Below are 144,179 nucleotides of genomic sequence, written 5' to 3'. Positions count from 1 at the left end.
ACGGGCACGCCATGTAGTCTAACTATCTCTTGAACATACAACTCTGCAAGCTTGGTCATAAAGTAGTTAACTTTGATCGGAATAAGGTGAGCAGTCTTCGTTAGACGATCAACAGCCACCTAGATGATGTTCTATCCATGGAGTGTTGTAGGTAGCCCAATTACAAAATCCATGGAGATGTGCTCCCATTTCCACTTGGGAAAAATGGTTGCAGTGGTCCTCCTGGTCTCTGATGTTCAGCCTTTACTTGCTGACAAGTAAGACACTGTTCCATGAATTGTGCAATCTCCCTTTTCATGTTTTTCCACCAAAAAGACTTTCTCAAGTCCCGATACATCTTTGTGCTTCCTGGATGCACTATATAAAGAGATCGATGAGCTTCTTCCAAGATTATTCTTTTGATATCTTTGTCATTGGGTACACACAATCTAGTTGGAATCTCAAAACTCCATCATGAGAGATGTTAAAGTCTCCTTTCAGTCCACTTTGTACCTTACCCATAATCTTTACTAGCTCTGCATCTTCCATTAATGCAACCTTAATCTTTTCCAATAAGATCTGTTGGATTACTAGATTAGCAATGAGAGCTTGATGATTTCCCTCCACTATTTCCACACCAAATCTTCCCAAGTCCATCATTATATGATGTTGGGTCACCATTGCCAAGGCTGACGCATTCATTAACTTTCGACTTAAAGCATCTGCTATCATGTTGGCTTTTCCCAAGTGATAGTTGATGGTGCAATCATAATATTTGATTAATTCTAACCATCTTCTCTATCTCATGTTTAATTCCTTTTGCGTGAAGAAGTACTTGAGACTTTTATGATCTGTGAAAATCTCACACCTTTCACCATACAAATAGTGTTTCCAAATCTTTAGTGTGAATACCATAGCTTCCAGTTCTAAATTGTGTGTTGGATAATTCTTCTCGTACTCCTTGAGTTGTCGAGAAGCATATGCAATGACCTTCCCTTGTTGCATTAATACACACTCGAGCCCTTTCCGAGATGCATCACTGTATTTACAAAACCATCTTCTTCTAATGGAATTGTTAGCACTAGGGCAGTGATGAGTCATTGATTTAATTCTTGAAAACTTTGCTCACATTCATTAGTCCACTCATACTTCACATTCTTTCTTGTCAACCTCATCAGAGGACCAGATATTTTAGAAAACCCTTCTGCAAATCTACGATAATATTCTGCTAGAGCTAAGAAACTCCTGATCTCATGAATATTCTTCGGTCTCGCCCAATCCACTACTGCCTCTATTTTACTTTGGTCCATGGAAATACCATCCTTAGATATCACGTGCCCTAAGAATGCAACTCTTTCTAGCCAGAACTCACATTTCTTAAGTTTGGCATAGATTTTCTTTTCTCTTAGCACTTTGAGTACTAGCCTCAAATGGTTCTCATGTTCCTAGGGGATTTTTGAATAAATCAAAATATCATCAATGAAGACCACCACAAATGGATCTAGATATTCACGAAAGGCCCTATTCATAAGGTCCATAAATGCAGCAAGAGCATTGGTCAGTCCAAATGGCATGACTAAGAATTCACAGTGACCATATCTTGTTCGGAATGCAATCTTCGAAAAATTTTCTGATTTGATTTTCACTTGATGGTACCCTGATCGGAGGTCAATTTTAGAGAAGACTTGTGTTCCTTAGATTTTATCAAACAAGTCATCTATATGAGGTATTGGGTACTTGTTCTTAATTGTTACTCTATTTATTTCCCGATAATCAATACACATTCTCATTGATCCGTCTTTCTTTTTAACGAATAGTATCGGTGCTCCCCATGGTGACACGCTGGGTCTGATGAATCCTTTATCTAGTAACTCTTGTAATTGTTCCTTCAGTTCTTTCAATTCTACTGGTGCCATTTTGTTTGGAGCTTTGGATATCGATGTCGTCCCTGGTAGTAGGTCGATAACAAACTCGATTTTGAAGTTAGCAGGTAGCCCAGGTAAATCCTTAGGGAATACATCCGAGAATTCCATTACTATTGGGATATCCTCAAACTTTAATTCTTTCGTTGGTGCCTCCACCACGCATGCTAGGTACCCCTGACATCTGTTCAAGAGTAATCTCTTTGTCTAGATAGCCAACAATATTTGTGGTGAAGGGCATACATGAGTTCCATTGAACTTGTATTCTTGCTCTCTGGGATGTCTAAATACCACCTCCTTATTATAGAAATTTATACTAGCATAGTTAGAAACTAGCTAGTCCATCTCAAGAATTATGTCAAACCCGTACATACTAAATACTACCAAGTTAGCCAATAGTATTCTTTCCTCAGCACAAATTGGGTAACCTTTAAGTATTTTTCTATTTACTACCAAAGTTCCTATTGGTGTAACCACAAATAACTCAGTTTCTAATGGCTGAGTCTCTACCTCACATATTTTAACATAAGTTATAGATATAAGGGAATGTGTGGATCCAGAATCAAATAATACTACTTCTTTCTTGGAGAATATGGGAATAATACCTGTCGCCACATCATTAGTATTTTCTGCATCTCCTGGAGTGAGGGCATAGATACACGCCTGAGCGGTATTTTGTTGATTATTGTTTTGAGGTGCGTGGTTGCCTCCTCTTTGTTGATTTGGATTGTAGGAGTTGTTTTGCGGGCATTCTCGTTGCATGTGACTAGGTTTACTGCACTAATAACAAACCCCTAATCCGGCTTGACACTCACTCCTATGTATTTTGTTGCATTTTGGACAAGGGGTGTTTTGTGCATTATTTGGATTTCTCGTTGTTTGCCCTTACCCTACATTATTGTTGTTGTTGTTGTTGTTGCTCCTTTTCCAAGGTCCTTGATTTCTACCAGAGTGAAACCATTGTGTCATGGGCCTCTTTCTCTAGTCGGATATTTCTGCACTCCTTTGTAGACTTTCTTCTGCCTTTGTTGCTTTGTTTACTAACTTGGAGAAGTCTTCGAGCTCGAATACGGTTACCATTTCATAAATCCTTGAGTTTAAGCCTTCTTCAAAATTTCAAGCTTTCTTTGATTCATTCGGAACCAAATATAATACAAACCGGGATAATTCAATGAATTTTGCTGCATATTGTTATACGTTCATATTTCCCTATTTTAACTCCGAAAACTCCCTGGCCTTAGCATCTCTGGTGGTTTTGAGGAAAAATCAATCAAAAAAGACTTCCTTAAAATGCTCTCACGTAAGGATTGTTGGATTTGGTCCTTCTTCTGGAGTAACTTTTTCGAGTTCCACCAGCATTTGGCCTCACCAGTCATTTTATAGGCAGCATATAACACCTTTTGTTCATCCGTGCAATGAAGGACTCGTAGTATTTCTTCCATCGATTGCATCCAATCTTCTGCAACAATTGGATCAGTTTTTTCCTCAAAAGTTGGAGGGTGCATTCGATTGAATTGTTCAACCGTACAACCTTCATAAGTTGGTGGACCATTCCATTCCTTGGAGTTCCACAGAAATTCTGCCATGACTTGTGTCATATCACGCAACACCATAGTAGTATTGATGTCTTCTCCATTGCAAGTCCCCATATTATTCTCGTTTCCTTCAACACTCACGTTGTTGTTCTTCGGGTCCATTCTGAGGGAAATGACTAAAGTTATTTTAAAATCATAACCTTATCTTCAAAGTTTAATCAAAGTTATAGGCAAAAGAAAAACATCCTAATTTACCTGATCTTATCCACATCATGGTTTATGTCTATGCTCTGGTAAAATTATTTCTTAAAGTCTACAGAACCTATAACCTATTGCTCTGATACCAAATTGTAATACCCCAACCTCGAAGGATTTGGGATATTTACTTTTTACCATTGAATTACAATGGAAGTAAATAAACTCAATTATTATTAAACTAGAGCGCTAATTAACCATATTACAATCATTATTTTCAAAAGAAGAAAAATTACACAAGCATAATCATCTAGCATCGTACTAATATTTTTAATCAAACTTTATTCTTCTATCCCCATTCATGCTTGTTATGTCTGATTTCTGATATGCTCTTCAGAATTATCTTAAATGTAAAATATGATTGGCGTGAGACGACGCTTAGTAAGTAAATAAGATTATTATTAGTATGTGGCCAAAATGAGCTTTTAAAATTTTGTAAAACAATATTTAATATTATAACTTCAAAACTGCTTCTAAAATATATATAAATTTAAAATTTTCTGCATAAAACTTTTACCATTAACTATAACAGTAAAATATAATAATCATATATTGTGACCGTTAAATTAAACTTTTACCTTTAAAACTATAAAAATATTTAATTATATATATATATACTTTTCCTTATACGTTTCCTTTAGATCATCATTTAGGCACAAGAATGATCAATAACTTTGTACATATAATTAAATATATATAAACATATATTGTAAAAACCACCCTTAGGCATGTTAGTCGTAAGTCATGTTTACCCCCATGATTAGGTTGTGCGGTCCGAAAACTGGACTTAACTGGCTAGCCGACCAAACTAAATCAACGTATATAATCATTAAGTGAGATTTTCCTTATTAAGTCCTGATCCGGAACTAGTTGTGCATTTAGGAAAAATGCACTATCATACATAATCACTCTGTAAATAGTGTGAGTGCACTCTGATCCATTTAAACTTTAAGTTATGATACCGAACATTCATAATTTTCTGTATTATATGAGTCATAAGGGGTTTTAAAAATATTTTTATTATGTAATTTGTATAATTAAAATAATATCATGAAAATCTCATTTTTACTCATATTTTCGTGAAATACGCAACGTAAAAATAAACTCATGCCACACAATTTTCCTGTTAAAAATATTTTCTTAAATAAAAATTAATGATGCAAAATGCTCGAGGGGTTTAGAACATTTCTTAACTCAAAAATAAATGCAAGTATATTAAAGATAAAACTTGTATAATTAAGTATGCATAAAAATAAACTTAGGAGAATTTTATGAAACTAACTAACATAATCGAAATTTACTTACAAATAAACTTGGGTATAAATTTTAAATAAAAATCTAACATAATCAAATTTACTTACCTCTTCCTTTACCTTGTGCTACGAACACAATGAATATCTCTAAAAAATGGTATTGGAAAGAGTGGGTAAGCGAGAATTTACTTATAATAAAAATTCTCTCAATCACTAATTCTTTCACTCGCTAATCATTTTCTTCCTTTGAAATTTTTTTGTGAAAAATGAAGGTTGAGAGTTTCCTATTTATAGGAAAATTTTAGGAAAAAAAAGAAATTTGTAAAAGTGTGGGGAGAGGGGTGAAATTATAATTTTTTTAAAAAAATTAAAGAATAGGCATGGGATGGGTTAAGTATGGGTTAAGTATGGGATGAGGATGGGGATCATGTGAGGGAAATGGGAGTGCTTGCCGACACTCCCATTTAATTAAATTTTAATTAATTTACTTAATTAATTATTTAATTTATTTTTTTATTTTTTTTAAAATCATTATTATTATTATCATTGTTATTATTTTTAAGTTATGTTTTAGTACTTAAAAAAAAAAAGAATTAAATTCAAATTTTCAAAACTCATATGGACCCCATATGATCTTGTGGGCTCTACCTAATTTTGAGACCCAAGTGGATCTTACGTAACTCCAATAGTTCTCATACAGTTTTATGAGCCCTACACAGTTTTGAGACTCATATGGACCCCCACCTAGTTTTCGGGACTCATGTGGACCTCACACGGTCTTGTGGGCCCTGCATAGGATACCTATATTATTACTATTTTATCATATATTTCTACAAATTATGTCAGCCAAAACATTATTTTATGTACTTATTTATGTATGCAAATAGTGTCTTCCTTATTTATCTTATGAAATTCTATTTTGACCAGGCCGACCTCCAGGGAGCGACTGAGCCGCAATGGTCTCTAAGCACTTGCTTAGACAAGGTTTTTCTTAAACATCAAATATGGAATCAAGGATCCTGATAGAGAAACACTTTCATTTTGATACTGACTAAATGACCATTATTATTATTCTACACTTTTTTGGGGGGGGGGGGGATATTATTACAAAATGGGCTTGGACTTGGATTAAATGGGCTGAACTGTCTCAGACCCAATTGGGTTATGGGTCTAATTAAAGGGAATTGTGGGCCAGAGTCAAAGGTAAATGGTCAATAGACCCAGGTCCAAATTGGACTTGGGCCTTGGGTCTTCAGATCAACTGAATTAAATTCGGGCCAAGTTAACCCAAATCTGGATAATTGGGTATGGGTATCTGAATCCAAATCTTGAATCTAGATAAATAATCAGTCTGAAATAGAACTATTATTTGCACTCAAATCACAAAATTTTGACTTTAAATTTTTGCAATTAAAATTAAAGGAACCAACCTGTGTCTTCAAAGTCCTCCAATCTTTAAGCTTGATGCCAATTCCCCACTACTTCTCTAATTTTGAATTCTGATTTTGTAGCTTTTATCCAAGCCCTTTTAATTATTCACTATTGCCCTTTCAGTACTACCGTTTAGTCTGCCTTGAGCTCTATAGCCTTCCTTCTTGATCCTCACAAATTCTTCTCCAAATTCTTAAAACTTTCAGCTTCTGTGTGTCTAATCCCCACTGTCTGTATGACCCTCTGGGTGTTTGTCTCCCCTCAGAAAGCCTCTATAGGCTTGAGGGGATCCAATTCAATCAATTCTCATTGTATTTAATTGATCAATCCTATTTAAATTGATTGCTTGAATTATACTTGCATTGAACTCACATTTTATTCACATGTTAACTATGCACCATGCCTAATATATTCTATTTTCCATTTATGTTTGTAGGTCTATAACTGTCGACCCACTGGATTTTCTATTGCGCTTTTTTTTTTTCTCTTTTAATGTATTCAATTTTTCCATTTTTCATAACTTTACCCAATTATTGTGTTATATAACCCTTGGACAAAATGGGGTGTCTATATTCTATAAAATTACTCTTCCAAACTTCAAGTAATAGAAAGTTACTTTAGTCGTTTGAAATGAAACAATTAGAATTACTAGATGACTATTTTTAAAAAAATATTTAAAACTTAAATCATCTCCATTGCTCTTACAAATTTTATTCCAAGCCACTTTTTTTTGAAAATACAAGATGAATCCATTTAATTTCTCTAATTGACCATGTTAAGAAAAAAAATTATAATCCACCACTAATTACGGTTTGTGCTCTTTTAAACAAACTTGCCGTCCTTATTTTCACAAAATTTATTCTAAGCAAAAAAGAAAAATGAAGAAAGAAAAGGAGAAGCTACTTAAATAATAATATGAAATGAAAAAGATCGAAATTAATTATGGACTTTTCTTTTCTTAAAAAATGGAACAAGATCAAATTACTCTCATTACTTTTACTTTATTTTGAATCCATTAGAGAATAGGTGAACCTCCTAAAAAGATGATAGAGAATGTGTCATGGTATGGAGTCGCACTATTGTTATACTATAACTTAAATATTTAATATATTATTATATTATATTTTAGAATAAAATAATTTTAGTATAACTATATATTATATGTTATAATGCAAATTATTGTAGTCTTCGTCATCATCATCATTTCAAATTATCAAACACCACTTATAATTTTTTAACCTATAACTAAAAGTATTTATTATTATACTCATTATTAAAATAAGGTATCTTTTCTAACTCAATACTAGGGGCGGTAAAATGAGTCTAAACCCGGCGGGTAGCTCATGACCCGCCCGTTTAAATCAGGTTCAAATTTAATAGAAGGTGGTTTGTTTATAACCCGAACCCAACCCGTTTAATGAACAAGTTAGGCGGGTTTGGATTGGGTACCCACTGATGACCTGTTTAATTTTATATATATATTACATTAAAAAAATATTGATTAAAGATATGTATTATTTTCTACATTGTATGTTTTTTTGTTAAGATATTAATAAATAATAAAAGAGTGCTGTTTTTTTTTTTTAAATGTCACTTTATTTGAAATGTTTTAAAAATTTTTAAATAAATAAATTATAATTTTTAATGAGTTCTTAACGAGTACCCATTTGGTAAAAGGCGGGTTTGGGTTTATATGTTTGTCACCTGTTAGTAAACAAGTCAACTCGAATCCGAACCAGTTTACAATCCACCTAAACCCGATCCGCTAACCCGTTTTGCCACCCCTACCCAATACTTAACATATAATGTCATGCAAAACTTTATGACTTAAAATTTTTTTTGAAACTATATATTTGAAAAGGTCTTAGATTTGAATTTGCATTAGTCTGAAATACATGCTCCCAAATATAACATTAATATATTTATTATCTACGCAGTAATTCTAATTGTTCACATTAAAAAAAATTTAATTCATCACTTATTCTCATTTGCCCTTTTTCCAAACAAACTTATTGTGGTCCTCATTTTCTATAAAACTATCCTTCTAAAGTCCGGAGCAAAATCAAAGTTTTTTTAAGAATATCAAATGAAATGATTAAAATTACTTGTTGACTTTTTTAAAGAAATTGAAACCATGAAAATATGTGATGAAATAAATGAATCTATTTTCTTTTAATTGACCACATTAAAAAAAAAAAAAAAAAAGTCGACTACTGATTCTCATTTTCCTTTTCCTTAAACAAATTTATCATCATTTTAATAAATATAAGCATTTTTTTACTTTTTTGAACTTAATTATAACTATAAGCATTTACTATTCCATTCATTATTATACAAATAAAGCATTTTTTTTCTAACTCAATACTTATTAATAAATGGTTCACGGAAAATTTTTGGGCATAATTTTTTATTTTTTTTGTTGTATTATGTGATGACTCTATTCGAACATAGAAAAAAAAAATTCTAATTGCGTCACTGATTTTTATTTGTCCTTTTCCTAAATAACCTTATCGTCATTTTTTTTTTTTTTAATAAAATTGCTTTTCTAAACTCCGAGTAAAGGAAAGTTACTTTACGAGGTGAAATGAAATGATTAAAATTACTTGTTAATTTAAAAAAAATATTGAAGAAAATCAAATCACCTCCATTGCTCTTACAAATTTCACTTAGACCGACTTTTTGAAAATAAATATGAATATATTTTCTCTAATTGACCATATAAAGGAAAAAATTTCTACATTTACCAGTGGTTTGTACTTTTTTTTGAAATAAACTTGCCATTCTTATTTAGACAAAATTGCTCTTCCAAACACTACCAAAAAGAAAAGCTTCTTTAAGAATATGAAAAGAATGGAGCGAAACTAGGTATTGACGATTTCATTTTGAAAGTAAAAAAATTAAGTGATTATTTGGCACTGTTTCTATTTTTGTTTTTATACAATGAAGAATATATATTATCAAATTGCGTTTGTTTATGTTTTCAATTTTCTATTTCTGTTAACAGTTTTCAACCGTTTGTAAAAAAATTGTTAGTTGTTTTGATGTTAGAATATTTAGATATCCAGAATTAAAATTTTTTATATTAAATCATTTATTCAATCCATACTATCCAACTAAAATTAAAATAAAATGCTCATGTGAATTTAAAATATAATGAAAATAAGAATACTAATAAAAAAATTTTAAAAAGTAAAAAATAATAAAAACCATTTACTAGATAATTTTTCTACATTTAATTATGATACACAACAAGTTGCTCTTAATGTGACTTTTGAAATATAATAATCAAGTAAAATGATTATAATATTTTCCATTATATATAGTGCTTTTATTATTTTAATCATATTTTGTAACTTTTGTTTTATTCAAACACAAAAATGAGCATTTATTTAATTAATATTTTAATTTATTTTAGTCCTAAAAATATTAACCAAACAGGTTTTTGAGTTTTAGATTATGATTTTTGTTTCTAATTTTTGTTTTTATAGTTTTTGTTGTGAAAAATTACGCCTCTTACAACAATGCACAACGAAATAACAATATTGTTGTAAAAAATCAAACATGTACTTGCAACAATCTAAATGATGATAAACAGAATATATCCACAATCGTAATAGTATAAAGAAAACAATAATAAAGGTAACGCCACTAGGAATTACGATGTTGGGTAAAACCTACATCCACGGGAGCAATCGGCAAAAGATTTCACTATGAAGATCAAAGATTACACACTATAATGATCTTCTCTCCTTCTCTCACCCTCTCACACTCTCTTACTTGAGTTTTAGATTATGATTTTTGTTTCTAATTTTTGTTTTTATAGTTTTTGTTGTGAAAAATTACGCCTCTTACAACAATGCACAACGAAATAACAATATTGTTGTAAAGAATCAAACATGTACTTGCAACAATCTAAATGATGATAAACAGAATATATCCACAATCGTAATAGTATAAAGAAAACAATAATAAAGGTAACGCCACTAGGAATTACGATGTTGGGTAAAACCTACATCCACGGGAGCAATCGGCAAAAGATTTCACTATGAAGATCAAAGATTACACACTATAATGATCTTCTCTCCTTCTCTCACCCTCTCACACTCTCTTACTTAATATAAAAAGTAATATATGTATATATAAGCCCCCTCAGAAGTTTCGCCTTGAAACCCAACCAAAATAACGTCCAAACAATTTAAAATTCAAAATCTGCGTAGCCTGTACCGAGCCAAATCGTCGACAGTTTTCCTGAAATCATCGACGGTTTCAGATACCGAGAGCAAACTTTTTGAAAAGTCAACTACACGATCGACAGTTTCCCTCTGCTTTGCTGCACTTTGATTTTTTTCATGTTTTTCCTTTAGTATGTGAAACATAATTCACAACAATTTTTTATAGTGTTATCAAATGAACCCTTAAACTATTCTCGTTACTTTTCCAAATATCTCTTAGACCCTTTTTTTGAAAAATGCAAGACGGACCTATTTTCTCTAACTAACCACTTAAAGAAAAATTTTGTAGATTTGTCATTTATCATTATTTGATATTTTTTCAAATTGAATTAATTAATTATCCTTATTTTCACAAAATTGCTCTAACCCTATGTTTGGATAACCTTTTAATTTAGATTTGGATAAGTTGTAATATAAAATTATATTAAACTTCATTCAAATTCACCCAAATTTAAATTAAAGGTCTGAAATCCTTACTCCCAAACGCAGTATAAGAATACATAATGAAGGATTCACATTATGTATTGACTTTTAAAAATAAAAATAAAAGAATTATTTCATAACTTTTACAATTTTCACTTAGATCCTAATTTTGAAAATACAAGATTAATCTATTTTCTCTTGTCACATTGATGCGAACATACTATTTAATTTTCTACTAGATATTATTTATTTGTATACAATTTTAAATGTGAAACTTAAAATTAATATTTCTAAATGTAAATAAAATTCATTTTATGTTGAATCCTAATAGAGTATAGAACTATCAAATTACCATATTTCTTTCCTTTTATTTTCTTTATATAATTTTATTCAAGTTCATAATCACATCACGATAGCATGGCAAGAATAGGGATCAAGGCACTAATCCTGAAAAGTTTGACTTAAGCAGGTAACTTTTAATTTAAAATTATTAAAAAATTAATAATATCATTAATTATCTAAAAATATAATATATTCAAATCGCCTAATTTAATAATTTTTCCCTTATCCTTTCTTTCTTCATTAACGCTCCATTTGGAACTTGAAAAATATCATAAAAATGAAAGGAAAATATTAAGAAATTCACATTTTCATGTTTGGTTATCGAGAAATGTTGGAGTGTCAAGCTTGAAGAAGGAAAAAATCTGGGTCGTCCATTCTTTAGAGATCCAGCGGCTATTTTACATTTTTCTTTTTTTGGGAGGGGAGGGGGGGGGGCATTGATGTAATTTGCCTGTAATTAATTGTAAATAGAAAAACAACAAGGGCGGGGGGTTTAATTAAGGTAGCTTCAGAACATTTCAGCGAGACTTCTTCTTCAACAACCCAAATGCCTTCACCTGCGAGAGAGAGACCTGCAACCCGAGAGAGCTGTCACTAGTCGAGAGAGATCTTTTAGCTGCAGCGCACGAGAGAGAGAGAGATGGTAGGAGGAGGGTTCAGCATTGGGGATCTCTAGCCTCCAGCGGAGGTTCATGCACGGGTAAGGGGAAGGTAAACACAGATCTATGTCTTGGGAGGGTTTCTTTCAAGGAAATGAGGGAGGAAGATAGGAAGAAGCCTAGGGTTCTTTGTAGGTGCGAAGAGAGGTTTTCTTAGGTCGTTCTTAGGCTGATTTTCAGAGGGGATCGATAAGCCAAGAGAGGTAAATCTATGTACTTATATTTATTTCCACCGTCTTTAATAAAGCATCTCTGAAGGTGAGTTCTTGCCGTGGATGTAGGCCAATTTTTGGGCCAAACTACGTAAATGTGTTCTTGTGGTTTGTGATGTACATGTTTATGTTTTGCTGAAATTATTGTGGCTTTACTGAATATTGTTTGGTGAATAAATTTTTTTCTTGATCAGGCTTGGCACACACGCACGCGTTGAAAAATGCAGGTTTTAGTTTAGGTGTGGTTGTGATTGCTGGATAGATAAAATCATATTCTTATTGTGGTTCATTTATAATTGATTAAAATCTGTAAATTAGAACAAGCAATCAGGTTATTCACACAACAAGTGGTATCAGAGCATGACTATGTGATGGGGACCGCTAAGTTTAAAATAGAAAAATTCACCAAAAAAAATGACTTTGGTATATGGAGGATTAAGATGTGTGCCATCTTGGTACAGTAGGGGCTTAAGGAGGCTCTTCTTGGAGAAAAGAAGGGGGCTTCCACTTCGTAAGAGGGGAAACCAAGTTTATCCTCCACGACAAAGTGAAGCTTGAAATCCTCCAAAAGGCATATAATGTCATTATCTTGTCCCTAGGAGACAAAGTGCTTAGGGAAGTTTCTAATGAGGATACGGTAGCTGGAGTTTGGTCAAAATTAGAAAGTTTGTACATGACAAAATCCCTAACAAATAGACTCCACAAGAATACTAGACTCTATACCTTTAGAATGACCCGTGGAACATCTATTGATGAACATTTAGATGAATTTAATAAAATTCTTTTGGATCTTGCTAATATTGATATTATTATAGATGAAGAAGACCAGGCAATTCTTTTATTGAGTTCTCTTGATTCCACATATGAAAATCTTAAAGAAACTATGATGTATGGGAAAGAGAGGCTGACTTTAGAAGATGTGCAAGAAGTTTTGCACTCTAGGGAATTGCACACTAAGTTTGAGTCTAAATCAAGGTCAGGGGAAGGGTTAAATGTGAGAAGTAGGTCTGAAAAGAGGGACAAGAAAGGAAAATGCAAGAGGTCTAGATCAAAATCTAAAAGCAGAGCACTAAAGTGTTTTGTCTATCACGAGGAAGTGCATTTTAAGAGGGACTGCCCTGAAAGGAAAAAGGTCGCCAATGTCACCACCTCTGAATTAAAGGGTAATACAACTATAGTATTAGATGGGTATGATAGTGCAGAAGTGTTGAACGTCTCTAAGAAAGATTCGAGAAAACAATGGATATTAGATTCAGGATGTTCCTTCCACATGTGTCCATTGAAAAACTGGTTTGAATCCTTTACATGCTTAGAAAGAGGTCATGTTGTCCTAGGAAACAATAAGTCATGTAAAATACAGGGTATTGGGACAGTAAGGCTTCTAATGCATGATGGGATTGAAAGAGTGCTAAGAGATGTGAGGTACATACCTGAGCTGAAGAGAAACTTGATTTTTTTTTGTAGCTTAGATAAGACAGGGTACACGTTTAAGTTTGAAAGAGGTAGCCTGAGAGTATGTAGAGGTTCACTGGTAGTAATGAAAGAGGTGCTAAAGATGGGCTGTACACCTTGGTAGGAAAGATAGTGATTGGTGAGACTTCACCTATCAATCACAGGGTAGCAAATCAGGTTTCCTTATGGCATAAAAGGTTAGGACATGTTAGCCAACAAGGCCTAAAGGAGCTAGAGAAACAGGGGCTACTTGGGGATAGGAAACTTGAGGAATTGTCATTCTATGAGGAGTGTGTCTTGGGTAAGTCTACTAAGGTTAGCTTTAAGAAGTCCACTTACACTACAAAACAGACTCTTGATTACATACATTCAGATTTGTGGAGGCCTGCTACGGTTAGTTCTCATGGTGGTTCTAGGTATTTTCTGTCAATTATAGATGACTTTTCTAGGAAAGTATAAGTTTATATTCTAAAACATGAAAATGATACTTTTGAAAAGTTTAAAGAATGGAAAACTTTAATTGAAACTCAAGATGGAAGAAAAGTTAAAACACTAATAATAGACAATGGATTAGAATACTTGTCAAATGAATTTTATGAATTTTGTAAAGTTGAGGGCATTACTAGACATAGGACATTTAGGGATACTCCCCAACAAAATGGATTAGCTGAAAGGACAAATAGGAATATTCTAGAAAGGGTAAGATGCATGTTAGCCACTTTAGGTCTGCCTAAGACCTTTTGGGTAGAGGTTGTGACTACTGCTGTATACCTTATTAATAGGTGTCCTTCCTCAGCTTTACTTTTAAACCCCTCAAGAAATCTGGTGGGGTAAGCCTGCTAATTATCAGGGTTTAAAAGTTTTTGGGTGCATAGCCTATGCCCACATTAGAACTAATAAATTAGAGCCTATGGCTATTAAATGCATTTTTTTGGGATACCCAGAGGGGGTTAAAGGCTATAAGCTCTGGATTACAGAACCTGAAAAACAAAAATGTATTATTAGCAAGGATGTATTTTTTAATGAAACTAAAATGGGTGGAAAACCAGAAAATTCAGATGAAATTGTTAGGCACTTTGATACTAGTGACCTACAGCTTAAGGTGGAGCAACCCTCCACTTCTCATAGCCATTTAGAAATAGATGCTACAGATTTTGAGGAGCAAAACTCAGAAATAGAAACCTCTTAATTAAGTAAAACCTACCTTCTAGCACGAGATAGGGAGAGGAGGGTTATAAGACCTCCTCAAAGGTATGGGGAAACTGATATGATAGTTTTTGCTTTTTCTTTTGCTGAAACAGAAATTAAGGTGGAGCCTAATACTTTTAGAGAGGCCATGGATAGTAAAAGGGCTGAAAAATGGATTCTTACAATGCAAGAAGAAATGGAGTCTCTAAATAAGAATAAAACATGGGTGATGGTACCTAGACCGAAAAAACAGAAACTTATAGTATCTAAGTGGATCTTTAAGAGGAAAGAGGGAATCCCTAGAGTTGAACCACCTAGATATAAAGCTAGGTTAGTGGCTAAGGGATTTACACAAAGGGAAGGAGTAGATTATAATGAAATATTTTCCCCCGTTGTGAGGCATAGTTCAATTAGAATTCTATTATCTTTTGTTGCTATACATGACTTGCATTTGGAACAACTTGATGTTAAAACTGCTTTCTTGCATGGTACTTTAGAAGAAACAGTTTATATGCAACCTCCTGAGGGTTTTGATACAAAAATGAATAAAAATCATGTATATTTATTAAAGAAATCTTTATATGGGTTGAAACAATCACCTACACAATGGTATAAATGATTTGATTCTTACATGATTCAAAATGATTTTTGTAAAAGCAATTATGATGGTCGTGTTTATTATAAATCATGTGATAAATGTCATGTATATTTGCTATTATATGTTGATGACATGTTGGTTGCTTGTGGAGACTTGGATATGTTAAATCAAGTTAAGTACATACTTAAATCTGAATTTGAAATGAAAGACTTAAGACCTGTTAAAAGAATACTTGGTATGGAAATAACTAGAGAAAGGAATAAAAAACTTCTCTACTTGTTTCAAAAATCTTATATTTCAAAGGTGTTAAAAAGATTTGGAATGAGTCATGTTAAATCTACTTCTGTTCCTATTGCACAACATGTTAAATTGTTTAGAAAATAGTGTCCTGAAACTGAAAATGAGTCACTGTTTATGAATAAAATACCTTATACTAGTATGGTTAGTAGTGTAATGTATGCTATGGTATGTTCTAGACCTGATCTATTTTATGCTGTAAGTCAAATGAGTAAATTTATGAGCAAGCTTGGAAAACCACATTGGCATGCTTTGAAACAAATTTTTCAATACTTGTCTGGAACAAAACAGCAATGATTAATATTTGGAAAAAGAGATATGCATTGTGAATTAGGGTTAAAAGGATATGTAGATTCCGATTATGCTAGAAATCTAGATACCAGGAAGTCTTTGTCAGGTATGGTCTTTTCTTTTTTAGGTAGTGTTATTAGTTGGAAATCACACATGCAGCCAGTAGTAGCCTTGTCTACCACGGAGGCTGAATATATTGTCATGACTGAAGCCTTTAAGGAGGCTATATGGATAAAAGAACTATGTCTAGAGTTAGGAATGTATAGTGGAACTGTTATAATTTATTGTGACAATCAAAGCATTATTCATTTTCTTAGGAATCATGTTTATCATGATAGGTCCAAGCATATAGATGTTAGGTTGCATTTTGTGAGGAATATTATTTCTAGTGGTGAAATAGAAGTAAGGAAAATTCTAACGGAGGATAATCCTTCGAATATGATGACTAAAGCAGTACCTAAATCCAAGTTTGAACATTGTTCAAAGTTGGTTAACCTTGGAAGTTGTAAGTGTTTGTTTTGCAAGAACCGTCATAGGAGGTGCAAGGATCACAAGCTTGCTAAGGTGGAAAATTGTTGGAGTGTCAAGCTTAAAGAAGGAAAGAATCTAGGCCGTCCATTCTTTAGAGATCCAGCGACTGTTTTACATTTTTCTTTTGGGGGGGCATTGATGTAATTTTCCTGTAATTAATTGTAAATAGAAAAACAACAAGGGCGGGGGTTTAATTGAGGCAGGTTCAGAATATTTCAACGAGACTTCTTCTTCAGCAACCCAAGTGCCTTCACCTGTGAGAGAGAGACCCGCAACCCAAAAGAGCTGTCACCAGCTGAGAGAGATCTTTCAGCCGCAGTGCACGAGAGAGGGAGACGACAGGAGGAGGGTTCGACATTAAGGATCTCTAGCCTCCAGCGGAGGTTCACGCACGGGTAAGGGGAAGGTAAACACAGATCTAGGTCGTGGGAGGGTTTCTTTTAGGGAAATCAGGGAGGAAGATAGGAAGAAACCTAGGGTTCTTCGCAAGTGCGAAGAGGGGTTTTCTTGGGTCGTTCTTGAGCTGATTTTCAGAGGAGATCGATAAGCCAAGAGAGGTAAATCTGTGTACTTATATTTATTTCCACCGTCTTTAATAAAGCGTCTCCGAAGGTGAGTTCCTGTCGTGGATGTAAGCCAATTTTTAGGTCGAATCACGTAAATGCATTCTTATGGTTTGTGATGTGCATGTTTATGTTTTGCTGAAATTATTGTGGCTTTACTGAATATTTTTTGGTGAATAAATATTTTTCTTGATCAGGCTTGACACACGCGCACACGTTGAAATAAGCAGGTTTTAGTTTAGGTGTGCTTGTGATTGATCGATAGATAAAATCAGATTCTTATTGTGGTTCATGTATAATTGATTAAAATCTGTAAATTAGAATAAGCAATCAAGTTATTCACACAACAAGAAAAGTAAGAAAGAAAATGAAAATATGTCAAATTCATGAGCAAAATTTTGATTCTACACATTATTAACAGTTAGTTTGGATCAAAGATTTTACTTGGGAAAATGAAAAAAATAAAAAAATAAAGAAGAAACTCGTTTTCCTTTATATTTTTCATCTTTATTAAATATTATCAAAAATAAAAAAATTAATTTAATATAATTAAAACTAATAAAAATTAAACATTAATGATGTGTAAAATTAAAAATTTGTTTATGGATTCAGTATATTTTTACATTTTTTTCATTTTTTTTAATAATTAAACATAAAAATATAAATTTTTTTAATTCTTTGTTAAATATTTTTTTGAGTTCCAAACAAAAATTAAAAGAGACTGATCGGAACCCATGATTATATGGGCTTTCTCATTTTCTGAGTGTATTAAATAAGAGAGACATGGTCGGTGAACATGATGAGATGCACTCTCACCCTCGACCCTCATCATTGCCATCTCTCTCTCTCTCTCTCTCTCTCTCTCTCTCTCTCTCTCTCTTTTGGCACTCCCCTTCTTCACGTCTTCATTATTATATGTTACCACTGCTTATACTTTATTTATTCACTTAATGATGATTATGTTTATTATCTCTAATTAACACATCTACTCTCAACAAATTCATGATGCACTCTCCATTCAACAACTCTTTTATCATCGACTCGTAACACTACCGATAAAATTTTATTTATTAAAATTAATTTATCTTTCTTAATTCATGTTATTGTCGTATTAATATGTGATAATATTTAAACAGTAGAAGCATCGGTGTTATGTACTTTGTGAATTGTGAAAGAATTAATATTGACGTTATCATCTATATATATATATATATATATATATATATATCATGGACGATTCGTCTTTGTGACAATTTTATCTTCATGAAATTACTATTTTGCCCCTTCAAAAATGAGTCTTATATATATATATATAATGGACGATTCGTCTTTGTGACAATTTTATCTTCATGAAATTACTATTTTGCCCCTTCGAAAATGAGTCTTTTATACAGTAATGAACGCACAAGACAACATCAAATAAATTTGTGCATGACTTTCATTTGAAAATGAAGATATTTCTATTGCAGCACATCAAATAAATTTTTGAAATTAAAATTTTAATGACTTATTAAGAATCTTAATCTTAAGTATTGAGTAAATATAAATGAAACTTAATATGAATAATATAAATAAGGTATGTGAATAATTTTTGAACCAATAATTGCATTACTTTATTATATATCTTAACAATTTAATGACTATATAAAAATAAAAATAAAAACTCAAACCACGGAAATAATTAACTTGAAATAATTAAAATAATTCCATTTAAGTAGATAACTACCTTATTTTATAATTTAGATATTAAAAAAGGAGTAGCTCGTATTCCTATTGAGTATGGACATTCTGCCATGTCGAGTGGGTCTTTTTGGCCATACTAATCTATTGAATGTGACTAATCATACTTTGTAACCCTAATTGTAAGTTTGACATCATTGATAGTGAGAATTAGAGCTGCTGCTCCCGTGGACGTAAGCAAATTGTCAAACTACGTAAATCTTGTGTTTTTTATTACTGTTTTTGTTTTTTTTCATTGCTGAGTGATAGCTTCTTTCGTATTGTTCATCATCGAGTGATTGCACTGCTTGGTTGTTTGATTCGTGAGTTTATGTGAGAACTTCCGCTGTGCATTCACGAGCAACACTTAACTTTGAGAAATTCTTTAAAAAATTTAAAACTAATTCTTAAAAATTTAAAAACCTATTTACTAACTACATAGATCCAACTTTTATAGTTTCATGAGGTCAGGTGTTCAAACCCTCTCGAGTTCGTTTCCGCGTCTGGACTCCTGAATTTACCCTCCCTTTGAAGTTGTGAGGTCAATTTCAAGGGGCGCAGAATTAGTCACGTGGATCGTAAAACGGACACGTGGATATCCGGTACATAATCCAAAAAAAAAAAAAAAATTTGAGACAAAAAAGGAGGCACAAACCCACCCAACAAATTGAGCCTACTAAAAAAAATTTTAAACACTTTTTAAGATCAAAGATTCCTTTATTAATACAGGAAACCAGGGGTCAAACTTTAACTTCATTAATTGCCCTCACATTTTGACCTTCACAGAAGCTTGGAGGCTCAAAAGCAGAGCTATAAGTTTACACTATAGCAGATTGATTGCTTGTGTTTGTATTATTTGGTTTTGCTTTAGAAAATTTAGGAGCTTTTATGAGTACTTGGTTTTCTCTCCCCTCTTTTCCTTGGCTCATTTCATTCTTCATGTTCAAGCATGCCCATCATGATCCTATCTATAAAACTCATGAATACTAATTAATGTACATGTATTGCACCCGAAGTACTTATAACTAGTAGCAGAGATCCCATGTTATTTATATGATATAAAAATTAAAAAAAAAAATTAACTTATTCACCTGTCAATTTTCAATTTAGGGTGGGCATAATTTGGTTTAAACCGAATTAATTAAATAAATTTGGTTGATTCGATTAAAAATTTATTTGGTTCGGTTCATTTTTCATTTTTGTTGAATTTCGATTTTTCAGTTTTTGGTTCGGTTAATTCAGTTAACCAAATTAACCAAATAGTATAAATTAATAATAAATAATTATATATGTTATATATTAAAATATATTTTATATTTTATATATATATACTAAAATTTTATTTATTTTTTATATATTATATATATATATATATTAAAATCTATATTTTATATATATATATTAAAATATTAAATCGGTTTAAATCACTAATTAGCCGAAATTTAGTTTTGCAATATTTTCTTAAAATAAATGAACAACAATAAAGAGTTTTGACACTATTTGCTTGTGAAAATATTTTTATCTTCTATTTCGAAAATTTTTAAATAATTACTAAAATGTCAACTTATGTTCTAATTCTCTAAATTTATAAATGAAATTTGAAAAATATATTGATATTATTTTTAAGATTTCTAATTTATTGCTTTGCATATGGGAGCATGGAATTCGAAGATTAGGATTTGAATTATTTGAATTTTGTATTTATCTTCTTCCAAATCTATACAAAATCAATTTTTTCTTATTAATTTAATACATTTTAATTTTTTCTATTTTTTATAACAAAATATGATAAATATTTTTCAAGTTTTAAATACAGATTAAAAGTCAAAGACCCTTCATTAATTGGTATGAAGGTGAATTGATTTTTTACCCATCGAGAATGACATTTGCTCTAATATTACTATTTTTATAATTATTATATGTTTATATAATTTTTGGTTTATTTCTATTTTTATATTGTATTATTAAAATAAACTTTAGGCAAAGATATGAAAGTAATCCAAATTTTCAATGTCCACGGTGGATTGCAAGTGAACTTTCGTAATAAAAACGACATCAATTCAAATCAATTTCCACGTCACATTGGACAAGATAAACGTGTCAATCAAGGAATTCCCAGGGGCATTATTGGGAATAAAACCGACACCTCCATAATCTAATTCATAAGAGATTAAGAGCTCCCAACTTCCCACAATCAACTCGCTCTCTCGCTCTCTCTCTCTCTCTCTCAGTGGCTCCGACTCCGATCTCCGATTCATGGCCGCCACTACTTCCCCCTCGAGCTGCGGCGGCTTCTTCAACCTCCGGGTGACCTCCGAAGAGCCGGAAGCTAGGGTCGGCCGCGGTTCGCCTGCGTGCGGGAAGGTTGACGGCGTGGCGATGTGGCTCATCAACAGCGTCTCCACCGCCTTCTTCGCGTCCCTGGACAGGTGCTCCTGCATCCGCATTGCCACCGTGGACGACTGCGACGACGCCAATGAAGTGCCCTTGATCTTCAACGACGGCAACTTCCGGCCGGACGCCCCCACCTGCGCCCGGCGGAGGACGCGGAAGGAGAAGTCCAAGGGCCGAGCTCTGATCGAATGAATGAAGCATTAATGAACTGAAGCTGTTGATTAATGAATGCTTTTCTTCATTGGTAAGTTGGTGGGATTGTTGATGGAGTTGCAAATTAAGAATCAATTTGTTGGTGGTTATGGTTTTGGAAAAATTAAATCAAGGACGGAAAAAAATTATTGAGAGAGAGAGAGAATGAGTTGTGTTTTACTTCGTTTGAATATTATGTGATGATTAATTATGAAACTGTGATAATTGGTATATAATAATTAAGTTTATGTTTATATTAATTTCTTGATTATAAAAAGATAATATTTTTTATAGATTTTTTTTACTGCAAGTTTGTGTTTAGATTTTTTTGGCGTTTAATTTGCAATCAATTTATGCATTTAATTTTTAAATATGAGTCATATATATATATATATATATATATATATATATATTTAAAGTTGAAGAAATTACTCTGATCTTAACTCAGTCATGTAACCACTTTAATTTATTTCATTCTGAATAAAAATTGAAAAAGCAAAAAAAAAAAAAAAAAGCACTATGCAAATGAAAATTTTAACAAGTTTAATTATATAATATGTATATTTATATTTTTTTATTGATGTTTGGGAGCTTAAATTTAAGATTTATAAAAGTCATAATACAAGAATTTATATTCTAAATAAAAATTTAAAACTGAAAATTCATTTTATTTAGTTTCCGAAGAATTCAAAAATATTTTTGATGTTTTCTATGTCGAAAATCTTAAAGTTATTTTTTTGCTATATATTTAATTCTCATGTGATTCATTTTAACGTTGGACCAGTGGTGGGTATTATACTATTATCAAAATTCAAAAGCAGTAGAAAGTAAAGAGGTACTAAAGGCACTTTAATTAATTAATAAATTTTTTTTTTTAGAAAAGGGGCAAGAAAAAAAAGACTGACTTTGAATGGTGGGTGTCTCTTTAGGTCATCATTGTTTTCGCTTTTACTCATTAGGGTATGGGTATGGGAATGGGAGTGGCTAGGAATCCTATGATGGATTTTAACCCATATAAATAAAATGAAAAAATTGCCACATTTTGGGATAGCTTTGGATCAGAGAAAAAAATAAAATATTTTTTTCTTAAATATATAAATTTTATGTGATTTTTTATTAATGTGTTGGAATATTTTGTTTTACTTTTCTAGAAATTCAAGTTAGGAATTTTAATTTAAATTTGGATAAATTTAATGAAATACTTAATTATATTAAATTTTATCAAATTTTGTATGATCTAAATTTGCACCTTTTTTTTTTTTTTGGGCATAAGTAAAAGTTATAAACAACATTGTCAGAATAGGCTCGGTAGGGTATTGTCTCTTCATATTGTAGGCTTAGAGCACTTGGTGTCTCCGTATCTGTATCCGAGGTCAGAAGCATCAGTTTTAACGATTTTGTAAGCATTTGGATGGTTTTTTTTTTTGGTAGCTTTCGTTCTTTTTGATTTTATTTGCTATTTAGGGTTCTTAAACTGCAAAATTACACACATTTCCAATATTAAGGCAAAAGAAATACAAAAGCCCATGAAACCAGAAAGGTATTTTGTCAGAGAAATTTTTATCAAAATAAATAAACCTACCTTTCTTAAAGTTTAGTTAAAAGATAAAGACATTTCTTAAGATGTCAAAATTTTCAATATCTCTTATAAAATTTATCAAAAATATATACACTTCTTCTTATATATGGCTAAAAACACAAACCTTAACCCAAAAATCAAATGTTAGAGGAAAGATCTATTGAATTTTAGAAATCTCAAGAAAGACTATTGACTTATTACAAAAATTCAAAAGAGATTAGTGTCTTTTATTCTTTTTTTTTTTTTTTTTTTTCAAGTCCCATATGTTAGAAAACTTTTATAAATATATTACAACCAACATGATATTCAACTATCATGAACTTCACATCTATTTTTAATTTACGTGGAAAATAAATAAACTATAACATAAACTTTACATATCGGAATCATCCATGCCAAATTAACCAAGAAGAACACCTCGGGAAGTCGTAGAAATTGTTTCTCCCACTTTTCCTCCGTCTCTTTCTTTCCTTCAACAGATTTATGGGATTTCCTAATGATCAGAGAGTAGAGGCAGAGAGTGGACAATTTCCTATATGTTTTCCTTTAATTTTCTTGCCGCTAACATCTTCATTCAGCTTACCCTCCTTAGCTTTCTCACTTTTTAGCTTGAGAGCTCCTTTCTTCTTTTTTTGCTAACCTTTTTTTTCTTAACTTAACTTGATGTATAGCATGCCCCTTAGTTTGCCCTTACAACTTCTCCCCATGACAGAAGCTAATTTATGTATAGGAATAACCTTCCAACTTCCACCATTAATATCTCATTAATTCTAAGTTAATCCTTTCATGTTAGCCCATAAATATATTCATTCAATATCCTTTAGAATATGGGCATATACCCTTCATATGGGACCCATATCATTTATGTGGGACATATCCTTTGGGATCCCACTTGGCTCATATGAATGATATTAATATGGATTAACAAATAACCATAATGTGGTCAAAATATTAGCTTATTTATACTTTCAATGAGATTTCCATAATATCATAACCAAGTAGCCTATTAGCACGAGTCATGACAGTAAATATCATTAGAGCGACATCTTTCCTTTCATGTACCACAATTGCTAATCAACCACTTAACTATGATCCATAATAGGAAGTTACCATATTGTCCCTGTAATGTCTTTGTCAAAGACCATTTCTATTTGATAGCAATCCATCTCTATAATCACATGATTGATGGTAAATAGAAATAATATTCAGAAACACTTTTATTGATATCATTATACATGTTATAGAACAAAATATAAAGATTCACTATCATATATTAGGGATTACAATGAAGACCCATGCGATGAGCATGTTCCTTAAATGCCTTTGGTGTCAATCCCTTCGTTAAAGGATCTGCTATCATGAGCTCAATCCTTATATGTTCTATAAACACTGTCTGTTTACGAACTTCCTCCTTAACGGCCAAATATTTGAGCTCCATATGCTTGGCGCCATTAGAATATTTTTCGTTTTTAGAGAAAAAGATTGTTGCGGAATTATCACAATAAATTCTCAGCGGCCTTGCTATATTGTCAACAATCCCAAATCTTGAGATAAACTTCTGCAACCACAAAACATGAATTGTGGCCTCAAAGCAAGCCACAAATTTGGCTTCCATAGTAGATGTTGCTATTATAGTCTATTTGGCGCTCTTCTATGATATTGCTCCTCCAGCTAATAGGAACAAATAACCATATGTTGACTTTCGAATATCAACACATCCAGCAAAATCTGAGTCGAAGTAGCCAACCACCTCCAATTGATCTATTCTCCTATACGTGAGCATACAGTGTCTAGTTCTTTTTAAGTACCTCAAAACTTTCTTTGCAGCTTTCCAATGTTCCATTTTGGGATTACTTTGGTATCTCTCGAGCATCCCAACTACAAAACTTATATCTGGTCTCATACAAGTCTGCACATACATCAAATTCCCAACAACAGATGCAAAAGGAATATTTTCCATACTTTTCTTTTCTAATTCATTCTGTGGACAATCCTTTACACTAAACTTGTCCCTTTTACAAATAAGGGCAGAAGTTGGTTTACAATAAGCCATATGAAATCTTTCTAGAACTTTATTGATATATCCTTTCTGAGACAACCCTAACAATCCAAGTGATCTGTCCCGGAATATTTCAATTCCAATCACATAAGTTGCCTCACCCATATCTTTCATTTCTTAGTTCATAGAAAGAAATCTCTTGGTATTATTTAATAAACCAAGATCATTACTAGCGAGTAAAATATCATCAACATATAGAATCAGAAAGATAAACTTGCTCCCACTGACCTTTAGATATATGCAATGATCAACAGTGTTTTCCTTAAATCCAAAGGTCATGATGGTATCATGGAACTTAGAATACCATTGTCTAGAAGTTTGTTTAAGTCCATATATTGATTTCTTTAATTTGCAAACCATATGCTCCTTTCCTTTAATCATTAAATCTTTAGGAAGATTCATATACACCTCTTGGTTTAAATTCCCATTTAAAAATGTAGTTTTCACATCCATTTGATGCAACTCTAAGTCAAAATGAGCCACCAAAGCCATTATGATTCTAAGGGAGTCCTTTTTAGATACAAGAGAAAATGTCTCTTTATAATCAACACCTTCCCTTTGAGTGAAACCCTTTACTACTAGTCTAACTTTATATCGTTCAATGTTGCCATTACAGTCATGTTTGGTCTTAAAGACTCATTTACACCCAACTGTTTTAAACCCTTCAGGCAAATCAACGATGTCATAGATTTTATTTTGTTCCATAGATTTCAACTCATCATTTATGGTATTTATCCATTTTTCAGAATCATTACTTTCAATGGCTTGTGAAAACATAACCAGATCTTTACTAGTCCCTAAATCATAATTAGCCTCTTGCAGATATATTAAATAATCATCAGAAATAACTGGTTTCCTTACTCTTTGAGATCTTAATACTATTTCTTGTGATTGTTCTGCAATTGGCTCAATGGGGATATTTTCATTATGAAGTGATCCATCACTAGATCGTTGTTCAATGTTATCATACCGTTCAACAACTAAAGGAACAACAATATCTGTCAAAGGTCTAGATATCGGAATAGGAACCCAAATTTCTTTAATGACCACATTTCGTGATATATCACTCCCACTAACTTCACCATTCTCAAGGAACTTTGCATTACCAGTTTTTATTATTCCTATACTATGGTTAGGACAATAAAACCTATACCCTTTAGACTTTTTTGGGTATTCAATAAAATACCCACTCATAGTCCTAGAATCGAATTTACTTTCATTTGCATTATAGACTCTAATCTCTGCTAAACAACCTCAGACATGAAAGTGCCTTAAACTCGGTTTCCTTCCCGTCCATAATTCAAAAGGAATTTTTTGAACTGCCTTGCTAGGAACCCGATTGAGCACATACACTGCTGTTTTAAGGGCTTCCATCCATAATGAAATGGGTACTAAGGAATTACTCAACATACTCCTAACCATTTCCATAAGAGTACGGTTTCACCTTTCAGCCTCAACAAAAGCCACACCATTCTATTGAGGCGTACCCGACATTGTGTACTGAGCACAAATACCAAGCTATTCTAGGAATTTAGCAAATGGTCCTAGACATTGTTTAATCCCATCATACCTACCATAATACTCACCAGCTCTGTCAGATCTAATGATCTTCACTTTTCTATCTAATTGTCGCTCCACTTTAGCAACATATGCTTTTAAAGCATCTATTACCTGAAACTTTTCATGCAACAAATAGATATAACCATATCATGAAAATCATTAATAACTGTGATAAAATACTTTTCTCCACCTAAAGATGGTGAGTCAAAAGGTTCACATATATTAGTATGAACAATTTCCAGTAGATTTTCAGTTCTTGTGACTCCTTTATTTGTATGTTTAGTTTGCTTTCCTTTAATGCAATCAAAACATACATCAAAATCAGTAAAATCAAGGTTTGTGAGAACCCCATCCTTTACTAATCTCTCCATTCTCTCCCTGGATATATGACCTAGTCTTTTATGCCACAAGAAAGAGGAATTTTCATTAATTCTACTACGTTTAGTTCCAACATTATGATGCAAGGGTGAGGAGTGTTTCAGCAAACTTTTCATTAAGATTAAAATTATACAGCCCCTCGTACAAAATACTAGAACCAACACATAAGTCACATTTCATAAGACGAAAACCTTTATGTTCAAAGTACAAACCATAACCCTCATTGTCTAATCTGGACATGGAAATTAAGTTCCTAGAAATATTTGGAACATAAAAATTATCAAACAGGTCTAAACAATGACCCGATTTTAGATACAACCGAAAAGTTTCAACACGCATAACAGGTACTTGATTTCCATTCCCCAAGACTATAAAGTGTTCATTTTCCTTTACGCTCTGGATCGTAAGGTATCCCTGCATTGACTTGGAAACATGAATAGTAGAACCAGAATCGATCCACCATGTGTTAGAAAGAACTTGTGTCATGTTTGATTCGAAAGATACATAAGTTAAAAAATTACCTTTCTTTTTGAACCAAGCCTTACGTTTTGGGCAATTTTTCTTTAAATACCCATAGCACCAGCAGAAGTAACACTTTGGCCTATTATGTTCCTTCTTGCGAGACTCATTGCCATAAGAAGTACTCGCGATCTTTAATGGATCTTTCCTGAAACTTTTCTTTGACTTCTTTCCTTTACTTCCAACTGCATGACTCATGATATTAATTGAATGATGTCCTTATTGTTTAATTCTTGCCTCTTCTTGAATCAATATGCTTGTCAATTCATTTACATTCCACTTTTCTTTAATGGTATTATAGTGAATCTGAAAAGGCCCGTACTGAAGAGGCAAAGAGTTCAAAATAAACTGAACGAGAAAGCTTTCATCAACATTCATTCCTAGAGTATTAAGTCTAGCAGCCAGATTAGTCATATCAAAGACATGTTCATTCATCCCTCTACTACCATCAAATTTCATGATGGTCAATTCAGCCATTAACCTCCCTACAAGAGACTTATCTGCTGAATGAAATCTATCATCCACAGCCTTAAGATAATCCTTTACATTTTTTAGTTGAAAAAGTGTTTATTTGATATTATTTGCTATACACATCTGCATGAACATCATATTTAATCTGTTCAACCTTTCCCATGACCTATATAAAGATCGCTGCTCCAAACTGCTGGATTTAATAATAGCAGTCGATTTATCCATTTGCAGAGCTAAGTCCAGATCTAGAACACCAAGGTGAAACTAATTTTGTTCATTCCAGTTAGAGAAATTTGTCCCATTAAAGATCGGAACAGAAGAAGCCAGCGAATGCAATGAAACAGGAATAGACATAGCAATAACACAACATGCTTGCACACATTAATGCTTTGAGTTTAAAACATTTCATTAGTAAATTGCGTTCAATCTTTGGATTAACTTATGCAACATACTAATACTTTACATTTATTGGTGATTTTCACCCATCCAGGCGTAATTGATAACCTTTATAAAGTTCGATTGATCTGTCACCTTTGGGCAGGCATCCCAATCTCACTACCATTCTTTCAATTATCCTTATTAATTCAATGATTACTTGAAAGTTAGGAAACCTTCAGGCCAACCATAATATTCAAATAACCATTATGTTATAATTTTTTGCAAGATTATGTTTCAATCATTGTTTACAACTTTTCTTAATAAGATCACTTTGGTGACAACATGCTAACCATAATAGAAATATTGATTGATACCTTACTCAGCAAAATTTATCCATAATTTACAATAGATAATTGATTCCCCAGTATAAGAATTTTATAAGCTTACTTTCATGTAAAATTTTTTAACTTATGCACGCATAACATGTGAATGTTCTATAATTAATCAAACAATAAAATAATTTGCATGCATATTATTTAATGGCTCATTTTAGTATTTCTTTCCTAGGGAAAAGCGTCAGTCCACCCGTCAGACTCGTAGACGAGTGGACAACACTTGTTCGGCGAAACTAGGGAATTCGTCGAAGGGGCACTATCTAAGAAAAATAAAGTCTCGGTATTTTCTCGTCGACAAGTGACCTTGATGGATTTGTTGACAAAAACAAGGATTTGTAGATGAGTTGTTCGACGGCAACCCTAGAATTCCAGAAATATAATTTTTTGACCATAGAATCATCCCAAAAAACCAGCAAACAACACATATATTTTCAGTTTGACTCTATAAAACCAACATAACCATAATCTTTACCCATAAAACCATAATCAGATAAAAAAGAATGACCATAAGCGATCTATATATGAAGGAAGTTCATGATAATTTGGACTTGGCTCTGATAACACGTTTTAGAAAACTTTTATAAATATACTACAACCAATAAGATCTTCAACTATCATGAACTTCACATCTATTTTTACTTTATGCAGAAAATAAATAAACTATAATATAAACTTTACATACCAGAATCAGTCATGCCAAATTAATCAAGAAGAACACCCGAAGATATCGTAGAAATTGTTTCTCCCACTTTTCCTCCATCTCTTTCTTTCCTTCAACAGATTTATGGGATTTCCTAATGATCAGAGAGTAGAGGCAGAGAGAGGACAATTTCCTATATGCTTTCCTTTAATTTTCTTGCTGCTAACATCTTCATTCAACTTACCCTCCTTAGCTTTCTCACTTTTTAGCTTAAGAGCTATTTTCTTCTTTTTTGGCTAACCTTTCTTTTCTTAACTTAGCTTGATGTATAGCATGCCCCTTAGTTTGTCCTTTCGGCTTCTCCCTATAATAGAAGCTATTTATGTATAGGAATAACCTTCCAACTTCCACCATTAATATCTCATTATTTCTAAACTAATACTTTCATGTTAACCCATAAATACATTCATTCAATATCCTTTAGAATATGAGCATATACCATTCATGTGGGACACCTTCTTTTTATGGCAAGACAAATTTTAGACAACTGGGATGCTCACCTTCATTTTATGGGATGCTCACATCTCTTCTCAGTCATAAGCATTGAGACGTAATTGAATGACCAAAATATATAGGGTGACCTATCCTAGGGCCAGGGGATAAGAATAATCTTAGTAGTTCTCAACAGTATGTCTGGAGTGGATAAATTGTTTAGCTGGTGACATTTATTAAGTCCCCATGAACTTAAAATATTAAAAAAAGGTATAGTTGAACATTGTATCTATAAAGGAAATGCCTCACACAATATGCTGTGAGGAGATAATTATTTATATACATAATATCAATTACAATATGGAACAAATATACAAAGAAGGTAAATAACTACAATTATGGAGAATTACTACAATTATAGAGAATTACTAAGATCTTGATCATAATAAGAGGAATAAGATTGTTCTTTAATATCTCCCCTCAAAGTTGGCATGGTGGAAAGAAGAAAAATGCACAACTTGCCACGATCCGAAAAAAAAAAGCTGTAATTTGGCCACCCTTTTTATGAAAACATCAACCAACTGAAGGTGTGAGGGGACAAAACCGAGACTAATAACCTTTTGAGCAACAAAATGATAGTCAATATCAATATGTTTGGAGGGAGATTTTTTGATCGGGTTGGAAGCAATGAAAATAGCACTATTGTTATTGTTAGTTATTGAATGGGTAGGAACAGTATCACACAACTAAAATAAGAAATGAGAAAATATGAATTGACACAAAAAATTTATGTGGAAAATCCTTAAACAAATTGAGTAAAACTATGGGTAAGAGTAAAAGGAATCCACTATGATAAAGGGTGTTACAACTTCTCTCTAATTATAAGAGGAGAACAATGATAACTCTCTCTTGTATTAGGAGTATACAAATCTCTCTAAAGTTAGGAGAAACTATAAACACGGGCTATAACATGGATACTTTGCAGGATAGCACTTGATTTCTCTCTCTAAAGGTGGATTTGGAGATACTTGGGATGATTTCTTCCTTCACCACCACTTCCCTATTTATAGGGGTTTGCAAGCCTCCTTTTCAAAGTCGTCAAATGAATAGTGCAACCACCATATGAATAGTATAACCACCATATGAATAGTGTAGCCACGAAATGAATAGTGCAGTCACCATGTGAATAGTGCAGCCACCATATTGGACTTTGAATGCTAAAAAAAATTGACTTCACAATTCAACATTCTCCCACTTATAGTCATTTTTAGTTTTTCTTTTTCATCCTTTCTAGTCTTGCCAGTTCCATGCCACTTACATTTCTGTTACGCCATAAAAGGATCTACACCATATGAACTTGTCAGCGTTGATTGGTTTTGTCATAACATCTGCTAGGTTGTCTTTGGTATGAATCTTTTGCATGTCCACACTTCCTTCTTCCACAAGTTCTCGAACGAAGTGATACTGTACTCTGATGTGTTTTGTCCTAGAATGAAAATCTGGATTCCTTGCAATATGCAAGGCACTCTGACGTCACAATATAGAGAATTTTTCTCTTAATTGTACCCGAGTTCTACCAATAGTTTTTAAATCCAGATTGCCTCATTGCAAGCTTGCGTAGCTGCCATGTATTCAGCTTCAATCATTGACAATGCCACAACAGTCTGCAACTTTGATACCCAACTTACTTCTCCTCTTGCAAGAGTAAACACATAACCTGTAGTGAATTTTCTTTTGTCAAGATCACCTACAAAATTTGAATCAACATATCCCCCTGACAATGAATTCTGATCCTCCGTAACATAATGCAGCATCTGAGGTCCCTTTGATGTATCTTAAGACCCTCTTCATCACAGCATTCCAATGCTCTCTACTAGGATTCGCCATGAACTGATTGACGTACCAACTGCCTGAGCAATATCTAGTCTCGTACAAATCATAGCATACATTAGGCTTCCCACTGCTGATGCATACGGCACTCAAGACAATTCGATCTTCTCTACTTTATTGCTAGGACACATACTTGAGGATAGTTTATAATTGACAGGAAGTGGGGTAGAAATTGGCTTACAATCTTGTATGTTGAAGCGTCGTAAGACTTTCTTCATGTAATTTTTTTGAGAAAGCTAGATCTTCTTGTCTTTTCTATCTTGGTTAATTTGCATCCCTAAAATCTTATTTTCTGGTCCCAAATCCTTTATATCAAACTCCCTAGCCAATTGTGCCTTCAATTCTTGGACTCATTCTTTGTTGGGGCCTACAACCAAGATATCATCCACATACAACAATAAAATAATGAAATCATTATTACCAAATCTCTTGTAGTACGTATAATGGTCTACACTGAGTCTGTTGTATCTAAAGCTAATTATGAAAGAATCAAATCTCTTGTATCAACCTGCTTTAAGTCGTCCAGAGATTTGGTTAACCTGCAAACCAAGTTTTCTTTTCTTTTTTCTTCAAAACCTTCTGGTTGGAGCATGTAAATCTCTACTTTAAGTTCTCCATGAAGAAAAACAGTTTTCACATCTAACTGCTCTAAATATAAATCAAACACAACACACATAGCCAATACAGTTTTAATAGTAGTAAGTCTAACAACTAGAGAAAATATCCCATTAAAATCAATACCTTCTATTTGAGCATACCCTTTCACTTCCAGTCTTGCACAATATCGTTCCACCTGATCGTTGCTATCTCGCTTGATCTTGTAGACCTATTTATTTCCAATGACTTTACATCCATGTGGTAATGGAACAAGCTCCCATGTATTATTTCAGTACAAGGCTTCAATTTCTTCCTGCATTGCTTTCATCCACATCAGTGCTACTAATAGCCTCATGGAAAGTTGATGACTCTCCATCTTTTGTTAGAAGACAATATGCAGTATTTCTTGCCATGAAATAATCTGAGTGTCATGATGGTTTCCTTGTTTCACGTACTGAACGTCAAACTTTTGCATCATTGGCCTCATTTGATTCTTGTTCCTCATGCTCTGGTGTGACTTCAGAAGAATCTTTATTTTCTTCAACCTGAATAGTAGTAGTCATTTCCGAAGTGCTATTGTTTTCTTTATTTTTCTGTTCATTTTCTACAAATATCACATCCCTGCTGACTACAACCTTGCGGGTAGTGGGATCCCACGGGTGATACCCCTTGACTCCATTAGCATAACTTAAGAATATGCATTTCTTGGACTTTGGGTCTAGTTTAGTTCTTTTCTGAGCATTATACATTACATATGCAGAACATCCAAATATGTGAAGAGAAGAATAATGGGCTAGCTTACCAATCCACATCTCCATTGGTGTCTTCAAACCAATTGCTGTTGACGGTGACCGATTTATCACATAACAAGCGGTTCTGACTGCTTTAGCCCATAATGACTTGGCTAGATCTGCAGTCTTCAACATAGCTCTAATCCTTTCCAATATGGTTTTGTTCATCTGCTCTACTATGCCATTTTGCTAAGGTGTACGCACAATAGTGAACTACCTTTGAATACCCTCTTGTTTGCAAAATGAAATAAAATAGTGAACTACCTTTGAATACCCTCATGTTTGCAAAATGAAATAAATCACTGTCTTTATATTCTCCTCCATCATCTGTCCTTAAACACTTGTTCTTTTTCCAGACTCAAGTTCCACTTGTGCTTTGAATTCTTTGAATACTAGAAACACATCCGACTTCCTTTCGATTGGACACACCCATAATCTTCTAGAGTAGTCATCAATAAATGATATAAAATAATGTGCTCCTCGTAGGGATAGAACTGGTGATTCCCATACATCAGAATGAATCAAGTCTACAATGTGTTTGCTTTTGGCAGTAAATCTTTGAAATTTTAATCTAATTACTTACTTGTAACATAGTGCTCACAGGAAGGTAGAATTACTGATTTGAGTCTGGGAAAAAGGTTACGTTCTAAAAGAATCTTCAGACCACGTTCAGACATGTAGCCAAGTTTGCGATACCACATTATCATTGATTCTTCCTAAATTGATGCAACTGATGCGTCTCCTTGTTGTATAGTATTTCCCAGTAGTGTGTATAGATTTGCCATGATCTTTTCTGCCTTCATCAATACAAGCGCGCCTTTGACAACCTTCAAGATCCCATTTTCAATAAGGGTTTTACAGTTGAGGTCATCTAACTATCCAAGAGACAGTAATTTTTTCTTCAAGCCCTTCACATGTCGTACCCTTTGAATAATTCGAATCGTACCATCGTACATCTTCAATTTCTTATTACCGGCACCAACAATCTCTAAGTATGATCATTACCCATGAATGTAGATCCGCCTGAAACAGGTTTATATGAGTGGAACTAGTCTTGGCGAGAGGTCATGTGCCAGGTTGCTCCTGAATCCATGATCAGTGAGCTTCTTACCACCTTTAGAAATAGTTTCTACTTCGTTGTACAGGATTTCACCATCACTGGAAGTACTCGCAGTGCATCCTTGAGAAGTGTTCTCCTTAAGAGCTTTCCTTGCATTCTTCTTTTTATGCCAACAATCCTTCGAGATGTACCCCCTTTTGCCACAATTGTAGCATTTAAAATTCTTCTTACTCATTGACTTTGATCTAACATAATTGTGACTCCCACTAGAGCCATGTTTTGTTGATCTTCCTCTCGTCATCGGTAGTGCCTTAACTTGTTGAGAACTAGATGATCTGTCTTCCTTGTTTTTGTGCCTGGATTCCTTTTCCAAAACAGCTGCTGCAACATCATCGAAGACTAGATTATCTAACTGAATATTATTTGTAATGTTGATGGTAAGTTAATCATGCGAATCTGCCAGACTTTGGAGTAGAAGCTCCACTCGTTCGGTTGGCTCAATCTTATGACCTAACGTTGTTAGTTAGGAGAACAACATATTAAAATTGTTGATGTGGTCCGTAACTGATGTGGACTCACTCATTCGAAGAGTGTAGAGTCGTCTCTTTAAGAAGATTTTATTGTAAAGTGACTTTACCTCATAGAGCTTCGTTAGCGCATCCCAAATTTCTTTGCTGACTTCTTCTCCACAATGTTTGATAACACCGAATCTGCCAATGCTAGATGAAGATTGGCCACAACATTGTCATTCATCTAGTTCCATTTTTCATTAGTTATCCCTGTTGTTCTGTCTCCAATTGCAGCTAAGCAATTGTCCTTTCTCAGGACCGCCTTCATCTTCAATTTCCAAAGGGAGAAATTACCCCCATTGAACTTCTCAATTTCGTACTTTGCTGCCATTGTAGTAGATAAGATATGCTCCTCCACTAAATCAACTCTCACTTTTTCACCATGATCAATATCGTATACGTGAACAGTATCGTAAATGAATGGAACTTGAAATTAGGATAGCTTCCTAAGAGGGGGGGTGAATTGGAATCTTTAAAATTATTTCAATTTTTATTCTTTAATTAATATCAACAACTACAACAAGTAAATATAAAGACAATTCAATCACAACCAATCAAAATAATCAAAAATTCGATCTTTGTCTCAATAGCCTTGTAATGAATTGTAAAGCACGCTGAATTTACGTAAGCCCTGTGTTTGTTCCAAACTCACAAGTCTTCTTTATGTTCAGCTTTTGAACAAACTTTCAGATTAATAAGTTTAGGTTGATCAACCAATGTAGTCCCTTTCGGTTTCCACAATCAATGCTGATCAAACCAAAAACAAATTATTCTCCAGTCTATTTAACAACTAAACACTCAGAATTAATCAATTAAAAGCATACACGCAGATTATAAGTCTTTTCTGAAAAAGTAAAGAGTAAGGAAGAAGAGAGACACAAGATTTTACGAGGTTCGGCTTATACCCAGCCTACGTCCTCGCCTTTGGCAAACCACCAAAGGATTCACTAGTTTAGTTCCGTTGACGGGTGGAACAATACCGATTACAAACACTCCTTCCGTTAGGCTAAAGCCCGCCTCTCCAAACGATATACCCTCATTTAGTCCAATGATTCTACAGCCTTGAATCTTCTATGAATAAGAATCAAGATACAGAGATTTTGTGTACAATAAAACACTCACAGTAGAGTAAGTTAGTACAACATTTAGCACAACAATACTTCAAAGTAATTCAAATATAAAAGAATTTGAAGCTCAATACTTAGTATGAATCACCATATATCTTTCAAAATATGAAAGTTTCTGACTTTGAAAGCTTTGCTTCAGAGTTTGAATCAATAGTATTTCAGTAGTTGAACACAAGAGAGTTTGAGAGCCTTTGAGAACTTTGATTGCTTGAAAATTGCTTGGGGTGTCTCAAACCTTTGAAGATTGGGGCTATTTATAGATGTTTAGAAGCAATTCCTTACCCCCAAAGTTTCCTTGAAATAGTTTCCAAGTTTTTTAAAATAATAGTGTCCAAAAATTTTGTTTAAAAAATCTTCCCGTTGAGAGTTTTTAAGCCAACGTTCAAGTGGCAGTCGCCTATCATAGAACAAAATCTCAACACAAAACACTAGCAGTCGCCTAACATGTTCACCTAAGCGCCTGGCATGTTCAGGAAGTCGCTTGTCTTGCTACTGTCTCTTTGAAAAATCTCTTAATTTGGTAGTCGTCTGACCCTTCTTTATTTCAAAATATTTCTGAATATTTTGAGAGCTTCAATTTAATTTATATTTGAAATTAACTTGAAGTACTTACATTTAGAACATCCTTAAAAAAATGATCCTTTGATCTTCAATCTTGTTCTTCCATCATCTTTAAGTATTTGATCTTCTCATTAAGCTTTCACCAGTATATCTTTAATCCTTATGCTCTTTAAGATCTCTTTGTAATCCATAGGCTTCCTCATGCTTTTGAGCTTTGTCACTTCCTTTAAGCTTTGCCTTTTTCCTGAAAAACTTTCACTTGAACCACATTAAACACATCATGATTTGTTATCATCAAAATAAGAATTGTAAGCCTTATTAAGCCAACAATCTCCCCCTTTTTGATGATGACAAATCGAAAGCAAAAATAATAAAAATTAATACTTATGGCTCCACCTATCAATAAGCATGATACATTTTTATAGGTATGATGATAATTCATAAATGATCCATTCATTCCAATTCATAAACCACAAGATATGATATATGATCCATATAAGTACAACAAGTTTTTCATACCATAGCATAGCATATTTTTGCACTCACTTCTCTTAAACATCTCCCCCTTTGGATATCAATCAAAAATAAGAAATAAATACAAAAATAGAGAAGTACTGCAATACAAAGTACTACTTTTAGAGCATAAAGAACATACTATCCGATAAAGCTTTAATACAAAAAAGTGATAAATAACTCATAGATGAAAACACATCAATCAGAAGCTTCCATAGATCCACTTTCATCATCTCCTTCCTCTTGCTCACCAGATTCATCATCACTTGATGTAGTAGAGCTGATATTCATTGGAGAATTGCCTTTAGAGGAACTGACCAATTGTTGTTCAATCTTATCAACTCGCTTATTAATACTTGAACAATGAGTTTCTATAGTAGACACCTTCTCTTGCAGAGTACCAAGTCTAGATTTCATTCCATCACTGAAAGTCATATAATGATTAAAAAATGGAACGAACCATGAAGGAGTTTCTGGATCAAGTTGAATGGAGGATGCAGGTATGAAAGATGGAGGTGGTGATGCAGATGATACATGACGATGTCCCTTATGAAACCATCCTTGAGGAGAGTTCTTATATCCCATACGTTTAAGAATAATATCAGAAAAAATATCGTAATGGGTTTTGCTAGTGAAGTTAAATGATGGTGTAAGAATATTAAAGTGAGAAAAAACCATATTTAACATCCCAACATATGGTAGAACAATACGAGGGACATCAACTTTCATAATAATCCACTGGATAATTAGGCTTGGAAGATCCATCTTTTTCCCTTTGAGAATACACCACATTACAAAACAATCTAGGAATGAAATATGATCATGAGAACCAGAATGTGGTAAGATGTTGTTTGCAATGAGTTTGTGTAGGATTAGAGCTTTCAAATTAAGCTGTTTGTAATTAACAGGAGTTTCAGTCATGACTAGAGGAAAAAATTCTTGTGGAGTAAAACCCTGGGACAAAATCCATTGTTTCTCAACAATGTGAACCTCAAAATCTCCTGGCTTGATTCGAAGAATTTTTCCCAAAGATATGGGAGTTAGATGAATATTTTGCCCAAGCAGATTGGTTTTGATCCCATTATCACATCGTTCCATATTTGCATAGAAAATCCGAACAACATTGGGATAATATCCTTTAGCTTGATACGTAATAAACCTATCTCATCCAATATTCTTAAAGAGTTCCATGATTTCAAGAAAATTTGTATTGAAAAACGTTACATCAAGAACTTTACCTAAAATAGGTTCAGCTGAAGCAATCTGATTCCGATAAAGTTGCTTAGCACATGGAGTCACTAACCATTTCTCCACCTCATCATTATTGATCCTTGTTGAAGACGAAGATCCCTTGATACCAACTGATTTGGATCGTGGCATATTTGTATGGAAGAGAAGAACAGGGAAACCCTAGGTTAGGTTCATGATTTGATGAGTAGAAAGGATTAGAACCTTTGTTTCAAGTTGATTTGAACAAGATATTTGTATAGAAAAAGATAGAGAAGAAAAATTTCAAAGAGAAGGATGAATGACCAGGCACCTGATGAAAGTTAAAATGACTTAAGAATGATTTTATACCCTACCCACTGCGAGGCAGTCGCCTGCTAGAATGTGGCAGGCACCTGTCTATGTGGAATCTGAAAAGTCAGTAGCCTGACAGTCGCTTGGCACCTTGATGGCAGTCGCCTGCCAAGCAGAGTTTAGTTGACTTCTCGACTATGTAACATGCCCAATTCTCTTCTTATAAATATAAATCGCTCTTCAAATAGAGGTTTTGTGAATATATCTGCTAATTAGTCATTTGAATTTACAAATTCTAGCATTATATCTTCATTTTGCACATGATCTCTCAAGAAATGATGTCTTATGTCAATATGTTTTACACATGTTCTCCCGATGCCAATGATCTTACCTTTGGCATTGTTGCCGAAGGTGACATATCCTCCATCCTTTTGTTTTAGTGATGTAAATTTGGTCCTATCGCCGGTCATGTGTCTTGAACATCCGTTGTCCAAGTACCACTTGTCCATTGATGATGTTGTCCTAAAACATACCTACAATGGAGGATTCATTTGGTTAGTTTTAGGAACCCAAATCCTTTTAACTTTCTTTATTTTGTTGTTAGATCCATTATTGACTTTCCATTCTCCTTGTATTTTCGCATACTTCCTTTTTAGTGGGCAATCAAACATTACATGACCTTTGGTCTTGCACATATAGCGAGTAGTGTGTTTATGTTTGTTGTGTGAGGAAGTGCTAGCATAGTGCTTGGCTTCCTTTACAAAATATCTCATGTATACTTTCTTATTCTTTTTGTTTGGTTTACCATTGTAACCTATTCCTTCTTTATTCCCATGTAGCCTTTGTTGTCCAATCATTTTTTCAAAATTATTTTTCCCGTTAGTAAAATTATATATAACTTTTTCTTTATCTTCTACTAATTTCTTTAGTTCATTTATTTCTTGATCCTTTTTACTTAAGTTTTCTTTATGAGTTTTGGCTAATTCTTGAGTTACTTTACTTACTTCTTCCTCTAATTTCTTCATACAAAAATCTGTTTCTTTTTCAATAGTTTTAAATGATTCAAGTTGCTTCAGAAGTTCTTTATTTTGATCTTTCAAGGTTATATTTCTTTTGGAAATTTTTATAAATCTTTTATGTAAAGAAAATAATCCAACTTGTAATTCTTTGTATGAGGGCATACTATCACATGACTCATCATAATATTCATAGCTAGAATCGGTTGAAGAGTAGTAGGAGTTTACCTCTTCATCATTTGCCATGAAGCATACGTTTGTCATCTCTTGTCCATTTGATTCGTTTTCAATTTCACTGGAGCTTGAGTCATCCCAAGTAGCCTTCATAGCTTCCTTCTTTTTCTTCTTGTCTTTCTTGAGCAAAGGGCAATCTGGTTTGATATGTCCTAGTTTCTTTCAATGATAGCATATAAGAAGTTCATTTTTACTTTTATTTTCTTTTCTACTTGATTCTACCTTTTCAGTTTTTCTTTTGTTGAACTTCTTAGGAAATCTTTTATTCCTTCTATAAAACTTTCCTAACCTCTTAATGATGAATGCTAATTCATCTTGATCTAAGTCACTTGATTCACTTTCTTCTTTGCTTGAGCTGTGGCTTGATGCTTTTAGTGCAATAGATTTCTTATGTTTTGGTTCAGGATTTCTTTCTTTTAAAGCCATTTTATAAGTAAAAAGTGATCCTATGAGTTCATTTAAGGAGGTGGTCTTAAGGTTTCTTCCTTCGGTAATTGTTGTAGCCTTAGGTTCCCATATTGAGGGAAGGCCTCTCAAAATTTTCCTAATCATTTTGTAGGTGGTATATGTTTTTCCTAAGGCACTTAAGGAGTTAATTATGTGAGTGAATCTTGTGTACATACTTGATATGGATTCATCTGAATTCATTTTGAATGCTTCATATTCGCTAGTTATCATGTCTATTCTATTGTCCCTAACATCAATGGTTCCTTCATAGGTGACTTCTGATTTGTCTCATATTTCTTTAGCTATTTTACAAGCCATTACCATATTGAATTCGTTAGCGTCTAACGCACAATATAAAGCATTTATAGCACTTGATTTTATTTGAAGCATCTTATAATCTGAATCAATCGTATCCTTTTTCTCTTTTGGAATATGTTTTCCATCTATTATTTTGGTGGGAACAAGGTCTCCATCCACAACTACTTCACATGCTTTCCAATCCGTGTGTTGGAGGTAGATTTGCATTCTCTTTTTCCATAAGGTGTAGTTGCATCCACAAAATATTAGTGGACAAGTTGAGGATTGGCCCTCTCCAAAAGGAGCTACTCCTATGTTAGTCATTTAGATCTTTTAATATCTGCTTGTTAGGAATTTGCTATAACTAGGCTCTGATACCAATTGAAATTAGGATAGCTTCCCAAGAGGGGGGGGGTGAATTGGAATCTTTAAAATTATTTCAATTTTTATTCTTTATTTTATATCAACAACTACAACAAGTAAATATAACGACAATTCAATCACAACCAATCAAAAATTCGATCTTTGTCTCAATAGCCTTGTAATGAATTGTAAAGCACGCTGAATTTATGCAAGCCCTGTGTTTGTTCCAAACTCACAAGTCTTCTTTATGTTCAGCTTTTAAACAAACTTTCAGATTAATAAGTTTAGGTTGATCAACCAACGTAGTCCCTTTCGGTTTCCGCAATCCCGGTCTATTTAACAACTAAACACTCAAAATTAATCAATTAAAAGCATACACGCAGATTATAAGTCTTTGCTAAAAAAGTAAAGAGTAAAGAAGAAGAGATACACAAGATTTTACGAGGTTCGGCTTATACCCAGCCTACGTCCTCACCTTTGGCAAACTACCAAAGGATTCACTAGTTTAGTTCCGTTGACGGGTGGAACAATACTGATTACAAACACTCCTTCCGTTAGGCTAGAGCCCGCCTCTCCAAACGATATACCCTCGTTTAGTCCAATGATTCTACAGCCCTGAATCATCTATGAATAAGAATCAAGATACAGAGATTTTGTGTACAATAAAACACTCTCACAGTAAAGTAGGTTAGTACAACATTCAGTACAATAATACTTCAAAGTAATTCAAATATAAAAGAATTTGAAGCTCAATACTTAGTATGAATCACCAAATATCTTTCAAAATATGAAAGATTCTGACTTTGAAAGCTTTGCTTCGGAGTTTGAATCAGTAGTAATTCAGTAGTTGAACACAAGAGAGTTTGAGAGCCTTTGGGAACTTTGGTTGCTTGAAAATTACTTGGGGTGTCTCAAACCTTTGAAGATTGGGGCTATTTATAGATGTTTAGAAGCAATTCCTTACCCCCAAAGTTTCCTTGAAATAGTTTCCAAGTTTTTTAAAATAATAGTGCCAAAAACATTGTTTAAAAAATCTTCCCGTTGAGAGTTTTTAAGCCAATGTTCAAGTGGCAGTCGCCTGCCACGATTTGGCAGTCGCCTGTCATAGAACAAACTCTCAACACAAAACACTGGCAGTCGCCTGACATGTTCACCCAGGAGCCTGACATGTTCAGGCAATCGCCTATTTTGCTACTGTCTCTTTGAAAAATTTCTTACTTAATTTGGCAGTCGCCTGCCATATCATGACAGTCGCATGACCCTTCTTTATTTCAAAATATTTCTGAATATTTTGAGAGTTTCAATTCAATTTATATTTGAAATTAACTTGAAGTATTTGCATTTAGAACATCCTTAAAAAAATGATCCTTTGATCTTCAATCTTGTTCTTCCATCATCTTTAAGTATTTGATCTTTTCTTTGAGCTTTCACCAGTATATCTTTAATCCTTATGCTCTTTACGATCTCTTTGTAATGCATAAGGTTCCTCATGCTTTTGAGCTTTGCTACTTCCTTTAAGCTTTGCCTTTTTCCTGAAAAACTTTCACTTAAACCACATTAAACACATCATGATTTGTTATCATCAAAATAAGAATTGTAAGCCTTATGAGGCCAACAAAACTATATACTTGAACAAATCTCATATACATTCACAATACTGTTAAAGTATCTGGTGACACATATGAATAGTAATCATGAATGGTAACCCCAACCCAAAGGTCGTAACCCAAGGCTCTGATACCAATGCTAGTTATTTAATGGGTAGGAATAGTATCACACACACTAAAATAAGAAATAAGAAAATAGGAATTGATACAAAAAATTTATGTGGAAAACCCCTAAACAAATCGAAGGAAAAACCACGGGCAAGAGTGGAAGGAATCCACTAAGAAAAAGGGTGTTACAACTTCTCTCTAATTACAAGAGGAACTTGATTTCTCTATCTAAAGGTGGATTTGGAGATACTTGGGATGATTTTTTCCTTCATGACCACTTCCCTATTTATAGGGGTTTGTAAGCCTCCTTTTCAAAGTTGTCAAATGAATAGTGCAACCACCATATCAATAGTACAACCACCATATGAATAGTGCAGCCACCCAATGAATAGTGCAGCCACCATGTGAATAGTGCAGCCACCATATTAGACTTTGAATGCTAAAAAATGACTTTACAATTCAACAGTTATCGCATATGAGTCTTGGAGGGGAGGAGAGGGTGATTTTGTTTTCTTGAAGAAGTTGAAGTGTCCAAGAGAGTTTTGCAGCAATGGAGGCAAGAGCATGATACTCGGCCTTTGTACTTGAACAAGCAATGGTAGTTTGCTTTTTAGAGCACCATGAAATTAAGTTGCGACAAAGATAAACAGCAAATTCGGTTGTTGAACAACGAGTTTTGGGATAGCCTGCCCAACTGGAATCAGAGTAGTCGAGCAATGTCTGAGAGGAATCCCGTGAGAGTTGAAGGCCACAATGATAGGTTCCTTTGATATAGCGTAAAATATGCTTCAAGGCTCTAAAATTATCAACAGTGAGAGCATGCATATATTGACATATAGAGTTAACACTGTAGGATAAATCCAGTCTCGTAAGAGTCAAATATTGTAAGATACTTGCTAGAGAACGAAATTGTGTAGCATCCGAATAGGAAGTACTAGGATCAGTGAGATGAGATCCTACCAAAAAAAAAAAAAAGTTGAGATTTGCTTGCAATCCACTATAGCGGCTCGAGTCAACACATCAAGCGCATATTTAGCTTGGCAGAGAAAAAGACCCTTGTCATTTTTAACAACCTCAATCCCCAAAAAATAGTGTAAATCATCGAGGTCCTTCGTGGAAAATTCTTTAGCCAGTTGATGAATGAGAGAACTCAACATAGAAGAATTGCTTCCTATTATAACCATATCATCGACATATATTAGAAGACAAATTACACCATGAGGACTATAATAAACAAAGAGAGAGGAATTTGCACGACTAGCAATAAACCCAATACTAATTAAATATTGGTTGAAATGCTAAAACCATGAGTGAGGATCTTGTTTAAGGCCATAAAGAGCATGTTGTTGACTCTATGAGTCCAATCCGGTTTTGATAATGAAAAATCACTTGGTATTTGATCTGTGCATTGAAGATTATGAACATGAATTATATTAAACATGCATGGAAGGATAACAAGTAATGGAAGCCATGAAGATTAAAGCTTACATATGCAAGCGGCAAAGTTCAAGAATGTCATGGGAATGGGTACTTAGAACTCATGTATTTACATTTTCATATGATTTAATTTGAGGCTCAACATATACCCTTGAATGACTTTAGGACTCATGCATTTCATGAACATCATTAGGGGACATTCATGGACTTAAATATATTTTCAAAACCATAAAAAATACTTTTATAAAAGACCCAAGAAAGAGAGCAAAACATATTTTTAAATTAGAAAGGAAAAATTCAGAAAATGGGAACTTCAGTAGCCTAAAGTTAATCTCAGTCGCTTGAAGAATTTCTTCAGGAGCCTAAAGATTAAGTTCAGTAGCCTAAAGAATTAATGGTGAAACACAGAACCTGCCCGATGCACTTTGGTCGCCTAAACTTGAAACTTCAGGAACCTGAACTCATCACTTCAGGAGCCTGAACCCTACTTCAGTCACCTGACCCTGTATCCAAGTTTATTTTTTTGAGACACTAAGGAACTTTAGTTGCATGGGCTTCGACCTTAGTCTCCTGAACTTGCAGGAAAACTTAAAATTTTAATTTTTATTAAGAGGACTCGTAAGATATCTTTTGATCCAATGGTTGAGATCTATTCTAAGGGCAAGATACCTATATATACTAAATATCTAAACCCTAGTGCGAAAGCCAAGATCAACGAGAAGAAAAGAGAACACCTTTTGAAAGAGAATTTAGAACTTTGAACACTTTGCTATACGATTGCTTGCATTTAAGCTCATACTCATCAAGCTAAGGCAAATCTACTCCGAAAGTCAAAGGGGACTTATTTACACATCTTGATTTCAACTTGGTATTAAGGTTTAGTTAATCCATTTAGTGTTTTCAAGAGATTCTCATATCATCATCAGTTATTGAATATCATTAGAGAAGATTGATATTGAATTTTCATATACATATAAAGAGTGTATTTGACTAGTTTGTTACTTGAGAAAGTTTTTCTTTGACCATTGATTAAAGAGTTATCATTCAAGTGTGTTCTTAGTTAAATACTTGATATTTTAGATACTTCTAAACTATTTGATTAGATATCCTTAGAAGTGCATAACTATATATATATATATTGAAGGATATTTTCTGAAAATCTTATATTGAGTATTTGATCTTTGGTATTCTCATCATATATATATATACATTAAGTCAAATATTACCAAGAGCACATTGAGATTGAAATCTTGAGAGAAATATTGTTTTTGACAAAGTGTGTTTCAAATCTTTGTAATCTTCAATGTTGTTTTTGTATTCAAAGATTTAACCTAAGTTCTCCAAAGTATTGATTTATATAAATATTTTTGGGAGATTTGATAAAAAGGGATTTGTGTGTTGAAGCATATCATTCATAAACGAATGTATTGTTTCATACATTCTGAGCTTCAAGTTACATCATATGATTATGCATTAGGAATTTGAATTGTACTCACTAGCTTTGTTGGAAGCAATTTTGAGTGTTTTACAAATTTCATTGTACTCACGATTCAGCTTGTGAACTGGGTTTGAGGAGAGAGCTATATCTTTTGTAAGTAGCGGAGTAGGAGGGAGCTGTAGCTCTTGTAAGCAGCAGATTGTAATGGAAGTTTCGTCTCAATTTAAGGAGAAAGGATTATAGTGGAATCCTTGAGTGGGTTGCTAAAGGCGAGGACATAGGCTGAGTTGGCTGAACCTCGTAAAATTGCGTTTGTATTCTCTCTTCCCTTGACTCTTTACTTTCCGCACTACATTTTAGTATTCGTATTGCATGTGTATGTTGAATAACTCTACATACACTTAATTAGGTAAAAAGAACTCATTGATAAAATAAATTTAATTTAGTCATAAATCCATGCAATTGATTTGGTAAATATACAAATAGGGATTAAGTGGTAAATCGGTTCAAAGAACTTTAAAATACCCAATTCACCCCCCTCTTGGGGTTATACCTAAATCAACATTTGGTATCAGAGCGGGTTTACATAGACGTAATTGTTCATTTGTAAAAAGACCACATGGCACCCATCGATGTAACTCCATTTGGTGAGGGACACTCATCCACTAGACCACCTATTTTCTATGGTGTAAATTACACCTATTGAAAACGTAGGATGAGCATATATCTATTGAACATAGATTGGAAGGTATGGAAAATAGTGACTAAGGGAAATCACATTCCCATGAAAGTAATTGATAAGATTAATGTACCTAAAACTGAAGATGAGTATACAGAGGAAGACTGGAAATCATATTCATCTTATATTTGTTCTATGATTTTATGAAGTATTCTAACATGCTATTAATTGCAGTAAAAATTTATACTAAAGCCACACATAAGTGAGTACTATACTATAATATATTATCTGGCCTGAAAAGTATATTTTTTTTTGACAAAATAATAATAAATCTGGTTTCTCTGCTCAACATCAGTATCCCCAAGAACTACACTAAACCGAACATAATTTCAGAATTAAATACTGTATTGATAGCTTTACCGTGATCCCAAGAGGGGGGGGGGGTGAATTGGTACTTTTAAAATTTAAGCCCTAGGTCAATCTCCTAACAACATTATTTTCACAACCCTATGGTCAATCTAGTGCAAGTAATGTAAATCAGTTGTAATATGTACCAGTAATTAAATAAAACAATCTAATTAACAACACAAGCACCAAAATGCAGTAAAGTAAGAGTGACACGCAGAAATGTTATCGAGGTTCGGCTAATTGCCTAGGCCAACAAACATAAGGATTACCACTATAATTGCTCACTTAAACTGGTGGAGCGGCACCTAAACAAACCAAGTCAAACAAGATTTATAATATGAAAATCTGTGGGATAAACCTAAGCTAAACTCCCTAGAAAAATTATCTCAATCACACAAACAAGTGGGAGTATTTAGCAAAGTATAGCAATCACAATCACACAAAAAGAACTCTCACAATCTTAGAATTTATCAAAAGAATGAAAGTTTGAGAGTATTTGGCCAAAGAATGAATTTTCAAGAAAGAGGAATTTTTGGCTAATCACTTTGCTAATCTTATATTAATCTTGCAAATGAACTCATATTTATAACTAGGGATAAAAATTTAACTGGTTGGGACATGATGGGAATAATTAAAAAAAGTTCCAAATGGTTAAAATACAATCAGCCCAAATAAACCATGTTTTACCTCGGTTAAATTAATTTTAATCGGCTAGGATTCGGGTAGCTGAACCGAGGTTCGATCGTTCAATAAGACTTAGTAATAAATTTTATTAAACTTAGTTTGATCGCCCGATTTCACGTTCGGAGACCCGAATCAAAGTCAGTAGCATTGCTTCATGACTTCGAGTGTCTGGTCTTATGTTCGATGACCCGAATCCATGTGTTCGGTCGCCCGGGGTCCTTTCTGAACTAAAACAGTTGGTCACCTGAGTTGGTGGATTGTCCCTTTCGAGGTGTTCGAGCGCTTATGGAAGATAAGCACATTAAAGTTCGGTCACCCGAGAGCCCTGGTCAACTGTTGACTTGACCACATTTTGGGCGCTCGAGGAGTTTTGAACTCCAGGGGTTCGGTCGCCCGAGCTCTCTTAAAATCCTGATATTTGTTCAAATTTAAGGCACAAAATTTAACACTCCTATATGTTATATGATATGTGTGAGTATTGGTACCTAGAGTCGTGCTATGGTCTTATTGAGCTTACCATATATCTTATATGCATGATGTGCAAGTAAGATAAATACAAACCACAGCCTAGGTTACTTTTACAGGCCCATATTACAGACATCGAATTTACAATTACAAATTGCAAGTCTTTAGGGTCTTCTAGTTGTTTCAAGTGTTCTTCCTTGGGATATTCATTTGAACCTACACAAACACTTAACAATTATCAAATACCTGAGTATTTGTCATTATCAAAATCGGGTGCGACCTATAAGGTCAACATGTATATTTATTAAGTACATTTTCTTGAAAATAGTGACTTAATTTATCCCCTTACCTGTTTCCTGGGAAACCTGCTAAAATCCTAAACCGCGTATACGGCGTACCAAAATTCTAAACCCTGAAACCACATCAACCCCAGTTTAAGCAACTCAAACTCTAGTATATTAACATCTAATACATTTCTTGGGTCTAAAAATACCTAAAACTTATAAAAACCTTAAAATAACCCACTTACCCTGATTTTGGGATGGTGCTCAAGAACTCCAAACCAATAATCTGCTTCAGCTAAGTTGTAGAAAATTTCCACAAGATCATCGTGGAAACTTTTGATCATCGAAATGGGAAAAATGGAGCCGAATCTGAAAAGAGAAGGAGGGAGGGATGAATGTAAAGAGAGAGAGAGAGAGAGATTTTCTTGCTGGAATTCTGATCTCGGCGTATTTATAGATGGCTGGCCACGTGGCTTTGTCAACGAGGCACGTGTACTCGTCAATGAACCGCAGAAGGGTGTTCGTTAACGAAGAAATGAATTCATCGATGAACCCTTAATAGCATGAATTTCCTGCTCTTGGTATCTTTTTGTCGATGAGACGTGTGTCCTTGTCGACCGGCCTAAGAAGGTAGTTCGTCGACGAGCTTAGGGCACTCATCAATGAAGCCTTGTATGTTTTCCCTTTAAAAATTATTTTTTTCTTCTTTCTCCTTTCTTTTCTTCCCTTTACTCATTTCCTTAATTCATTTCAAAATTTATATCTTCCAGGTCTCTACATTCCTAGTGTCAGAGTGAGAATAATATAGAAAGCTCTTTAAAGAAGGGTGAGTGTTCATCAACTTGTAAAACTCACTTGTTATTGTCAACATGTTTAGCCTACTTGCCTCCCTCACTGGACACACAATGTTAACAAAGGTGATGTTAATGAATTATATTATTTTAATGTTTACTACATAAGTGCCACTGCTTTCATAAGTTGTTTACTGCTTCCGCTTATATTTGATTGAATGACAATGAAAGTGTTTTGTGGGTGAATTGTGGTAAATGATAGGTTGGCTAGTTAAATAAAAAGGCTTTAGCTAGCATTGCACGGTCCATTCACAAAGGTATGAAATATTCGGCCCGTGACACCCGCCACTTGGTGATTTCTAGTTGGCTGTGGAAGTTTGACATGAATTGTTGATGTGACAGCAATTTGGGTGTTAGGAGAAAACACAGACTAGTCAGCGTGCCACGCTGCCTTCCAAAGGCACGGTCCTTGTTAGGTTAGCTGGTTTGGATTTGGTTATGGTTGAATTGGGCCACAAGCATGGGTTGATGGGCTTGGATTTAAGATGGGGCTGCAGGATAATTGGGCATTGGGCTTGGATTTAATTAAATAGGCTATAGGAATTTAAAATTTTACAATTTTGATTATCCAAGAAACGAAATAGAACTAAATAAAATTAAACGAACCAACCTTTGTCTTCTAACTCATCTAATCTTTAAGTCTGCTACTTTGAATCTCCACTGCTAATTTTCATATTGCTTCTTCAATTCAAACTTCTTGATCTTCTATCTTCCTTTATTTTCTCAACTTGAAACATTCAAACTCTTAGCAATTCTTAAGTAATTCTTCTCTATGTTCGTTTGTATCTCTCACCCTCAAAAGCCCAATATTTATAGGCTTGGAGGATCAATTCAATCAATTCTGATTTGATCAATTAATATCTAATTTGATCAATCAAAATTAAATTGAATTGATTAATTTTTGCTTGCATTAAACCATAATTTCACCACATGTTTCTTATGTAAATTCCCACATGTATAATTTGTTTTTTCCTTTTGTGATTCCAAGTTAATTTAAAGATGAAGATGCTGATCCACTTTATTTCATTTTCTTTTTTTTAAAATTTTTTAAATGTATTTAATTTTTTTAAAATTTTTTTCCATGTATTCAGTTTTTTTTTTTTACATTTTATTCCATTAATAAATTTTGCCTATTTGTGTTATATAAATCCCAAACAAAATGAGATGTCTACATCGACTTAATTGATTTGGTTGGAAATTTGATTCAACTCGATTCAACCTATCTCACAAATAGCCTTAACAATCTTTGTGACAATTTCCAATTCAAAATAAATAACATGTTGGTTCACATGTCAAGTTTTGAAATAAAAATTCTCATCAAAACATGTATATGTATACTTTAGCATATGTTGTTTCACTTTTTATCTTAAGAGAAAAAAAATATTTTTCAGAACACATGCATAGAGAAGAAGAAAAGTAAGGAACAAACTTATATTTCATTGTTCATTTAATCCTAAATGCACATTAGATCTTAGTAGGAGTTTTGCTTAATTTTTTAAAATTATTTAATCTTTTTAACGTTCAGAAATAAAAAAATTTCTTTGCGGAGGTCCAATCCCCAGTGGGTTAATTTTATTACCTTTAATTCCAAAAATGCCCATGAATGATGAGTTGTCCTCCACTTGAAACCAATTGTATAAATGTGTCATGCACCCTAGATACACCAAATAATTGTGGGCGTAGCAAGTTGGGGGGAGGGGTAAGAAGACTTTTAATATCTCCTAAAGCTTCAAAATAAGCAATATTTTGGATAATACGAGATTACTTTGAATCCATTTTAGACATTCGTACTACTTAGTCAAAATTCTAAAAAAAATCCTAAATCACCTTATGAACAATTTAGTAGTGGTATACAACGAAGAATAAATAGAGGTCTAGTAGTGTTTTGGAGTCCAACAGAACCATCAGAAAAGTAATTGAATTAAAAAAATTGACATGATTGAGAAAGGAATTGAGGGGTAATCTGGTCAAGTTGAATCGTTAATAAAAAAATATTGAAAAATGCAAACGAAAATCAAGTTAAAAAAATAGTTACAATTTTTTTTTATTAACGACTTAGTTGGTTCGACTCATTTAATAACTAATTAATCAAACCAAATTGATATATTAAATGTTTAAAAATACATACTATATAATTATATATATTATGTAATACTTAATAATTTGAACAATAATTGTTTTTAACAACCTAAAACTTGAATTGCTTACTTTATGATACTTTTCAAGATTTAAAACTTGGATTATGGATTTGTTCATACTCAATTGGAGAGTCAATGTTTTAAACCTTGGATGCTGATTTAAAATTTATAAATTTATATAAATTTTCTTGACGCTCAAATTTTATTTTAATTTAAAAAAACTTTAAATTGGAGTTAATGATTCAGTTCAATTAACCATTATCTAAAATTCTAAAAACTAGTCGATTGAATTCTAGTTAACTAGTTGAAATGGTTTGATTTCAACTTACATTATTTTTTAGCCAAGTCAAAACTTTCATGCAATTCATCATTCGAAGGTTATGGTTTAGTTAACTGAACCTTACCCACTCTTAATGTCTATACAAATTCTAGATTAATTATCAAATTCCCTCACCATTTAAATTAGTGTTGACTAATTGTTTAAATTATTTAATTTCAATTTTCTTCTAAAGTTTGGGATCATTTTTAATGTCCTGTTTGAGTTATACTTAATCAAATTGCATGCATCTCTTATCTAACATAAACCTAAATTAATTTACACATAGTGTCACAAACAATAGAATTCTATGGTTAGGAGGAATTGTCTTTGTCTTGATTAATGTTAAGTGTGATGGAAATACCCACGTGCGATGATAAGATTACACCAAGTTTGTCTAGTGGCACATATCCTTATTTATAGAAATGCTCTAATGTCCAACCTAGTGATAAAGTTTTGCGGCTTGAAAGTCCTTGTCCTAACTGAGGTTGTGAGCCATGATTTGAGCGGTAAGAGAGATGAACTTACATTACATTAGTTCTAAGGATAATTTTCATCTCCACAACATAATCCTCGTGTCAGAGTGTTTATCACTTATTGCCCCACTAGCTAGAGACTGTAAAGTGACACCATACACTACTAGAGTAAGACATATAAAGGGTTAGCATTCCTTAATAGCATTGTTAGGTCTAAGATGACAATAACTAAAACTATAGTAAAGACAAACAAGGGAGAACATTGCAATCTCTGGTCGAAAGTGACATGTGACTTCATTCTTAAATGAGCTATTCATGAGGCTCCTAATCCCACGGAAGAGCTTAAACACCCTTTGAGATTGCCTAGAGCTTGCAACTCTTCTCAAGATATTTACTTAGTATTTAATTGGATATGGAGGGAAACATGTTACTTGATGTTAATCTCTTCGAAACATTCTTATTCACATATGAGTAGTCAATTATGGATCTAATGATCATACATCTTAGTTAAAGAATACCACGATGACAACTATTTGAATCTACGACAATGTTATAGAAATAATAGAATCTATCTCGTAATATCTCCATAATTGAATTTATGTTAATTAAAATTTCATTCAAAGAAGAATAAAGAGTTAAACCCATGGTTAAATGAATTATAACATAGTGAATATATAATTTATTTGTTTTCAAGTTAGATGGATTGAGTTTAAATATACTAAAATTTTAAACATATAACTTAGAAACATTTAAAATAATACCCTAAATTAGAATATGAAGAAATTAAAGCATTTGAACGGTTAAGATTGACACTAATTAGAACAATAAAAGCAATCTGATTATAAATTTAAAATTAAAGTAAATATGTTTAATTTTGAATTTTAGAGGACATTGAAAGAGGCAGAGGAAATTAACACCCCACCCCCCCCCCCCCCCCCCAAATTTTTTTTTTTCTTTTTCCTCTTCCAAGTTCCAACGGTTATCAGCCAAAGTCCTGTCTCCCTCTATCTCTCTCTCTCTCTCCTAGAGAAGTTTCCGTGTAGTATCTGATCTTCACGCACAGTTGCCAGCTCGCCTGTCTGAATTTTGAAACGTTGTCGTCCTTTTGCTTCGAGCATATTTATATAAACCCTAGTTGATCTCTTAAACTCCGAGATTGATCGAGATATCGGTGATTTCATAGAAAAGAAGACATGCTTGGAGATGAAGGGGACACCCCTGCCCGGTACTTATCCCTTCCAATCCGCTCTTTGATTGCAGAAGTAAAAAATTAGGTTTATTTATATTTTAAATGCAGTAACGCTTTCTTCTCCCCTTCTTTCGTTTCCGAACGTGTTTGTGATTGACTGAATTTCATCTGTTTTAATGCCATTGCGAATTAGCAAACAATCTGATGACTGCTCTAACTTCAGCAAATTTTTTTACCTAATTCTTTTTTATGTACAAAATGCCGAAAGATGGGCACCTTCGGCAAATTCTAGTTTCAAATTTGAATATATAGCTTGTCAGATAGAAACAATTTACTTGATTGTTCATCCAAGAGGTTTGATGCTGAAATGATTTGATAATTTTGTGCATGCTATTGTATGTTTGCGTATATGTGTGGCTTATATATGATTATACCATATAAGGGTATTTCTGGGACTTGATAAAAAGGAATTTACGCTCTGTCGAATTATTATTATTATTATAAATAAAATTTCCAGTGTCATGCATGCTATTGAGTTTTTCATGGTTGCTACATATTAATATTACTAAGTATTGACAACATCACATGTCAGTGTGTAATATTGTTTAAGGCTTTTGTTTTTGGTTACTGAAATATGAACTGGGGTTTCCATGAGGTTTTGAAGCTCAGTCAAATTTAAAGCATATGTTTATAATTGATTTTGAACTCTTCATTGGGCAGGTATGAATTGTTGAGCATGGTAAAGAAGAATTCAAAATTATTAGGGAAAACAACTGTCGATGAGCAAGATCCTTCAGATGTCGAAATGGATGTACACTTTTGGCGTGATATCCTGGATTTTTATTTTATTTGCGGCAGGGAGTCAAGGGGACGTCAGGATGATGATCTCATTTTTTTCGTTAGGAAAATGGTACATCAGATATGCCCCTTTTCATGTACAAATTGATTATGACACATGCAGATGCAAGTAACATGTATTAAGATAGTTTTTGCATTCATAGTCCTTTGCTGTTAACAGAGCTTGCATGGATATGGCTTCAACGATAATATGGAAGGCATCCCTCCATACTTCGTACGCAGGTGGGCACCTAAGGTAAAACCAGCATGAAAACCAGTTAAAACTTTGATCATGTTTGCTGAATTGTATTGCTGTATTGATAACTAAAGCATATTTCCTTTTCCTCGATTCTAAAAATGTAGTGTATTAGGATTTACTAAAAAGAATTTACTGTTTTAGGATTGTCCTTGATGTGTTGATTCAGAAAATGGTTTAATTTTTGTGGGAAAATGAAATTCTATTGAACTACTTCAGCTTGGTTTGAGAATAGTTTCAGGATAATTTATAATATATATGTATAACCTTGACTATTATTTGACTAAAAATCTGAAATGTTTATGGTCTTTTCTTGATTAGCGTCAAGATTCTGATTGTCCATTTTATAGGAATATTGTATTATTGAAAGAAATGCTGTGGGAAGTTTTGGTCTAGAGGATATATTTATTTTTTTAAAAAATGCATAGAAAATTGACGAATGCTAGGAAAATTGTCATGTTTCTGTAAGATGAGCAAATCTGAATTACATATTAATACACTTCTGCATTTGCATTCATACTGTTGGAATCTGACATGATTTTAAAATTTTGGAGCTATTGGCTACTAAGTATGATTTAATGCTGCTAGATCATAATTAACTCTATGGAATTATCAGATTTTTAATACATTTATTGTATACTTCTATACGCAATGTTGTAGACTAATGGTTCTCAATGCAGGTTTGTATTTTTTATTTGAAAATAACTGGAGCATATATGTTACTGATATTCAAATTCTTTTTATTTTTTGTGTGTGTGGAGAGGAGAGAGAGAGAGAGTTTTAGGTTACATGACTACTTGAGTTTATCAGTCTAATTTAACAGATGTGAGTTTGTGAGGGATGATGGACTGAACCTGGTCAATAAGATTATTAAATAATGACCCTGTTTTTTCCCCCTTCGTGTATGTGTGGTCATGTGCGTTTGCATGTTTTCTTTTCTTTCTTTTTTCTTTTTAACTATTTTCTGTTATTATGTATTGAAACCAGACTTGTACTTTATTTATTTATTTATTTTTTCTAAGACCATGCCAAACAGCCGAGGTGAACTCTAGCACGAAGCTCCTTGTCGACCTTAAAAAAATTTATTAACTCTACAGGAAAGGTTTAAGAAACCTAGTGGCATTTTTTGACTATTATTGAGAAGCTTGTGAGCAATAGAATCTCTTTCAAAGTTCTCTTCTAGTTTCCCATTTATTGTAGTTGTTGTTGTTAGCCTCATCATAATTTTTTGAAATTGGAATCTTCACTTTATGGTGGATTGTTGTTGACTCCATAACATTGAAATTTCAATGTTGTTGACTCCATAAACTTAGTACTCATTGGTGGCGATGGTTGGTTGATATACCCACCTTTCACCCATTCTAAGTTATGAATTAAAAAAATGTACATTTGCAATAAGGAACAGAATTCATAAGCTGAACATGTTAATATGTAGGGCAAAAGACAATAACCTCCCATGATATTTGGCAAAAAGACAATGACCTTTCCTGAGGTTTCAAAAATTTCAGGAACCTCCCTTGAGGTTTCAAAAATCCTAAGGACCTCCCCTGATATTTTTCAAAAGACACAAACCTCCCATTGTTTTGCAAGAAGACAAGTTTTTTAAGGGGAGGTCTGTGACATTTTTGAAACCTCAGGGGGGGTGAGCATCTTTTGCCCTAATATGTATGAATGATTGTTTTATTTGAGGACATAGAGTTATAAAATTCATCTTAATTACATGTAAATGGTTGTTTGGTCATTTAGCATTATTCGTATGTGTTAGAGTTATGTTAGTAAGTGTGAGTTAGTAAGAGTATTATGGTCATTGGTATTGTACTAAGTGTTCCATTTTACCCAATTATTCAACATGGTATTATAGCAAGATCCAACCTAAACCCTACCACCACTGCCAAACCAAACCCTAAACCTAGCTATCCTATGCAAGTCAGTCAGTGTAGGAGGATCAACCACACTCCTACAGCCTAAAAACAAATCCAGGGGTTGTCTGAAAACTCAACCGTCACCGGAAAATTCCCTGGCTGTCGCTGCCTTGCTCAGAACCTTCAAAATCCTTCCATGTTTCACAAAACTAACCATATAACCAACAACAGAACCCTTCGATCTGTAGATCTGCCCATTGCCGGAAACCTCCTCATGCGCCCCCACGTGCCGGCGCATGAGACAAATTCCAGCCATCTTTTTCTGCATTTTTTTTTTTTTGCAAAATGTCTTAATTACTTCCATAGACCATAATATCAAGCTGTTGGGAATGTTTTTTTTTTTTTTTTGTCAAAACTCCAAGCTTTTTCGACCAGGCGCTTGTGGCAATGCGGTGGTGTTGTTCGGTTTAAGTTCATTAGTCTCTTGGAGCAGTGGCAGCATTTATACATTGATTTTGTGGGGCTGCGGAAGTGCTATGTCTAGTTGTTGGTTACTCGTTCGTGTTGGATCAGTGGTTGTCTCGTTTGTGTTTGTGTTTGGGTTGGTCCAGAAGTTCACTTGTGGTTGTTTCGGTTGGTCTAGAAGTTCACTTTTTGGAATCCCAAGAGCATTTCGTTCGCTGTTTATTTCTGATTTGCTGCTGTATCGAGGTTGTGTGTGTTGGGATGGTGTCCTCATTAGGCACTTGTTCAGATGAACGATGTAGTATAATTGTCTCGAAGGAAGAGTATTCAAGGTTCCTACAGTATCAAGCATCCTAACAGGCATCACATCACATTGCATCTTTTGCTTTGAAGGGTAATACTACAATTTGTATGTCGTTTGGTATCTCTCCCACTAGTCCTTGGATTATCTTCTACTATTCACAATATGACAGATGTAACCAACTTCTTTCTGCCCTTTAGTATCCTAAAAATATACCTCAAGTTACCCTTGCTGATGGGTCCATAACCACAGGTAGGGGGATAGGAATAGTAAATCCTATACCCTCCATTTTTTTTTTCTTTTATTTTGTACATTCCTAAGTCCTTTTTCAATCTCACATTTGTTAGTAAGCTTACAGAGGCACTAAGTTGTTTTGCAACCTTCTTTCCTGATTCTGTGGTTATTCAATATCTAATGATGAGGAAGACAATTGGCACTAGATGTAAGGCTCGTGGATTTTACAACTTTGAGGTGCTCTTTTGTCCCATTGCCTGCACAATTGCTGCTACACGTCAAATCCATTGTTGTCTTGGTCATCCATTCTTGGACAAATTGAAACAGCTAGTTCCTACCTTTAGTTTTGTGTCTAGTCTTGAGTGTGAGTCTTTAATTAGGAAAACATCATTGTGTTCCCTTTGCTTCCCAAGTCAACAAATGGGCATATAGTCCTTTCATGCTCGTCCATTCTGTTTTTGGGCTCCTAGTCATGTCATGTGGAAATTGGGATTTTGGTACTTTGTTACATTTGTCGATGACCACTCTGGGATGACTTGGTTGTATTTAATGAAAGATTGTTCTGAGTTGTTTAATATCTTTTGTGCCTTTTGTTCTCAAATAAAGACTTAGTTTGATATGCTATCAGATACTTTGTAGCGATAATACTAAGGCATACTTTAGTGCCCAATTCAGTGCCTATTGACTAATTTTGATTTGATCCATCAGTCATCGTGTGCCCACACTCCTCAATAAAGTGGAGTTGGAGAACAGAAAACAAACAAATTCTCAAAGTCACTCGTACGTCATACCCTATTGTATCAAATGAATGTCCCTAAATATTTTTGGAGTGATACAGTGCTCAGTGCTTGCTTTCTCATTAATAAATGTCATCCTTTATCCTTGGTGGTAAAATCTCATATTCAGTTATCTTCTCTAAGGTTCCTTTATTCTCCCTTCGTCATATATTTAGATGTGTGTCTTTTCTCCATTAGTTAACCCCAGGATTAGATAAGTTGGATCCTTGTGCTATGAAATGTATATATATATTTTTTCGTGGTATCCCTATTCTCAAAAGGGATATAAATGATGGTTTATCAAGAATACACAATAAAAGAACCTTGAATTGTTGATTAATCACTGGAGATGGGTTAGAACCAATAATTCATTATCTAATGGATCTTTCCATTCTAATACTCTATTTGAGAGCTATTAGTATTTATCAAATCTGTTCCTATCTAATGGAATGCCATTGGATAAAATGACAAAGACATTGTTGAGAAAAGATGGCTTTTCCGGCATGAAATGAAAACTAGATTCATATAACACCATACCATTCTGACTCTTTAAGTATTGGTGACTTTAATGAGTCCCTTCCTCATTGTTGCCTTCCATATCCTAAACTAATGTCTATGTCTGATCCTCCTACATCTTCGTCAAGTTTGAGTTCTTCTAGTTGCTTGGATTATCCCAATTTGCAGGTATTCACACGACGATTTAAGGGAGGAGAGCCTCCTCTAGCTTCCACTTCTATGCCTTTTGTTCTCTTGTCAGAAGATCCTATTTCCTATCCCATTACTGTTTGAAAAGGTAAATATAGTTGTACCCAACATCTAATCTCTAATTTTGTTTGTTATGATTTCTTGTCACCTTTATGTTGCTGTTTACTGTTTTGTTAGTACTTTATCTTCTATTGCTCTTGCAAAAGCTATTTTTGAAGCCCTGTCCCATTCTGAGTGGAGGAATGCAATGATTGAAAAGATGCATGCACTATGGCTTAGTGATACTTGGGAGTTGATACCTCTACCTCTTGATAAATATGTGGTTGGTTGTCATTGGGTGTATACTGTGAAGGTCAATCCAAATGGTTCCATGGCTCAATTGAAGGTTTGCCTTATTATTAAGGGATATACTCAAGTGCATGGTTTGGATTATTTAGACACATTCTCTCCAGTCGCTAAACTTGCCTTAGTAAGTTTTTTCATCTCCTTAGCCAGTACTTTTCATTGGTCTCTACATCAATTAGATGTGAAGAATGTTTCCTACATGGTGATCCTTAGGTGGAGGTCTATATGGAGCAACCTCTTGAGTTTGTTACTCAGAGGGAGTCAGGCTTAGTGTGTCAACTCAATAAATAATTATATGGTTTAAAACAATCACCAAGAACATGGTTTTGATTGATTCAGTGTTGTTGTACTTGAATCTTGGCCTCCAACAATGTGTAGTAGATCACTATGTATTTTATCATCATACTCCATTTGATAGGATTTTGCTTATTGTGTGTATGGATGATATTGTGATTGCTGGAGATGATGATCAAGGCATTCAGGATCTAAAGCTTTTCCTACAGACTAAATTTCAGACCAAGGATTTGGGACCATTGAAGTACTTCTTGGGTATAAAACGGTCTTGTCATAGAGAAAGTATATTCTTGATCTTTTAGATGAGATTGGGCTGTTGGGATCCAAAAGTGTTGATATACCCATGGATCCTAACAGTAAGTTAGTGCTAGATATGGGTGATTTGTTGCCTAACTTAGGGCGATACTGGAGACTCGTTGGAAAGTTGAATTATCTTATAGTCACTCGACCATATATGTCTTTCGCAACAAGTGTTGTGAGTTAGTTTCTCGATTCTTTGAGAACAACTCACTAGGATGCAGTAATTCACATTTTGAGATATCTCAAAGGTGCACGAGGGAGAGGTCTCTTATATCAGGATCATGGTCACTTACATTTAGGGATACATAGATGCAGATTGTGTCAGGTCGCCTTCTAACTGACGATCCACAACCGGATCCACAACCGGGTACTATATTTTTGTTGGTGGTAATTTGGTTTCTTGGAAGAGTAAGAAACAAACTGTGGTAGCCAGGTCAAATGTTGAGTCAAAGTATAGGTCTATGGCTCACACTACATGTGAACTTGTTTGGTTGAAGAACATGTTGGAAGAACTGAGTTTCCACATTTTTTAGCCGATGGAGTTGATGTGTGATAATTGAGTTGCTATTCATATTGTCTCCAAACTAGTCTTCCATGAGGAGACAAAGCATATTGAAGTTGATTGCAACTTTGTTGGGGAGAAACTTGTGTAGAAGTTCATTACAACCACTCATGTAAAGTCTGATTTTCAGCTTGCTGATTTTTTTTTTTGTTAGGCCTTGGGAAGTGCTTGTGTGAAATTCATTCGTAACAAGCTAGGAGCATTTGTTATATATGCTCCAGCTTGAGGGGGAGTATTAATGGTTATTCGGTTGTTTAGCATTATTAGTATTGGGAGTCATGTTAGTGTGAGTTAGTAAGGATATTATGGTCATTTGTATTGTACTTGACATATATTATAAATAGAGAGAGAGACCTATCATTGAGGTTAGGTCTTTCATTTTACCTAATTATTCAACACCACAAAAATTCTAATTATTTTTGTTAGAGGTCTCCTCTTCCCCCTCCCTTCCCACCCCCTCCCCCAAAGTTCTTTTGCAACTTGCAGTTACAATGGAAAATTATTGATTGAAACTCAAAATTTCCTTCTAATTTCATCAGTCTGAACTGTAGCTAGTTTGAAACTAAAATATTTTGCAACAAAATGATATGATTGCTGCTTTTCATGTGTTTGTTTTATTTATTTATTTTTTATGATGTTATATTCATATATTCTATTAATGGTGCACTAGTTGTGTTCTTTGATATATGTGTATTTTTCTTTATGAAAATATTCAATTGAAATTTCTAATTGACATCATTTTGATAAAAATATGCAAGTGAATTCCTTATTGTTTTTGTACTGTGTGGATGGAGAGCAATAGGGAGGGCCTTTGAGCGAATTGGATTGCCTATATAAGGATCATGGATGGATCGTTATTTATTTATTTATTAAATGAAGACAACACTATGGAAGATGAGGCTGTGGTTGATCGTTGGTTTTTTGTCTTGCAAATTGTATGTTCTATTTGGGTTTGCACTACCTTGGCGCCTTTTATTGATAGTATCTCTTATATATATATATATGAAAGTGATTGCGTTAGTATAGGAATAGGAAATTTCAGGACCCCCCCTCCATAAACAGCTATAAGTTTCAAACTAATGAATGGCACTTAGTTTGGTTGATTTGGTTGCAAGTCTTAAGTCTTTTGGTTGATTTGTAGTGTTATCAGAATGAAATAGATTCTCACTTTGAGTTAAATTTCTTCAGCACTGAGTTTAATTCATGAAATTTTTTGGAATTGAAAAATATTTCCCACTCTTAACTCATTATACAGTTTAGAAAGTGGCAACAAAAAGACGATATTTTTCAATTGCCATAAGGTGGCTACTTCTGTTTTGACTTTTGATGGATAATAATATTCTATTCTTGTCAACCAGTTGAATGAGGTGGTTAGTGAAAATTCACCGGATGTGGATTGGCGGCGCTCATTTTACTTGAATTTGATAGCTCATACCTCATTCACTGTAACGGTGGCAATTTGCAGGTACTGTTCCCTTTTCTTTTCTACTGCATGACATCTTTGTCCTTAAAACTTTTGTGGACTATCATCTGCTTTCAAACCTGTGCTTGTAAATTCTTTTTCTTTGTTTTGACGTGCAAGTTTGTTTTGCTGTGTAATTGTCTTAGCCTTGAAAATGATATTGATAATGGGAGGCCTTATTGGCACTCCAAAAATTACTATTGGCACTCCACATTTATCTTTTACTGTATTAAATGACAATTTTACCCCTGAATTTTCACTTTTACTCCTTGATTTTCACTTCACTAGTGAAATGACAAAAAAAGAAATAGGGGGTGAATTCGTCATGCATTGTTAAGAAAAAAGTAATGGAGTCTATTGGTTTTGGAGTGCAAATATTTAACATGCTTTTCCTATACTAAAGATCAACCCTATTCAAGAAGTTAGATTGTGCTATTGTAGGTTTTATTAGGTATTTTAGAAGATTTCTGAAATATTAACTTCTATTTCAGTCATCAGGTCCTTCGGAATCATCAAACTGGGCAGGACACCCCGCTGTCTCCTATATATAAGGTAATACTGTTTAGCCCCCATTTGGAACCCTTTGAAATGAAGTACTTATAGTACTTAACACTTGAAGTAGGTACTTGTGCAAAAAAAAAAAAGAAAAAAAGAGAAGGATACTGTTTGGTTTTGCACAAACACAAGTGCTTATTGCAAAATATACTTTTCAAGTAGTGAGAGATTGCTTTTTGGCTACCAATAAGTGGTTACTCTAAAGAGGCTGTGGCACGGTTGTAATTTTTTACAACTTACCCCTCCTCCTCTCCCTCTCCCTCTCTCTCTTGGGCTTGTGCTCATGGAGGACTGGATCCTCCTCCTCTGTCTCCACCACCTTTCTCTCTCTCTCTCTGGCCTGTGCCCAGGAAGCAACGTGGGCATAGAAAATAATTGTTAAATTAAAAGTTGTAATCATATGTTGTTTTATTTAATAAAAAAATTAAAATGTCAATTTAAAATATTAATTAGAAAATATCAGTTAGAAATCTGTTATTAACATAATTTAATAATCATATGTTATTTTTGGTAAGTATTATAAAATATTAGTTATTTTTTAAAATGTAAAAAAATAATATTTGTAATAATATATTAGTTATTTTTTAAAATGTAAAAAAATAATATTTGTAATAATAACAATAATAAATTCATTGAACATTTATAGTAGAAGTGAAAATCCAAACACCACTTATTGTTATAATCAGCACTTAATTTTAGAGATAGCCAAATAGTACTTATGACTTTCAACACCTTTTGTATTCAGTACTTATTGTCTGCACTTCCAATTCAACACTTTTTTTTAGGAAAGTACTTTTCTGTAAATGGTTCCAAATGATCCCCTAATTATCTTTCTTCAAAAAACAAAAAAAAAAACTATACTGCTTAATCATACAGTAAATAGAGGGTGTAGAACAACCATGGAGGAGGATGTATTTTTCACTGTTTATTTTATAATTTGTTCCTTTTCTAGAATATGGATCTTTAAAATATATAAAAAAATAAATAAATAGCTTGAGCCACAATGGGCTAATAAGGTTAGACAATTTAGCAGGATAAAAGGGGCAATGTGCTGGATTTGTGAAAAGATGAAGCAAACTATGATTTAGATGGTGATATTCTTTTTTAAGCACTTGTTCAAACATAATGTGATAATTGACTATAATAGAGGGTGTAGAACAACCATGGAGAAGGATGTATTTTCCACTGTTTATTTAATAATTTGTTCCTTTTCTAGAATATGGATCTTTAAAATTAAAAAAAAAATAAATAAATAGCTTGAGCCACAATGGGCTAATAAGGTTAGACAATTTAGTAGGATCAAGGGGCAATGTGCTGGATTTGTGAAAAGAAGAAGCAAACTATGATTTAGATGGTGATATTCTTTTTTAAGCACTTGGTCAAACATAATGTGATAATTGACTATAATATAATTCATAAAATAGCTAATTATCACAATCACTGAAAATTAATTTAATAAGGTAATTATAGAACCTCTTGAAGTTTGGTATCTTAAAAAGGAATGGTGTTAGCAAGCTCTCAGCTACATTTGCTCTATGTGCATATGCATACACATGCATGCATTTGTACGCGTGTACAAATATACATACCTGCATGCATTACATGAAAACTTGTGTATTCAGCAAAAAAAAGGGAAAGAAAACACAAACTAAAAACACTTGCACACAGGAAAGTGATTGGACGAAAAGAGTTGTTGAGAAAAATTTGGGGAGAAAGCCCTTTTTATTGTAACGGACTGATCTACTTCTTTTGCTCTTTTTTTATTCTCTTTAATAAATGCATGATAGGGTTGGAATTCTATTTTTCTTGTAAGCATAAAATTATCCAGAAAAGTTGGATGGAAAAGGGAGAGCAACTCCCCATTTGCATATATAGTATGATATATCATTTACAGAGATTATTTTGACATTATTACAAAGTGCATATGCTGGTAAAATAGCATGTCTGTGCGACTTTGGAACTTGTTTATGTTTGTCAGACTTACCCAACTTTTTATCTTCTAATTGTTTCCTCCCTCATTGCTTAAGGACTTTTAAGGGTAAAATATGAAGTCAGTCTACTGTCTAGTAGGGTAAAATCATTTGATTCCATGACCTGTCAACTATTTCAATTGAGTCCACTACTTGTTGGGATAAATGTTTCGAGACCATGACCTGTTAATTATTTTCATTGAATCCAGAACCATTAAAATGAAGTAATGCAGTCCATGAATAGTAAGGCGTGTTTATCTTCTTGATGAAATTCTGCATGGTTACAAAACCTTCCATTGACACAAATTAATTCATATAATATCATACTAATATTTTTAGATGTCAGATTATATCTGTACTGTAAATGAATAAATATCAAGTTAGATCACTCAATATTATATTGTTGCTTATGTATTAGAGGGTATATAATATGTAAGAAAAACCAAGAACTTTGTTTTTGTTTGATGCTTATTTCAATCCACAAGTTCAGTTCACTCTTTAACACCCCCCCCCCCCCCAAAAAAAAAAGAAAAAAATCCAACTAATGTTCTTTTGAGATTTGGACCTGTAAGAACTTCATCATCCAAAGTAGTAGTTTGATGCAAAATTCTTTTATTAAGATTGGAGTTTGATTCAATCCAGCCTGCAACAGTAGTAATAATAATAAATTGTTACTTTAGCAGAATTGATAGTTTACTCGTAAGTCATAATAATGTAATATTAATAATAATTATTGTAAGTTAGGAGAAGAGAAGAAGAAAAGAGAAGATTAGAAGGAGAGATCAAGAAAAAAAGGAGAGAAGAAAACTGAAGGCTGTTTCAGGAGCCTTATGTACAGCTGTAGGACTGCTGTCTTATATATTAATTATAAAAAACTTGGAAGACAAAAATACCCCCACATAGCGCATAATTACTAAACTAGCATATTCTTTTCTAACACTCCCTCTTAAGCTAGAGGAGTGTAAATAGCACCTAACCCCAACTTGTTACAACCACTAGACAAGACAAGCTTAAGCCTTCCTGAAGACATTGCCCAACTGATCCACATATTTCGAAAAAAGGGTCTCACAACCTCTTTTCAAAACAACATCCCTCACAAAATGATAGTCAACTTTGCTTTGTCATCTAATGAAACTCTGGGTTGTTAGCCACAAAAATGACAACTTGATTATCACAGAACATGTCTATGTGCTTCGTTACCAAGAATCCCATCTTTGACTCAAGAGACTTCAACCACATAAGCTCACTCAATGTACGAGTCAGTGCAGATCCTACTTCGGCCCTAGATCTTGCTACAACAGTTTGTTTCTTCTGCGCTAGACCTTCAATCATCAGCTGAGCCAACCGGTCTGCATCAGAGTATCCTATAGTCTCACACTCTATAACATTTATACATCAAACCTTTGTTAGGAGGGCTCTTGAGATACCGTAGAATCCTACAAACAAAATCCTGATGTGTGGTTATTTTGGATTTTCCAAGCTGATTGTCCACCTCTGTAGAAAAGGATATGTCAATTCTAGTGACAGTCAAGTAGATCAATTTGCCGGCCAAATGCCTATATCGATGTTTATTTTCAAAGTCTGGTCCAACATCCTTAGACAACTTCATGTTGGGATCGGCAAGAGTATCAACTGGTTTAGCTCCCAAGTTACAATTCTCAATTAGTAAGTCCAAGGGGTGTATCTTCAATAAGATATATTTAACCCTTTCCTACCCCAAACAATCTCAATACCTAGAAAGCAACAGAGTACCCAATTCCTTGATTTGAAAATTTGCATTGCAGGCCTAAAAGTTCACTGTACAGCATCCAAGCAAGTGAATAGGTGTATTGTACACATTTTAGCATGAAAACACAGCTTCTTTTCATGCATTTTTCACTATACATTGTTTTTGTTGTACAAGTATTTTATATATTTCTTCCTGTTAAAGCTTGATATACATTGTTGGCCCACAACCTAATAGCTTAAGCTTTTAGGTAAAGTGATAATTCTTACATGCAGAGCTTGGTTATTGGGAGGTTCTGAGTTCTAGTCTTGTTGCCTGCATTTATTATGTTGTGTTTAAAAAAATAATGTATGTAATTGCCGTGTGTTTATCTCTCCACGTGCTATCAGTCTGCACGTGCGGGGAGTGTTAAAGCTTGGTATACGTTGTTGGCCCACAACCTAACAGCTTAAACTTTTAGGTAAAGTGATAATTCTAACACTTCCTATGTAACAATTGGTCTTTTTACTGCTTTCAGTTTATTGGCATTTATGCATGTTGTACATATTGTCTTGTCCATAATTATTTCACACAGTCATTGTTTTTACAGGTTGTAAAGACTGTTTATGCATCACCAAGTCGTGTTAATTTCCATTTGGACTCGAAGAAGGCAAGTACTTATATTGTCAAGTGTTCACAAAACTTAATTTCCTTCTAATTTCTGTCTGATGGTTGCAATAATGTGTACTCAGGAAGTTGAAACAACACCTGCCTATCCAGATATATGTTTTGCAGTTGATGACTTCGATTCCACTTTTGATGCAGTGGTAATATGCTTATTTGATAATATGTATTGGATAATTTAGTAGTGATATTGTTGCATCTGGTGTTTTTAACTTGTTTAATATTTGTGAGTTAGATATTTAATAATGTAATAATCTCAGATAGTGGTGGTTTTGCCAGAAGGTGCTTAGGGTATTGTTCTGAATTTTTTCTTGATATCTTTCGTAGTAGCAATTATATGGCATGTTGAATAGAGCCAGAGTCAGGTTAAGATGCTGTAACCATCCCAGGCTTGGAAAGAAACTAGCACTGATTAACAGCTTCTCATCTTAACTACTTCTCAACTTAATACTGGTGCCTCTGGCTATTGCTTCACACACTGTATGGTGACATAATAGAATTGTAAGCTGTATTTATGTGACCTATAAAAAGTTGGCTTGACAATTTTCTACTGCTATATTTTCTATTATTATTATTGGGATACAGAGGAGGAAATTTCTGTTATCACTACAGCTGTTTCCATTTAGTCATTTTAGCATGTTAACAAAATTAGATTTATTGCCTGGCATTAATTATGAAGATATGTTGAAATATGGCTGGATTGTTGATGCTGAATATACCCATGAGAAGCTATAGCCTTTTGATGTCCTATGTGTGAACTTTTTACATAATATTTAAAGCATTTTAAGCAGTATTTCATCTTCTGAATCCCAAAACTTGTTAAAATGCTCTAGTTTTTTATGCATAATTTTGTTGAAATTTTCTTTCCCTGTTTGAATAGGTATTATTTGATTTTGAAATTTTAGGTTAGATTACCATTTGATCTTAAAGTTTAAGCTGTTAGGTTGTGAGTTCTAGGCCAACAATGTATATCAAGCCTTAACACTCCCTCGCATGTGCCTGCCCGATTGCATATGGCAAGATAAATAGACAATGATCATTACTGAGAACATGATAGTTTTTAAGAAACTCCCAATAAACACGGTCTAGAAGACTAGAACTCAGGACCTCCTGGTAACCATGGCTCTGATGCCATGTTAGATTACCACTTGAACTGAGAAGTTCAAACTGTTAGGTTGTGGGTCAATAATGTATATCAAGCCTTAGTGTTTTAAATTTTTTTTTTTTTGATTAATTTTAGCAGGTTTAACTTTTTTATTAATATTTTTATCATTTTTTTTCAGGAAATTTGTGTAAAATTCCTGTGGTCATGAGAGTTCTAGCAGCTTTTTAGATGTTTTGGTTATTTTTGAATGTTTGATTGCATAGAAAATCTTATCAAGGAGTTGGTTTTGAGATGAGCATATAACTGTGTGAGTGCGCGTATATAATGAGGATGATGGACTTTGATTGATAAAGTGGTTTGTCTTTCAATTTCTATGATGTGAGATTTACATGATTTGGGATATTAGGAGTACCATGGCAGAGGCCCTCTCAAATTTGGAAATACAACAAGTTTTGCACTGAAAATTCTTTTTTTTTTTTTTTGCCTCTGGCAGGTGGTTCCTTGCCAGAGCAAAGCTATATATATATATATATATATACATATATATATAGAGCTCCTCCCAAGGACTTAAATTTCGATTGGAACATAATAAATTTCAAGTTTCAGAGAATATTGAATGGATGCTCACTTTCAAATGGGTTTTTGAAAAATTTCAACCGAAATTTAAAAAATTTTGGTAAATTTCCAACTAAAAATTTGAAATTTCGTTATATTTTGACGGAAATTTCTAAAATTTCAATAAATCATGCACTGTAGCACAAATTTTGATGGAAAAACATGTGAAATAAAAATGAATTTTGAAGCTCTAAACTAAGCATACTGTATCACTTCACCCTTGTTTTGAATCCCAAAGCTAAGCAATACCCCCTTATTGTGATGATGATGTAATTAAAATGCCTTCTAACCCTTGTTTTACTCATTTGTCACTGCCAATTCCCAATTACCCCTTACCCAATTACAGCACTTACTCCACTATTTAATTATGGCCTTATTATTATTATAATATTATTATTTCTGTCATAACTGTTCTTTACTTAAATTTCTAAAATTTCAATAAATTCTGCACTGTAGCTCAAATTTTGATGGAAAAACTTGGAAAAGAAAAATGAATTTTGAAGTTCTGAACTAAGCATACGGTTATCACTTCACCCTTGTTTTGAAACTCAAAACTAAGCAATACCGCCTTATTATTATTATGATGATGATGTAATTAAAATGCCTTCTCACCCTCGTAAACTCTTTTGTCCCTGCCAATTCCCAATTACCCTTACCAATCACAGCAGTTACTTTTCTATTTAATTATGCCCTTATTATTATAAATGTTCTTTACTGCTTTGCTTGCTTTCCAATTTGCAATTTATATACCCTACATACTAAAAAATTAACACATTTTAATTTTCTAAATTTATTTTGATTCTAGATTATGCATAATCATCTATTTTAATATTTCTCAAAGTTCCATTGTAAATTTCCGATGTTTGCTATAAATTTCCATCATTACTTTAAATTGAAATTGATACCGTCCAAATTTCCATTGGAATCAAATTTTTTAAGCCCTTGGCTCGTCCCCTCTATTCCCAAAACAGGGAAAAGAAAATGTAGTCCTAGCTTTGTCCTTGGTTCCTTGGACAGTATGCATCAAACTCTTGCATTTTCTACCACTAATTAGGACAAGAAATTGTGCTGAATAGGTATTGTTCTGGCTGTCAAAAAACAGACATACTATTTCTGTAATGTATCTGAGTTTTCCATGCCAAGTGAAATTAATAAGTTCTATTTTCCATTTATAGTTTTTTTAACCTGAAGAATGCGCAGCTAAGATCTGAAGAGAAATGTAGAAGGAAATATATATATATATATATATATATATATATAATGGAATGTAAATGGGCATTAGCAAAAGCATCAGTTACAAAGTGCCTTAAGTATGAATCCTTTCCTTCCCTTTGAAGAATCTCCACACATTTTTTCAGTGCATAATCTGGACACAGTTTTTGAGCCATATTTCTCCTTTTCTGTACAAAATCCTAAAATATTTCTTATTTGTTTAGCATAGTTTACTTAAATGGAACTTTTGCAATTTATTTAAACCCTTGATTTTTAATTTATTTTACTCCAGTGCTTATTGGAGAACAGGAAGCGATGGTTGATATCAATACCAGTGTCACCAATTAGATCAAGTGGTAACTAAACATGGTATCAAATCCATGGTGATCAAGAGGGTTTTGGGTTTAATTCTTGTTCCCTGTATGCATCTTTTATATGTTTAATTATCCTAAGTTAAACGTTGTTATTTCCCACATGGGTGCTATTTATTGTTTTGTACCTCAAAGTGCAATCAGGCTGCACATGCAGGGGAGGGACGGCGAGTTAAGGCCTAATTTACATTGTTAGCCCACAACCTAGCAACTTTAAGGTTTTAGGTCAAGTGGTGACTTTTAACTGTTTTCATTAACTCTGTGATACTTGTTATTGAGTATTCTTTCTTGTAATGTTACTTGATTTATTCTGTAAGTTATTTTATTTTATTTTATTATTTATTTAAAATTTTGCAGGTTTTAACAGAAACTGACCATTGCTATTGTGTACTTCTGAATGCACATGGTGGGGCAGCATTTCCCGGTGAAAAGGCCCTAGATGACTCCAGTCCGAGCAATTTTTCCTCCTTAAGAATCGACACTGGCTCAGGAAAGATAGGAAAGACACAGAATAAGGTGAGAACTGTTCTGATTTTGTAGATGAAACTTGCTGACTGGCTCCATGATATGCTAGTCATGACTTGTTTAATGCTTTTCTTGCCTAGAGATGCTTAGTGGCTATTTAAGATTGGAATTTATAATCTTTTTGTCTGAACTTCCATTTTATTAGATGATGCACATGGTGTGTTTTCGCAATATTTTCATTTAACAAACGAAGTACAGAATTAATTGGCTAGACTTTGAGTAGTGTATGTATGCGCATGTGTGCATGAAAAGAGTGTGTGGCAAGAGAAAAGTGAGGGCGGACTCAGCTCTTTATGATGCTTTGGCCAAGTTAATTACCCATAACTTGCTGTTTAATGATTTTGATAGTTTTTATATTCCAAATATTCTTTTGTACTTCGCTCCCATTGTGACCGAGCCTTGACCCAGCTGTAAGGTGTCACTCCCACTTCCAAAACTGGAGGGCTACTGGTGAAGTACTGACATAGCTTCTCCAAATGTGGAGGTAAGGCAGCATACATCTTGCCCTCCCTGGAATCAGATATGGCGGGGACCTTGTCCATTGGGTGTTACATTTTTCTTTTCTTTTTTAACTTTGCTCCTGCTGAATATTCTTTATAATGAAGATATCTTATTTATATTATGTGAAATTAACAAGATATATATATATATATATATATATATATATATAGATAGATAGATATATATACATGCATACTTAAATAAAAGGGCAGCCTGGTGCACAAAGCTCTGCGTATGTGGGGTCTGGGGAAGGGGCAGACCATGATGGGTCTATAATACGCAGCCTTACCTTGCATTTTTGCAAGAGGCTGTTTCCACACATACAGACAAAGTACAAACATATATATATATATATATATATATTAAACACCTATAAATTTAATCCTTCATATCATTTTTAATTGTTGTCCTGTGGACCAATATATCGTTGATGAGATGCATTCAGGAAAAGTGGGTGCTGTAACTGTTCTGCTGTCAACTTGGAATGAATATTCTCAGAGTTAATAATAATGCTTACAGCAACAATTGCTCTGCTGGGTGACTTGCACTTATCCATGTGGCCTTGCTGGCAAAGAAACTGTTAATTAGTAGTTGTTTCTTTAGTCCAATCTAAAGTGAGAGAGACAGAATTTTAACTCTTTAAGGATAGCATATATCTCAGGCCCATGATTGACAGTTTTGATGAACTATTCATTCTTTCATGAAGGCAAATCTCCTACTCAAGCCCTTTAGAAGTCAAATGAGGAAGGGGAAGCTAGTGAGCCTACTATCTTTGCCTATATTCTATTAGCTTTCCATGTGGAGACTGAAGAAGGCACAGTAACAAACCATTCTGGTTTGTGTTGCCTGTTAGCAACAAAACTTTTCTTGGTGTAAATATTGCGTATAACAGAAATTATTAAATAGATGAATGGTCTAGGCCAATGTCACCATATCAAATTTCATGAAAATGGGGCCGCAGGATTTATTATATTTCTCTCAAGTTAAATTGTAATATTTGATTCTGATTTATTGACGTCGTGAATGTTACTTGGCAATTTCTAATGCTTTTTTTGGTTTGTCATTTTTTTATTTTTCTGGGGCAACCCAGACCCAGAGCTTTGAAAGGAGATGCTTTACGTTCTCCTTGTACATTCCTATTCTATCAATGAAACTCTTTTGTTATTAAGAAAAAATGTTACTTGGCAATTTCCTGATTTTTTTTTCCTGAAAAAACTGAGCTTCTTCTTCTTTTTTATTTTGTTTAATAATTTTGTTTGCACTTGGGATGGCAGCTGAGGGGTGGAATTAGATTTGTTTGTAGTGAAATTGATACATTGGTGGTGGTGATTGCAGCTTACTCTTTTCTCAGGATTTGTCAGTTATCAAATGGTTCGAGATGCATATGATGGTATGCCTCCTATAGTTAAGTCGGAATGACATATTCTTTACCATTTGGCTATTATTTTTTCAACTTAAGTTCTAAGAGCCATGGTTGTTTTATCACTTCTTTAATTTATGCAGAATTGCAAATATTCCCAAATGTTTTAGCATGTCATGTGCAGAAAAATTTGTACTGTTGTTGAACTTCTGGCTTTTCTATGAATTTGGTATTACAAAACATGAAGAGCATGGTTACTATATATATATATTACCTAGTCTCTTGTTTCTTCCTTCAAGTTATCTGGTAGCTGTCACAGGCAACTGTTCTATATTAAATAAAAATATCTATTGATAAATGCAAAATTGTTGGAAGAAGATGTACTAGCTGCAGTTTTGGGTTTCTAGAAATCAAATAGACAATATTTGGGAAACACAGAAGCAGGAGTTGGCCTATGCAAGCAAAATAGGAAAGTCATAGATTCGCAATAGAAATTTTAAAGATGAATTGGGGAGTGATTTGAGAGTGAATAGAAACCAATGTTTCCTTAAAAAGATGAATTAGGAAGCACAAAATTATGGTTATGGAGTAGAAGCATCTTCTAGTGTCATGAGCTGACTATTTTCACACCTTTGTGAAAGGACCGTGCAGCGCTAGGTAAAGCACTCTTACTTAACTAGCCGGCCTGTCGTTTACCACAATTCATCCACGAAACACTTTCATTATCATTCAATCAAATATCAGCGGAAGCGGTAAAGCAATTATGAAAGTAGTGGCTAGCAAGCTGTAAACATTGAAACAACGTAATTCATTAACAACAACCTCCGTTAACATTGTGTGTTTAGCGAGGGAGGCAAGTAGGCTAAACACGTTGACAACAACTAGTGAGTTTTACAAGATTGATGAATCACCCTCCCCTAAGAGCTTTATATGCAAATCTCATCCTGACACTAGGAAACATCAAAGTGACCGAGGAGTCATACTGCCTTATTTGGCATATAGAGAAATTACTACTAGAAAATAAACCTACACTAGTATTTACATTATGGAAACCCATCCCAAACGCACAAGACAAGTGGTCACAGGCAAGCATAATGCCCTGAACAAGTTTGGCTTGTGACGCTCCCCCACTTACGTGGTCGACGTCCTTATAGACTTTGACGCTAAGTGCACTTCTACTTTTCCACGAACGGTTGCATATCTTTCGCAGAAATGTAGCTGATTTTTTCATCACCAAGGTCTTTCCACTTCACTAAGAACTCCCACCGCTTCTTCCTTGAGGATATAAACTCTCTGTCTGCAAGGATATCATCTTCAACTTCATGTCTGTTAGCTTGCACTGTCTTTAACTCTGCTTTGTTTGACTGGCTTTTGCTCGGATCGTCGGTGTCGGCGTTGAATGGCTTGAGGTAGCTAACGTGAAACCCAGGATGCACTTTCATCCATGTCTGAGGGTCGATTCTGTAAGAGGCCTTCTCGACTTTGGCCAAGATAGGGACTAGTCCTTTATATTTGCAAAGTAGTCTCCTATCTCGTCCTCGTAGTGACCTGCTCTGTTCAGGATTGAGCTTAACAAGCATCAAGTCACCTACGTTGAAGTGCTGTGGTATGCTCCGCTGATCTGCCCACTTCTTCATCCGCTTAGAAGCTTTCTCTAGGTAGGCTCGGGCAATCTTAGCATTCTGTGTCCAATCTCTGGTGAAGATGTACTCCCTGGGACTCTTTCCTCTGTACGACTCATCCACTATGTGAGGTAACAGCAGCTGCTGGCCTGTAACAAGCTCAAAAGGGCTTTTGTTGGTTGTTGAGCTCCTTTGGGCATTGAAACAAAACTGAGCCACATCAAGTAGTTGCATCCAATTCTTCTGATTGGCATTGACGAAATGGCACAAGTACTTTTTTAGTAGCCTATTGAATCTCTCCGTTTGTCCGTCTGTCTGTGGATGGTAACTCGAAGAGATTTCAAGCTATGAACCAAGGATTTTGAAAAGTTTTGTCCATAAGTTGTCAGTGAATCGTGAGTCTTGGTCACTAACAATGTTTTGGGGAACACCTCAATACTTCACAATATTTGTAAAGAACAACTGTGCCGTTTACTCTACCGAACAGTACTTTGGTGTAGGTATAAACCTACCATACTTCGAAAATCTGTCTATAACCACAAGTATACACCGCAGGATCTCCTAGTCTGGGTAGGTTGGTGATGAAGTCTAGAGAACACTTTCCCACGGTTTGGACGGTATTGGTAGGGGCTTCAGCAGCCCTACAATCTTCCTCCGCTCCACCTTGTCTTATTGGCAAGTGAGACAAGTTCGGAAGGTATAATCAACCACATCATCACGCATATGTGACCAATAATACTGTTAGACGTCGTAGCTCGGGAGTATATATGTGTGCCCCGCAGCGGATATGCAGTATAGAGTTAAAGGGGGGGGGGGTGAATGGCTCTTTTTGCGTATTTAAAAATTCTCTACAAAATAAAACTCTTGGCAAGATTTCAAGAAATTATATCACAATATAAGTAAAAGTAAATCATACACGACTTAAAATAAAGAGTAGGGAGAGAAAAGCTGAACACTGGGTTTTAACGTGGTTCGACACCCAGCCTACGTCCACGCCTTAGCACCAAGCCAAGGATTCCACAATCCACTATCAACGCTCCTTCCCCGGCGGTGCAAGCCTTACAACTTGGGTACACAACCCTATACTTGAGAACAAATTCCTACGCGCTCACAAAGAGCCTTTACCGATTCGGTTCACAAAGAACCTTACAACTTGATTCACAAAGAACCTTTCACAAGAAGATGAAAGATTACAAAGAATGTCCCTCCAATGAGAAAATATGAAATACAATTCAAACCTCACACTACTCTCTTAAGGAATGATTCAACCAAGATGAATGAGTAAGAGGGATTGGGCACTTTGTGAATGTATGACTAGAATGCAAGTGCAAACTGCTTGGTTTTGGATTAAAAGATATTTTTTCACTAAATGCTTGTAATAAATCACAAAAACCATGCTAAACAAGTTTAGGAACTCGTATAAATAGCCCAAAGATCCTAATAGCCGTTAACTAGCCGATGAGAGCAATCCCCAAATAGAAATAGCCGTTTTTTGCCCATTGGGACACTGAGCTTGAGGCCTCTGGTCAACCATTCACTTTCTCTACTCGACCATTCCTCCAATGGTCGGTGAGGAAAAATGGCTGCTGTAATTGCTGGTCAACCATTCCCCTATAGTGGTCGACCATTCCCTTTTTTTGGTCAACTATAACCCTGAATCAGAAATTGTCACCAACATAAAAGTTGTGGAATTTTTTATTAGCTTTCCATAGACATTAGGATCGTCCTTTTTAGACTCTTCTAGAAAAAGTTATGTCCGAAATACGGAAGGGTGTCCAGGACTTAAGGCTGCACTACGTTAGTCGACGATTGCTCTGTTTTTTCTTCGACAAAAAGCCTTTTAATGATTTAAAACATTCTTGGACAAAAGTCTATGAAATATATAAAGTCTAATGAAGATTAAAACTTGTCCAAGTGAGTTTTCCCTTGAATATAAGATATCTTGATAATAAAAACACATTTGAAAACTTGTTTTGATATCTTATATGCTTAATGTGTCTTTTATAAAATATTCTTGACTTTCTTAACACTTGAGGACAAAAGTTCATTTTGACACAAATGGGACGAAGTATGAAAATGTTTATGAAACTGAGATGTTTGAAAATTTGTCCCTTTGAAAACGTATTTGAGTTTAGGATTCATTTGACAAACTCTTAAGTTTAAGTTTGAAAATCATGAAAGTTGAGTTTGTGATTTTAGTGTGATCCTATAAACTCATGTGTCCCAGTATGCATGCATTTGCTCGACTCTTGCTCAGAAATCATGCAAGAAACACACCCGCAAGAGTTACAACATTGACTACCTCAAACACTCCCCAAAAACATATAAGACTACATTAAGCTTCCTTTGGTCATGCTTGGGTCCTTCCGAGTACGTGTTCTTTTGATCTTTCCTATTTTGATGTCTACTCGGTCCGATCTTTGCTTCTCATTTGATACCTTTGTGTATCCGACACTTTGTACCTGTACTAGATATGATCTACAAAGATGGAAAATACTAAGAACAACAAATAGGTTAATATCATCAAAACAGTTAAACCAAGATAGTGCAGCTGTCAGGGCTAACAAATACTGTTGGTCTGACAAGGCTTTCAAATCTCGTTTTGATGATAACAAATGAAGGTTGATTTAACATATTGTTGTTAAGTGATGATGTTTCAGGAATGCTTAGTTGACAAAAGTTCAAAATATCAAAGGAAATGCAAGTTCAAGATCACTAAGTACTAAAAGGCCACACTCATCTTTAAAGTGATCCAAAGGAAGCTCAAGTGAACCAAAATAATTTAAAGCATTTGGAAACCTAAAGCTGGCTCAAGCTTAAGTCAAAGAGGATTCAAAGCATTACTCATATGAAGACTTCAAAGTTTAGAGTGTTTAAAGCTTTAGGATGAACTTTGTAAGTACTTCATATTCAAATATCATGTGAAATGGTTTGAAGCTCATTACGGTTTGTCTTAGACTTAGAGACCTTGTTTTTAAAATCCTGGAAAATGATTTTGTAAAGTAACAAAGCAAAAGAGCTAAATATTTTTGAAAACTGAACAAAAAAATAGGAAATTTGTCTATTCAGGCGACTGAAGTCAAAGCTCAGGCGCTTGAAGAATTTCCTCAGGCGACTGAAGAATAAGTTCAGGCGCTTGAAGAATTTCCTGATGAATTTTTGAAGAGGCAGTGTACCCTCAGGCGACTGACCCTTGTCACCTCAGGCGCCTGACCTTGTTTCCAGTTCAAAATTTCACGTTTTAAAGAACGTCAGGCGATTGAGCTCGACTCCTCAGGCGATTGAACAGTATTAACGGTTATATTTTTTAAAAGTTTTAAAATTCAAAATTAAGTTTCTTGTGCCCCAAATTTTGTAAAAACTTGGGAAATACTCCAAGTAAACTTGGGCAACACGAATTAAGCTTTATGAGCCTATAAATAGATGTTTTCATGAATTAAACAAATACCAAGTATTGAAAAATCTGCTCTAAAGCTGAAAGCACTCTTATTCTCTCAAAGTTCTCTTTTGCTCAATCAATCATTTTGAATTATTGAGATATTTTGGAGCACTGATCACTTTTCTATGAGCTATACATTGTGAAATACTCATCTCCATCTTGAGAAGTATTCCAGTGATATTGTTCTTGAGCGTCAATTCTATTTCATTCGGTATTTTTTATTGAAGTATATAGATTTCAATTGTACTAACCAACTCTATCTAAGAGCATTCTTTGTACAAAAGAATTTGTTTCTTGTTTTTGTTTCTTTGATGATTCAAGTATTTGGATCATTGTAACCAAGCGTGGGGTATCGCTTGGTGAGGGGGCTCTACCCTAAAGGAGGATTGTAATCAGTTTGTTTCGCCCGGAAAGGAACGAGTTAGTGGAATCCTTAGGTGGTCTTACCTAAGGTGAGGACGTAGGCTGGGGATAAGCCGAACCTCATAAAAAATCTTGGTCTCACTCTCTCTACCCTTTTCTATTTAAATTCCTGCACCTATACTAATTGTGTTTCAAAGTGCAGGGTTGCTAAAAATTTGAGATTAAGAAGACCTTTTAATCTAAGAAAGTACGTTGGTTAATATTTTGCGGAAACCTTCAAGGGAATATGTTGATTAACCGCTTGGGGAAATCTTGATTAAAAGAAGTGCTTAAAAAATCATACATACAGGTCTATAAGCTAAACGCTGAAAATAAAGAAAGTGCTGCAAGCTTTCACAAATTGATTAAGCATTGAATGATTGGTTGATTGTTTATTGGTTGGTTTGTGATTGGTATTTGGTTTATGTTTGGATTGTGGTTGATTTAAACTTAAGTCATTCTTGTGTGTTTGCTTAAATATATAAAAAGCCAAAAATTTGTAAAAACACTCAGAGGAATTTTTATAAACCCAATTCACCCCTCTTCTTGGGATAACACCTTAACTTTCAAATACCTTTGCTTCAATAAGGCCAAAGTGCGTTGCTATCTTGGATGTCGTCTGCATGGTATCATGACACTCTCTTAGCAGTGTCTTCCTCAGATCGCCAGGTCGTGGCACAAAGAGTCGGCTACCATGGGTTATCAGCAATCCGTCTTCCATCCAGAACTGTCGTGCTTTCCCCTCTTCGGTCAGCTTCATTAGGTTCTGCACAACTAGATCTTTGGCTAAGTTCTCTTTGATGTGCTCACGCAACGTTGTGGTATCAGTACTCATAGTCAAGTGTGCTACCATCTGCAAGGCCGCTAGCTCGGCCTTCCTACTCAGTGCATCCGCGACTTGGTTTAGGCGCCCTGCCTTGTGCTCAAAAGAGAAATCAAATTCTGCCAAGAATTCCTGCCATCGACCCTACTTGGGTGTCAACTTCGGCTGTGTGAAGAAATGGCTAACTCCCGTGTTATCTGTTTTCACCACAAACCTTGACCCAAGAAGTATATAAGATCTTCTACAACAAAGATACATACTCAAAAATATATAAGAACAATACATAAGATCTCATAAAATCTTCTAGTTTGCAAGCTCTCCCCCTTTTGCTCTAATTTCTCCACCTTTTGGCATCCTCAAAACGGAGGCTAATCATCAGCAACATCGGATGCATCGGCATCCTCATTAGAAGAGTTGTTCTCATCATCATCTTCCTCTTCTCCTTGGCTTACTTCCATAGGAGCTTTCCCTTTAGAAGAGGAAGCACCATCCAATTGAGTTTGAAGCCTGTCAATCTTTGTGTTGAGAGTCCCTGAAGTTGGAATGCATTTCCACGCGAAGCTTGTTGAAGTTGGAATTGATTTCCTCGCGAAGATCGTTGAAAGCCCCTTTGATAAGCTTTGTCATGGAGGCAAGGAGCTTGGGAGGAGCATTTATGGTGCCCTCTGGAACATTAGGCTCCACATGGTGGGGATCAGCCATGTGAGCATATTCCTGTTCTTCTACATGTTCAGCAACATTTATACGCTGAGGTGGGTGAAGCTTAGGACCCCAACTTAGTAGGGCCATTCAGGCGGTAACCCATTTGCTTTAGAGTAGTGGACGTGAATAAATCAGTGGATTTTCGTGGAATGAAGAGGGAAGAGGAGCGATTAAAACCAAGGTACTTAAAAAAAAGATTTAGAGCCCCTCCATATGGGAGAATGACCCTCTTAGTACCCTCTTTGGCTAGCATCCACCTAATAATAAGTGAGGGAAGGTCAAAATGCCTTCCTGTATAGAGACACCACATTACAAAACAGTCAAGATAGGATAGGTGATCTCTAGACCCACCACGAGGAAGAATGTTATAGGTGATGAGGTGATGGATGATTTTGGCTTCAAGAGTGAGTTGTTTATATAGTGGAGGATGACCAAAATAGTCACCAGCCTCCTCCAATACAAGTGGTAGGAAATCTTGAGTAAAATCTTGGTCCATGATCCATGTGTTTCCTACTCTAGGACATTCAAAGTCCCCACGTTCAATATCAAATCTTTCAGCTATAGTGTGGGCAGTGAAAAAAAAGGCTTTGTCAAGAATGTGACTGGTGTAGTGATCACCATCCTTAACCAGATTGGCGTAAAAGAGACGCACAAGATTTGGAAAAACACCTTGGGGTTGATGATATAGAAATCTACCCCATCCAATCATTGAAAAACGACGACAAATATTGGGAAAGTACTGATTCATGAAAGGGAGGTCAAGAACCTTACCAATAATCGGATCTAGGGTCCGAAGATGTTTGTTGTAGAGCTTCTTAGCTCTAGGAGTGGTAAGCCAACAACTGATGCCTTCTGAGTCGTCTTGGTCTGTGGATTTCGTTTTTCTCCCAACACTCTTGATCCTTGGCATGATTTATGGTGATGAAATGGAAGAAAGAGTGGAATTTGATGAGATATTTGAGGTTTGAGAGGAAGGAGAGGGATTTTGGAGGTTTGGGCGAGGTGAGACAAGGGTTCGGGTGAGTGGAAGACTAAAAGTTTTTGTTTCTGTGCAAGGGTTAGGGTTTTAAAACTTGACAGTTCGGTCGACTGAGATTTGGTTCGCTCTCTTGAGTCACCTGGAACTCGAAGGCACCAAATTCAGTATTGATTCGGTCGACTGACTTGGGAATTTCGGTCGCCCAAGTCACCTGGAACTCGAAGGCACCAAAGTCAGTATTGATTCGGTTGACTGACTTGGGAATTTCGGTCTCTCGAGTCACCTGGAACTCGAAGGCACCAAATTTAGTATTGATTCGGTCGATTGACTTGGGAATTTTAGTCCCCCGGGTTACCTGAAGGTGCCTATCTCTTAAATTTAGCCTTGAATACTTATGTTAATGCCCAATTTAGCTTCAAGCAACTTCCCTAACATGTAATAAGCGTAATTCACGCCTTATTGAAATGAATTGATCTTCTTGAAGTGGTTTAGTGAATATATCGGCCTATTGTTCATCAGTGCACACAAATTCATGACTTATATAACCTTTTTGCACATGATCACGAATAAAATGGTGTCTTATTTCTATATGCTTTGTTCGTGAATGTGATATGGGATTCTTTGAGATATTAATGGCACTAGTGTTATCGAATTTAATTCGCACACTATCATAAGTCAATATAGAATCTTTAAGTTGTTGTTTCATATGTAAGACTTAGGCACAATAACTATCGACGGCTACATATTCGGCCTTGGCAGTAGACAAAGCGATGTAATTTTGTTTCTTGGAAAACCAAGAGACAAGAGATCGTCCTAAGAAGTGACAAGTTCGGCTTGTACTTTTGCGATCAATTTTGCACCTAGCAAAATCCGCATCGGAGTAATTGATTATTTCAAAAGAGGAGTACTTTGGATACCATAAGCCTAAGTCTATGGTGTCAGTTAGATATCTTAAAATTCTTTTAACAGCTATAAGATGTGACTCCTTAGGTGAAACTTGAAATCTAGCGCACATACAAATACTAAACATTTTATCTGGTCTACTAGCGGTTAAATAAAGCAGACTACCAATCATACCTTGGTAGAGCTTAATGCCTATTGGTTTCCCTCGCTCATCCTTGTCAAGTTTCGTGGAAGGGCACATTGGTGTTCCCATTGCCTTGCCATCTTTCATGTTGAATCTCTTTAGAAAATCCTTACGTACTTTGATTGGTTCACGAATGTCTCATTCTTGGCTTGCTTGATTTGAAGTCTAAGAAAGAATGTGTGTTCGCCCATCATACTCATTTCAAACTCATCTCGTATACATTTGGCAAAATCCTTGTACAAATTCTCATTGGTAGCACCGAATATAATATCATCAACGTAGATTTGAACAATAAGCATATCATCACACTTGGTCTTAATAAAAAGTGTGGTATCAATTTTACCTTTAGAAAACCCATTATCTAATAGAAAACCACTTAGTCTTTTCATACCATGCTCTAGGAGCTTACTTTAATCCATATAAAACTTTTGATAGTTTAAAGACATGATTGGGAAAATGATAACTTTCAAATCCCGGAGGTTGTTCTACATAAACTTCCTCACTTATGAAACCATTTAAACATGCACTCTTAACATTCATTTGATAAAGTGTGAAATCCTTATGGGATGCATAAGCAAGCAACATGCGAATAGCTTCCATCCTAGCTACCGGTGCATAGGTTTCATCGAAATCGATACCCTTTTCTTGATTGAACCCTTGTGCAACTAACCTAGCTTTGTTGTAGACAACAATACCATTCTCATATTTCTTATTCCTATAAACCCTTCTAGTTCCTATAATAGTATGATCATTAGGCTTAGGAACTAGGGTCCATACTCTATTTCTTTCAAATTGGTTTAACTTTTCTTGCATTGCTAAAACCCATGATTCATCTTTAATTGCATCAAAACCATTCTTGGGTTCCTCTTGTGATTGGAATGCAAAATGATTACACAAGTTTTTAAAAGAAGAGCGAGTTGTTACCCCATGTGAGGGTTCACCAATGATTTGCTCCTTAGGGTGGTTCTTCACAAACTTCCATTCCTTTGACAATTCGTGGACTTTAACTTAATCTTGAGCATCATCATTGGATGGTTCTTTGATTTCACTACTCTCCTCTTTGTCATCATGGATTGACAAATCTTCTAAGCCCTTTCTTATGTCTAAATCATCATTGACAATATTCTTGGAAGTAAAGGGGTTTGCTTCATCAAATACTACGTGGATTGATTCAACAACAGACATTGTTCTTTTATTATACACTCTAAAGGCTTTACTATGTAGAGCATAGCCAAGAAAATTTTCCTAAATCACCCTTATCATTCAAAACAAAACAGTTGCATCCAAAAACATGGAAATATGAAATTTTAGGTTTCTTTCCTTTCCAAAGAGTATATGGAGTTTTATCTAAATTGGGTCTAATTGAAACTCTATTCATGACATAACATGAGGTGTTAACTGCTTCGGCCAAAAAGTATTTAGGTATATTATGCTCATTAAGCATAGTCGTAGCCATTTCTTGCAAAGATCGGTTCTTCCTCTCAACGACTCCATTTTGTTGAGGTGTTCGAGGTGCCAAAAAGTTGTGTGAAATATTATTTTCATCACAAAAGTTTTCAGCATCCTTATTTTTAAACTCTCCACCCTTATCACTCCGGATGTGTAAAATAGTATAACCTTTTTTGTTTTGTATCTTTCTACATAATTTGGCAAGCATTTTACATACTTCATCCTTAGAGGCTAAAAACAAAACCCAAGTAAATCTAGTGTAATCATCTACAATGACAAAAGCATATAGTTTTCCTCCTAGACTTTTGAGTTTTTGTTGGACCAAAAAAATCTAGATGAAGTAATTCCAATGGCCTACTAGTAGAGATAAATTGCTTCTTTTTAAAGCTTGTCTTGGCTTGCTTACCAAGTTGGCAAGCATCACAAACTTTGTTTTTAATGAATTTAGTTTTGGGTAATCCTTTAACTAAATCTTCCTTGACTAATGACCTAGTCTCCTATGCCACAACCAATGAGTTTCATTTAAGGCCGAAAAGCATTTTATGTCTTGAGATGCTAATTTTTCGAAATCAATAGAATAAACATTCTCACAACAATTTGCAACAAAGAGTACTTTATGTTCTTCCACATTTTCAACAATACAAGTATCCTTTCTAAAAGTAATATCAAAACCTTTGTCACATAATTGACTAATGCTTAACAAATTTTGCTTTAAACCTTCTACAAGTAAAACATTTTCAATAACTAGGGAAGGTTCCTTACCAACCTTGCCTATACCAATGATCTTGCCTTTGGTATTGTCTCCAAAGGTAACATAACCTCCTTGCTTTGGTGTTATGGATGTGAACTTGGACTTGTCTCCCGTCATGTGCTTTGAGCGTTCACTATCTAAGTACCACTTCTCTTTAGAGGAGGTGGACCTAAAGCATACCTACAAAAAAAAGTTAAGTGACTTTCTTTGGTACCCAAATTTTCTTGGGTCCTTTTGGGTTAGTACTAGATTCTTCCTTAATTTTCTAAACCATTTTTGTTTTCAAATTTCTTCTTTTAAATGGGCAATCAAATTTAATATGACCTTTCTTTTTGCACAAATAACAAGTGGCGTGAGTATAAACATTACTTGAAGAGGCACTAGCATAAAATTTTGATTCCTTCACAAAGTAGCCCATGTAAAGATTTTTCTTTTTCTTATTTTCTTTACCATTATAGCCAATACCTTCTTTATCTAAGGTCATCTTTTGAGAACCCACTAATTTTTCAAAATTTTCTTTTCCACTTGTAAATTTATAAATGATTTTAGAGTAGTCTTCAACTTTTCTTTCTAAGCTAGTGATTTTCAAATCTTTTTCATTTTCAAAGGTAGCATAAGATTCTTTTAAATCTTCTAATTCTTTTTCCAATCTTTCAATCTCATTTTCCAAGCTAGTAATGTTCAAATCCTTTTCCTTTTCAACGATTTCATGAGATTCTAATTCTTTTGCTAAAATTTCTTTCTCATTTTTCAACGTGATGTTTCTTTTAGACATCCTTACAAGACTCTTATGGTCATTAAACAATTCTTTTTGCATTTCTTTATAGGATGACATGCTATCATCACAAAAATCATCACAAGAGTCATCACAAGAGTCAATAAATGAGTTAGAAGGAGAGAATTGTACCTCATCATTGTTTAATGCCATAAAGAAAAAGTTTGCAACCTCTTGATCACTTGAGTTGCTTTCCGAACTACTTGAGCACGAATCATCCCAAGTGGTAGCCTTCATAGCCTTCTTCTTTTTCTTCTTTGAATCCTTTTTGAGTAGAGGGCCAATTTGATGTGGCCAGCCTTCTTGCAATTGTAGCAAGTAGGAGGTTCTATTTTTGACTCTCTCTTGCTTGAGTCTCCTCTATCCATCCTTGAGCCGTGGAACTTTCTAGTGAATCTCCTGTTCTTCTTGAAAAACTTTCCAAGTCTTTTGGTAATGAGAGCTATATCGTCATCATCCATATCTTCGTCATCTTCATCACTTGAGCTCTCCTTGGAAGCCTTGAGAGCGATGGATTTCTTTGCTTAGCTGAGCTCATTGGCTCGTTCGTTGATTGCCATCTCATATGTAAGGAGTGACCCGATGAGCTCATCTAAGGACATCACTTGCAAGTCCCTTCCTTCTGCAGTGGCCGTTGCCTTTGGTTCCCAAATGGATGGTAGTCCTCTAAGTACCTTCCTAATCATCTAATATGTAGGATAAGTTTTTCCAAGAGCATTAAGAGAATTAATAATATGCGTGAATCTAGTGTACATGGTAGAAATGGATTCATCAGGAGTCATTTTAAATGCTTAATATTCACTAGTTAGCATACCAATGCGACTATTCTTTACATCTTTGGTTCCTTTATATGTAATTTCTAATTTTTCCCATATTTCCTTAGCACTTTTACATGCCATGTTGAACTCATTTGCATCTAAAGCACAATATAAAGCATTCATGACACTAGAATTAATTTTCATTAATTTCATATCATTTTCAAGTTTACGAACTTCCTTATTATAAAAAATTTCATAGACACATAGTTGCCTTGAACAATCACTCTCCAAGCTCTCCAATCCATTGTTTGAATGAAGATTCTCTTTCTTTGCTTCCAAAAGGTGGAATTTACACCACAAAAAATTGGAGGCCTTGTAGAGGATTGACCCTCACCAAAAGGGGATACACCTAGGTTTGCCATGTGATCTTTATACAAATATGGTTAGGTTTATTGTAACCGATCTCTGATACCAAATGTAAGTGTAAGAAATTTAAGCTAGCACTCAATTAATTTTTGCTATGATTTAAAGCAAGTGATCTAAATATGCAAATGCTATCAATATTCACAATAAGTACGTATGAATGTAAATGTGCTCAAATTTAAAGAGTTAAGGAAAGAGAGAATAAAACTGTGTTTTACAAGGTTCAGCTATCCTTGCCTACGTCTTGCCTTAATTAACCAACTTGAGGATTCCACTAAGCACTCCTTTAGTAGGCAGAGAAACCTCTCTCTTTCAGTAGGCGGAGATGCCTCTCTCCTTTTGTAGGCGGAGATGCCTTTAGAAATCCTTAAGTGAAAAACCCCTTTTGCTTGACACGACTCGCTCTCGAATCGTCAAAATACACCGTAGAATCGAAATAAGATGGTGTACAATGTACGCTCCTGAATTGAGCTGATAAGTACAATTACAAATAACACTCTAGTACACTCCCAAATGTATACGAACGAAGCTCGAAGGAGTAACGAGGGTTTTATAGGATTTTGAATGAAATAAGCACTTTGAATAATATCAACGATAATCTCTATGTTTGAACACGTTTAGAGGCCTTGTATTTATAGGAAAAATTGTGTTCTAGCCGTTTGGCGTATTTAATAGCTTAATAAATGAAAATCTAGCCGTTTTATAGTTGTTGGGATAATAATCCCGCAGGATTCGGTCGCCCGACTTGTGTGTTCGGTCGCCCGAACTAACTAGATCTGGAAATTGTGCAAGTCAGTAGCAAACTCGGTCGACTGACCCTTGAGGTTCGGTCGCCCGAATTTCCTGGAGCTGGACCAGTGTACAACCAATATGTATTCAGTCGACTAAGTCCCTGCTTCAGGCGCCCAAACTGCCTGGAGCAGCAAAACCCTCTGATTTTCATTCCAAAAATTATTTTAACACTTGAAATAGTTTTTGCACTTTTATAGAAGGATTTTTCATTAATTTTAGAGTGCCTAGAGTCCAACTAAGGTCACCTATGAGCTTCATCACATTATTCAAAGGTAGTATACTTACATGGGTCCTAATTGCAATGTACATTAAAAATTCTCCAAGTTTTCAAGCTTGGTCTTTATAGGCTCCATGATCATAGCCTAATAAATTTAGCTTGTTTGCTTCATAGCTTCAAATTTGCATCTCTTAGTGTGCTTTAAAAACCTTAATTCCTGTGGGCACACTTAATAGCACAATTAGATGCCTCAGTTTGTCATTATCAAAATGGGATGAAACTTTGTTAGGCCAACAAGTAGGTTTTGGGGCCAATATTGGTAAGTGTGAAATTATATAAAATTTTGTTCCATGCTAAAAAAATTTATTTATGCTCCAATATATTGCACCCCCAAAAAGTTGCTCATGTAATTGAGTGGGAGATTGTAATTTGCAGGCGGAAATAGAATTTAATTTATTTTTTTTAGTGGCTGCTCCCTTTGTAGCCCCTATAAAGGGATTGCTTAATCTAAGTTGCTAGTGTTTTACCAAAATAAAATCTATAATTTTTTAACTTTTGTTTGTTTGTTTATTTTTTTATTTTTAATTTTTTTTTTTGAAATATGTTGTAAATCTGAAATAAGTTGAAGAATCAAAGAAGAAAATATAGAGCTTATGGCTAGAGATGAAGAGAAGAAGAATAAAAAGGCAATTGCAGATTTCCTGGAGCCTTACGTATAGCTCTAGGTCTGCTTTTATATTAATAAGAATAGAAAGTTTTAAGGACAAAAATACCCCCACTCTGACAACCTAATTAGTAAAATAACATATTTTCTTCTAACGCTCCCCCTCAAGTTGGAGGTGTATAAATATCACCTAACCCTATCTCGTAACAACCATTAGATAAGGCGAGGTTAAGGGCTCCATGAAAACATCGCCTAACTAATCCTCAGATTTCACAAATGGAGTCTTCACTACCTTCTTCAAAACAACATCCCTCACAAAATGACAATCGACTTCAATATGCTTTGCAATCTCATGAAATACTGGATTGATAGGGATAAAAATGGCTGCTTGATTATTACAAAACATATCCATTGGCTTCATTATCAAGAATCCCATCTTTGACATAAGAGATTTCAACCACATAAGCTCACTCATAGCATGAACCATAACTCGGTATTCTGCTTCAACTCTAGATCTTGCTACAAGATTACCTTCCACAAATGTATAGTATCCAAGTGAAAGACCTTCTGTCATCAACAAAGCCAGCCCAATCCTCATTATAGAGTATCCTATGATCTCACAATTTTTATTACATTTATATATCAAACCTTTGCCCAGGAGAGCCTTTGAGATAAACTGACTCACTACCCCCCCTACAAAAAATATGTCAGGTTTACTGATAGTCAAGTAGATCAACTTGCCAACCAACTGCTTATATTGACAATTTCTTTAAAGTTTGTTTCAACATCCCTAGAGAACTTCATGTTAGGATCCATAGGAGTATCAAGTAGTTTCTCTCACAACAAACCATTCTCACTTACCAAGTCCAAGGTATATTTTTGTTGGGATATATTCAACCTTCTCCTACACCATACAATCTCAATACCAAGAAAGTAATGCAGTGTATCCAAATCCTTGATTTGACATTTAGTTTGAAGCCACTGCTCAACATATAGCCTCCATCTTCAGACATCGCTCGAAGCCTTGATTTCCTCTTTTGGCCAATCATTCACTTTTTGCCATGAGAGGTGAAGGGAGAATCCTTGTCTTCATTGAGAGGAAGTCGTTCAACTTAGCAATCAAAGGGGATTGAGTTGATCTTCTTTGGATTACTCAAAACCGAAGGAAGGGAAGAACCTTCATCTACCAAGAGAAAAAGGAAATCTTGGCTTCACTCCGTGCTCGAGGACATCTGGGAAAGCTGCAAGGAGGGGGTCTTCCTTCTTTGTGGAAGAGTTGCACCTGCCCAAGAACCAGTTTGAGAGATTTCTCACCCTTATGGAGATGAATGTTGGAGGATGGAGGTCAGTGGCCTTCCCCAAGGGTTTTGATTCGAAAGGGTGGTCCAAGCTCTTCCTGGCATTGTCATAGCTAGGCAGGTGATTTTTCCCGGCCATCCCTGCTTTCCCCAGGCCCAGTTTTAAGAAGTCAAAGGTCTTGGTTGACCCTCCTCCCCAATCAGAATTTCAGGCTGCTGCTCTTCCCACTTCTCTGTCACCCTATTGTGCATGCCCCAATTGCAGAGGTGGCCTGAGCTTCTCTGTCGCAAAGTTGCAGCCATTGGAGATGAAGAGTGGTGACATGCAGTCCTTTGCGAGTGTTGTTCATAAGGAGTCTCTGGTCAATTTTCAGTCCAAATTTTTTGAATCTCCTTAGCTTTCTTCCCCTTGACCCAAAATACTCACTTGGTTCAGAGAAGCTGCTGCTAGGTTCTCGGCAGGCCCAATTCTCATATTCTTCTTGCTTTTATTTTGGGTTACCTCCCAGCTGGATCTCCCCACTGCAGACTTCCCCCAAGCCCAAAGCCTTCACCCCTTTCGTCCTGATAAATTACCTCTGCTATGACTGCTTTCCAAACTCCGTCTTCATCCTCCACACTTCCCTTACCATGGCTAGAGCCTGGAAATGGTGCTACCATAGCTGGACTATCATAGCAAGAAGCTCGAGAAAAAGACTGAGAGCCATCTTTGGTGATATGTTGGATTATAGTATATGCGTCATTCATGGATGCTATGGATTCAATGGCAATAATCTGATCACGGATGGGTTGAGACTCAACCTTGACAAAAACTTGGCAGCCAAAAACCCTGTCCTTAGCCACTCAATCATCTCACTGTTTGGGCTAACTAGTTGATAGATGTCGAGTTCCTCCCACATACCCTTCTAAGTGTTATATTAATCACTAATGAACCTAACTTCTTGGTCATATTTGAAATACTTCCCATATGGGTCAAAACGCGAGTCTGATTTTTATCTTGTGAGAAGCTTTCACGAAAATTATCCCATATGGCCTCTGCTGTTCTATGAAACATCACATTTGTAGCAATTTGTGACTCCATGCTATTCCACAATCGCACTCGCAATATTTCATTCTCTTTCATCCAATCTTCATAATCCTTGGAGTCCAGAGATGGAGGAGAATGCAACAAATACTTGGACTTCCCTTTTTCATTAATATGCATACGCACTGCTTTAGACCATAATAGGTAGTTGGTGGATCCTGCCAATTTGATGGCTGTGATCTGTATGTTAACTGTATCAACTGACACTCTCCCTGCAGAAGCCATCAAAAGCACCCCCTATACACTACAATCAGCGCACACCAGTATCAAGAATGAATAACACAGCAACAATGCAAAATCAGGCAGCAGATGCAGGCACAGAAGAGCACTCACGCACAGGCACAGAACAGCACTCCAAATCTTATATGTTCCAGAACATGGAAGAATCTACGAAGATAGAACTGAAGTTACAGTATCCCAGGAGGAGTCACAAGCATAAATAGACTCACTCATCCTGTCAATTGGCTTTGAGCACACAGAGCAGTGAAGATCACACTTTTGATCACACAGAACCAGGCAGACCACAATGGAGCACCGCAGACACTTAAAACAGCAATGCGAACACCAGCCTGGCAGCAGATAGAAGCATTTACATCACCATGCAGAATCATAATTGGATCAGTGCAGTCAGAGGAAACATCAGAACAGCAACAGCAGCACTCTGCAAGAAACAGTAGGGTGCTGTCTTTACACGAGCAAACCACCACGGGCCACAGAACACCCACAAGAGTGGATCATGGCTGAGAGGAGAAGTATAAAAAACCCCAAACCAGAAAAAAAAAAAAAAAATCCTCTACTTTAAGGGTTGACAAGGGAGAGAAAAGAAGAGGAAGAGAGGGCTGTAACTACGTCAGATTAATCAGGTTCAGAGAAACCTGGCTTTGATGCCATGTTGAAAATCTGAAATAAATTGAAGAATCAAAGAAGAAAAATACAGAATTTATGGTTAGAGATGGAGAGAGAACTGAAGTTAGAACTGAAGTTACAGTATCCGAGGAGGAATCACAGGCATAAATAGACTCACTCATCCTGTCAATTGGCTTTGAGCACACAGAGCAGTGAAGATCACACTTTTGATCACACAGAACCAGGCAGACACTTAAAACAGCAATGCGAACACCAGCCTGGCAGCAGATAGAAGCATAGGCATGCGTGAAAAAAGCAATTACATCACCATGCAGAATCATAATTGGATCAGTGCAGTCAGAGGAAACATCAGAACAGCAACAGCAGCACTCTGCAAGAAACAGTAGGGTGCTGTCTTTAAACGAGCAAACCACCATGGGCCACAGAACACCCACAAGAGTGGATCATGGCTGAGAGGAGAAGTATAAAAAACCCCAAACCAGAAAAAAAAAAAAAAACCTCTACTTTAAGGGTTGGCAAGGGAGAGAAAAGGAGAGGAAAAGAGGGCTGTAACAACGTCAGATTAATCAGGTTCAGAGAAACCTGGCTTTGATGCCATGTTGAAAATCTGAAATAAATTAAAGAATCATAGAAGAAAAATACAGAATTTATGGTTAGAGATGGAGAGAGGAGAAGAAGAAGAAGAAGAAGAAAGCAATTGGCAATCTGCCTCTTATATATTTATAAAAAATAAAAAGGTTTAAGGACAAAAATACCCCCACTCACAGAGCTTAATTATTGAAGTAATATATTTTCTTCTAACAAATAATTGTCAACCCATCTAGATGACTTTTTAATTTTGTTTAATTTCATTCAATTTTAAGACTTTCTACAACTTGCCAATTTGAGCTTTAATATTGAAGTTAAATATTTTGTTAGATGTTATGAGGATATGTTGTGATAATTCTTTTTCTGAATTTTTGTGCCCTTTTTTGAATTATTAAAATATTAATTATTGCACTTTGTTTTGTTTATATTGTTCATATTTCTTTTCTACAGCTGGAAGACATCGATTTGGGAGCCTTTTGTCCCTTGGTCATTCTCCTGAAAAAACAGAAAGACTATATATGAAAGGTCCTGGAGGGCATGGGGAAGTTGAAGTTGCTGTTTCTGGTGTTGCAGGTGCTCCTGTCTGATTAATCTATCTCCATTATAGAAGTCTCTGTTTCTTCTTTTGGAATATATATATATATATATATATTCCTCATAACTACCTATCTGAGATGCCCTGTATGTAAGAGCAATTAAGCTTTCTCATGAACCTTAATGCGCTATTTTCAGAAGGTGAATATCAGGGTTTTAAAACCAGGACCGGTGACTGAACCAGTGAGATCACTGGGTTGGTAGGACGGGTTGGACCTGTGCGGTCAAAGGATGGCCAAACCGGTGATATATATATATATGTGTGTGTGTGTGTGTATTATATGTTTGTATATGTCGGTCATACTTCCCTATTAATTAATTAGAATAACAAATAAAAATAGCAACAGCAACAATAGTTTTTGCACTATTCTCATTATTTTTAAGAAATATTATTTTTATAATAATAATGATATCAGTCATGATAATAATTCGAAACCATACAAATATTTGGTGAATTTTTTTTTTATTCAATTAAAAATTTATTTAAGGTTATATGAGTTAATAGCTTGATTAATTTTTATGTTTAAAATATATATGATCTATTAATGCATAATATTGTATAATATATGAATATATGATGCATAATATATGATGTATAACATACATTTGGTGTATATATATTATTTTCTTGATGTGATAATTAACCAGAGAATGCTGTCTCGCGAACTTTTTTCTCCCCTCTGTGCGCTTGATGCCATGGAAGCTTCCACAGTAGTTGATGCTGAAGCATCCGATCTAGATCGAAGGTAAATCCTTCGATCTGCGATTAGATAAGACCAGAGGGTTCGCATCCTTGCTTGCGCTTGAGAACAATATCTCTTGTAGAAAGTGGGTTAGGTTTTCCAGAGAGGCTGTGCTTTGGTTCGCTGATGGCATATCTACTTTCAGTCGCATGCAAAGGGGGTTTTGATTGGTTTGATTATCACAAAGCTCTGGGTGTCGATTAAATGGCCAAAGGTAGGAAAATTTTTGTAGTTAGGGTTGGGATGGAATAAGAAGAAGTTTTCAGTCTTTATTCTTCAAGGTATAAAATGCGAAGGTTGGCGAAGCTTCACGGGTGCCTTTTGCGAGACAGCAAAGGGTTTTCTTGAGGAAACTGGTAGTGTGGGTGCAGATAACTCTTCATGGCACAGATTGTGGAATGAGGTTGTGTTGGAAGGAAAAAATCGCAATGATGATGGATGCGGTAGTCAAGTCTATTCCATAAAGCAAGGTCTGAAGGTTGGGAAATGAGAGCTGTGCAGCCGGTGTGGAGACAAGTTGCATCGAAATGAACCTAAGGCAATCACTAATCAGTTGGCTTTGATTGACAGGAGCGAGAAGGAACTTAGCGTGTGCGATGGAGTAGAAATGACCAGAGAGGCAGCTAGTGCTGCGTTAAAAGGCCTAGTGTTTAGGAGACGTTGATACAGGCTTCAATTTGGATCAAAAGGGAGGTTCTCCTCATATGGGCTTCTCACAAAAAAGCCTTGGTGATAAGCAGACATATGATTCAGAAATTAAGGCTTCTTGTACGGCTGTGTTGGCTCTGGATAATAGACAGACCCAAAGTATTGCTCCTACTTCTCAGAAGATGAGTACTGGGAAGGAAGAAGTTATACCTCTGGTAATGGAATTATCATTCAATATCCAGTTGAAAGAAACATTATTCAGCCTTAACATTTTTTTTCTTAATCCTACAAATCACTTTTGTGATCATAATAAATGTGTACAGTTTCTTACATGACTGCAAAAAAATATCTAGAAGATAGATCTTAGAGGTTCATAGCCATTTTCTAATCTGATTACTTGATTATAAGATATTTGACACTAGTAATGTTGACATGAAAATCAATTTTGGAGGTCAAAAATTCATAATCGTTCTATTGAAAAGTTTGAACACATCTCATGCCAATAGCAGCTGGACTTGGCTGCTTGTCATGGTATATTCCATAAACTTCATGCTGTTTTCATGCTTACCAACAAAGTTATAACTTGTGTGGAGCAATTAAAAACGTACTTACTGTTGGTGGTGGGTGTGTTGCTTTACACGTCTTGCATCAACTGTGGGAAGATCATGTGTTAGTGTACACAAGATAGAATAAGCAACTGATGGTTTTCTATGGATTAGATATGCGAAAAATGTTTCGGCTGCAGTAATTGTAGAGTATGAGTAATTGTTTTATCATTGCCTTGATTTTTATCTGATGTGTGTTAAAATTTCATATATTTATAGGTTTTTTTTTTGTCCCTCTCTAATTGTACTGTTACATTTCCTAATATTTGGGGTTATTTTATAATTACTTTATTCATATTCTATGAATCAGTTATCAATTTAAAATTTCAGATTTCCGTACTGGTTTTCCCACCCTCTCTCATATGCAGCCTTTCCCTCTCTTTCCTTCCTCCTCTCTTCCCTTCTCTGTTCTGTTTTGATTCGCTGTTCTGTCCAGTTTCTGTTCTATTTCTTTTTTGGTCCTCTGTTTTTTAAGTTCTGTAGCTTCACTCTCTCTATTTTCTGCCCTAACCTGCAACAATTTTCTCTCCTGCTTTCTCCTTTCTCCTTTTTCCTTCTTTCTATGTTTCTCTCTCTCTCTGTGATTTTTCTGACTTTCTACTATTGTCCTACATCAATTAGGTATCAGAACAGCCTTCGAACCATAACTACATTCTTTTGCAGCTGCATTGTTGTCACAGACCAGAAATGTGACAATTATTCTGACTCAATTTCCTTTGCTGTAACTTGAGTATTGTTGCATTTACAATACAAAACATTCAAGGATCAGAAATTGCTGGAAAAGCCCGAGAAACTGAAGCACTGTTCATCAGCAACTTTCCCAGAAATTACAGTCGTGGCACTTTATTTTCACCCCTTTTCCAAAAGATTTTCAGGACACCACATGCACAAGTGACGACAGAAACCTTTGAAAGGTCTGCCTGTGAAATTTCATCAATGTACAACCACCAGAGAATCCTCACTTATTTCCTGGCTGACCCCTCTTCAAAATCCTAAACTTTGACCTGTTCTTGACACACCACCATTGTCTCTGGAATCACCACCCCCTGATCTACTTCCAGCTAGAAGACAACTGCTGGAGGAGCCTGCCAGCAATGCATGTGAGAAACTGCTAGAGTCTTCTGCATTTTCCAGAATTTCAAGAAATTGAGTTTAACCATGAAATTTTGGACTTCTGCGATACTTTGACAGCTTTGATATATTTAAACATAGCACAAGTTCCTGGAATGTCGATGCAGATTCCAGTGTTTTGAAGAAATACCGGCATTCAGATTGAGGCTCAACTGCAGTATTTTGAGATTTACTGTTGCAAATTAGTTTTCCTTCACAAGATTTTGATGTTGGTCAGAAGAAATCCAACTTTGATTATTTTGTAAATATTTTGGAGGATAGAATCAGTTTGGCATAATCATTTTCCTAGTTTATTGAGTGGAGCTTCTATTAGGAAATGAAGTGAAATATTCGAAGAATCTCCCAAGTTTGCAAAGTCAGCATAAGGAGTCATAAGGACCTTTGGTAAGCTTGCATAAACTTACACTACGTGCACTCCACAGAAAATGATTGGATGTCACTTACCTAGTAGGTAGTTGTTTGAATTTGCATCGGTCCATATTTGCTTCTTGGTTTAGAAAGAAAATGAAGATTTGATTCCACATATCTAGTTCCCATGGAGTTAGCTGTTAACAATTGATAAAACCTAGGTATCCTTCTGATTTTGATGGTTGTTCAAGTCCTCAATTTTCCTTAGATTGGTTGGAAGAGATGGAGAGTTATTTTAATTGACATTGATTGTGAGACCGCTAGAGTATCTACTTAGCTAAATCAAAACTTCTTGGTAAAAGCCAAGCAAAAAGTTGGAAGGGACAGGAATTAATTTGGAGAACCTCTTGTTACCACTTAGCCTTGAATAAGAAATATTTAAAAGAGAAATATGCCCTATATTCTTATGGGGAGCAATTAGTGGTCCAACTGTGTGTAGTCTTAGGCATCTTTCTCCTAGTGTCACCTCATTACGTTAAATTTAGTGTCCTCATTAATCATGTGCTCTTAGTGAGGAGCCTAGAGTGATGATCATGGTCTTAAATTTTCACGAAACTGTCGAAATTTCTGTCACCTTCGAAATCGAAATGGAAGTCGATTTCTTTCTTGCATAATTTCCGTAGAAATCTCAACGAATCATCCGAAATTTATCGAAACCTTGAAATTTTAGCGAAATTTGTCGAAATTTATCGAAACCTCGAGAGTGAAGTGAAATTTCTCTTTTAATTTATTTTATTGAAACAAAAGGTTATCACAAGTGCTTTTGAAATTATATGAAAAAATAAACTTATAGTAATATTTTATTTAACCATTCATGTCTAAATTATCAATATTTATATAATAAATAATATTTAAATGATTTATGAATTTCATTTACATTAACTGAATATGTTTAATGTACATTATCTTACAAACATGTTTGATACACATACTATTTTACAACTTTTTCACCTCATACAAAACATAGATGTATTTAATTTGTAATATATTAGTCTTAAAACTTATATTTTTATGTTTGTTAACCATTTCTAAAGTTTCACAAAGAATTCCATGCTTTACTACTAGTTTCCGTTATTTTTTCAAATCGAAATCGAAATTGAAATTTTCGTCGAAATTTCTGTACTTTTGGAGCTTCGAAATTTGAGTCGAAATCGAAATTTAAGACCTTGGTGATGATAATGTTCACAAAAGGGTTGAGGGATAAAACTAGGAAGCACATTATTTTGCAAAATTGAAAATGTCCCACCACTCTATCTCGAGGCTTACCGCATGGCTTTGGAAGCTGAGATCCCACTCTAGCTATCTGCTAAGAACACCACTTCTAATGTTGGGTTTCATCAGATTAGATCAATATCTAAGTGGTCAACAGGGAGTGTCAACTCCACTTGAGATGTTTAAAAGAAAAGCCAAATTGTTGAGAATGAACAATCAAATATTAGAAATGCTCAAGCAAATTGTTGCATCAATGATGAGTCTTGCAAGCACAAAAAATATTTGCATATTATTAATGTCACATTTTTTTGAGTCTTCAACAGACATGGGTCATTCATCTTTTTATCAAATAGGGTATTAGATTTGTCTTTACAGATTCTAAACATTGTTGCTGCTTCTAGGCCAGAAATGGACCTTGATTTGATGACTTGCCAACTACTAGGACTGATATGTTTGTCAATTCTTCAACCTCAATTGTCCATTTCTAATTTAAAAGAATGACAAAAAATTTGTTGCTCCAAAGTTTGTTGATTATTCTTTAAGCATGGAACCTATTGTTGAAAATTCCCTTTAGAGGATTTCTCCTCCATCCGGTAAATATGTGCCTCCTTCATCCTTTGCATCTTCTTCCTCCTTGTTGCCCTCAATCAAATCTAGCGAAACATTGTCCATCATTCTAGAATATGGGTTGAATGCATATTTGCTCGACATGCCAATAGATTTTGACATTGAATTGATTTCTTGTTTGAAGGACTTATTATTTTATTAAAAGACATTGCAGCCTACTATTCTACTTAGGGATCTTCTAGATACTCTCAAATGGTGATTAATGATACAATGCGCTTTGTGCCACCTCTTGTTTTGCCACCAATGGAGTTAAAGCTACTATGACATTTCAGTACTTGAGGTTGAGTTTTCTTTAACAAGGGGAGGTTAGTGGAGAACATTAGATGCTTATATTGTAGCTAGAGTTTTTATTTAGTTTGGGAAATTTTTGGTTATTTTAGAATTTTAGTTACGTATTTTAAGTACTTTGGAGTCATTTTATAATTATTTTTTTTACTTGGGTTTATCTTGTTAAAAATTGTTTTGGTTGTAATGTTAGGTATACAAGTACTTTGTTTCTAATATATAAATCAGTTATCAATTTGCTTTCCCTCCCTCTCTCTCTCTCCTCTTCTTGTTCCTCCTCCCGCCCTTTCTCTATTCTGTTCTGATTTGTTGTTTTGTCTAGTTTCTCTCTGTTTTATTTGTAATTTCTGTTCTCTTTAATTTATATTCTGTAACTTCTCTCTCTCTAATTTTTGTCCTACCCTGTAACAATCCTCTCTTCTCCTCCTTTTCTTCTTTCCATTTCTCTCCCTTAATTCTCTCTCTCTCTCTCTCTCTCTCTCTCTCTCTCACACACACACACACACTTTCCTACATCACTATGCCGTGTCATATAAATGCCAGTTTTCCCATTCAACTCTTCCGTACGCACAATGTTTGATGAATAATTCCTTTGGCCAAGAAAAAGAAATTGAAGCCCATTGTGAACAAATTCAAGTGCGTTATCATATCAAAAAAATTGAATACCAATGCTAAAAGGAGTTATTTTATTGTGGTAGAATTGAGTGAATACATTAAGAAATTCAGCCTTGTTTTTTAGCAAAGAGATCTAGGTCATACACAAAAAATCACCCACTAAGGACACAAAATATTGAAGACCAATCAAATTCTTGACTCAACATACACGCTAAATATCTGAATGAATAAGCAAAAAAATAATCATTTACTATGAAATTGAATGGAAAACAAGTCCTAATGTGCTTTCTAACTGAGAACACTCAAAATAAGAAAATGGATTTGAAGTTGGGAAAGACTTGTGCATTTTTTGAAGGGATGGACAATCCAAAAGGGTGCCATTAAACTAGAGAAACATCGTGAGTAGAAATTGAAGAAGCTACATAACTAGAACTGGATCTACCATACCACCATTGGAATAGAGCTAATAATCCTTCTCAAGCCCTACAACAATCCTTTTCTTTGGAGATCTTGATTAATACAATGAGAAGGTAAAGATTATAGAGCACTTATAAAATTGGTTAATTGACTAAAGTGTTCAAGGGAAATGTAGGCATGCATAAAACAAATGAAAAATAGGAATGGAAGGAAATGAAAGAGTATTGCCATAATGAGAAATTGGTGTAAGCCGTAGAGTGCAAAGTATAGTGAGTTTGATGGATTGAGATAACTTAGGAATTCTTGGTATATGGGAGGAGGCACATAAATCAATAAGTTGGGAAGACGAGGATGAGGAGACAAGAAGTTTACCATGCTTGAATGGGCCAGAATAGCACTAGATATAGAAAACTAAGCTTCTTGTTGTTGAACCATGCAAACAAGATTGTTATACTCCTCTCGAGGCATATGATGTTTACAGCTCCCTGTGTAGTGTCCTGGTGCACTCAAAAGTGCCAATGGTGGAATTACTCTTCCCATGAAAATTATTTTACATTTGGTTCGCAGAATATTTATTTTTAAGAATAATAGATAGATGGAATAAAAAGAAAAATTTGGGAATAGAGGTTATAGTTATTCCTTGTTGTTCCATTCAACATGGATTAAGAAAGGAATAGACATTCTGATGATGAAATTTGGGAATAGTTATTCCGTGTTTATTCCTTCTTGCGGATTTATAAAAAGCTTTGCACTATGATTGGAAAGACCTTGGATTTGAATGAGATGTAATAAAAAATTGTATTGAAATTTGTCCAAATCTACCCAAATCCAAATCCAGGGTTTGAAATCCATGCTCCCAAATGCACAAATTATTTGATGAAGTGGAATCATCTCGATGCTTGCCTCTCGAAAATCTTGTCTCTAGCCCTCGAGTCCTCAAGTATGGTGTCTCCTTTGTCACTTCATCTCATAGACCCCCTTCTAACCACCGCTGCAACAAAGCCCACTCTCCTCCCTTGTAGTCATGCTTCCATCTTTCTTTGATAACCCTAGCCTTGATTGAAACTTCATCCTTAACTCCACAGAGGCTGCGACTCATGTGACACCTATTCTTCATTATCCAAAATGGTTGGTGGCTGGTATCTAGCATCTCCATCTTCTGAACCTATTCCCTCGTCCATTGATACCGTAACCTAGATTCGGACCATTATAAATACAACCAACTCTCTTCAATCACTTGCATCTCCATTTGGAAAGTTCTCCTTGGCTATTCAAAATCGTACAAAAGCTATAATCACGGCCGCTAGCTTTTGCATAGTCCCGTATCCTTCTTGCTTCACATCAAAGCCCCCTTCTGTTTTCTTTCACAAATTTCAGTCAAACTTGGGGCTTGGGGTCTAGAGATGATGAAGTTTTCCTTTATTAAAATTGATAGGAAGGTGTTGAGCTTGGTTTGAGTAGACTCTTTGACATCATATGTCTCTAAATATGTTAGGTGGCATACTTCATTGTGTTGAAGAAAGAAGACTTTATATGTGTGACAAAGGTGATGGGAGGTAATATGTGAAGGGTTGGGAGTAGAGGTGGGTAGAGGAGCTCAACCTATTTTAGAGAAAGTAAGGGCAATCAACTTTGGGCCTTTTTGTAAAGAGAGGGGTAATTTTATCCTGCTAAAGAAGGAGATTAGTGGAGGGAGGTGGTCGGACATTAGAATTCTAGAATGGGAAAAGTGTAATGGTTAGAAATCTTTTCTTGCAGCTTTGCTGGAATTGTTGAAGGTGAGCAAGACTAAAGAAACCAACTTTGAAGGGAGACTAAGATGTCTAGATTGTGGGTTGCGGAACATACGAAGGGAAGGGGAAATAGGTAGGAAGCTGGATGAACCTCTGGCAAGCCCCTCTTTTGCCAACTTTGTCAGGGCTGCTCTAGTGAAGAATGTTATAGCGGAAGTGAATGCCAAAGCCCAGTATCGCAGGGATTCATAGGCTTTATTTCCTAATTCAATCCATTTTACTAAGAGCATTTCAGCTGTCGGAGATTTTTCAGTGTCTCTAAATTGGAATGGGTTTAAAGGGTTGGAAATGAGTGGGCCTAATATCCAAAGACCCAAGTTAGACAAGACTAGTAAGTCAAAATTATTGTGGGTTGAAAATATGAGGGCCTCTTCCACGGATGAGGTCGGCAGGTGTGTTATATAAATTTTACCAAACTTGAGGATGGAGAGAAATGGGAGTAGGGTCTTGATGGGCTTATTTGTAATGCTTGGAAGAAGGATGCGGCAAACAAAAAGGAATATGCATTATACAAGAATTGTTCATAGATTGGTGGTACCACACATAGTAGGGAGGAAAGTTCACATTCTATAAAAAACTTTTTGATTGATTTGCAGGAACGTAATCATAATTTGAATCTTCAACCTTCTCTTGAAAACATAATTTGATTCTATGTATGACAAGGAGGATGATTTGAGCAAAATTTGCGAATCTAAGAAGGAACTTTTAGTTGGTCAGCTAAGGGCTGATTTCAATCTTGCAAAGGAGAGCAATTTATTTCAACTATTTAAAGGAGAGTTTGGAAATGCTTTTATGAATGGATTGGGACAGAATGATATTAGCAGTAATGCCTCACAGCAAATGGAGTTAGAAGGTCAACAATTTACAATTAGAATCCTAAGTGTACACAGGAAGGTAAGACTTTGCCAATAACTTTTCAGACCATTTGATTGCCTTAATTGAAAAGAGTTCTTTTCCATCCAACCTTTAGTTTGATTCTCCTTTTGTTGATAATTTAAATTCTCTTTCTTTGGATGTCGAGGAGGATATTTTTGAAAAAAAATAGATGCTTCTTTGGGGTATCCTTGTTCCTTTAAAACTAGTAATGGTTTTTTTCCTCCTCCCACTTAGTCTATTATTGTTTCTAATACTTTATGCCAAAGGGATGTTCCTTGTAGGTGAGAGGGCTGTGGGCTTAGCTGCAAGGAAGGTGAGAGAGACTTACAAGACTTAGAAACTCCTAGAAGATTTGCGCTTAAAACTAGTGAATTTGTTAGGTAAGGAGGTGAGATAGGGTCTAAGTCCCTTAACATATGAGAGAGAAAAATAAAGTTCAAAAAGAATTAAAAAAAAACTGGTCTTTATATAAGGGGTGGTAAGGGGCTTGGGAAGGGTGGCAAGCGAGCTAAATTATGAAGATTATTAGTTGAAACTTGAGAGGTTTAGGGGGGGACTGGGGAAGAGCAGTTATATAAAGGAAGTGTTGTCTAAGTATTCCTCGGACATTGTCTTGATTTAGGAAACTACACTGGAGATGAATGATCGAGGGATCGTTAGGAGTGTTTAGGGTGGTGGCATGGGGAGTGGTATTTCTTACCATCTCATGGTGCTTTAGGTGGTATTCTAATCATGTGGGACTCTTGGCCTATTTCTAAAGTGAATGTTTTAGTGAGCTTCTTTTCCTTCTTTGTTCTTGCCGAAGTGAAAGGGAGGGGTCAATGGTGGGTTTCCTTAGTATATGGTCAATGAGGATTATTTTGTTTTTGGGTTTTGTTCCTCTAGGTGGGTAGTGGGCGGTGATCTTAACGTGGCGAGATTTCTGGGGGAGAAGGAAAAAAAGGGGGGGGGGTGGGGAGTTATGGTTAGTATGCATTAGTTTGACCTATTGATTTGGGAGTGTGGCCTTAAAGACCTGCCTTTGAGTTGTAACGACCCAGCCCTTTATACGGACTCAGGCGTCACTCATTCATACATAATACCTATACCTGTTCAAGATATGGAAACTACCCGCCCTAAACAGGGACATACGGGTGTAAATCATACATAATTATGATGTAAATGTTGCGGAAAAACATAAACATCCATTGGGATTTCTAGTAGACTTATACTAGAGTTTACTAATACATCCACACCATTTCTCATAAAGTCATACATAGGATAAAATTCTTGTTATTACAATCCTCCAACAGGACTTTCATCTAGGTTTAATACAAGATTTAAATGCTTATGTAAGCTAACCAAAAACAATCTCCCTAGTCCTTTTAGCTATTAGGACCGACGTACTGATGGACCTGAAAACAAAGGTTGTATGATAGGGTGAGACACCTCTCAGTAAGGAAGAAAGAGTTACAACAGTGTGTGACTGCATACATGCATATTTTCATTCAACATCTGGAATATAAATCAAATATTTTCAATACAGTAATGCATCAAGTATATCATTATTCATATTACAAAATTCCCACATCTGTCTTTCGACCATTTAATGATTTATCAGATGACCAATAGTAAAATATCCCTATAACCAGTTTTACCCCGTGGCCCGGGTTGTGCACTGATACTCGTCCAATGCCCTGTTCGTGCAGGCACCGTCGAGTACCTACTTACGATCTGACTGCCTCCATTGGCCCAATATCAGCCAATGGTTTCACCCTGCTAGCCGACCATCTTGGTACCCACATCGTTAAGTACGTGTGGTTGCACGTGTACATCTAGCTATGATATCGCACCATATCATATAATAGTAGTTTATTTCAATCCTGCAAAGAAAGTATTTTTCAACCCTCCTGGGACTCTCAAGCTGTGGTTCCGTGTATCATAAATTCAATTTATACAAATATGATAACCTATGCAATTCCAGTATTTTTCACAAATTCAAATAATAGCATTGGGTTCAAACCGGCGTCTTTCCACTCAGTTTACCCCTCTTTGTTTACTGATGCGGCTCGATGTATCACTAACCTCCGTTTATCAAATTCTCAGTATAACAAATTTGGAATTTCGTTCCCATATTCTATATCAATAGTATAGAAAATTCCATCCATTTCCATTTCAACATATATCACACAAGTTTGCTTCAAAAACCCGCTAAATAATAGAAATTCAATATACATAGTTTAACTGAATAAATAAAGGATTCGAGCCTCTCCTACTATAGTATAAATACAAATAAACAATATTTGTAAAATTTGGAGATCACACATCGAAATTCTCGTTTTTACCAAAAACCGTAAAATCGTCAAACCGGCATTTCTACTTGGTAGAATTTCACAAATAAGCAGTTAAATCATATATAATAACATAAACTAGCTTTTTAGTGGTTTAATTTTCCAAAATAGCTGTTGTAATTAAATTCCCCTTACCTTAAACTCGAAACAAAACTACGTTCGGAAACGATCCAAACCGACAACCCGAGATCCCGAAAACCTAAAACCACAGAACATAACCTGACTATGTTTTCTACTGCTATCCAAATATCCAATCAAAATTAGGATTAGATTCCTACCTCGATTCTTGGGAAAACCCGAAACTCTCCGAAACGACGATCCGATCCACCAAAAGTGTAGAGTTTCCTCTTCTAATCCACGCAGTATCCTCCGTTTTTGGAAACGGACGACGAATGGCGAAGGATCTTTGAGAGAGAGAGAGAGAGAGAGAGAGAGAGAGAATAAGAGAATTTATAGAATAAAACCTAACTTAGCCCTTAAGTAATCTAAATAAATATCTCAAAATATCTCTTTTCAAAATATCTTCTTCAAAATATCTCTTCATTTATTTATTTATTTTTTCTCAGGGTCGGGTTATTACATGAGTAATGCTACCTATACCGAGTTTGGGGGTGGGGGGAGTTAGGGCAGTGGTTAGTAGATTGGATGGATTCTTGTTTTGTAATTGGAGGATGGATACTTTAATCTCTCTCAAACTATTCTTGTGAGACCTATTTTGGTCACTTTTCCATTTTGCTAGAATCAAGTAGGGTGTCTTGGGGTCCCACTCCTCTTAGGTTTGAAAATGTATGGTTAGATCATGCTTCTTTTAAGCCTTTAGTGGGAAGCTCTTGGGGAAGGATATAGGGAGGGGTTGGGAAGGTTTTAGGTTTATAAGGAAGTTGAAACATCTTAAGGAGAAGCTAAAATCTAGGAATAAGGAGGTGTTTGGTGATGTTAGAGTTGGAAAATCCAAAATCTTAGGTGAGTTGGAATCTTTGGGTAAAAAGGATGAGGTGACAAGCCTCAAAAAGAGTGAGGAGGCTGGAAGGATCTCTCTCAGGAGGCTGGAAGTGTAGCGCCCCGACTTGCCATGTGGGCCCGGAGTGCTAGTGAAACATATAAATACTCTCTGATACAACATACATACACACACACACACACGCACACACACACACACATATATATATATTGCAACCCGCCCTAATAAAAGAGAACCCGGGTGCACCAGTGATTACTGAAATTAAACCATATAGCGGAAGATTTCTAAAACATCCAAACACTATCAGAGTTTATCTATTCCCAAATACATACATACAGAACATTATCTGCCCATATAATACAATCCCAAAAATAACAAAATAAAATATTTGGTATCTCACCAGTCCTGATAGCTACTCCCAAAAAGTCTAAATCCCAACCCCGAGGTAAGCTAGCAACGATTCCTTGAAGGACCTGAAAAATCATTTGTATAATGGGGTGAGACACTTCTCAGTAAGACGGATTATATTACTATTAATGTGTTTCTAGCATGAGTTATCGCGTGAAATAAAACTTCCATTAATTAACCGTATACAAAAATGACATTTAAACTGTACTAATCAGTAAATCTGAAAATACATAATTTCTAAATAATAACATGTCAGCTCAATATAGCCCTTTATAGTAAATTTGCCCACATATGCATATAAGACACAACCTAGACTGCCATAGTAGCGTCGTCATGCTATCACATACTCATACGACATGCTTTCCCCCATAACGGGTTGTGCGGCTCGAAGGTTGGACTCAAACTTGCAGCTGGCGGTTCCGCAACTGAGTCAAAATCATCATAATAAGTACGATTGTGCCTACCTATGGTCACCCAAAATTCACCTCGGATGGGGCCCCTGGCAAAAACCTCGGAGTAGTACTGCGGCCTAGGTCTCCAATCGACTTTTCACATCACACTTTCATGCCCGTGTGATTGCACTCACTACCCACATATAGCTACGGTACCGTGCTCATAATATCACAAATCGCATATCCACAGGGTTTTAGAATCATATATGACAATTTACACAATAAAACTATATTATATCTCATTTCGTAATAAAACATGTTATTCCATAAAAACCCGGCCCCCGGCCGTTATATCATTCCCAGCCCTTGGCCGTTATATCAATCTCGGTCCCCGACCGTTATATCAAAACTCGCCCCTCGGCCGTTATATCAAAACTCGGCCCCCGGCCGTTATGTCAAAACCCGGCCCCCGGCTATTATCAATCTCGACAAGTAGCTGTTATATCATATTGTAGAATACCAGTGAAAATCTTTTGTTCATATATGCCATTTAAACCATTCTCATGCCACACAAATTTTCATCTGATAAATCATAATTATTTTATCAACTGAAACACGTCATATCATATTAAATATCGACTTAGATAAAAATACGGGTTTAATTATCTCCACAGATTTTATTTAACTAAAATATATACATATATAGGAAAATGGAGATAATCAACCCTACTTACTTTGATCATTTATAAAACACCCATAATAATTTGAAATCAATAATTTCAACTGGTCAAAACGTTCAGAAAATCTAGTACTTCAATCCAGTAATCTCATATTTGAATTTAATTGGTTGGTTTTGAAAATATTATTTATTAACCGAACCCTAGGCTCGAAAACCTCAATTTGAACGGTTGGATTGAAAATAAAAACCATAATCAGTTGCATATAAACATATATTGCATTTTAATCAGTCCACATCTCAAAAATAGCTGACATAATATAATCCCCTTACCTATTTTCTGGAAAATGACCCGAAACGGATGTAAACCCGAAACCCTAGTTTTCCGAACCGGTCGAACAACAAGATCCTATGAGCCGGGAGAAGGGAGAGAGAACCAAGGAGCACCAGCAGAGAGTTCTCAAGCTAGAGAGAGAGAAAGAACCAAAACCCTAGTTTTTAGAGAGAGAGAGAGAGAGAGAGAGAGAGAGAGCAAATGATAGAAATGAATAAAAATGAGTAACTTAGCTCTTAAGTAAACAGACCCGCAGGAAAACGTCGCCGGTTTTCTTGAGCTTCAGAAAACCAGCGCTGGTTTGGCAGTTGACTCTCCCAGTTGATTGAAACCAGCGACGGTTTTCTCACCCTCTAGAAAACCGGCGCCGGTTTGGGCCCTGCCAAACCAACCTCCTTCTTTTCCTTTAGTTTTCCTTTATCTCTCTCTTTTATATTTATTCTCTTTTATTTTCTCAATTCGGGTTACTACAGGAAGAGGTGATTTTTAAAGAAATTAGTAGCTGAACGTAAAAATACTAAATTTAAATGGATCAGAGAAGGTGATTGTAATACTGGTTTTTTTCATAGGCTTGCAAATGGAAAGATGAGGAAAATTTTGATTAAGAAGTTGGAGGTTGGGGGAGGGATAAAATGCTCTGGTTAGAGATGATTAGGAGGGGTAGTTTTTTGGATGAATAAGTATAAGGTTTTGGATTTGGATGGTTTTAATTTTTCTTTTACCAAGATTGTTGGGATATTATTAAGGAGTTTTTGCTGAATTTTACGCGAACAGGAGGGTGATCAAGAGCATTAATTCCACTTTTATTACCCTTATGCCTAAGAAATCTAGATCCATTAGGGTAGATTACTTTAGACCTATTCGTCTTGTTTCTAGTGTCTATAAGATCATCACCAATATTCTAGCTAATAGGCTAAGTGTGGTGCAGGACAAGTCTATTTCTATAGCTCAGAGTGCCTTTGTGGGGGGAAGACAAATTGTAGACGCTATTTCGGTGGCTAATGAGGTGGTGGAGGATATTCGTAGGAGGAAGAAGAGGGGTTTCATATTTAAATTGGATTTTGAGAAGGCCTATAATAGAATTTGTTGGAGTTTTTTTTTGCATAAAATTTTTTTTTTTAGGAAGAGTTTTGGTGAGCGTTGGCGTAGGTTGTTGGGGGATTGTTTGTCGGATGTGGTTCTCGGTAGTAGTTTATGAGGAACGTAAGTCCTAGTTTAGAGCTTCAAGAGGTATTAGACAAGGTGATCCTCTTTCCCTTTTTCTTTCGTCTTAGTAGTTGATGTGTTGAGTAGAATGGTGGATAGGGTTGTGGATAGGGGATGGTGAGAGGGTTGGAAGTGGAGAGAGAGAGAGTGGTGGTATCTCATCTTTGGTTTGCAGATGATGCCATTTTTTTTTAGAAGATCAAGAAACCTTCCTTGAGATTTAAAGAATTCCAGGGACCTCCCTTGTGGTTTGTCAAAAAGACACAAACCTCTCCTTGTATTTTGCAAAAAGACAAATTTTTTTAGGGGAGGTCTGTGTCTTTTGTTAAAACCTCAGAGGAGGTCTGTGGCATTTTTGAAACCTCAAGAGAGGTCTATGGCATTTTTGAAACTTTAGGGGGGGAGTTCTTTGTCTTTTTGCCAAACCTCAAGTGGGGTGAATGTCTTTTTCTCTAAAATAAATATGGGGAAAAGTGGTTTAGCAAATATTAATGTGCCTGTTGTTGAATTAGGGAGCGTTTTTTGTCGAAGTATTGTGTAAATGGCCGAATGATTTGGCCTTGAGTCCTGTATATTATATAGATTTTACAAGAATGCTATACATGGAAAGCAAATAAGTTCCAGCATGATTCTCGCCCTATACATGTAAACTATAATCTGTCAAGCCCTATACATGTAAACTATAATCTATCTAAAATATATGCTAACTATACAGAATAATGAATGGAGAAACAAGGAAATCATTGTGGGCTGAAATAAGGAAAGAAGACAACAAGGCTTTGTTGTTTGCTATTCCGTTGATAGCCCCCCTCAAATTGATGTGGGTTGATCAACAAGCATCAATTTGTTACATAGGAGGCAATGTCGATGACGAGTGAGAGCCTTGGTGAAATATTAGCAATTTGTAATTCAGTGGAAATATGTGGTTGAGTGATAGCACGAGCTTCAAATGCTTCACAGATAGAGTGACAATCAACTTCAATATGCTTCGTGCACTCATGATAGATAGGATTGGCTATGATTTGGATAGCACTCGTATTATTGGCATGTAGAGGTGTAGGATTGGTCTCTGAAAAATCACGCTCAGTAAGCAAACCTCAAAGCCAATTAATATCATAACAAGCAAGAGACATCGCCTGGTATTCAGATTTTTTTGATGACTTAGAAACCCTGTCTTGCTTCTTACTCTTCCAAGAGATCAATGCATCACTTAAGAACACAAACCAACTAGTGATGGAGCGACGTGTATTTGCACAACCAGCCCAATCAGCATCGCTATAAGCAGCAAGGCGAGTAGAATTGCCTGGAGGGAAGAATAAACTACAGGCAAAATTGTCCTAAACATAGCGTATGATCCTACGGAACGCAGCCAAATGAAGATGATGAGGAGTCTGAAGAAACTGGATGACTTGCTGTATGGCAAGAGAAATGTTTGGTGTAGTAATGGTGAGATGAACAAGGCTACCCACCAACTTTTGGTATAAATTGGGATCACCAAGTCACCCTCCTCTTTGCGAAGCTTGACATTTAATTCCATGGGAGTATCAACAGAAGTACCCTCTTGAAGGCCAGCTATAGCAACCAAGTCACTAGCATACTTAGTTGATTGAGTGAAATACTAGAGGGACTACGATGCACCTTAAGACCAAGAAAATATGTGAGAGACCCAAGATCTTTCATATGAAAGGACTCTAAGAGATGAGTCTTGAGTTGAGCAAGTAAAGCAGAATCGGAACCACTGATCACAATATCATCAACATAAACCAAAAGAACAACAATACCTATGTCTGATTTCTGAAGAAACAATGAAGTTTCATACTTGCTCTGCTTTGAATGAAAATTGTAATAAAGTGGTGCGGAATTTATCAAACCAGTCCCTCGGAGCTTGTTTGAGACCATAAAGAGAGCGATGACGAAGCTTACACACACGTGAAGTCGGAGAGGGGAACAAGCCCGAGGGTGGCTTCATATAAATACACTCATTAAGATCCTCGTGAAGAAAAACATTCTTGACATCCATCTAATGTAGTAGCCAATCACTGGAAGCAGCAATGGCCAGAATCATACGAACAGTAGTCATCTTAGCTACAAGAGCAAAGGTATCTTCATAATTGACACCATATTCCTGATTATTCCCAAGTGCAATAAAGTGAGCTTTGTAACGATCCAAACTTCCATTAGATCAGACCTTGACTGAGTAAACCCATTTGCAACCTAGAGGAACAATGGTGGGAGGACAAGGCTCAATGTCCTAGGTGTGATTGGCCTTTAGAGCTGTAATCTCTTCCTGCATAGCTTGTCGCCAACAATCATGCTTGGCATCGTGTGAGTAGGATGTAGGAATATCTAAATTAGACAATGCAGTAGCAAGAGCTGAAACAGAATTGCCAGAACTAGAAGAGGGATACCCATACCTATCAGGAGATACAAACATTCGAGGAGAGAGACGTACCAAAGGCTTTGGAGGTGCTACAACTGATTAAATATGGAGCGTGGTAGGATCGGATGAGCCATTGGAAGAGACTGTGGGCGGGAGCGTCACGTGTACACAATACCTGGTATAAAACGAGAATTGACTTGATGAGGATTCGAGAATTGCTCCTTAAAGGAGGGGAGAATCACAGTAGAAGAGGAGGGCACAGAGGACGCAGGAATGAAATGTTGATTTTCAAAGAAAATAACATTCTTAGAAATGTGTGTACGATGTAGTGTAGGATCATAGCAAACAAATCCCCATTTTTTGTTTTTTTTTATTTTCACGAAAACCTCAAATTTATTGATAGCACTCACTTATGGCGGAGGAATACCGTGGATACAAACTTGCCACATGGGATTTACAAATAAACTATCAAAACCATCCTAGGCAACAAAACCAATACAATCCTATCAAAACCCGTACCATTATTTAACGAAAACAATCTAGATATGTCAATATGTAATCAAAACAAACAAACACAAATATAAACATATTACTTGCAAACTGATGTCAATTACCTACAAACAAAAATCAGAGGAAAACAGAGGAGAACCAAAAGATGACAATTAAAGAAGAAGGCTTAGAATACTCATCTTATCCATACGAATGAGACCTCTCATTTTACTCGGTAGCACATCACCTACAAAATATCTCCTTGTGTTGCCTCCCTCGCCTTGATGAGTGTCACGGTCCGACTATTTTCACACCCTTGTGAAGGGCCGTGCGGCGCTAGCTAAAGCACTCTTGCTTAACTAGCCAGCCTATCGTTTACCAACATTCATCCATGAAGCACTTTCATTAACATTCATTCAAATAGCAGCGGAAACAGTAATCAATTCGTGAAAGCCGTGGCAAGCAAGCAGTAAACATTGAAGCAAACGTAATTTATTAACAATACCTCCGTTGACATTGTGTGTTTAGCGAGGGAGGCAAGTAGGCTAAACACATTGACAAATGCTAGTGAGTTTTACAATGACTGATGAACACTCACCCTCCCCTAAAGAGGTTTTTATGTAATTATCATCCTGACACTAGGAAACATCAAAGTGACCGAGGAGTCATACTGCCTTATTTGGCATACAAAGACTCTACTAGCAGAAAATAACCCTACACTAGTATTTACATGATGGAAACCCATCCCAAGCACACGAGATAAGCGGTCACAGGCAAGCGTAATGCCTTGAACAAGCTTAGCTCATGACATTCTCCCCCACTTATGCGGTCGATGTCCTCGTAGACTTGGGTGGTAGGTACACTTCAAGTTTGTCCACGAACGGTTGAATATCTTCCGTAAAAATCCAACTGATTTCTTTGTCATCTAGGCATTTCCACTTCACTAGGAACTTCTGCCGCTTCTTCCTTGAGGATATGAACTTCCTATCTGCAAGGATCTCTTCAACGTCATGTCTGTCAGGTTGCACTGTCTTCAACTCGGCTCTGTTGGACTGACTTCTGCTTAGGTCATTGGAGTCAGCATTGAACGGCTTAAGGCAGCTGACATGAAAATGCGGTCTTCTCCCCTGATCTGCCCACTTCTTCATCTGCTTAGAAGCTTTCTCCAGATAGGCTCGAGAAAACTCTACATTCTGTCTCCATTCTCTAGTGAAGATGTACGCCTTGGGACTCTTTCGTCTGTACGGCTCACCCACTGTGTGAGGTAACAGCGGCAGCTGGCCTGTAACAAGCTCAAAAGGGCTCTTGTTGGTTGTTGAGCCCCTTTGGGCATTGCCACAGAACGGAGCCACATTAAGTAGTTACACACCATTCTTCTGGTTGTCGTTGACACAATGGCACAAGTACTCATCTAGTAGCTCTCTGAATCTCTTCATCTGTCCGTTTGTCTGTCGGTGATAACTTGAAGAGATGTCAAGATGTGACCTGAATATCTTGAAAAACTTTGTCAAGAAGTTGTCAGTGAACATTAAATCTTGGTCACAAATAATAACTTGGGGAACACCCCAATGTTTCACAATAGTCACAAGGAACAATTGTGTCGTCTCCTCTGCCAAACAGTACTTTGGTGCGGCCCTGAAAGTATCATACTTCTTCCGCTCCCCCTTGTCTTGTTGGCAAGTGAGACAAGTTTTGGTATAATCAATCACATCATCCCGCGTGTGCGGCCAATAATACCTCCCTAGTAGTCCTGTCATTGGAGTCATTCTCCGCGAATACCCCTCAACGAACTTCCTGCAGTATCTAGTAAGGCCAAGAAAGGAACGCAACTCCTTCATTGTCGTGGGGATCTTCCGTTCTTGAATCATCCTTACCTTCTCCATACCCCTTTGGATACGACCTTGTTCAACCACATGACCAAGGAATTTGTTGCTCCACTGAGCGAAAGAGAACTTCCCTTTCTTCACATATAGACCGTCTCCCCTCAGCCTGCCGAACACCTTCCGTAAATGCTCTTCATGTTTCCTTTGAAACAACACTGATGCTCCCAACGGTGTTTCGGAAGGGCGAACACATCCCGCTTCCAATTCATCAAGTTGTTTCCCCAACTCTACTATCTCTCGAGGCACAATCCGACATGGCCCTTTAGCAAGTGGTTTCACTCCTGATAACAACTCGATCTCTTGCTCCACAGTCCGTCGTGAAGGCAAATTGTGAGGTAGCTTATCCGGCAACACCTCCTTATCCTCATCCAACAACACTTGGATGGTCGTAGGCTCCAGCTCTTGGCCTACTTCTTTGTCTACCACCGCCGTGACTAGACGTGTTTGCTCACCCTGACCCAATCCCTCATTGAGTTGTATGGCTGAAAGGGACTTCCCGTCGTCTCCTTTCGTTGCAACGACTTGCACCATGCACGAGTGATCTCCCATCAGACACAGGGAACCAGCCGAAGGCATCAGCACTGCCCTCGTCCCCCTTAGGAACTCCATTCCTAGAATGACTAAAAAGTCATCCAATGGCACCGCTATGAAATTCACATGACCTTCCCACCGTCCAAGCTTTACAGCCACTTGCTTGGCTACTCCCAGAGTAGGCTGGGCTACAGAGTTAACTGCTTTCATGCGTCCTGTATCCTTCTCTAAAGATAAGTTGAGTCTCCATGCGTCCAACTGCGAAACAAAATTATGAGTAGCCCCCGTATCAACCCTAGCGCGAGTACTCTTCCCATTTATCCTCAAGTCCACAAACATTAACCCTTTTGCTCGTGTAACTTTCGGTGTTTTTGCCTGCTTTTCCAATGCGCTCACTAGCTGCACTGAACCCACTCTCGGGGCATGATCCTCTTCCTTCTCGCTTTCCACTCCTTTTCCCGAAGTAGAAGCTTGTAAGGCATTGAGTACTCTCTTGTGTTGACACTCACTCATTTTGTGAGATCCACTACACAAGTAGCACAAAATTTTACTCTTCCCCTTTCCATTGGGTGTATTGAACCCTTGAGACGACGAAGCTTCCTTCGAGGTTAATGATTTAGAGTCGGCTCCCTCACTCTTGGGTTTGCCGTTCTTGAAAGACTTTCCACTGTTTCCTTCTCTGCCAAACCGTTTGGACGAAGCGGTATCATCACTAGCGTAGTCAGTTAAGCGTTCTGCAGCCGCTTGTGCAGTTGACAAGTCTTGAACCCTTTGCCTATGAAGTTCAGTTCTTGCCCACGGTTTCATCCCCTCTAGAGAATAGAACAACTTGTCCTTCTCCGACATATCCCGAATATCCAACATCAAAGCAGAAAATTGTTTCACATATTCTCTGATCGACTCCATATGCTTGAGATCTCTCAGTTTTCTCCTTGCATTATACTCAACATTCTCAAGAAAGAATTGGGCCTTGAGCTTTCTCTTCAAGTCTGCCCAACTATCGATTATATAGCTTCCATTTTCAATCTCTTGGTACTTGGTACGCCACCATAGTTTGGCATCACCAACCAAGTACATGGTCGTAGTATTCACCTTTGCCTGTTCTGAGGCCATCCTCACAGCGCGAAAGTACTACTCCTCATCAAATAAGAAGTTCTGCAAGTCCTTGGCATCTCGGGCACCCCCATACGTCCTGGGTTTTGGTACCTTGGTCTTGCTAACTCTCGGAGTGTTGGAGTTCCCCATTGCAAGAACCATCAGATTCACCTTTGCATCTAGATCAGCCATCCACGACTGCAAAGTTTCAATTGTGTGGCAAAAGTCCTCTAACATGTTGCCTATCAAACCTGCTTGATGTTTTTGTGATCCCATCACTTCATCAACAAGTTCTCTCATCTAGGTCATCTCCGTGGCCATAGTGTTGGTTGTTGTATCAACCTGTGCTTCCAGCACGCTGATCCTCTCAGCATTGTTTGGTGCCATGGTCACTTACCAAAGCTTTCCAAATCCAACAACGAAGGCAATCGAATTCACGTAGCAACTCAACCTTGGGCTTTGAAGCCAAGTGTCACCGACTTAACTAGCTAGCCTATCATTTACCAACATTCATCCACGAAGTACTTTCATTAACATTCATTCAAATAGCAGCAGAAACAATAATCAATTCATGAAAGCCGTGGCAAGCAAGCAGTAAACATTGAAGCAAACGTAATTCATTAACAACACCTCCGTTGACATGGTGTGTTTAGCAAGGGAGGCAAGTAGGCTAAACATGTTGACAAATGCTAGTGAGTTTTACAATGATTGATGAACACTCACCCTCCCCTAAAGAGGTTTTTATGTAATTATCATCCTAGCACTAGGAAACATCAAAGTGACCGAGGAGTCATACTGTCTTATTTGGCATACAAAGACTCTACTAGTAGAAAATAACCCTACACTAGTATTTACATGATGGAAACCCATCCCAAGCACATGAGATAAGTGGTCACAGGCAAGCATAATGCCCTAAACAAGCTTAGCTCGTGACATTGACGAGCCAAGTAATTCGCCACCTGATTACCTTCTCTAAATTGGTGCTTTATAGAGAACTGAAGACCTTCTAGCTCCTCCTCTAATAATTTCCAAAAGTCTTATAAGTACCAGGAGGAGCAAATTCCAGATGTGAGCTATCCCACCACCAATTCCGAGTCGCTTTCAATACAAATATTCTGATATCCCAACTCTTTACAAAGCCGAACACCACTAGTAAGAGTCTGCAAACAAATCCCTTTTGTCACACATTATATCCCAAGAATGCACATCGAACATATTGAGCAGATAATTTGTGTTGCTCATAAGGAGGTAAATGAACCAAACATACACAACCAAAGGTACGAAGGTTATCGTAACTAGGTTGCTTGGAAAATAAGTGGAAATAGGGAGTTAATCAAGTAAGTAGCAGTTTTCAGAGCCTCAACCTAGAACATGGATGGAAGAGAAGATTCCAGCAAGAGAGTACGTACCACATCTAGGAGATGAAGATTTTTGCATTCGTCTACTCCATTTTGTTGAGGAGCAGCGGGACATGAATGTTGATGAATAGTACATTTAGAAGCCAAAAATGCCTGAAACTCAGTAGAAAAATATTCACCACCAGAATCTGTGCATAATGTCTTTATAGAAGCAGAAAATTGATTGTCAACATATGCTAAAAACTCAGTGAAAGTACAAAAAACCTCAGATTTAGAGCGAAGAAAGTAGACCCAAGTAAATTTGCTATGATCATCAATGAAAGTCACATATTATTTAAATTTTTCATGTGGACAAACTGGGGAAGGTCCCCAAAACATCACTATGGATAAGATCAAAGCACTGAGAAGCCCTTCTAGCATGCAAAGGGAAGGGAAGAGTTTTTCTTTTACCAAGTTTGCAAGAAGTGCACACATGAGAAAAAGAAGAACGTTTTTTATTACCAAGTAGTCCAGAGTTCAATATATGAGATAAGATCTGAGTATTGGGATGACCTAAATGACGATGCCACACCAATACTAAGATCTGAAGCATTATTACAAAGTTGTGGAAACAAGCGCCCCACTTTAGGTCCCTTCGCGATCGGCTTCCCCGTTGCCTAGTCCTGCACAACATAAACATCACTAGAAAAATTAACAACACAATTATTATCAACTAATTGACCAATAGAAATAAGATTCGTGGAAAGTTGAGGAGCAAGAAACACATCAGTGAACTTAGTAGAGGCATCTCCGGCAGCAGCTATTGGCAAAGAACTGTCATTGGCAGTCTGAATAGCAGATTGACCAGCGTAGGGCCGAACATGGCACAGAGTAGTGAGATTATTTGTCATGTGATTAGAGGCACCCGAGTCCAGGTACCAGAGTTTAGTAGAATTGTTACCTTGGAGCCCCATTGTTGATAATGCCGAAATTAGCATCAGTTGCACCATTTTGGGTGTGCAGTAATTTGCCGCAGGAGGTGTAGGAACAGAGGAGTCACTTGAAGAAGAGCCAGGGGCTGCAAAAGTCACTGTGGGGGGTACAATAACAGAAGTGTATAATGCCTAGGCTTGACGATTCTAAGGGCGGAGACGATAGTCTTTGATAGTGTGACCATTCTTCTTGCAATAAGAGTAGTATTTCTTGGAACAATTAGGAGCGATATGCCCAAATTCTTTACAGAAAAAACACTGCAAGGTGCTAGAATGCGTTGGCGGTCCTCGTCGTTGAGCAGCATAAGCCATAGGGACGGACCCTAAACCACCATGAGATTGTGCTAGAGTAACTTGAGTACTAAGCCTTTCTTCTTCACAAAGTAACTCACCAAAACAAACATCAAGAGAAGGAATAGGAGAGCGATTCAGCAGAGAAGAGCGGACGGATTCATACTTGGGGCGGAGTTTCATAAGAAACTGATCACGAGGACTAGTCTTGTGAAGACGTTGAATAATGGAAAGAGAGGCAACATGAACATCTGCAGTAACCTGATCAGAATATTCATTCTGAAGAGTCAGAAACACCGAATAATAGTCTTGGATTGAACGATTGTCATGTTGAAACATGACAATCACACGCTCTAACTGAAAACAACGGGCACTGTTATCTTGATGATATACTGTTTTTAAGTAAGTCCACATGAATTGAGTGGTGCGATAAGGCTGCAAGTTGGGGACAATATGTGGCTCAACTGAGCCAAGAAGCCGGGACATAATCTGAGCATTGAGCACAGCCTATGAAGGACAAGCCGCTGAATCCTTGGATTTATCAGGATTGGGTGCACAATCCGTGCCATCAATATGACCCCAAAGATCTTTTCCCTTGAGGAAAAGTTTAAATTGAAAAGCCCTCGTAGAATAATTGTTGCCCGTAAACTTGGCACACAGGTGTGGAGTCCATGCTAAATAAAGGAGAAAATCGAGAAGCCCAAAAAAAATAGACTGTGTTGAAAGAAAAATACTACCAGAAAATCAAGAAGCCCAAAAATAAATCAACGCAGGTACAAAGAAAACCAATATCAACTTGCCTGCACTAAAAAATAAATCGTGAAGCAAGAAACCTGTTGTGCCAAGAATCACAAGGACAGAGAAGCACCAGAAAGAGCAATAGAAAGCTGTTCCAATCGACCTGCCTGCACTAAAAATAAATCGCGAACCAAGAAACCTGATGCGCCAAGAATCACAAGGACAGAGAAGCACCGAAATAGCAATAGAAAGTTGTTTCGACAGCCACTCAGTCATAGAAATACCAAAAAAAGAGAACCAAAAAATTCTAGAAGAGAATAGACCCACGATAGCCACAGAAACGAGAGACACCCCTGAAACTGAGAAGAGAAAAAAAGTTCGAGGGGGAAAAAAAAAAATTAGCAGTCGGCTGGCTCTGATTCCATGTCAAAGTATTGTGTGAATGGCCGAATGATTTGGCCTTGAGTTTTGTATATTATATAGACTTTAGAATAATGCTATACATGGAAAGCAAATAAGTTCCAGCATGATTCTAGTCCTATACATGTAAACTTTAATTTGTCAAGCCCTATACATGTAAACTATAATCTGTCAAAAATATATGCTTACTGTACATAATAATGAAAGGAGAAATAAGGAAATAACTGTGGGCTTTGCTGTTTGCTGTTCCGTTGACATTTTTTTGTTATGGGGTGGGTTATATTAGAGCAGCCTTTGACTTATCTAGGGGTCCCCTTGGGGAGAAGTCCTAAATGTGCAGAATTTTGGAATCCAGTAGTGGAGAGAGTGGCTAAGAGGCTAGATGGCTGGAAGGGGGCTCTTTTTCCCTTATGGGGTAGAATCACCCTCATTTGGAAGTACTTATCTAGTATCCTGTTATATTATTTGTATATTTTTAGGATTCTAGTGGGGATTGCTAAGATGATTAGAAAAATCATGAGGAATTTCTTGTGGTCCAGAGTTGGGGGTTTTAGGGATCATTTAGTAAGGTGGGCTGAGGTTTGTAGGTCTTATTTGGAGGGAGGACTGGGTCCTGGAAATTTGGTGTATAAAAGCATCACCCTTTTAGCTAAGTGATTATGGTGTTTTCCGCTAGATCACTCCCTTTGGAATAATGTGATTACAAGCATGGGGGTGGGTGAGAATGGGTGGGATAGCAATGTTAGTTTGTGAAGTTCATTGGACAGTCCATAGAGATCTATTTCTCAAATTTATCCTCCGTTTATGCCTCATCCTTGCTGTCGTTATTGAAGAACTGTCTCCTTTCTTCAACTAGGGATACTTGGTCTTGGGTTTTGGATCTTTCGGGGGTGTATTCTTGTAAATATTTTTTTGAGATTTTGATCTGTTCCAATTCTTATTTTCCCCTATAGTCATCTATTTAGAAGGCAAAAGCTCCCCCAAAATTAAGTCTTTCATATGGTTGATTGTGCTTAAGAAATCAACACTACTAACCGGTTGCAGATCAGGAGACCTTTGAAGTCCTTATCTCTAGATGGTTGCGTGCTATGCTATTTGAATTTTGAAATGACAACTGATCTATTTTTACATTGACTATGCATGGAGAATCTTGGGTCTGCTCGGCCTCGGTGGAGGAATTGTTGTCTATTTCTTTTGAGGGTTTTGGTAGAAGAAAGGATAGGGTTGCACTGTGAAAATGCAGTATTTTTGCATTGTTGTGGGGATTATGGTTGGAATGCAATGCATGGATTTTTTTAGGGAGAAAATTGAATTGGCCGCTGGTTTGGGAGAAGGTTCATTACCTGCCTTCTTTATGGTGTGTTAGTTTCAGTTTCTTTACAGAAGTTAATTTTTTGGTGGTTCAACGAGAATGGAGGAATCTTTTGCTATGATTATTATGTTTTTTTTTTTTTTTAGCTTATTTTTCTTGATTTTCTAGAATTTTGATGGGAGGTCTTTTTCTTCTTTTTGTAAATTATTTTCTGACTGTAATTTTTTTTTTTAATACAAAATATTGAATTCTTTTGTTGACATTATTGTATTCCTAGGAATAGGCATTTAGTGAACAAAATGTAACCTTATTAGCACAATTTTTTTTCCTATTGGAGGTCTCAATAGTGATCAAGAGTATAATTTTTCTTGCTAGCGTGTGTGCAAATGAGAGAATTCCTACGACAAAATTCTCCTCTTGATACACTACCTCTGCCAAGACTGGATTCATCCTCCAATACTTCTCTTACCACGATTAGAAGCATGGTCAACCAAATTGTCAAAGCTTGATATACATTGTTGGCCCACAACCTAAAAGCTCAAACTTTTAAGTAAAGTGGTAATCTAACATGGTATCAGAGCTGGTTACCAGGAGCTCTTGGGTTCTATTCTTGTTGCCGCATTTTTGTGTGATATTTAAAAATTTATTGTATTCCCTATAATGGGTGATATTATCGTGTCTTTATCTCTCCACGTGTTGTTGGGCTGCACATGTGGGGGAGAGTTAAAGATTGTTGGCCTACAACCTAATAGCTTAAGCTTTTAGGTAAAGTGGTAATCTAACACGCACAATCACAAGAAGAAATTTGGCAGCCAAGAACTCTACTTGTTACCAAGATCTTAAATTTTTATTTCGACTAAAATTTAATGCTCCAAGAGTATGGAAATTTTGATGTCAATTTTGATTTCAATTTGAAACAATGAAGGAAATTAGTAGTAAAGTATGAAACTCTTTCATGATAGTTTAGAAATGGTTAATAGAAATAGTAATGTAAGCTTTCGAACTAATAGATTATAAATTAAATACATTTGTTGTGTATGAGGTACGATAATTGTAAAATAATATGTGTATTAAGCATATTTGTTATATAATATGCATGTATTAAACACGATCATTTAATGAAATTCATAAATCAATTAAATATTATTTATTATACAAATAAAGATAATTTAGGCATGAATGGTTAAATAAAAATGTTGGTGCAAGTTTAGTTTTTCATATATTTTCAAAAGCCCTCATAATAATCTTTTGTTTCAATAAGAAAATTAGATAAATTACGAGAGAAATTTCACTTTGCATCTCTCACATTTAAATTCTGAGGTAATTTTATTCTATAGTTACAATTTTGTCAAGTTTTACTTAAATTTCAAGATTTTGTTAAATCTCTTATGATCTATTGAAATTGGCTACCATTTTCAATTTTGAGGGTGATGGAAAGTGGACATTTTGAAAATTTTGTGGAAATTTAAGACCATGCTCATTGCTGCTTAATAATTTTTTTTTTTTGAAATATAGTAATTCATATAGTATACCTAAAGAGGAAAGATAAAAGAACCAAAGATTTTTTTTTTTGGGGGGGGGGGGGGGGGGAATAATTACGAAAAAAGAGGAAGATTGAGGCTCCTTAGTCAAGCCCAAGAGAATTGATCTGCCTTAATGAAAGAGATAGTACTTAACGATCCAAAGTCCTCGTTATTAAAGCTATGATAGTTCCTTCTATTTTCCATTTTTCCCAACAAATAGCTATGAGAATAGATTGCCATAAATTCATTTTCCCTTTTGAGAGACCCGAGAACTGCCAAGTTAGAAGGAAATCCTTAATAGTTGCTGGGAAAAACCAAGAGAGATGACCTAATTGGAACACCAGTGATCACTTAGCTTTGAGTGTGATATAATACTCCTACCTTCTTGGTCAAATTTGAAAAACTTCTCATGCAAGTCAAAAATGCAAGTTTGACTTTATTTTGTGAGAAGCTTTCAAGAAAATTTCATCTCATTCCACTTTGGTGATTCTATGAAACATCACATTCATAGCAATTTGTGGTTCCATGCTGTTGAGATTTTTGGTTAAATGAATGACCTAACACTACGATAGGTCTCTCCATCTATTTATAATTGTTAGATTACCACTTCTACCTAAAAGGTTAAGTTGTTAGGTTTGTGGGCTAACAACGAATATCAAGCTTTAACAATAATACATATCAAATACATTCTAATGATCATAATTCCCTTACTTAACTCTTACTAACATAACACTGACACACTAATAATACTAAATGACTGAAATAACCATTAACATTCCCCCTCAAGCTAGAGCATAGATATCATATGCTCCTAGTTTATTGCAAATAAATTTAACATGAGCACCTCCCCCCCTCCCCCCACCTAAAGCTTTGGTAAACAAATTAATGAGTTGCATATCAACTTCACATAAGTCGTGGTGATGAGCTTCTGCATAAGTTTCTCAGGAACAGAGTGGCAATCAACTTTCAATGTGTTTTGTTTGCTCATGGAAGACCGATTGGAGGCAATATGAAAAGTAGCTTGATTATCACACATAAACTCTATAAATTGAGAATGTGGAAAGCCCAATTCTTCCAACATGTTTTTCAGCCAAATAGACTCACACGTAGTGTGAGCCATGGTCCTATAGAGCTCAACACTTGACTCAACCATTAAGTTCATTTCTTACTCTTCCAAGAAACCAAATTACCACCAACAAAGATATAGTACCTTGTTGTGGATCTTCTTTGTGAAGGTGATCCTATCCAATTTGTAAGTATATTCCTAAAAATATAAGAGTCCTCTCCTAGAAGCATAGTAGTCTGAGGTGCAAGGCGCACCGAGGAGCAAACGGTGATTGGAGGCTTTGCCTCGCGCCTCACAAAGGTGAGGCGCATAATTATTAAAATTGTGTACAATGCCTATTTGGTGGGTAACTGATATATGAACACATCTAGTAATATTAGAATTTAAAATTCCAAAATATTCAATACCAAAATTGGAAATTTAATGAAATTTCCAGGCTAATGTTCAAAAGCATCAACATAGTTCAACATCAAAAGAAAAGAGTACAATAAAAAGATTTCAAAGTCTAAAATCTAAAAATCCTCCTCAACCATTAGTCATCACTCATCATCAACTGAGTCTGCCAAGATATCATCATCTTCCTCTTCATCATCAGAATTTTCTTCTCCAGCATCTTTTTCCTCTTTTGTCTCCTCAGCACTATCCACTTGGATCCTCATCTACAAGTTCCAACATTGTAGCCCAGCCTCTAGCACTGCTAGATGAAGCTCTTCCACTAGAAGATGATGACATATTTGCACTTATTCTTGATCTAGTGTGATGCAGGGGGTTATTTACTCTAGCAGCTCTAGCAATAAAACCCCAAGTCAAAAGGTCATCTTCAAACACAAGTTCATCATCCTCATCGGAATCGCCATTCATCCTACCAATCAACCACTCATCAATTTCCTTTAGAAGGATGGGATCAATGGTGTCACACTTGTTGTATCGATGCCTCAAAGTTTGATTATATTTCAAAAATACCAGATCATTCAAGCTTTGCTAAGCTAGACTATTTCTCCTTTTGCTATGAAGCTACAAAAAGTTTTAAGTAACACAGTAAATAATGATTCTAAAAAGCAGTAGATTGGTAGTTCATGTTCTTTAATCCATGATATCCTAATGACTTGCATGTTGGAATATGCTCCAATTTCTTTCACAGCTAGCAGCACTACACGTGAGGCTAAGGATTTTCACAGCAAACTTTTGCAAATTTGGAGCCGATGATCCAAATGACATCCATCATTGCATTGTTATAATAAATTTTAAATGAATAGCTACTAGCTAAATGGAAGAAATAATTTTAGATAGAAAGAGGTAATAAAAATGCCACTTTACCCGGTGCTTTTTTCTTCCTTTATCTCATTGCCAAATCAATTCCAAAGGGGCCACTAGAGCTAGTGTAATTTTCCAGCTCATGTAAAACTTTATCTTGCACTTCAAGGGTTGGCACCAACCTTGTAATACATTTGTACAAACCCGCCATGATTTTTTCATCTTGTGAAATGTGGGTGTTTGAATAGAAAAATTATGAGTTCAATTAGTGTGCAGCTGCATGCAAAGGTTGATGGAGTTGGCATCCCCACCTTGTATCAATGATTTCAAATGCCTCCTTGAATTTATCCTCTCTCTCACCGAAAGCCTTAGCTATGGTTTCCTTAGCCCTATCCATTGCTTCATTAATGTATCCCATTGCAGGTTTTTTTTCCCTATCAACCAAACGGAGTATACGGACAAGTGGGCCTATCAGTTTAAGAGCATGGACAATGGTACTCCAAAAGGTAGGCATCAAAACAATACTAGATGCTCCTTTTCCAGTTGCCTCCTTTGCCCATTTAGCAGTATTCCAATCTTCAAAAGTAAACATCTTCCTCAAGTTGTTCTTTTGAAGATGGATTGAGCGAAGAGTGAAGAAGGCAATTGCAAATCTTGTAACTGCAGGCCTTAGTAACTCCTTTCCTTCGGTGAATTGTCTCATCAAGTTCACCACACCAACACGGTTATAAATTTAGCCATTTCAGGTTTCCTTTCCGCATCAACCAAGTGGAGTATATAGACAAGTGGGCCTGTCAGTTTAAGAGCATGGACAATGGTACTCCAAAAGGTAGGCATCAAAACAATACTAGATACTCTTTTGCCAGTTGCCTCCTTTGCCCATTTAGTAGTATTCCAATCTTCAGAAGTAAACATCTTCCTCAAGTTGTTCTTTTGAAGATGGATTGAATGAAGTGTGATGAAGGCAATTGCAAATCTTGTACCTACTGGTCTTAGTAACTCCTTTCCTTCAGTGAATTGTCTCATCAAGTTCACCACACCAACACGGTTATAAATATAACCATTAAAAAATTGCCCTTTTCAAAGTTGTACGAATTGAAGGCATCTTCTTAATATCCTCCAATATAAAATTGAGGCTAGGGGTTGCACACGGTGTCCATATAAATGTGGCCTCTTTGCTTCCAATGATCTTCCTATTCAAAAATCAAGGAATGAAGCCATTAAAATATTAAAATAAACAATATATACACTATAGAATGTAGTTTTAGAAATAAGTTCTTACATGTTGCAACATAGTTTGAAGCATTATTAGTTACTACTTGAATCACATTTGATTCTCCAATTTCCTCCACTATCTCATCAACTAATTTGTACATTCTATTTGCATTCTTGACAATATTAGAAGTATTAATAGACTTGATGAACATTGAACAACTTGTAGAGTTTACTAAGAATTTTATTATGTCCTTATTAGTAACTGAATCTCTCCAACCATAAGACATAGTCGAGCATCCATATTTTACCCATTCCTCCTTATTGACCTTCATCAACTCTTTCATTCGACTAACTTACTGCTTTAGGAAAGGAACTCACTTCATGATAGCGAAGCAACTTTATTCTAGGACCATATTCTCCAATCGATTCAAGTGCCACTGCAAGCTGTCCAAACATACAACATTAAATGGTATTCTAGCATCATACATCCACTTAGCAAAATCTGCCATTGCCTTTTGTCTTAATTCTTTCTTGCACGCCTCATTTATTGATGTTTGCTTCCTCTTCCCTCCATTCCTAGCTTGAACCATTTTCTTTGGATCATAAGTGAAAAACAAGTTTATAGGCCCCTTCTCTTTTGGTTTCTTCAAGGTGGATTGGTATGAACTTCAACTTCGACTTCGACTTCCACTACTAAGCACTCTCTTGCTACGAGAGTCAATTTCCTGAAATTCATCGTCTTCATCTATTGACTTTGGTGCAACCCCAAGAGGGGGGTTGGGGGGTGAATTGGAGATTTAAAAAATTTCTCCCCTTGGTTCAACTAATCCAGCAATAGTATTACACAACCTAGGGTCTTTCTAAAATAGACTCAATTCCCCAAGCAAGTATGTATGCAAAAATTTAAAGCAATTAAAACATTCATAGTTGTTCAAATACAACATACATGTGTGGAATTGAAAGTGCGCAAATTAAACAGAGAGTCGACACAAAATATGTTATCGGGGTTTGGCCAATATTGCCTACATCCCCGCCTTGGCTTACAAGTACAAGGATTCCACTACGGCTCACTTAACGGGTGGAGCGGCACCTAATACAATTAGGTCAAATTAAAGAATGACTGACCTCAACCTTTCCAACCAATCGTTCCGGGCTGGATTAACACTCCCTCAGGCCACGCTTGGAATACAACCAATTCAAAATACAAAGTGTGTAAAAAATGAATGCTTCTCCAATAAGTAGATTTGTACCAGTATAATCAACACACTACAATATAATAGGATATGATAAGCTCAATGTAGTTTAAATGTCTACTCTAAAAAATAATGCAAGTATAGTAGTCAGAGTGTGAGAGTGTATGTGTAGGGATCTTTGATTCAAAATAACAATATCAAAGATCTAAAATACCCAAGCAAAAAGCTTGTAAATATTTTTCAAAGATAAGGTTACAAGATATTTAGAAAGTCAGCTTGTCAAAAATATTTTCTTCACAACAAAGGACAACCTCTTGAGTCTTGTAACAAGAATGCAAAGACTCACAAGCTTATGAAAGTTTCCTCATGAAATAAATTTATGGATTAAATCACGAAGGAAAACTTTTGGCTTACTCTCAATAAAATCACAAAATCAATCAACATAAATGAGAGTATAAGCTTGTAATGGCAGTGTAGATTATCTCAAAAACTCTCACCAAAGTAGTTTTTGCAAAGGAATGAGAATGGGTGGAGTATGTAAGCTTGAATGTGAAAATAGGGCTCAAGAAATTTCAGAGGATATTTTTCTAATGATGTTTGCTAATCCATGCTAATCAAACCAAATGAGGGGGCATATATAGACACCCCAAAAAATATAACCATTTGAGACCCATTCGGTATTTTTAAGAAAGTTTAAGTAGGATTAATAAAAGATAACCACGTTTTGATCTCGGTAAAAATCGAGCAACCCAAGAGTTTTAGTTGACCATATTTAAGGTTCGGTCGACCAGATTACTAAGTTCGGTCAACCAGGGCATTTTTGAACTGAGGTTTTGGTCGACCATATTTGAGGCGATTTTGAGCTCTCTGAGGTTCGGTCGACCAGGTCATATTACAACTAGAGGTTCGGTTGACCAGAGCGTTGGGAATCAGCCACGTGCCAATTCGGTCGACCAGACCATTCAAGTTCATTTTAAAAATGGTCAACCGAATAGTCAACCTGTTGACCATGGGAGGTTTGCTCGACCGAATAGTCTATGTAGGTTTGGGTTTGGTCGACCAAGCACACTTAAAGTGTGCATTTAAGTCCTGATTTTGAAAATTGATTTCCCCTGATAGCATATATGATAATGGGGACTTTTCTAATTTCTAAGGTCGTTTTACTTAGTCCCAAAAATCTGGCATCAGTTGACCGGTGATCCCTAAGGTCAATCTATGGTCTTGAGCTTATTTGTCCTATCATGCATGCAATGCATTAATTATTACAGACCATAATTAATATTACTGACCCAAAATAAAATGAAATATAAATTACAACAATAAACACTTTGGGTCTTCATTTGCTTCAAGTCACCATATAGCTTTGCCAATTTTATCCTGCACAAAAACTCGGTAACCATTAAATACTAAAGTATGTGTCATAATCAAAACGGGATATGACTTGTAAGGTCAACATTATCTCTACCATAACGATCTATGTCATCAAAGTTGGGCAATAACTCATTTTCCTCTAAATCTTTCAATATATATTCCCTAATCTCCTCATGTACATGAGCAGGGCACTAGAGCATTCTTTTACATTTCGAAATCCTCCGAACAATATGTTGTTTTGCTCAAAATATTCCTCGCTTTGTGACTTTGTGACAAAAATTGCAAGTCAAATTATTTCTATTTTTTTATCATCCAATTGTGCATACTTCCATGCAGGATCTTTCTTTGCAGAGGCAGAGTTTCCACTTCCAAAATCCATTTAAGATTTAAGACCTATTATCCTAAATGCAAAAGGAATGAATAATATATATTAGAAAAATGTATAGTTTGTATACTGCATTTCCAAACAATATATTTCAGAAAAATGTATAGTTTGTATACTGCTTTTCCAAACAAATTACAAAACAGCAGCCAAATTCAGTAAAAGAAATGTTATATTTTAGTTATAAACTTGCATTGAACTACTTAATTAATTACATATAATATTATTAGAAGAAGCAGCAGGCAGCAGGCAGCAGAACTGAAAAAGAAGAAGAAGCATAAGAAGAAGTGAAGAAGAATCCTGTTGGCTCGAGTCGAAGGCTCGAAGACTAAGGGCTAGGGTAGTAGGGCTGGTTCGAGTCGAAGGCTGGATTGTTGGAAGAGGGCTAGAGCTTGTTTTGGCTACATTTTATTTATTAATAGCTTCAAAAAATTTTAGACGCGACTCACTGCGCCTGCCTGGGCCTCTTAAAGGTCACCTCACCTCAACAATAATGAGGCACTAGCCTCGTCGCCCCACTACACCTCAACAATAATATGCTTTTGACTACTATGCCTAGATGCACCTTTGAGATATCGAAAGATACAAATTATTGCATCCTAATGACTTGTCCTCAAGGAATATAGAAATTGACTCACGACACTTGTTGTGAACGATATGTTTGACTGAGTGACTATAAGATAATTTAATTTTCCAACAAGTCTCTGGTATTATTTAGGATTAGGCAACAAATCACCATATTAGGCTTTAACTTGCTATTAGGATCCATGGGTGTATCAACCAATTTGGATTCCAACAACCTAATCTTATCCAAAAGATCAAGAACATGCGTCCTCTGTGGCAAAACAATTCCCATATGGAATCTGGATACTTCTATAACCAAGAAGTATTTCAATTGTGTCAAATCTTTGGTTTGAAACTTACTTTGTGGAAAATGTTTTATGCTTTGAATACCTTAATTATCATCATCGGTAATTACAATATCATCTACATACACAATAAAAAGGATCCTACCCATTTAAGTATGATGTTAAAACATAGAGTGATCCATTGCACACTGTTGCAGGTCAAACTCAAGTGTTTTCCAAGAGACTGTTTTAAACCATATAATGCCTTATTGAGCCAACACCCTTAAGCTGACTTTCCTTGAGCGACAAACCTAGCTGGTTGCTCCATATAGTCATCCTCCTTAAGATCACCATGCAAGAAGGCATTCTTCACATAATCACATCCAACTAATGCAAAGGCCAATGACAAATGGTGGCCAAGGAGATGAATGGATGTATTTATGTAAGTTTGGAAACTAGGAAATGAGTGTCTGAATAATCCAAACCAGACGCTTGAGTATACCCACAAGATGCACCATCAGACAAGCCACATAACCATTTGGGTTGACATTCATAGTATATACCCATTGACAACCAATCGCAGATTTATTAGGAGGAAGAGACCAATTTTCAAATATCATTATATTATAAAATATTCAACTCTTCAACCTTTGCATTCCTCCACCCATAGTGGGCTAAAGCTTCAGAAACAGATTTAGGAAGGGACAGATGATGGAGTAGTAACAAAACAATAGTAGGAGGGTGATAAGAAGTCATAGTAAACAAAGTTGGAGATGGGATGTTGTGTACTTACGTGTGTTTACCTTTTTGGATAGCAATGGGAGGATCAACATCATGGGAAATATGATTATCATGCGAGGAAACCAAAGACGTGGTAGTAGAAGCTAAAGGGGACTCTCTTGGAGTTACCGTCGTGAATACACTTGCAAATTAGGGCGATTGAGATGATAATAAGGACTCAAACTACATGGAGACATAGGTGGATGATTGGGTAAGGACAACAAATCAGAATCTAGAAGATTAGGCAAAGAAAGAGACTTATTGAGATTAAAAGCACTCAGGGACTGAGTGTAGTATGGTGTAAACTCAAAGAAGGTAACATCTGCAGAAACAAAGAAGTGGCGCAAGGTAGGACTATAACAAGGATATTCCTTTTGAGTGCACAAGTAGCCCAAAAAGACACATTTTATAGCATGAGTATCCAACTTATTCACCCTAGGAAATACACCTGAATATATAAGGAGGTAGAGAGTGTAGGTGAATTATGAAAGAGAATTGAGTAGGGAATATTACCACTAAGAATAGAGGATGACATCCTGTTGATAAGATAGCAAGCAATAAGTACAACATCAGTCGAACATCACTTTAGGTACATGCATTTGATAAAGTAAAGGGGCAAGTGATTTCAAAGATGTCTATTTTTCCTCTCTGCAACCCCATTTTGTTGAAGAGTGTTGGCACAGGACGATTGATGAATAATATCAAACAGAGTCATATAAGAAGTGAATTGTGTATTGAAATACTCTTTAGCATTATCACATAGAAATATTCGAATTGACAAACGAAATTGAGTCCTTATCTCAAAAGAAAAGCACAAAATATATGATATAACTTAAAACAATATTTTATTAAATATAGTCGAGTCATTCTTGAATAATCATTCACAAAGGTTACGAAGTATCAGAAAACCAACTTGCACACAACTTGACTAGGACCCTAAACATCAGAATGGACTAACATGAAAGGGCTTGCAGCCCGTTTATTGACTTGGGAAGCAAAAGGGATGCAATGATGCTTTCCCAACTAATAAGATTACACAAACTTACATTGGGTATTAGGCTTTTCAAAATTTTCAATTAAGGATGACCAAGGTGACAATGCATTTGGAGAGGTGTGGCAGTAGTAGTGCAAGTAGTAGAAGGAGATGACGTTTCAAAATGATAAAGTCCACCAACCTCACACGCTTTTCCAATCGTCTTCCTCATCCTCAAATCCCAATGACAATAGAATCAAGGAAGAATGTTATTGAACAATTCGTGAATTTGTTAATCTTGCTAATTGACATAAGATTGAAAGGAAACTTGGGAATATGCAAAACTGAAGGAAAATAAATAGAAGAAGTAGGATTTACAATCCCAATTCCCTAGACAGTAGTGGTGGATCCATCAACAAAAATGACATGAGGTAATTTTTCAGGATGCTGGAGAGTAGAGAAGAAAATAGGTAAATTTGTGACATGATCAGTGGCATCAAAGTCTACAACCTAAGGACTAGAACGAGAAGTACTGGATAACAGGCAAGGGATGCAATGAGAAGAGAAGCTTCTTATGCTTGATACTGCTGGAACTTAGAATACTCTTCCTCTAACATAGATATAGTACGTTGCTCTTCACTTGGTCCCAAAGGTGTGAAGTCGGTGGTTGCTGCATTTGTAACACATCAAGGTTTACCATGGAGATCTCAACACTAAATAGCATGACCACCTCGTCCACAATGTGTGCGCTTGTCGGAAGTACCTCTACCTTGTCCATCCCTTCTACCACAGCCGCTCACACTAGCTTGATAACTTCTATTGCTGTTTAGTTGAAAACTGGAATAATTGTTTGAGGCAATTGTTATCCTCTTAGAGCCAGATGCAAAAGCAGAACAATGTGTGGTGGAGAAAGCACCAAAGACCAACCTGTAGTTGGGAAAATTCCCTTTCTTTATATTTAAGCTTGAATTGAAAGCCTCTGCAATATCCAATGGATGCTACAACATAAACTAAAGTGGCGACCCCACACACTGTTTTGTTTAACAATATTAGGGAAACGGTGAGGGGAAGAGGGGGCAGCCCTCGGTTCGATCATCCATTTCGCTCGGAGTACCCTTCCTCTGTTTTTTATGCTTTTAGGCCTCCAGTCAGTGGGGGGTTGACACGAGACCGGATTTTTTATGGCAACTATGTACTACTAAGTATCTCGGAATGGTCTGCCCCAAACTTGGGTTTCAAATCCACTAGAACCTGAAGAATTGTCATCTGCTCCCTTTGCTTCTGCATCTCACAAAAATCGACAGTTATAGGTTGCACAATGTTACTCTTCACAAATACGCTTCATCTCTCCAAAATACTTTGTAACGCTCTTATCTCCTTATTGTAACTGAAAGTACTCTAGGGATAAATCATACATACGTGTAATATTACTAGAGTATAGAAGCTTGGTGTAATCTTTATCTCATTGCATTTGTCTAGTTGTGGCAGTGATGAAGGAAAAATACATGCCCAACAGCTTGATATTATGGTCTATGTAAGGAATTAAAACATGCTGGAGAAAAAAATCAGTAAAATTGGCCAGAAACTCTCTCACGTGCCAGCATGTAGGGTCGTGACTGGAGGCAGTTGGCGGGTGTGTGGGGAGGTTTCAGGTCATGGGATTTTATCGGGCTATAGTTTGGAGGGTTTTATTTTTGGATATGTGGTTGGTTTTGTGAAATATTGAAGGGTTGTAAAGGTTCTGAGAAGGGCTGCGATGGGAGGGTGTTTTCTAGCGATGGCTGAGTTTGGTTTGGTGGCAGGGTTTAGGTTGGGAGTCCTCGTGGGTGAGCTTGATATACATGGGTGAGCACCAACGATCCAACCAGTTTGATGGCTGTGATTTGCACTTTATCAGTATCAGCAGAAGCTTTTTCTGTTGTGGCCATGAATACAACCCCCAATACACCACAATCCAGAACACACCAGTACCAGCAAGGACTGCATAGGAGAAACACCAGGAACCATACACACTAGAGGAAATAGAAGGAACAAAAAGAACAACTCATCTGGCAGGGCAATATGGCAGGCAGAAACAAGAAGCAAGTGCAGGCAAAACCAGGAATAGTCATCGAACACCTGTCAGAAACCAAGAAACAACTGATACAATCATACATGATTGCAAACACTTGCAGCATCAGAACAGCATCATCACAGCACAGCTCAGCAAATGGAACATCAGAACAATAACAGCAGTATACCAGAAACAGTATGCAACTGCCTTCACTTCAGCAAACCAACTCAAGCACACACAACATCCAACCAAGGGATGCTACACAACTTAATCCAGACCAAGAGTGTCCTCTAACAGCTCTCAATTCAAACAGAGAATCAAATTTAAGAACTTATTAGGGTACAAAATCAACTCAAATAAATCACATTTGAAGGAGATCAATGATCTGCTACCATCTTACGAATCTGGAACAAATTGAATATTCACTGAAGAAAACATGGCACTTAGTGTTGAGAAGAAAAGAGAACAAGAGAAGGGAGAAGAAGAGAGACAGAAGTGAGAGGTGCAGTCTCAGAGAGGTGAATACTGCGCCAGGTCTGCCTTCTTTATATTAAGAACAAAAAATATATTCCCTACGCACCCACACTGCCTAATTACTAAAATATATTCCCTTCTAACGCTACCATAAAAACAATGGTATGCGGCTTCCACAGATTTGTTGTCATGTTTCCTTTTTGGACCCACTTTTTTGGCTATACATACTAGACCCCATTATTCAACATGAACTTACATAGGGTCCTCAATTTTACTTTAGATTTCTTAAATCTGTCGACCAATCCTTCAATCTCTGGACAATATTTTTTTGGAGTTTTTATGCTAATTTTGAAGTAGGTGATGGGACAGTGGGCTAAGAAAGGTGATATTACTAGTGATCATGCCATAATTGATAGAAAGAAATGCTCAGATTTCTGTGCTACTATTTCTTTCTATCTTTTTTAGATAAATCATATATTACCTGCTTCTTGTGGAGAACAGATCTTGTCTTTCAGCTGCTGATGTATTTTTTTGACTAGGTGTTTTATTTCACCATGTCGTAGTTTGATTCTAAAAAGTGAGCTTTATTTGCAAAGATTATCAGTTACTAAATACTACATTATTATGCTAGATCAAAGCCAGCAGGAATCAGGCCCTCATTCTCCAGTTCAAGTTAGTAAGAAAGGATTTGGGATTGGTACAATTGTCCGCAAAGCAGCATCTGTTGCATCAGTGGCAGCAAAGCATGCCTATGCAGCTGCAGCCGCCAACAGGAGTTCTGATGAAGAGATGTTGCCCCTCAAGTGCTGCTTAATGTCCATATCATTGCCCTGGGAGAACATAGCTTATGATCTTTTGTTCAAGGTAAGATCATGGTGTACAAAATGCTCCATTTATGGAAGTTTCTTTTGGGTAATTACAATTTACCATGCAATATCTCTTTCCGATCTTAGTACTGCTGCACAGTTGGGATGTCATGTCATAGATATGCTTCTTTTTGTAGTTGAATTTGATGCAAAGATTGTTGTTATTTTTGGGATTTTTCTTGCCAACATGGCCTTTTCATTTTTGGACCAAAATAGTGGTCAGTTCCAGAGAAAACGCCATTATTTTTTCTCGGAGGGATGACTGGGAAGTTATGTTGGTGATGTTATTGATTTATATCCTGCATGCTAGAAGCGCACTAACTTGATGCTCTAATTGCCAAAACTCAGGGAAGTCCACCAGTGGACATGTGAACTCATTTTGTCTATCAAGAGAAATGCATGTGGGCTTGGGAGTTTCCTCCTACCAAGGAAAGCTTAGAATGAGGGGATGCATTGCAGTTGTTCAGATGAGGAGATAAAGAGGAATACTATGTAATTTAAGTTGTATTATGCTAAACTCTCTCTCTCTCTCTCTCTCTCTCTCTCTCTCTCTCTCTGTAATTCTTGGTTCGAAAGTCCTGAGGGCTACAAGTGGACTGGAAATAGTGTAAATAATAAATCAAGGTCATCAAACGTATTCTGCATTCACTATAGTTTTAGCAGTTGGCGCAGCACCTGGTTGTTGAATTCAAGGGACTCGGTCAATTTCTCTCTACTAAATATGTTGCTTTTGTGAATGGACTCGTGGCACTCACGATTTGCATGGCAGAGGCATAGTGAATGCGGTACTACTGTGCTTCGTCCACTCATATAATCACGTGGGTACATGATGATATCACGTGCCTATTTTGTGGGTACTCATCTCTTACTATTTTACCCTTTAGCTTGGTTAATGGTCGTCATTTTTATTTTACTTATTAACTCCAGGTGTATTTGGCGTCCCAGATATAATTTAGTCGCAAGATGGAGTGGGTGTTGGAGAAGGGAGCATAGGAGTGCTAGCCTAAATAATGTAATTTGGGATAAATTTTTCCCTAAACATTACAAATTGCGAACAATTAATGCAAATTAGTTACAGTTACAAAAAGGACACCAAGGTTTATATGGAAAATCTTTTTATTGAGTAGAGGCTATAGAACCAAACCATGCTTTAGATGTTTCATTATATCAAAATAGTTTATCACAAGGAGTCTCTTCTTGTCAAAATTATAAGAATACACCAATTTTAATCATACGAACAGAAGAATATTTGCATACAATAAGGTTGAATCAAACTAGAATGAAAATAAAAATAAAAATGCAGAGTCATTCAAAAACGGAGGTTGCTCTAACAACAAAGTCTTAACTCCGGAGAGATCCAAATTACAATCACATCGCCCAAAATGGGGGATAAGTCTGAACATGCAATCAGAATTTCAATTCAATTGATCGCAAATTTCAATTCAATTCCATCAAGAATAAGCTGATTGCACATATGATCATCAAGAAGAATTCAATTGCTTCCAAATAAAATATGAGTTTTTCCCTTCTCCTTTGTCACTTTCTTTTTTGTTATCTCAAGGCATGTAGGACCTATACTTTCAACCATTATTTGCTTCCCAAATAAATAATTTTGCTTCTCCAAACATGACTGTTTATCTTTCAAAGCAAACCTCAATTGATGAAATTTTATTCCATAATCACCCAACTAATTGGGTTATCGCCAAAATCGATATCAATCTCCACTCGAGCATGGACTCCCCTCGGGTATAGGGCAGGATATCCAAGTGAAAATTCGTAAAAATATATGGATCATCATTCACATGGAGACCTAAATTAAATAGAGAATCTAATAATTTCGTTTGGCTTTTCTAAATAATGGATAAATTCAGTTGAATTGGTTGAACAATCAAATTAAATCTTATTGAATAAGAAAAAAGATCTATTTGAACCAAATGACCAAAGAAAAAACATTAAAATACTAAACAAATGGCAAGGTGCAAATTGAACTCTTGACTAAGAAAGGTTTAGTTCTTATGAATAATCACTTGACCAAAATTATGTTTCCTTGCTTGTGTATATAAATTAATCAAAACTCCTTAAAAGGAAAATTATAACTAAGTCGTCTTAAAGACCTAAAGTTGGATATTTTCGTTTAGTGATTTTTTTTTTTCTTTGAGTTTTTATCTACGCAGTAAACTTCAAATTTCGAACTTGAAATTTGGACATGTTGTTTTTGGTTAAATTATATTAAATTATGACATTTTCGATCCATCCATTTATTGACTAGGTAGTCAAGGTAAGTTTTATTTATAGTTTTGTGAACTTGAAATCTTTTAAAAATTTAAATTGGAATGTTCAATTTTGTTAGACTAACAAGTGAATGTACTAGTTAGTGGTTGGTAGGTGAATGAATTAAGTTAATTGAATTTCAAATTAAGCAACAAACATAAGTTTTTTTTTTCTTTTTCTTTTTATACGAAAGGAGTGCGGCACCTCCATTTATTTATTGATATGCCCTAACTTTTAGTGGAGGAAAATCGTGGTTACAAGATAAGTAAAAAGAAAAATACAGATAATGAATTAAAACCCTCCCCAAAAACAACACTAACAACTAACCAAACCAATACAACAAATCCAAACAATGCTAACTAAACAACAAACATATGTTGTTGCTCTTAGTTGAAACAAGAATGCTTTTAAGATTAAAAATGTGTACTTTCCATAGAAAATTAATTATTTTTTATGATTAAAATTTGCATATAACATCTCAAATTAAAATTTTCACTAACTTTTTTAAAAAATATATATAATTACAATACAAGCTTGGCTCATCCAAAAATGAAAATAAACTAGACGACTAGATTGAAAATGGCTTGACTAGGTTATAATTCCAATTTTGTGAAAGAAAATAGTTTGAATCGGTTCTATTTTTATTTTTTTTTCGAAGCAAAATAAACCATTTACCTCCTAACTTAAGATGCACAACTAGGAACATTTTTCTAGCAAGATGTGCCTCTACATTTTACCCAAGTTGACTTCACTAGACAGGATTTAATATTTTACTTTAATACAGCTTTCTACTTTATTTTGTTTTTGTTTTTCCTTGTTTGTTTGTTTTTGCTTTTGTTTTTTTATTTTCTTGTTTTGTTTTTTATTGAAGACAGGCTTTGCTAAGCAATGATATTATATTTGAGAAAAGAAATTTGAATTTCGGCTCTAAGTGGCTTTAAATCAAATCCATATTATCAATTTCACATTTCCATACACAACCCAAAAGTAAAGCATCTTCTGCATAAATATTACCACCTTCATAGTTCAGAAGGCTCCAATCTCCATTCATGGTTTGTCATTCCAACACTCTGCAATTTGTTTTTCACGGGCATATTTGTTGCTAAGAATTCTAGGCATATATGTTGGGTTTTGGCTCCTCTGCATGTATGGATTACCCTTTACCTGTGTGTTGTATATATTTTAATTTTTTTTTTGAAAATCTGAGGTTATTTGCTTTGTAACTTTTAAGGTTCTTTAAAGTTTAAGCTCCTTTGTTCACATTTTATGTTTGTCACTTTATTTTTGGCCTCTTTGGATATTCCCTTCCTTTTAAATGGATGGCTAATAGAGTTTTACTTTTTAATAAACTAATGCAATCATGCATTAATCCCATTTTGATTAATTGACTGCCTAGCTATTTGGGAAAAACTCATCGGCCTTTCATTATCATTTTAATGTCTCTTCTAATCATGAGATCTCTCTTTAGTTCATCCCTAATGCTCTACTCATTCAAGGTAAGATTATAGGTTGATTCATTCATTTTTTTTTTTCATATGTTTTACCTTGTTTATTTCCCGGCCCTTTGCTTATTCTCCAATAGAATACTTCATCAATGAAGGTGAAGAGAGAGAGTATAAAAGCATAGATTAATATGACACTCTGGTATTGGATATTTGGATCAACAAAATAAGAGTATTGTATAAAACCTTATTTGATTGTTCAAGACGTGCTTTTGCCATGTCTTAAGGGACATATTCCACTCTTTAGGAACGAGTCTTAATGCATAAGATTGGTAGTAGCGACCCTCTTAGAATAAATTAGATACTTCTCGCAAACTTGTACAAACTATGTGATCATAGCATGAATAACAAATTTGATCCCACTCATGAATGAGGAGAGAAGAGAAGGAAGAACATGACATTGACTAGAACAAGAGTATATATCATAAGATAGTATCGATAAACCTTATATGAACGGAAAATAAAAAGTAAAATGGATAAACAATATTGCTAGAAATAAAGAAACAAGCATGCAATTAATATAATTGAGAGAGCATCAAGTAAGCAATGACATCTTTCTCAAAGTAATTTGTGCCATCCCACATGTAATGATCATGAATCCATTAACAAAAAAAATGGAGATTTCTATGCTCCATGGTTTCCTTATGCTAGTTATGAACTCATTATCTATATTACACTCAAACAAATTACATTATTCAAGCATATTTCTTGAGAATTCTCTCAATATAGTGTTCTTGAGATAATATCAAATCATTTCACTTAGCCTCTCCCAAATCCTTTAAAAATTTGAAATTCGGTGGGCAAGAATCTTTGGATGTTCTCTGCAATTTCTAAAGTAGTTCCCAAAAATGAGCACTTGATCTCTATACAAACTAATAATGGCAAAGTTCTAGTCTATGATTTTGGCCCCAGCAATTGAGAAACCATTAGGCACTAACACTATAATAGAACTTTCATGCCACTTATTGAGTCCATTTTAACACATATTGTGATTTTACAAGTTTTCTTACTTTATTTTTTTGAATTAGTAGCCAAATTAAATTGGAAAATCCATTTAGTGAATCACAAGTCTATATGTGGAGGCCAAGACAATTCAAACTCTCTAAAATATTTTGGTTATGGGAGCAGAAAAAAAAAAAGTCAAGAGTACTACTCCACATCTTCTTTTGGTTATATTCGTTGACTAATTGTAATATAACCTTAAATTTATCAATGAACTTATGGGGCTTGAATTCCCTTTTAGATTCTTTAGGTGGATTGCCAGAAATTTCTTTACTCCTAGATTAAGAGGCTTCATGTTTGAAAGATCAAACATTCTTAATTAGTTTTAATATTATATTACTTTGATGGAAGGTGGAACAATAATTGACTTGCATGGCAAAGACTTGGGAGTGTGGTTAAGAGTCATAGTTGAAACATCACACTTGGGCAGTTGGGCTAGTAATGTTGTATAAGGAACTTGAGTAGCGTTTTTGTTAGCCTTGGTGGCTACATGATCTTATTTGTCATGTTTTGATGATAACAACCCATTAGTGGTTTTAGGTTAACTTATCTTTGCATGATAAGTTATGATAAGTCAAATTCAAATGCAAAAATTAAGTAAATTCTTAATAGGTTAAACATCATCAAAAAGGGGGAGATTGTTAGCCTTGGTGGTTACATAATCATATTTAATACGTTTTGATGATATTAACCTATTTGTTGTTCCTAATATTTTCCTATCTTTGCAGATCATGTTTAGTACAAGTTCAAGTGACAAATACATGAAGTACTGGATCAAAGGCAAAGATCGAATCGAGTAGCCGTCAAGTAGGAAAGATCAAAGGAGACACTCACTCGGAAGTGCTTAAGCACATCTAAGGAAGCTAATATATGAATTATATGTAATGGGGAGTGTTTGAGATAGTATATTTTATAACTCTTATGGTTTTGTTTCATGCACGATTTCTAACCAAGAGTTCAACAAAATGCACATGCATATTAAGACATATGAGTTTATAGGATTTCACTAAAGTCACAAACTCAACTCTCATGGTTTTCAAAGTTAAATCAAAGAGTTTGACAAAAGAATCCTAAACTCAAATTTGTTTTTGAAAAGGACAAGTTGTCAATCATCTTAGTTTTATGAAATTCTTCATACTTAGTCCCGATTTTGACAAAACATGTTTTATGTCGTAAATACTCAAGAAAGTGAAGTATATTTTCATAAAGTACATAATAGTATATAAGATATCAAAATGAGCTTTCAAATGTGTTTTCATAAACAAGATGTCTTATTTTCAAATGGAATTTCATAACGATAAGTTTTAAATTATATTAATGTTATAATATTTTACAAACTTGATCCTGGTTGGGTTTAAAACCTCATTAATGTACCTCTCAAATTTCCTGAACACCCTTTAGTATTTAGGGCATAACCTTTGTTAGAAAAGTTCAAAAATGATGATCTTACTATCTATGGAAAGCTAAGAAAAAATCCCACAACTTTCATGTTGATAACGTTTTTTGATTTGGGGCACTCGTCAAAAATTGGGTGCAATTCGTTGACAAATTCAGGCAGAATGTTAACGATCTCAGGAAGAATGTTAATAGTTGACGAATGGGGGCCATTAGTGTAGAGACCCAAAAAATAGAAATGATAAGAAAATAGAAGAAAAGAGAAAAATGGTTTGCTGAGGACAAAACCAGTGACGATTTTCTGGAGTGCTAAGAAAATCGTCAACGGTTATATTTTTACCACGGCCAGGTTAAGGGTAAATAGTGAAAACCGGTTTGATTAAAGAAAAAATCGGCGATGGTTTTCTAAGAGCCTAAGAAAGCCATCGATGATTTTTGCCAGGGACATAATAATATAAAAGGGTTGCATGTCATTTTTCTTGTAAAAATTTCAAAACCCTCACTTTCTTTCTTTCAACTGCAAACACTTCCTCTCTCTCTCTCTCTCTCTCTCTCTCTCTCCCTCTCTCTCTCTCTCTCTCTCTTTTTCTCTCTCCTCATTTTCTCACTCTAGGCTCGCCCCATCGACTGTGAAACTCCGTATCTAAGGCTTAGTGGCGATCCTCGTCAATTTGGCCAGATAAGAATTGTGTTTGGAGGATCCCAGACACCAACCCAAAATTGAGGTAAGGAAGTGATTATGGTGTTGATTGGTGGTTTAATTGATTTAATGGGTGTATAGGTTTAGGAATCTAAATATGAACATTATTTGGGGTTGCACTAATAAAATTGGGATTTGTGGAATACATGGTTTTGGTGCGAACGTCGTAGGCATGAGTTTAGGGTCCCTGTGTGTAACGCCCCGACCCTTAGTATGGCCCCAAAGTGCTACTATACATGCATATCCTGTACAAATCCTGTGACATATACCCGCCCTAAATAGGGACATATGGGTATTTCATAATGATCTGTACTCACATATATTGCAGAAAACATAAATCATTCATATGGATTCTAATAGACATACTAGAGTATCTAAATGTTCTTTACATATATTCAACAGTACGTAAAACATAAACTATATCACATTCCAAAAAGAAAACCCATCCAGGCTAAACAACCCAGAACTCATACAAAACTTACGCCAGCTAACCGGACGCTACTCTCCAAAGTCTTTCCAGAAGACTATGATCGATTTCTTGTAACCCTTGAAACAAAGGTTGTAAGATTGGGGTGAGACACTTCTTAGTAAGGAGGATGTTAGAATTGGTGTATTCCCAAGAGGGGGGGGTGAATTGGAATTTTAAACTTTTTCTCCTAGGTAAATCTATCCAATGGCGATATATACATGACCTAAGGTTTGTCTGTGCAATTTCTGAATGTGTAGATACAAATGATATGTAAATTAAATCAAACGCATCATTCACACCATGACATACATGTGCGGTAAATATAAAGTTTGGAAATATAAACAATGCACATGATATGTTATCGGGGTTTGGTCATCTGTGCCTACGTCCCCGCCTCTAACTCGCAAGACAAAGGATTCCACTAAAGGCTCACTTAAGGGTGAAGCGGCACCGTTTACAACTAGGTCAAATTAACACAGGGTTGACCTCTACCTTAACCAGGTCAATTAGCATGGCTGACCTTAACCTACAGGCCTTACTAGGACGACGCACCTAGCTTTCCTAACCGGGTCTAAGCCAATTCGGGACTATTCTAGGGCTAGTCTCCCTCTTCAGTCTCGTGCCTGGAAATACAACAAATGTGTATATAATCAAATGGTACAATGATTGTGCTTTCATGTAAAGCAGATGTGTACCCAAATACGCGCAATAACATACACCAAAAAATGATTCAATATGTAAGCTCAATGTGGTCTAGATAGTTCAACTCTCAAGGGTATTTTCTATCAGTGTAATGTGCACATAAGAGTGTCAAACAAGCAATCTTTGTTTCACAATATATTCAGCCAATAAGTTTACACAAAGATGTCAAGTCTTAAGTATTTCAATTAGCAGGATGTCTCAAGCATGTAAGTATCAAATGTAGTATATGCTTGGTTTGCAAAAGATGTGTAATCTTTGTATTCAGCAAATAATATATGAGTGAGTGAATAATGCAAGAAAGATCACTATCACACAAACAAATATCTCTTCAAATATTTTTCAAGATAAAAACACAATAGATATTTAGAAGTGTTTGAAAAGTTTTTGCAAACCGAAAACAAATACAAACTTCTCAGGATATTGTAATGACTATGCAATACTCAGAAGTTATATATCTAAGTTTTCTTAGGAGAGACTTATTAACAAAGTCGCCTAAGAATACTTAGGTTTAGCTCTCAAGAAAATTATACCAAGCAACTAGAACAAGGTGAGCAAACCTATAGAAACAAACACTCAATCCACTTACAAATGATGTAGGCACTAATAGATAGTAAGCATAAGTGAATGAGGCTAAAAATGAGTAATATAGGCTTTTGGATTTTCAGAGAATTCTCCCTTAATCAAAGTAGCTAATCCATCTTAATTTTCACAAATGATCTCATATATATAGACATGGGAGAAAATATGACCGTTGGGGACCTATTGTGTATTATTAAGAAAGTTTAATGACATTTAAAAATATTTTAACCTTGTTTAAAAATATTTAATCATGGTAAAAATCAGGGCAACCCGAGAGGTCCGATCGACTAGAAATGTTTCGGTCGACCAGGCCTCATATGGTTCAGTCGACCAGGGGGATTTTGAACTAAAGGTTCGGTCGACCAGGAGAAGGTAATTTTTCAAATCACTGACGTTCGGTCGACTAGGCCAATTTGAACTAGCTGGTTCGGTCGACCAGACCGTTGGGATTTCTCCCGAGGACCCTCGGTCGATCAGGTAGTTGGAGAAAAAAACTGCCTTGGTCAACCAGATGGTCAATATGTTGACCAGAGAGGGTTTCGGTCAACTAGGGGGTTTTGAACTGAGTTGGTTCGATCGACCAGGACCTTGGTCAACAGTTGACCTAGGTTTGGTTTGGTCGACCAGGGCAAAATGAACTGTCTTGGCCGGTCAACCGAAAGTGCACAATGTGTGCATTTCGGTCCTATTACGCATCACAAAAATCCTAATCGAGTGCCTATCAAACATAGGTGCAAATATGTGTGTCATAGGGTCATTTATATCCAAAATAAAAACACCAAAAAATTCTGGTGTCGGTCGACCGAAGGGAAAGCCCTAAGGTCAGTCTATGGTCACTTTTTGGTTTGAGCTTACAAAATAAATCATGCATGTGATGTGTGTGAGCGTATTACAAACCAGAGTCCTAATTACTATTATAGACCAATTAGATGAAATTATTACAACACTGAATATAAATTGGTCTTCAGGCTTTGCTTATTTTGTGCACATCTTGATCTTAATAATCTTAGTTTCTACACAAAACCTCAAACACCTATTAGATACAAAGAGTATTTGTCATAATCAAAACCAGGCGTGACTGATAAGGTCAACAAAGGAAGATATTATAACAGTGTGTGACTGTACAGTTATATCCTTGTTTGAAAACAGTTACGTAGATTGCACATTCTCAATTCCGTAATGTATATATAATACATATATATATTCCTGATAATAGATAACTCAGCATCATTATAAGTGAGAGTTCCTGAGGTTAGGGTAGGGTACATGCTCATACACTGTACAATCCCTCTACCTGGTACTCAGACCTTTGACTCTGCTCAGTAAAGCATTTAAATCATGTTTATGGATATTTAGAACACCGTCAAGCTCGAAACTATCATAACTATGCCAGTAACTCCCCATGGCAAAGGTTGTACGATAAGAAAACACTGATCAAGCCCTGTATGTACAAGCATCATCAAGCATCATAACATACTGTAGTCCAACTTGGCCATCACCACGGTGATCCCTTTTGACCAGTGGCCCTTCATACCAAGCCTACTACTAGGTATCCACACTAGTGGCCCTTCTTACCCAGCCTACTACTAGGTATCCACACTGAACAAGCTGCGATCCCAGTATCATATATAAAAATTACATTAAAACATAATAACCTCTGCAATTCCAGTATTTTCACAATCTCATTTATGCACACTTTCATTCATACTGTGATAAAAACTAGCTCGTAACCTCTCGATTTTACCCTTTTCTCATACTTGGCACAATATCTAACCAGCACCTATTTTCTACAATTTCTGATAACCACTTGGAACCTTAGTCCCCATAGTTCATATACATGCATCTCAAATTAGTATAGAATCAATTCATATCATACGTCACACTTATTTGATCATATATATACATTTCATATAAAATGGTTCGTAAAATATCATTTCTGCAACTATTAAGAGTTTCAAGCATCTCCTACTTTAGTTTTAGTGCAAATAAAGTAGTTTAAGAAATTTGGAGATCATATGCCAAAAACCCCATTTTTTCAAACCGTAAAATCGTGAAAACCGTAAGAATCAGCATTTATACCCAGTAAAACTTTCCAAATAAGCAGTCAATAAGTACATATAAATATAAGCTACGTATCATATGTGAAATTAGAAATAGCTTCCCAAGAGGGGGGGTGAATTGGCTTTTAAAACTTTCTTCTTAGTTCTTTTTAAAGTCCTACACTTCTTTTAATGTTTAACTAATTCTTTAACTTGCTTATTTATTTTATCAATCAAACAAGAACTTGGTTTCTTTTAAATAATCAACAAGACAACTAATAAAACATTCAATCTTCAATCACACAAATAATTAAACTAGTCAAGCCAATCAACCACAATGCTCAAACCACCAATCAATTTGATTGCCAAATATAAGTTCACTGCAACACTATTAGATTGATGAAATCATTCAAGATTTAGTACTCTTGGAATATAAAACAAATCTTTATTCCATCCAATCGCAATCAATATAATATATGTAACTTTCAGCTTTGGATGTTTTCAGCCTTGTGGTGAATGTGAGTTTTGAACAAAGCCTTATATATATGAAATTTCTTCTTCAATATGATGTTCAATATAAAATCCAATTACTCTTTTCAAAATTCAAAATTGAAATAAACTCGTAAGTTAATTTATCTTTGGGATGTTTAGCCAAGTAACGTACTCCCGTATGGTTTCCGCAAAGAATAGTTCAACCAATGTACTCCCTTTCGGTTTCCGCAACCCAAATCAAAATCAAACTTTAAGGTTTACTTGATTTCCAAATATACGTAGTTTATATGATTTTCAAATTTAAACCACCCATGCAATTTAAATATGTACTGAAAATAAAGAATAGGGAAAGAGAGAGTGAGACGGAGATTTTTACGAGATTCAGCTTCAACACAGCCTACCTCCTAGCCTTTGGCAAACCACCAAAGGATTCACTAAACCTATTCCGTTGACGGGTGGAACAAAACCCGATTAAAAGTGATACCCCACACTCAAACACTCCTTCTCCAAACGATGTCCCCTCATTCAGTCACTCCTTAATTAGGCTAGAGTCCGCCTCTCTAAGCAATGTCCC

The 144,179-nt window shown here is 35.6% G+C and overlaps 1 protein-coding gene across 1 annotated transcript; it reads left to right on the top strand.

The window, feature by feature from the left end:
* Window positions 1-52,751: 52,751 nt before the first annotated feature.
* Window positions 52,752-133,174, top strand: LOC131162300 (uncharacterized). Its single transcript, XM_058118619.1, has 12 exons — window positions 52,752-53,041; window positions 53,726-53,915; window positions 54,024-54,098; window positions 61,301-61,407; window positions 61,896-61,956; window positions 66,245-66,304; window positions 66,387-66,461; window positions 69,979-70,137; window positions 71,983-72,037; window positions 91,178-91,300; window positions 132,220-132,452; window positions 132,803-133,174. The coding sequence occupies exons 1-12, from the start codon at window positions 53,010-53,012 to the stop codon at window positions 132,824-132,826; spliced, it is 1,194 nt and encodes a 397-aa protein (XP_057974602.1). The 5' UTR covers window positions 52,752-53,009; the 3' UTR covers window positions 132,827-133,174.
* The last annotated feature ends 11,005 nt before the right edge of the window (window positions 133,175-144,179 follow it).

Source organism: Malania oleifera, chromosome 8 (assembly GCF_029873635.1).
Source record: "Malania oleifera isolate guangnan ecotype guangnan chromosome 8, ASM2987363v1, whole genome shotgun sequence".
In the NCBI taxonomy this organism is placed as follows: domain Eukaryota; kingdom Viridiplantae; phylum Streptophyta; class Magnoliopsida; order Santalales; family Ximeniaceae; genus Malania; species Malania oleifera.
Note: the sequence above shows the minus strand (reverse complement) of the source record. Positions and strands in the feature narration are given on the sequence as shown.

What these genes read in the sequence shown, in the direction of transcription:
- LOC131162300 (XM_058118619.1), top strand. Translation starts at nt 53,010, where the DNA reads ATGCTTGGAGATGAAGGGGACACCCCTGCCCG. An exon ending in GTAACGGTGGCAATTTGCAG is followed by an intron (nt 61,408 to 61,895) that starts GTACTGTTCCCT and finishes CTTCTATTTCAG; the next exon opens with TCATCAGGTCCTTCGGAATC. An exon ending in GGTTCGAGATGCATATGATG is followed by an intron (nt 72,038 to 91,177) that starts GTATGCCTCCTA and finishes TCTTTTCTACAG; the next exon opens with CTGGAAGACATCGATTTGGG.